This window comes from Ischnura elegans, chromosome 13 (genome assembly GCF_921293095.1).
Source record: "Ischnura elegans chromosome 13, ioIscEleg1.1, whole genome shotgun sequence".
Taxonomy (NCBI): domain Eukaryota; kingdom Metazoa; phylum Arthropoda; class Insecta; order Odonata; family Coenagrionidae; genus Ischnura; species Ischnura elegans.
In genome coordinates this window covers 3,912,235-4,056,413 of record NC_060258.1, presented here as the reverse complement: position 1 = coordinate 4,056,413, position 144,179 = coordinate 3,912,235, and the positions used below count along the sequence as shown (strand labels likewise).

The following is a 144,179-nucleotide window of genomic DNA, read 5'->3' as shown; positions in this document are numbered from 1 at the left end:
AATACCTAAGAATTTGGTGGATTTTGCCCTCCGGAATATAAGCCTCATTTTACAGATTTAAGTATATATTGCAATAAGTCGTAAGATATATCATAGAAAACTTAAGTATTTGGTGGAATATGCCATCAGAAATATTAACTTCATTTTACAGATCAATTAGCAGCTTGGATCAAACAGTAATTAATATTCAGTATGTGATTTAATGCCTAAATATTGAAAAATGACCTGGTTAGAGTCTGAATTGAATATTTTGCTTTGTTATGGAATTCCAATAGAAATCTCTTCTTAAAGTAATAAGAAACAATTCTTAAGCTCCTTCTAAAGGTCATGCTCTAAATAAAAAAAGTGTATCAAAATTTCAAAAGTATTAACTCATTCTCTCACCCATTGGATTTTTATGACCTCATAATTTTGATTGAAAGAAGAAATGACATTGGGCATAATTATTTATATGAAATTACAAATAATGGAAAGGATCGTAAAATTATTGTGGAGGTTGAACTAAATGTTCCTAACTTTGAAGTGGGAGTGAAAAGAATCTCATGATTACATGCATTTGGTCAGCTTGAGTGGTGTTGAGGTGAAAGAGAAAGTTTTATAGTTATCATTCAACACATTCAGTGCAGAGCACCTCAATTGAGGTGCTCTGCTAGTAGGGTCGGGAGCCCTTTCTTCGCCTCCCTAATATCCACTAACGAACTAATATCCACTTCCGAGTCTTCTGATGGTGTGTATGGCCTTCAACAAGCTTCCCTCTTTCGAACCATGTGCGCCGTTTGTAAAAGCAGTATTTGAACGGAAATTATGTTGCAGAAACCTTCATGATTTTGTTCTTTCTTATTATCTCGGCCAATTTTGATGACTTTAATGAAAATCAGGCCTACATTGAATGTGTTAAATAGGGTATTAGTACTATTATTTTGCCTTTATTTAGTAACACCTAGTATTCTATTCTAGTTTCATGTGAAAAAGGAGAACGAGGACCCTCTCAGTGAAGGGAATTATCCTGTGATGTACACTCCAAATCCACTGGAAATTTCAAGAGATGTAACAGATCCATTGGCAACTGATGAACAGGTGAGTGTACTCTTGCATGGGTCAGTGAAGTTGCACTATCATACAAATTCACTCCATGGTTGAATATTCCCAATGCCCCTCAGCAGGAAACCAACATTTTCCCTAAGTTGATGAAAGTTGAATCATAGAGTACAGAGGTATCATTAGTGACTGCATTCTTCAAAACGAACTGCGCATTTTAATGAAAAGAATAGGTTTGTACTGCCGCTCAACTTTGCTCATTGCTGGGGCGATCCAATGAATGCCACATTCACTCCAAGATACTTTGGACAGAAGTGTTGCGAAGCAGCACGCAGTGGCTATGTTCGCTACAAGAATTTCTTTTCAGATGGGTCAAGAGCAAAGTCAAAATGTAGGATGAATGAGGGGGGCTTAAACTATTAAGAGATGGTTTTGATTGCATATTGAGGCTATAATTATCACTGAATATTAATGATTATGGTCGAATATCTTTAAAATGAGATTTTTCCAATATTCTTGTTCCACAAAGTTAAGGCTGAATTTGTCACACCTACCCCACCTGCCATGAATGTTGATGAAACTCATAACCCTGAACAGTAAAAAGTATTTTATTGCCTTAAAAATGTTGAAGTTGGCACTTTTTTCTGGTTTTCAAACAATTGGAGTGTATATATTTCCCAACTAATTGAAGTTTCAACTTCTGTAATAATATTTCCTGAAAGTAACAACAAATTGATCTTTTACAAGAATCTTCCAAAATGATGGTGTAACTATTGCAAAAATTATAAACAAGTGAAAACTGTTTCCCTTGGGATCAAAAAATAGGCCATTTTTATAATTTTACTAAATGGCCATTGTGAAATAAGGACTTGGATGAAAATGAGTACTGAGTATTATTTTTATTTGCCAAAATTGATGGTAATAAAATGAAGTATAACCCGAAATGCACTAAATCTCTAACTAAATTCTCTGATATTGAATATATTTGTTTTCTGTAAATATTTTTTAATGCATGGGTACTGAAATCATATGCCAGGTACTCCCTTGAGCAGCTCTCAAAATAAAAGAATATGATCTCCATGCAATCAGAAAGTAATACATGCATCTAAATTTTTTTCCACTCTAAGCACCAAATTCAAATACACGTGACCGTTCTGAGCTGATTCCAAAGTACCGACACTATGTGATTTGTTCTTGATACCAGTTCCACAGGGCGAGAACCAGGTACCAGAACTGACCTATATCTAATTAATAACCTCCACCACATCATCATCAGTTGCTTTCCTGTCTTTCATTGGCAGGTGTCCCAAACTCCAAAGAGGTCTCCGCCTCATTCTGTTCAAGGCCTCCGTTTTGGTTCCCCTTTCGCTTCATCCTAATCTCACCTTGTCCATCATCTTCGGTCCTATTCTTCCTCTTCTCTTTTCTCCTTCCACTGTTCCCTAACTGCTGTATTTAAAATCCCCATCCCTCTTAAAACATGCCTCATCCAAATCTTATTCCACCATATAGTGCCACATAATTCTAAGATTGGTTTGACGAAGCTCTGCTATTAGTTGTTCTTGTATCACCTAGCCTTTTAACACTAACATAATTCTTCTACTTTACATCCTTGGACACCTTTCTGTACCCTGCTTTTCCAGAAAATAACATTTTTAGACATGGCACATCAGTGGGTGGGCTTAGTGCCACTTTCTTTGCGTACAAGTGCTCCTACACTCCATATGCGACCAGCCGTGGTATCCAGCCAGTTGTGAATTGAGAGTTGTGAAAAGGTTTTCGTCAGCAAAAATCACTAACCTATGGGGTGATTTCCTTTATCAAAGAAAGCAGAAGGCATTGGTTGCGATTTTTTACCCACCGTTAGTGCATTCATAGTGTACAAATTGTTTGATTTTAGAAATCCCAGCTTAGATCAATGCTAATGATCAATTTTAACCTCATATGAAAAAGGTCAGATCGGCTTCCATGCAATGCCACTCCACGTTACGTCACAGGGACCAAGAGGCTATGCGAGTGTCAGAAGTTTTACATTGTCTGAGATTAGCAATGCATGCATGAGGCACAGAGCTCAGGGAAACATCTCTTAATAATCACCTAATAAAATTGCCTATGGTCAGAAAGTATCCTCCTTTGATAGGGTATAGGATAGGGTAGGGTAACTCATTAAATCCCAAGCATGTTAACAATTTAAAAATTCCAAATATTTTGATGAATTAGCAATAAAACAGACTCAAATAGGGCAAATTATCCATTACTATATTTTTATTGTTTTTAGTTTGCCGTTAGTGAAGCGTTGCGCATATGCAACATTGGGATTTCCCGTGTCGAATGAGCCGTGTTGCACTTTTTTCAGAACTCTACTATTTTTGCAAATAATTCTTTTTTATAACCTAAATAAATAATTAACCTAAAGTATTTATTAAATTTTGTATTGTTCTTGAGATTTAGAAGAGCAATCAGTATGTTGATGAATATTGCACTTTTGGTAATCACTTATCCTCTGGCTGCTAGGAACCTGGCATCTTCGTGGTTCATTTTTTCGTCACTATCAATATTGTGGCCAACCTGTCTTTCCTTACTGTATTTCGCAAATTATTTAATCTATTATGTCCTATATTATGGCAATTTTAGTGACTATGAGGGTGGTTGCTCAAATCAAAACTTGAAGCTTGTACGTGGTGGAAGTCTCCATGTTATCAGTTAGAGACACTTTATGACTTCCACTAAGTATTTGTAAAAAATTAATCTATTTGACCAGTTTCGGCTATTACATCATTATAAAGTACAGAAAATATAAAGCAACCGATCAAATAATGTAAATTTTATATCGTGGAAGTAACTTAGTGTCTGCTATTGATAAAGTGTTATTGCTCCTTCACTTTTTTCTTTAGGTAACATAACACTATTTCTTAACAAAAATGTGTAACTGATGGTTAATCCAATCACAACTTCAAATTTACAAATGTATCCAGTGTACCAAAATGTGGTAATATGTTCAGTTACATATCATGACAACTCAAAGAATAATGCATTCTTTTTACCGATCATATGATCAAAAGATCCTTACTTTCACTCGGACAGTTCCTTTTGAGTGCAAAGAGGGCACCTTATGACTCTGTTTTCTCTCGCACTACAAGGGATTCTTTAGTCATAATTTTGAAATATCCCATTTGAGACAAAAGACTGCAATTAGGAGCCTTACCAGCTCATTATCGTCAGTGGCCAGTGGGCATGAATTTCTCAGAAAATACTGCGATAATGTGATCCCTCCTGACTCTGCCTTCTTTTTGATCACTCGCCAACCCCCACTGTGCACGGAGACGCACTGGTGCCGGGATGTCCCCGCCCAGCCTAGCTTTTTTCCCTCCCACTGCCTTCTCATTGAATCGTAATCAACAATACCCCGTAAATACGACTTTAGGATCTATTTCATAACCCTCATTACTCACTTGCTTTTAGCAATATTGTCAACTGTGGTAAAAAGATCGTTCTTACCTTAGGATGCCAGCATATCTTGGAATTGCAGACGCTCACAGAAATCATTATATTTTCTGGACAACTCTATAGCAAAGTTTTATGCTTCTTTTTATGTTTTAGTCACAGTAAATTCCCACTATAGCGTAAGTAAATGCTGATTTAATCTTGCTTAAAACGTGAAGTTAAAAATATCAAAGTCACAACTCTGTGAAAACCCACCACCTGCCAAGCATTCTATTAACGACCCTTCAAAACTTATGAAGATGTATATGTAGGACTAAAATATTGTACAATTGCCTGAAGCTATAGTGTCACCATAAAAATGTAACATTTTCTTGATAACTTTTTCATTTTTCAGTCCAAAAAGAAAAACCCTAAACGACTACTGCCGTGGCGCACCGTTTCCCTGGATTACCGGGGTCCTCCCAATTTTGCGTGAACGCAACACTTCCTTTATTCTTTAATAATTTGAACACCACTAAGTCAAATTCACTCAATTTGTTGTAATGGCCTAGAATACAAATTCATCATTATATTTGCAGAGAGATATAATCATCAAGAGCGTCAGAATTTACATGATATGTTAACTTAGAAGATAATGTAAAATAATGACTTACATATAAATGAAAAGGCCAATGTTAAAACAAAAGTTATACACTTTCTTCCGTACAAAAATTCATAACATTTTAGAAAGCATTGAACTACCTATGTTAAAAATGTTAACTACTTATCAACGACAAATACGGAGAAAAAAAATTGCAAAGTCTGCGTTGCGTTCACGCAACATTGGGAAGGAAAGGGTCAATAACCTTTATTCAACCCAAGTGCTACCTGCAGGCAGGGCACTCTGCTACCTGCTAGCATTCTGCATTGTAGAAGCATTCATAGCCTCGCACCAAGGTGGCCTCATACAGCTGAGACTAGAATGACGTGGCACGGGATTTTCTCAGCATTCATACTTAGCCGTCGCGATTTTGGGTGCTTGAAAATTTTCACTTTTCATTCAGTTGTGAAAATTAAATATCGTCATTAAAAAATCTAAAAGAGTGTAATACATACTCCAGGAGTAAATAATCTTTTGATTTAAGCAATTTCTAAAAATTGAAAACCACCCTTTTGTCAAAAAGCACCCCTAGCGATCTACACACCAAAATGGAATTTCTTTACAGGATATCCCTTGTATTTTATAAAAATTGCTATTTTCAATGTATATTTTTTATTTCAAAATTTCTGTTACTATCTGGACAATCCTTGTATGTATCTCATATGTGGCCCACATTTGCCATTCTTCCCTTCCACAAGCTCCTCAATGATAATTTTCACTTAACTTTACTGTACATTGTTTATCTAGCATGTTTGGAACATAATATAATCGCTTACCTCTTTATGCCCCCTTGAAGGAAGAGTATGTGGAGGAATTGGGTGCAGAGGAGGGGCCGTTTGAAGGGATGGTGGGTAAGGAAGAGTCGTATGACGAGCATTACGAAGGGGGTTATGAGGAAATGATGGAAGAGAACACTGCTGAGGAGGGACAGCTAGAGGAAGTAATAGATGTGAGAGCAGCTCCTGCAGATGGCAGTGCGGTTGCTGTTGCACTGGTGAGTTCCAAACATAAAGGGTGAAGATATCAGTGATAAAATTAATACAACTGAGTCTGATTTTGATTTAACATCTTTGCATTTAATGTTTTTCTGCATTTAATACTTATTTTCTGTGGTCTTGGTTCATTCCATTTGAGAACAATGTACAGTGGCGGAAAAAATTAACGCAAAGCTCGTTGGCATCTGAGAGCGGCCAGTTCAGGAACTACTTGTCTTCCAAAATTTTGCTCTCGTAATGCTCTCATACAACCGGGAGTTTTAAAAGCAATATAATCCTTATACCGGGGAAATAATCATACCCGTCGCATTATGACAAGGCGCAAAAGATCCAGCGACGAATTCTTCGCCATATTCTCCGAAGTATGCTTCGCCCTCGACTCACCTACAACGGAATCTACTCTCGTCGGGACATAGTGGACACAGCCGACATATTGGGCAAAGAAACTGCCTTAGAACCCAATCGTTCCGGTGGCGTAGTGGGTAAAGTATCATCCTTCGAATCAGAGGTTCCACGGATCAAGTCCCAGTGACGGATGACTTGATGCTGCACACACACACTGTAAATATTTTTTCTGATCTTAAAACTTCGCAATACCTATCATTAGGTCCATGGGATGTTGCATGGCTACTGAATTCTTACGCGCTCATTTCTTTGTTGAAATTCAACCATTATATTGCATAACCATTTGGGCAGTTGACTGTGGAGTGAATTTTGACTACCATTTCCGCGTCGTCCAACCCAGCCTCAAGGCCCCTAACATTAGCTGTATGTGCGATGTGTCACGGCCTACGCTCCTTCAGCCCTTCAAGGGAAAACTCCTATAGAGTTCCTCAAAGCAGAATGAAAGCACTTTTTGAGCCACCTCCGAGAAATCAGTTGTTTGTTTTCAGTTCAGTATTGCAATGCTTTGCTCAATATTCTACGCCAAATAATAGTTTTCCGAGGATTATATTGGAACAACTTGTAACATACTGCAAGTGAAAAGAAATGCGAAGCCGAATTTATTTAGGTAACGGAATATGTAATGGCCATTTTAAGGTTAAATGATTTCTTTCGTGTATTTATCCGAAGAAATTTATTAATTTGGTCAATAAACGATTTCTTTCATGGTGAATTGAGAGGTGTATAGAGAGTTTTTTGGACTTCATTATGTCTTAAAACTTGATTTTTAATCACAAAGATGATCCATAGGAACGCATATTTGATTAACTACATCAATTAAAAATTAGATCTTTATTAAAATAGATGTATCTGAACTAAGCGTTAAATATTATTTAATTTTATAAACTAACTTAAAATGAGAAACAGAAAAGAATTATACTTTTCACTTGTTAAAAAGTTATTTAGGAAACTGGAAAGAGAACGGAAATTTGGATGGGTGGAAAGGAACTTATGGAATTCGACTCTATTTTTGAGTTGTAGAAGGGAATGAATTTTATCTAGAATTTGTTTCCGTGGTAATCGAATTATTATTAATATTTCCATGCTTTAAGTTGATACATCTCATGGACTGATATATTTTTCCTCGTGAATTTCTCGTTCAGGCATAATAAATAAATTGATTCTCGAATTTATTTCTTCTAATTCTATTGAATATTTCTTTTGTTCAAATCCGATCTTTGATGCTAGCTTTCTTTATCAATTCCTGTATAATTCCCCTCTTCTCTGAAACACACATGATGTACCTTGCAGTCATTTACCTGCCTACTCCGTTTTTGTGTCCGAATCGTTTTCCGCAACATATTTAATGTCGACAATTAAGCTCATTTATTTTTATTTTGCTTCGTAGACTGCTTCAGAAGTCCATCTTTGATGCACATTTCAATTATGCAACAATCATGGGAGTAAATCCTTCGTAAGCAGGTGAAAAGAAAATTTCTGCTGTATATAAGGTAAATTTTTGTAAGCATTACGTTGCTTACTGGAAATATATTTTTTGCTAAGACAATGGGAAAATTCGACCACTCACTATAATTCACGGGATGGTAAAAAAAAAACCCTATCGCTCTTCTTCATTGAATAGAGAATACCGGAAATTCGGCCATAAAATGAAGATGTGGCAATTAATGGTAATTCATGTAATTACAAGAATAAAATTTCTTCATTGGTAGGTAAAAGTAATGAGAAATCATTTTTATTTTTTAAAAAGTTAGTTTGTAAATTAACATTAATATCTTACAAGCGCATTTCTTAGCCGAAATTACCTCGAGTAATTGATTGTGAGATCTATTCCTTGACCTATGATGAGTGCTAAAAGTAATCAAAAGCTCGAAGTAGGGATCAAATAAATTGCGGAAAACGCGAACAGCCCAATATTTCTATGAGTTAGCAAAACATTAGTTCCATAATAATGATGAAATATTTTTAAAATGTAAGCGTAATGCTCATTTTGTCGGAAAATTTAATGGTAAGTCTAACCTCTGCTAACTTAACCATTTGCTCAATGTTTCTGATGAAATACAAAAGCAGACGCCCAAAATTTCCCGATTGAGAATCATTGAGTTTGGGCGGCTTGACGTTCTACCTTGGCTCAGCTCTACAGAACTTCCGAAGAATTTTCCTTTGAAATGAGGGAGGAGTAGTAGGCCGTGAGAAATCGCACATACAGCTAATGTTAGGGGCCTTGAGGCTGGGTTGGACGACGCGGAAATGGTAGTCAAAATTCACTCCATAGTCAACTGCCCAAATGGTTATGCAATATAATGGTTGAATTTCAACAAAGAAATGAGCGCGTAAGAATTCAGTAGCCATGCAACATCCCATGGACCTAATGATAGGTATTGCGAAGTTTTAAGATCAGAAAAAATATTTACAGTGTGTGTGTGCAGCATCAAGTCATCCGTCACTGGGACTTGATCCGTGGAACCTCTGATTCGAAGGATGATACTTTACCCACTACGCCACCGGAACGATTGGGTTCTAAGGCAGTTTCTTTGCCCAATATGTCGGCTGTGTCCACTATGTCCCGACGAGAGTAGATTCCGTTGTAGGTGAGTCGAGGGCGAAGCATACTTCGGAGAATATGGCGAAGAATTCGTCGCTGGATCTTTTGCGCCTTGTCATAATGCGACGGGTATGATTATTTCCCCGGTATAAGGATTATATTGCTTTTAAAACTCCCGGTTGTATGAGAGCATTACGAGAGCAAAATTTTGGAAGACAAGTAGTTCCTGAACTGGCCGCTCTCAGATGCCAACGAGCTTTGCGTTAATTTTTTCCGCCACTGTACAAATTATCCTCATTTAGCATTTCCACATTGCACATTAATTACCGTAAAAATGTTTACCCCGTAAGCAACCCGCCATGTTGTTGTTTAAATGAATAAATTAAAATTAACAATGGTAGTGAGGGACGCAGAAGGAAAAATAAGGGAGTCGTGTATGGAGAGAAGGAAGAGATAGACGTGTTATAAAAAGATCGGAAGAAAAGCAAGCATAGTGTTGTATTGAGAGACCGGAGGAAGAGATACGGCAGGACTCAAGATCCCCACTGGTGCAGTTCATGGCAGTGGCTCAGTGAGTGATAGTGCAAAAGGAATTGTAATAGTCGTGGCAGGTGGATGTGTATCTTTTGCTCCAGTGTTTTAAATTATAAAAGTTGTTCATAAAGTGTAATTAAATTATTTGTTAAGTTAGAGAAAAAATATTAAACAAAACGTTACAAGCTCTAGTCTATTGAAAAAATGAATCATATGTCATGAAAAAGAATTATATTTACCCAAAAATTCAGAACAATGGAACGGATGAATGTGTCTGACTTTGTGACACAAATCCTATTTTCAAGTTACATACATATTATATACAATTGCATTCAATCATGTATGTTTTACCAGTTCAGAAAGTACCTCACTCAAAACATTTATAACAATATATTTAATTTCTAATACTATATCCCAGTGGGGAAAAGTTAGTTCAAAAGATATGCAATGAATATTCTCCAGCGAAGCAACTTTAGTGCAAAGAATGTTCTTCATGAACGTCCAAAGAATCAACAAATGGCGCACTATCCAAGTTCAAAGAACAATCTCCTGCTGTAGTTCAAAGGATGTTCTTTGGTTCTTGTGTAGGCTTTCGCGGTGTGGCGAAGATTCAGGGTGGAGGTTTTCGGGGTTAGCACCGCGTAGATTGGTCTCTGCAGACAACAGTTTCGCCGGCATTGCAGCAGGCTTCTTCAGGTCAATGAAGTGGAGCTTCGAGGAATCGCTCGTGTCTTATACACCCCGTCGGAGGCCAGTGTCTTCTCATTGGTTGGTTCATGGGGCTCATATGGCTTCTCATTGGTCCGCCCCTGTTGGTGTTGTCTTGTCTCTCTAGGTTTCTTTCTGAGGACTCTTTTCCATCTGTCTGAAAGCGACGGAACACGGGTGACAGAGGCCGACATCCTAGTGAGTTTTGACGTGGAGTCACTGTTTACCAACATCCCTGTGGGTGAAGCAGTAGATACCGTGAGGTCTCTCACTGATGAAGGCCTTCCTCATGATATCCCGAATATGGTAGAGTTCTGCCTGAGAAACTCCTACTTCCTCTGGAATAAGAGGTTCTACGATCAGACGCAGGGTGCCGTGATGGGATCTCCACTCTCACCGGTCATCGCAGAACTATTCATGGAGAAGTTTGAAGAAGCGGCCCTGCAATCCTACCACAAGAAGCCGAAGCTTTTCTTTAGGTACGTGGATGATACTTTCGTGATCTGGCAACATGGGAAGGATGAGCTGGATCACTTCCTGAAGCACCTCAACAGTCAAAACAACTCCATCAAATTCACGAAGGAAATAGAAGAAAATAGACGGCTTCCCTTCTTAGACGTCCTGGTCGAAAGGAAGAACAACGGACGCTGGGTCGCGCTGTGTTCCGAAAGAAGACACACACGGATCGCTACCTAAACGCATCGTCGCATCATCACAACCAACAGAAGATGTCAGTAATACGAACCCTGCTAAGAAGAGCCATGACGTTATCGGACGCCTCCTCCCTGGAGAATGAGAAGAAACACATACGCAAGGCGCTACAGGGAAATGGATACAACAAAAATGCCATCCTCAAAGAGGAAAAGAAGATTGACAAGGCCCTTAAAAGGGCCGCTGAATCTACAACAGGAGATGTGGAGAAACCCACGGCTTTCGCTTTCCTACCCTATCTGGGAGGGACGAGTGAAAAGATAGCACGTGTGCTATCGAAGCATGGGATAGTGACAAGATTCTCCTGTCCCACAAAACCCTCCAATTTCCTGAGAAAGGCCAAAGATAAAGTCCCCGCAATAAACCATTGTGGAGTGTACCGTGTCGATTGTAGCTGTGGCAGTTCATACATCGGACAAACTTGCAGACCCCTCAAGGTGCGGCTCCAAGAACATCAAAGAGCTACTAGGAACCAGCAACTACGCCTCTCGGCCATAGCTGAGCACACATGGAGTGGGCCGAATCACTACCCCGACAACGACAATGCAAAAGTCATTGCTAGGGAAAAAAGATACTTCCCGCGGATCATCAGGGAAGCTATTGAAATGATGAAGACACCGAGAAATCTCAACAGGGAGGACGGATACCAGCTTTCAAACACATGGAAAAGAGTCCTCAGAAAGAAACCCAGAGAGACAAGACAACACCAACAGGGGCGGACCAATGAGAAGCCATGTGAGCCCCATGAACCAACCAATGAGAAGACACTGGCCTCCGACGGGGTGTATAAGACACGAGCGATTCCTCGAAGCTCCACTTCATTGACCTGAAGAAGCCTGCTGCAATGCCGGCGAAACTGTTGTCTGCAGAGACCAATCTACGCGGTGCTAACCCCGAAAATCTCCACCCTGGATGTTCTTTGGTTATTCATCTTGCACTACCTATGGCCAGATCGTGCAATAAGAAGGTTCGAAGTTGCTTCTTAGGATATGCATCGTGAACTATCTCTTGCCAGAGGGTACAAAGTTGCTTCATAGGACATGCATTTTGCACAACCTCTGGCTAGATGCTTCATTGGGAAGGTTCAAAGTTGCGTCATAGGACATGCATTTTGCACTAACCCTGGCTAGATGCTACATTGAGGAGGTTCAAAGTTGCTTCATAGGATATGCATCGTGTACTACCCCTAGCTTGATGCTACATCCAGAAGGTTCAAAGCTACTGCATAGGACATGCATTTTGCACAACCCCTGGCTAGATGATTCATTGGTAAGGTTCAAAGTTGCTTGATAGGACATGCATTTTGCACTACCCCTGGCTAGCTGCTACATTGAGGAGGTTTAAAATTGCTTCATAGGATATGCATCGTGCTCTACCCCTGGCTAGAAACTACATTGATAAGGTTCAAAGGTGAACATTTAACCCGATAATTTTGTGGCAGGTAAATGGAGAAGCAGTCCACACCAATATGTGCAGAACAAACTTGTCATGTCAGCCATAATATGGTAGGAAAATGGCACTTATAGATTTAACTTCATATCGACATATCTTGATAGGGGGATGTAGTATTGCAAAATAAGTTATATGTATGAATAGTACGTTTTCTTCTAGCATACGGTTAAAAGCCCTATCCCAGCAACTACAGTAACAGGTCTGCAAAAGATATGTATAAAATGCACCATTTTATCGATCATAATTTCAACTGTAACAACTGCATTAGTTTTCTTTAACTTATATTCTGTTTTGTAACTTATTTTTATTTACAAGTTAGAGTTTTAGTCTCTCACCGAAATAAATAAAAAAGATATAAGGAAAAAATCGAATTCCAGCATTTTTGATTCGATTTTTTTTTTTCAGGAAAATGTGTCAAGCGGAATGTGCATCATTGCTAAATGTGACCTATCTGTCAAAGATGATGTCTTTATATTTTTATTAATATCGCAGACGAGGAAACTTGTATAAAACGATTTTAGTATATTCCCATTTACTTCACATTGGAAATATATTTCAGCATAAAGTTAAAACTATGGTTGCCATGGAGACCAAAAGATAACATAAATCTAATGTCACCAATCACGTACTATTCTGAAAATTTCAGGCAGGCACGGTCGGGCTTTGTGAACTCCCATGTTAAAACGAGGTAGCCTCCCCTCACCTCCCCCCGCTTTTTCCTTAGACGTCGTAGTAATGGTAACTTTCATAGACGGCAGAACTAGCAATTAGCGGAAAAACTGGTTATTCAATTATGTCATCCAGTGACCGCAGTAATAGTAATACTCGCATTTCCTGAAACACAAAACTTTTTGTTTCTTTTAAATAAAAACCTATATTAATTAAACTTTGAGTCATTTTTATTGATACAAACAGTAATGCATAAAAAACAAGGCAACATTAAAATTTGAAAAATATCACTGAAAAACGATAGATCACCACTTCAACGCCTAACGTTCGAAACAGGTTTATTAAAAATGAAAATATACTAAGGCAATTAAACACCGTCACATTCAGGGATAAGGAAAGAAACATCGCTAACTCTAACACATTGAGCAAAAGACAGTTGTGAATGCAATGCATTAATAGGTGCAGGAGCAATGAATAGCAATCTGACAGTTAGCTCAAACACTAGCATATGAAGTAAAAGTCAGTTCAACGCAGCATAATCATGCAAGACAATTAAATCGACAAGCAGTCGGAGGCACTTCGACACAATCAAGAAAGGGCATTTGAGAATGCAATGTATTAAAATAGGTGCGTGAGCAATGAATAGCAATCAAACAACTAGCTCAACACTGGCATATGAAGCAAATGGCAGTACACCACAGCATAAGCATGCAGGACAATTAAACCAACCGTCGGAGGCACTTCAACGCAATCAGCAAATGACAGTTGCGAATGCAATGCACTGAAAGGCGCGTGAGCACTGAATATAAATCAGACTACTGGCTTGAGCACTGACATACGAAGCAAAAGACAGTACACCACCTCCCATCCGAAATATGGGCACCACTACCCGAAACACTACGCTAGTGCTTCATTTTCACTTTATAAAAATAAAGACTTATCACACGGATCACGAGAGCTCCCCCCCACGATCGGCGGGACTTCTTCCGCCCGGGGGCCCGTCAAAACCGGGTCGGCCCTTAAAACATCTGTCTCTTTCTCATTCAATAACTAGGCCTTGCTCTTCCGAATACGATGTGGTGCGAAACCCCGACGTTCCTAAGGCCTGCGTGCTTCGTTGGGTTAAAGGATTTCTCGAGTCGCTTTGCCTAAATGGCAAAAATTCAATTTTGCCGACCAGGGCCGAGGCACGGAGACCCTCACGCGATCCGTTTCGCCACTTCCCCATCGATCTCCGCTAGCCGGTGAGAGTCGAGTGACTCCACATAGCAGTCAAAACGCCAATACAAGGGGAATTCCACTCACGACAACACCGACGTCGAATTCCCTTAAGAAGAATAGATTATTGGGGACGGATGGCTTATGTGAGTAGATGCCTATCATATTGTTTGATGATTTTAATAATGATATCTATTGTGATAGATGGTTGATAAAATCGGCAAACAATACACACGAAAACGGAAAAAGCGCCAATTTTCCTCTGAAAAGCTTGTATCTCGTGTGACATTCCATTAATAACGCTTGTTTGTATGAAAAGGCCCATTACAAGAACCAAATACTCCAGTGCTTCAATCACGACAACTTCCATATGTGATTACAGCATTCTACTTCATAGCCCTCAACGAAGGACCTCTTAAAGTCTCTATTGAACTCCAGAACGTCAGATGTGGTGAAAATTACTTCATCCATTATTCACAACTGAGATATACATCGGTATTCGCTTCACAAAATTGCTGAAAATACACCCGTTTCGCTCACCGCTAGGCTGTAGCATCAGCATCAGTAAAAAAGCCGGCCGATCATCTACGTCTCATTTCTGAAATTGGCCACCAGATGTGAGCTACTTTGATTCCTGTTGCGAATAAGCCTTCGCACAGGCTGGGTACGGTAAATAGCAAATGAGAAAATGAGACATATCGATATTATTTCATTTCGATGTAACTTTATATAGAAGCGTTGCTTATCAAAATAGTTCATATGCATGTAGAGAACATTGCTGTTTAAGCAATCTGTTAGAACTTTTATCCCCGTAACTATGTAAATAAGTCTGAAAAAGGCATCTATCGAATGCACACTTGGATCGATAATATCTTCCACTCTAATCATTCGATCCGCTAGATTTTACTTCTGTCAGATTAAACACGTTAGCAGTAATATTATATTAGAATTTCGTATTCATACTTTGAATAACAAAAAAGTTATTAGCGAATAAAGCGTATCCAAAGAGATTTGTATCGATATAACTCTCACATGAATCGATCAGGTGGAATGGCCAGCATTGTAAAAGTTGACTTTTTTCATAACAGTTTTACCCTGAGAATTATATTCGTCTAGCTTGAATGGTTGCCAAGTTATTCAAGATCGTGTACTTCACAAAATAATGGCGACAGTGATTTTTCATGTGCAGGATATTTTTTGGAATTTTATTATGATCAACCAAGAGGTTTACGGGAAAATCAGGGTAAATCGTGAGGGTACGAAGTACCCTCAACGGTTTTTCCAGAAGATTCCAAATTTTCATATGGCATATGTCTCAAATCCGAGTTTGAAAATTCGTCATCTCAACAATGGAAAATTGAAAATCGTTTATTCCTCGGAATTCTTTCTACCTATGAATATTCCAAGATAGACCCGAAAGAAAAGCATAGGAAATTTTCAAAAAAATCATAAAAAGTACTTTTTGACAAAATATCGCAATGACAACCATATGAAAAAATCAACCAAAAAATCTAGTTTTCGTCAGAGGAATTTCATTTTCCTCAGACATTCGTAAATACGCAATAAAAGGAAAAAAATCTTAGTCCCATAAGGCTCCCATCTTAATTCAAGTTGATATATCTCGAAAACTAATCGACTTTTTCGCGTTTTTGGAATTTTCCGCTGGATCATATCCGGTCCCCCTCCTGTGTATTTAATTTCAGATATTAACTACTCTTCTGAAAGTGAGTGAGTGAGTGGTTACACATGCGGTTGTATATATAAGGAGAAGATTCTGCTGTGTTGCTGTACATTTTAAAATTATTTATCTGAGCTTTTCTCCCTTTATATGCAGTATAACGTAGATTCTTTAATTGAAATGATAAGTGGTAGACGATTCGCGGCAGTGTTTTTTAAGGTGTAAGGCATGCAAGCCTTAGGAGCTGTTTAGTTAGAAAAAATGGCCATGTATAAGCTTGATAATGCACATGTAGGGTAAGATCAGTTTATGCTGGAGCTGATGGTGTTCCAAGGGTCAGGGGGGCCTGAAATGTCGATGAAACAAATGGGCCTTATTCTAAATAAATGTGAACAAATGGTGATAATAGCTTTATCTTTTTTGATTGATGGAATTCAAGACTTTGAAGTCCTCTCCTACATTCAAGTTGAGAACATGCGAATATACCAAGGCCTGGACGGGGGAAGGCCACCAATTTGGGAATCGAATCTGTAATATCTGAGTCGAAAGGTGAATATTTTACCCACTTTTACTGTGACTAGCACATTGAGAAGCATTCCACACCAAGGCGTGCAGAGTAAACTGGTCATGTCAGCCATTTCCTTTTAGATTGTCTCTAAAATCTTATGCAAACATGATTTCAGCCAGCTCGAGTGGTCTCAGGTGAAAGAGAAGGTTTTATTGTTATTTTTTATAATTATTTACATTTTTATTTTTCCCCATTGATTGGCACCCAGCATTATCTTCTAGGTATCTGTGAAAGAGGAGAACAAAGACCCTCTCAGAGATGATAATTATCCTGAGATATACACACCGTATCCAGCTGCAATTTCAAGTAATGCTTTGGACCCATTGGCAACTGACGACTTCCCTGTCGATTTCTGTAACAATAAAGTCTGTTCATTGTCTGTCAGTTGGCTGTTCGTTCCCTGTTCCCTGACCAAGAGAGAACAGGCAGGTGACTGTTCGTAGAATGTAAATTGGAACGCCTTGTCTGTTCCTTGTCTGTGAGAAAAGGGTTACTTGTCTGTTCCCTCCCTGTTAAGAAAGCGGCATTCTCTGTTCCTTACCTGTTGGACCACAGACAATGAACAGGCAGGGGACTGTGCGCTGTCAGTTCATTGCCTGTTTTCTTAGGTTGTTTGTTCCCTGTTCCTTGACCAAGAGAGAACAGTCAGACGACTGTTCGTAGAATGTAAATTGGAACGCCTTGTCTGTTCCCTGTCTGTGACAATGTGGGAAGATGGTTATTTGTCTGTTCTCTCCCTATGCGCATACTTTGTTCCTTAACTGTTCGCTGTTGCTAAGTTGGACATAATAGACAAGAGATAATTGATGTTAAAATAGAATTAAAAGTTGAAATTTATTTGAATGATTGTAAGAAAAACTTTTATTGTGCTTTTCCACATATTCCATTAGTTATAAAAATCTTGAATAGTTGCAGAAAAGCAAGCTTTGTCATGATTAACAGAACAACCACTACATCAACAAATATTTCACATGCCTTCATCAAAGAAATATGTACTTCCTTAAATTAATACAACTCGGATTCTGCACTATGTCAATATAATACGTGTGATTTTAAAAGAGAAACACGCCTTTGAAGAATATTTATGAACACGATGATTTCACTTCTCACAAACAAACCTACAAGAAAGACAGTCCTCTGACAATGTTTGTTGGTTCTTATTGGCGACGTAACGCACATACGCATAATACAAATACAATACAAATATCAGTAATTCAAAAACTTAAGAGACACAATAAATTATTAAATAAACACACTCAAGAACAAATATCACTTCACGACTTTCACTATCACTGAATGGATGCACGAATTACTTAATTCGTCACTTAGCGCATTTAGCACAGGTTAAATAATAATCAAATAAATAACTGTTTTCTCCGCAACCAACAACTTCACCACAACACAGTCGACCATGTGCTCGTAAACTGTCAGGATAACGGTATCGGTTATTGGCGTCATTGTTTGCGTTTGCTATCTTCTATAGGTAGGTAGCAGCACCACGCTATCTTTCCGTCCTTGTTCAGAACCTGTTCACTAGCTGTTCACTGTTTTCTGTTCGTACCCTGTACCGTGAAACGGACTATGAACCGGCCCTTGCCTGTTGACTGTCCGTTCACTGTTGTCTGTTCGTTCACTGTTGTCTGTTCGTTCCCAGTCCGCTGAAACCACAGAGTACATACTCTTTGGCTGAAACATACGGCCCCTGCCTGTAATTGGCGAAGTAAAGTATTTAACGTGCGTAAGCCGAGCAGATAGCTAATATAATTTGCGTGCTCACTTCAATAACCGTCATCCGTGGTTGATGGTAATCGTGCGATAATGAATTCAACCGTATATAATTACTGTTAAAGTAGATGATATTTTCTTTGGATTCAATCAAACTTCCTTGTACTCAATTAAATTTGGATTAATCCAAATTGTTGTCCAAATTCCGAAACTTAAAACAATTGTTCGTACGTTGTTCATAATCTGTTCTCAAAATCTCCAAAAGGTTCCAAACTGACAGCGAACAGGCATAATTTTTACGTAAATCGATAGGGTGTTTAGTGTTTGTTCACTGTTGTCTGTTCATTCCCTGTTCGGTGAAACATACTACCAACCGGCCCCTGCCTGTTAAAAGCTTGTTCACTATTGTTCCCGAAATGCTTGTTGCCTGCCTGTTAAGGAACAAGCTGCAAACAGAGTACAAACTGTTGGTAGGCTGTTCGTAAGTTGTTCCTACTTGTGAGTGACCCGAGATTGTTCGTTGGCTGTTTATACTCTGTTCACTAATCTCCAACAGGCTATCAACAGACTTCAAACGGACAGCGAACAGGCATTGTTGTTTCAGAAATCGACAGGGTTGGTAAGTTCACGTTTGCTTTGTTAAGCATAGTTTTGCTACTACACAAATTCAGTCCTCCATGGATTTATTCAATATCATTTACCATACTAAAAATACCTTTTTCATTCCTTCATCAAATGATATAGTAAATGTTAGATGTGTCGTAAGTCTTAATTAGAACTTTCAGTGTTACTCATCATGTTGGTTAAAGAAAAGCTCCTCCACTATGTTCACATGCTAATTTTTTGCTAACCCCTTTGTTTCCTGACCTATTTTGGTTGCTTTTTCAAGGAAGATTAAGGGAATCACAGTTCCTTAAGTTTTGGAAAATTGGACCAAATGTTTTTTTAAGTAACAAAGAGATGTGTCATTCTTGACGAAATCATTCAAAATGAATGGGTCATTGCGCTGAACAGAATGGGGGCATACAGCTGCTCTGATCACACACCTTTGCTCACTCAGCAAGTGATACCATCTTTGGAGAGGGTATTGGATGTTGGCAAACCAGGTTGGTTGTTGACAGGCATCAATTATTTTCTGTAAGCTGATTTTGATGGAGCATGCTATATGTTCAACTTTGATTGAAATAAAATGTAATGGTTTCCTTAAATGGATGAAATCAACATTTTTGTCTGGACATGTAGACAAAAATTCTTGGTTGCCAATGAATGATGTCATGAGACCATCATTTCTCAAAATATTGCTGATAAATTTGTTCTTCATTCTTGGGAAGATTTTCTTATGGCTAATTGGCAAGGCAGAGTAACTTGGTGGCCTACATTTTGTTGGTCATTACATTTATCATGCCTTCCTCTCTTGAGGTCAGAATACCATTTCAGGGAATTTTTCATTTGTGCATACATTTGATGTTTTGGTTGTGACATTTTTACTTCTTGTGCCAATTGGTGAAAACCCATAGCAATTTAGTGTTAATTCTCTTTTTATCAGAGTGGAATGGGAACATGTGGGTCCCCTTGTGTAAAAGTATATCAGATCAGTGATGATGGAGGAGGATATGTGCACAATGATAGCACAGATGGGGCCACAAATGGCCTTGTGGCCCAAGCCTCTGTTGAAGTAATCATAATAATAATATCAATAATATTTATATTGGTCCAGTGATTTGTTTGGACAAATGTAGGGCATGTCAGTGAGTATGTAAGACACAAAAACAGTACTAATGAGATAAGAAAAAAATGTTTTTATGAAGAAATTCATAATAATTATAAGTATAATTTTTTGCACAAACATAAGCAGAAGACATTAATGCACATGTATGAGGTAATATAGTCAATTTTTGAAGTAGAGTGAGTCATGCTGTTTAAGTAGGCATTTTACCTATAACCTATAATATCCTCGTATGAATTTGGAAGATTATTTTATAATTGGTTTTAGAGCCCCAGTTGAGGATACTAGACATCACATTCAGGTAGAATTCACTATAATAAATTGACAATAATACATCAATAACTCGTTTCTCTGATAAAATAAAAAAAAACAAGTAGATGTTATTTTCCTGTATAGCTTCTGAATTTACTGCTCCAAGGAGACTTCATTATTATGTTTTACACCCAGATAAGGAGAACTGTGATTATGTGGATTTCGTATCAGTTTTTACATAGATAAGTTAGTGTAGAGCTGGTTGCATACACAGTAGAGTCCCATGAATTGGTAAACCTTAAAATTAAGTAAAATTAGTAAGATTAATATTTGAAAAAGTTATATTCGTGTGCCCTAAGTTATACACCAGGGTTCCCACGCAACCGTGAAAACCTTAAAACCGTGAACAAGCGGTGAATTTGATGTGCCGTGAAAAAACCTGGCGAAAGCCGTGAGTTTTATAATGTAGTAAAGAGTGGGACCCCTGTACGCATTTAATACAGTTACTACCCACGATGCACCCCTAAAAAAGCACCAAAAATCTAAAAGCACCAAAAAAAATTTCGCCATGAAATCTTAGAAATCTCTCAAACCTGAATGTAGAACTACCATTGGCAGATTGGCATACGTAAGTATGATATAAATGGAATATAAAACCGTCAATAACTTCAAATATAAAAGTTGTCATGGGAATAAAACAATAATGGGTTGTTGATTTTCACGAGAGAGAGAGCATGGAAGTTTTCATAATTTTTTAACGTCAAAAGATTAAGAGGAAGAATAAAAAAAGTGAATAAAACTGTTAGTTGTGATAAGAAAATTAATTCTATCGCTGCGTTACGGTAATATTATAAGAAAAATCGATATTTCGATCATGTTTTAACACTTTCAATGCTGACCATGTAAAACTCAAAATCGACCCCCGGTGCCGCTGTCGTTTTTTAATGCAAAACGCATGCATGGGTGCCAAAAGAGCTGGGAAAAATAATGAAAAAATTTTCTTGGCCCTAATTTGTTAGCTATGAATTTTTTTATTTATGACGTGATATCACGTCACCCGCACAGCGGGATATTAACGTAATGCGGGTTGCATACTGTCGGATTTTTCCCCGCGCCACCGTTTTCCTTCAATTTTTTTCTGCGCTATGTATCCAAAAAAATATGAGGAAAATGAATTTGTAATGTTCTACTGGTATCGCCATTGGTATTTTGCCACTGTCACAGGGAAATTTTTGGCTTAGATGGATGTAATGCAAGTTATAAGTACAAGGGGTCGCCGTGAACAGCTGTTTGATTGTGATGGTAATTCTGGGCAAGATATTTCGGCGTATTCCTTGTACTAGTAATCCTAATTATCGGGGTAGGGTTCTATAATATTAAATAATTTTTGCATTTTCTTCTGAAGCCATTATTCTCGCCACAAATTCCTTTACTCGTTTCATGTTTTCAGCTCCAATTCCTTTCTTCCCATACGACCACCCGTAAGCATACGATATTTAGCAAAAATGGTTTTCACATACCATTATGCATTCCCTTCACTGCAGGTGCTTGAGATGGGTGGCACTCTGCTTTCGAGATTATTTTCCGACCGTGTATTAGGGTGTCTCTTGACGTGCACCACTCCTGCCGGCTGTTCATAGGTTGGAGGGGGTGCGGAGATGAAGCGAGGTGTGATAGTAAGATTTTGTCGGTCCAATTGTAAGAAATAGGAATAACTTTTTTGGAAGTGCCATTGGCACATCAAAAAGATGGGGAAGGTATGGGGAAAGATTTTGCTGATACGTGTCCTTTTTGGGTCATTGGGGTATAGACTCCGTTACCGAAATAAAAATGGATGTGGAAACAGAAATAATCAACCCATAACTTCCTCATTACTATCTTCTGAAATCAAGCCAATAACATATTTTTGCAATATGATGTTACCGAGTTAGAAATTAATGCATAAAAACTGGAACTAATAGTATTTGCAAGCAAACATCTTGCAAGTTATCTTCATTTAGGCCACGTATCGTGGTTCTTACTACGAATATTCTGCGAAAATCAGAAATTGATGTAAATTTTTACCGCAATAGTATTTTTTCATTTGGTGCATAATAATATCAATTCGAGTAAACCATTCAAAAATAGGTATTGCTAGGAATATATTTATTACTTACCCGATTACCGAAAGCAACGATGGCGTTTTCTTTCTAATTACACGAGGGAAAGACTAATTCCATTGTGCTTGGAAATCACTAGTTACTTCTTATTTATGTAAGAGCCCTAGTCTATTGAAAATAGGAATCACATGACATGAAAAAATATTATATTTACCCAAAACAAATTCAATACAATCGAAATTATGACCATTTTCAAATTATATATTATATGCAACTACGTACAGTCATGTATGTTTTACCAATGTAGGAAATACCTCTCTCACAAATTTTATAACAATATATTTAACCTATAATGCTATTTGCAATATATGATACAAAAATATATAATACTATTTATGCCTTCTTATGAAAGAAAGAAAAAACTCGGAACAGAGAATAGGAGAATCCTTGCAGCCAGTGTATATATCTGCGGTCTCTTTCCTACGACCGAGAGTTTCCTACACCGCAATAGTGCAATACTTGCACCATCGATACTTCTTTCTGCCACCTTCCTCTTGGATGAGTTCAGGGAAGTGGGATTGAGATAATAATGGTAAAAGTGGCTTGGGATAAGGAATGTAGGATGGAAGAATAAAGGATATAATGACAGAAAGACGGAATTTATAAAGGGAAATCTTTTCGGTGGGTTCACGATACATGAAAAAACGTGCATAGTTTCGAGAAGGAATTATTAGGGAATCAATGGAGGAGTGAAATGAATCTAAATTGACGGATATTTTTTTGAGCAAACACTCAGGCTCTCAATCATTTTGGCCGGTGTTCGGTGAAAAATGAAGTGCTTGAAGAATGTTAAAGAATCAATCGCGACTCATGAAAGCAAACCAGGTCAAACAAGATAGCAATGCTCCATTAGTAGGATATATTGGTTATGGGAATACCTACCTTGTGAAATATTAGGCCTATGAAGGTGAAACTCTTCATAGGTCATTGTTTCCGATTCCTAACCTATTCTTTCGGAGATTACAAGAAAGTTTGTCTGTATACGAAATAGGGTGTCTGGGAAAAGTAGATGCAAAAACACTTAGGTCGTTGTAAGGGGGTGGAATGGTGAGAGCTGGGTTTTCTATGAAAGTGATATTTTGAGGGGTCACTGTACTACTGGTCCACCGCAAAGGACGTTGGGATGGAGAAGGACTGACGGTATTGTTAGAGGGTTCAGGGAAAGAATAGGACAAAGGGGATGGGCCAGGGATTGACATAAAGAGATCGGGCGTAGAAGGAGGCAACGGAGTACCTGACTGTGGGGGTTCAACCTCCTCCCCACCCTCCTCCTCTCTAAATTTCTATCTCGGAGTCTTCAGAGAATTCCTGATGCCCATCTCTTCCAGGAGCTCCCGCTATTCCTTCTTGGTGTACATTCGCCTAGAGAAGGCAAAGAGCTAAAAAAGGAAGAATGGAAAAAATATCTATATTCTCGCTAAATATTATAAAAACATAATAAACAATTAATAAACACACATAATTAATTTCCAGATGGTAAATACATATTATATGTAAAATATAACTCAAATAAAATTTGTCGTACTCACGCATTAATAGAAAGAAATAAAAATAATAGCATAAAATACAGGGGGGAAAATGAATGGAAATTGGCTAACCTTAAGATAAAAGAAAAAATACGCTGCTAGATCCCTGCTGAGCAACTTAGAGTCGAAAAATGTCATAATAGAACTGAACCGAGCTCTTACAGAGGGCCGGAACCCTTGGGGTACGCCTGACGTGATATCACATCATCAGCACCAAGGGATAGCGCACCATGACGTGATATCACGTCATGCTGCACTCAAGGTGTTAAACTGAAAACTATTGACTTACGTACAGTGAAACAGATTGACCATGACATCATAATGTAGCTGCTAGCTAGATTCAACTACATTACTCGCATTCCTTATGAGAGATTGATGATCATAGGAATCAAAATGTTGCAGATTTGGATTTTGTGATGAAACTGAAGAGGAATTTATTGTGGGGACGAGGGATATCTTAGACCTTCTTTAACATTTTTGAATTGAGTGTTGGGCATCAGCAATGCTAGTCGATTGCCAAAAGGTATCAATTGTTAGTGATGTTAATTCTTTCAAAGCTGACCATGTAAAACTCAAAATCATCCCCCTGTGCGGCTTTCGTTTTTCCCTCTCCTGTCAACTGAACAGCGGGATTTATTTTCTGCGTATTTAGATTTTTTTCTTGCCTTGACCATCTTATATTGAAAAAAATTGAAATAGAAAAATGAGCATCAGGCACTTAGCTCATATTAGGCACAGTATTAGAATTAGCCCTCATTAAACCACAATTGGAAGGCATTTCTCGCTATGGCATCCACAAATTCAAGCATGGCTTGGATAACGGCATTCACTGAAAGCATGCAGTCAGCAAAGTATCTGTGTGTGATGTCAGAGCCATTCGAGCCTGACTTCCCGCCAAAACTGACCATTTCAAAAGCACACAAATTTCAACGGAGCACAAAAGAAAATGTAAAGCACCTATTGCAGAAATTTTTTCACAACTGTGAATTATTAGCCAAAACTCACCGTTACCATCTATTCAAATGAGTAATTTCGTTTGAGGTTAACACCCCTATTAAAATTATTGAAAAAGTTGATGCCGTATGATCACATTGAAGACAACAAAATATGTAGCCGTGACGAAGCCCTGGTCCCCTGTGTGGTAGCCTGAAACGCTACCACTACCCCACCTGACCCGTCTGCTAAGAGGTGAGATATTATGGATCTATAAGGCCCATAAAACGAAACCACTACTAGTTCAGAGATGTGTTTACCATTCGGAAGGCCATAAAAAATACGGCATTGAAAAAGGCAGAGCAAGGTTCGTGGTCTCACCTTGTTAGTTAGGCTGATGCACGAGTATTTACAGGCAGTCTTACCTATTCCATTCAAAGTTACTTATAACTGAAACAAGTACATATTCTTATCTCAAAATAAGTCATTTTTTCCTCTTTATTTTGTATTTAATTGTTGTAGTTTTCTTGCCTTATATTTTTCTATGTTAAATCTTGGTAGCAATAAAGCAAATATCAATATGATATTTATTTTACTATAAAATATCCTGTGATCAATGCATCATGCCTCATGAAGATGTTTATTTTACAACAGGAAATCCGAGGACTGATAATTCATAGCTCATTGAGAAAATCAGGAGGTCTCACATTTCAATCAAACTCTGTAGTGATGTAGTTCATAGGGACTTGTCCACAAATATCCTCCCATATTGGGTTTTATAACCAATGTTTTTAAAAGTGGAATGCAGTTTAACATTTATATACCTAATGTATTCCCCTAGAAATGGTCTCCTTTCAATCTTCCATTAACTCCTATGCCAAATGTGTTTCAAATTTTGATCCTTTTTTTCATGCCTCACCCAACTTGCACCATCACTATCGTAATTTTCCCCCTATTCCTCGCACCACCCGATGACTATTCTTTGTTATTTATTTGTAAATACTGTTGAATATTTTTTCTTTTTATTGGTTACGTTGATTAATGTTATGTAAATATTTCTCCTGTTACTGCAGTCCTCTGTAATTGGCCTCGTGCTGTTTTTGGACTAAATAAATAAATAAGTAAATAAAAGTAGCAGCAGTAGTGTGGTGGTTATGGTGTTTGGCTACTATCTGGAGGTACTAGGTTCAACATTCGCATGCAGTACTTTTTCCATGATTTGTTTCTACTTATAATTGTGCAAAATTTTACAAATGCCTGCCGTTTATCATCATTTCCATGATTATCACTGAAAAATTTAGTTTTCTGTGTGGAAATCTTTTTCTGCAATATAGCAGCGTCACATTGTATCCCATTTTTTCACACAGATGCCTAGTTTCCATTGCATTATTTGGTTCATTCATTGCGAAAGAAACCTTAATTATTATATGGTATCACATGAACTAAATTACATCCATTGCAGAGTTATGTAATGAAGATAATATTACAATGCAGGCGGAACATAAATCAAAGACGGTTTGCATGTTGAAAAAAATGGAATAATATTTAATTCCCTGAAGTGTTGAAAATATTTTTATTTTGTAAGGAAAAAATTTGTGAGGAATTCCAAATTTTGATATAATGTGGTTTATAAAAAAGTTTAAATCAATCCTTTCAATAAAAGTTCTGAATCTCTTTTCGTGCATGATTAATATCTTGATGATTACTTCCAGCCTACTGTAAGTGAGGATGAGGACCCATTTGAGAGTTCATCTACAGCCCATGAGTCTGCATTTGGTGAGTACTCCTACGGGTTGCAAATAACTCTATACTTGGAAGGATTGATGTTAATATGGAGGATGTATATGTTTATGCATTTATTTAGCCAACTTTTACTGTGACTAGAGCAATTATTTAGAATTTGACTGTAGCCCATGAGTGTGCAATGGAAGCAGGGGGTGAGTGCTTTCAAGGGCTACAAGTAGCTGTATACAGATAAGGCTTAGGCTACTTTCAGATGGCACAGTGCCATGCTTTCATAAAACCTAATGTATGTAGGGATGCCTTCAAACGTGTCAAATCACACCGTGTTTTCCGCTGCGCCCATTACTATCCGGCCAGGCACTGCACCATCAACAGCATCAACTGGTCGTGAAATTCAGACCGCTTTCAGATGAGAAAACTCTGGATTTCCTTGTGCCATGCGGAGAATGAAGGAATGTGAAAAGTCGTCTCTTCTGAAATCATATTATTTTGACTGATTCAGAAGGATGAAGAGCCTGAATTAGTCATCCATACATATTTTCTGATATCTTTATTTTAAAAGGTAATGGAATAGGGGAGAAGTGTTATATTTCCTTACTTTTTTTGTAATCATCTGTATCGTTTTTAATGGTCTTCCCTAACAAAATATTTTTGTTTCACTGAAACTGTTGGGTATGTAACTGACATTTAGAGTTTTTTAATTTTAAGAATTTTTATTTATGGCTAAGAATTTTATCTTAATTTTCTCTATTTGGCATTTTTGACAGTTAAAGAGTCATATTAAATGAATAAAAATAATGCTGCCTTGCTTCAACCAAGCTTTGAGACTAGTTTATTGAAAGAAAAAAAATTACTCGTAGTAGCCACGCACCTTTTTTCCAGAAATGCCGGTGAAAAAGGTGGATGTGCAAATCCTCAGAATTATATACCCAAAAAGCCAGAATGGAGCATTTTGTTTGAGAATTGAGAATGAGAAGTAAATTTCAGGGTTCATTTAAACATGGAACTTGGTCAAATGAGGGTAAAAATTGGCTTTGCTTTTGGACCATTTTGAATTCGTGGGAAAATTAGCAAAAATCTTTTAAATGAGTGCATTCCTGTTCACCCTTTTGTCCTTGGGATTAGCAATGGTGCTTTGTTAGGTTTTAGTGACAACTAGGCATGAAGCTTCCTTGGAGGAGAAAATATGGTTGACATAATATTAAATTTAGAGGTATGCTCCAGAAATGAAATCAATATGGCTAAGAAACAGCCGAATTCTTAAAATCAATCAAATAATTCTACGTTCAATCTGCATGATAACCTGAAAGGTGTGTGGTAGGGGGTGTTAGGCCTTCCGCTGTTCTTACATAAAAAGGATATGCTCTATGGGAATTAGGACCATCATTTATTAAAGTCCTTACGGCTCGGGGGAAAAACGAATTCCCATATCTACCCGTTCCGCAAAACAACTCGTTTAATTTATCGCTTCTATCGGACCTGGAAATATAGTGGGGCTCTAGTATTTTGTCCTCCGTGTCGCTTTTAAAGAAATCCAATCTCAACTGTTCAAGAAATCTTAGCCTAGCGTGCAGCCTTCGAGTCTCCAGTGGATCCCAGTCCAATTCACATGACATCTGGGTAATGCTTTCTGTACAAAGGTAGCTGTTTTTGACGAACCACAAAGCCTTCCTGGATTGTTTTCAGTTCGCCGATGAAGTCTTTCTTCGCCGGATCCCATACGCTCGTTGCATTATCGAGGTGCGGTCGGACGAGTGCAAAATAGCACCTATCTTTTACTTTCTCATCGGAAAACCTTCCTTTAATACGCTTGACAAATCCTCATTTCTTCAGGGCTATGCCGCAAGTATTTCTTATGTGTGTTCCCCACAATAGGGTCACGGTTATCATAACTCCCAGGTACTTCACTTCGTATGTTGCCACTATGTTAACACCATCCACTGCATGAACATGGTTATAGTTGTACGAATTCAGCAATAAATGTACCGTCATGCATTTGTTCAGATTAAGTTCGAGTCCCCTCTCTTGGCTCCAGAAATGAACGTTGTTTCAGTCCAATGATAGAATTTCATAGTCTGAGTGATCTCTAATTTCGCGATAGATGACAGGGTCGTCAGCAAATAAACGTATTTTACTGCTAATGTGGGAGCATAGTTCATCAATGTATATAATGAACAGCAGGGAAGAAAAATCTATTGTTCCCTTAACCAAAATAATTGCTGAAAGAAAAAGGCCTGCGTTAGTGCAAAAAAAGAAATAAGTGGTGAATTTGGAGAGAAATTTTCCCTTGCAAAAGCAAAGCAGGGGATTTATCTCTTAAGTTCACAGAAGAATTGTACGATAATGTCATACTGACCCAAAATAATAAATTAGTCCTTATTCTTTCTAAAATGCATCATGATTATGCCATTGATGCTGAAAGTGATAGCCAAAATAAATCTGATATGGTTACATCCTACAACAACGAAAATTGACGTCGATCTAGTGGACCAATTCTGTGCAAAAACTACACTGCAGGACGTAATACAAGATGGCAGCCCTCCGTCATTTTTTTTACTAATTATTGAAAATTTCTGTTTCCATTGTCCTTGGCATTTTTAAGGTTCATTAAATATCTTCTCAAGTTATTAGGAGTGGTTTTCTGCAGAAGATAGCTTGGGAAATGATTAAACTGCATATAATGAAAAAGAGTGGAAATGCTACTATCCCAACACATATAAGAGCTCAGACTTGCGTGCCATACTTGGAATATCTGCCCCCGGTGCCGCTCCAAACCATTGCTTATCTCATGACAGTGGGGTATATTTCACTCAAGGGAGTTTCTTTTGGCTGTTGGTTCATTGCTTCTATCTTTAAATTTTTAATTACCTCTATGAAACCTAATCCAGGAAAAAGACAAAATAATTTTTCTAGATATTCATCTGAAGTACCACAAAATTTATTGTGATTGCCATTGTTAGGAACCTTTTTAATTTAGAAAATATTCACCAATCATTAAATATTCGATTGAAAAGAAAATATTTTTTTCTTTTTAAAGGACCAATTCTGAAAGGGGTCTAATTTTATTCTTTTACTGCAATTGGAAGTCATATGTGTGATGCGTATGTGTGTGCTTGATTATTTGTATACGTAGCATTTTAACCCATGATTTCGTCTTTTTTGTTCTACTACACCCCTGTTGCCCTCGTCATTTTTATGCTGTGCTCTTTTCCCCTCCATTCATTTATATCGAGTCTCTAGGTTCAAGTCCAACTTGGGCAGCTATTGTTCCACCTGACTTGTGCATTTTTCCATCCATTAAATGGATTTTAAGTAGAAGATGTTGTAGTCTTAAATTTTATGTTTGACTGTGTTAGTTGCTATTTGAAATTTTCTTCTAGGGGTCCCGGCTGCCGAAGAAATGCCCGAGCAAACAACATCAACTTCATATCTGCTTGCAGAAGGAAATCTTAGGACTCATTCAATTGATGAATGCATTAGTACCACACCTTTGGCGACACAAGTTATTTCCAAGGCTGGATCATCCCATGAAGAGATAGAGAAATATCTGATAGATGAAGACTTGGAAAAAGGTGGTGCTTCTGACTCTGATAAGATATCAAGTTGCTCAATTCCTGATGACAGACATTGTAATACCAAAGACATTGAATCACTTAAAAGCAGCAGAGATGGAGCCGCAATGGCTGTTGTTGGGGAGAAAAGTGGTTGTGTTGCACCAAATACCTCGCATAGCCTTAGGTTTATCAGAATAAGTAGAAATGACAGAGGTGGCTGTGAGACCATCATGGGAGGCAACAACGAGGTACTTAATTGCTTGATCGAAAATCCAGGGAGCAGTTACAGTTCAAACGAAGATTCATATAATTGTTTTAACTGCAGAGATGTGTTCAACAACAAAAAGGAGCTTATCAAACACATGAAAATTCATTGTGTTGCTCGTAATTTTGATGCTGCAGCAGAATCATTAATCGTAGGTGTGTCTCTGGAAGCACTTCCATCAAGCGGACACAGCAGTTCTTGCGAGCCTACCACCTCAAAGGGTTTAGAAGAGCTGGATAGGAAAATGCTAGAGCCCATGCAAAAAGAAAATGTGCTCAACAAGGAAACCAGTGGAGGAAAAGGGGACGAGACAAATATAAGACGATTGACGAGAAGTTTCACAGTAGGAGAGAAATCAACTACACAAATTTTATCCTCAAATTCATCTAGCATTAGAAATGTACGCATTCACGTGGGTCCGAGAAAGGAAGAGAGACTATATTCATGCAGCGAGTGCACTGAGTCCTTCACTCAGAAAAGGGACCTCACCGTACACAAACTTACACACACAGGAGGGAAAAGGTATTCTTGTAGCACTTGCAGCAAGTCTTTCACTCGTAGAGGTAATCTCAATATTCACTCGCGAATACACACGGGAGAGAAGCCTTTTATATGTGAGGTCTGCGGCAAGTCCTTCTCTAGGAATGACGTTCTCTACGCTCACGCACGTACCCATACAGGAGAAAGGCCTTATTCATGCAACGTGTGTGAAAAGTCTTTCTCGGATAAGAGTAACTTAGTTAAACATGTAAATACGCACACGGAAGAGAAACCCCACTCATGCAGAATCTGCAATAAATCTTTCACTCGGAAGAGTTCTCTCAAGAGTCATACTCGAACACACACGGGACAGAAGCCTTTTTCTTGCAATGAGTGTAAAAAGTCATTCTCGGATAAGGGTAGCTTAGTTATACACATTCGTACGCATACGGGGGATAAACCGTATTCTTGTAGCATTTGCGGCAAGTGTTTCACTCAGAGATGTCATCTCAAGAGTCACTTTCGAACACATTCGGGAGACAAGCCGTATATCTGCAACGTGTGCAGCAAGTCCTTCATTCAGAAAAGTCACCTCACCTCACACATTCGAACACACTCGTGAGAGAAACCTTATTCTTGTAGCATTTGCTGCAAGAATTTGTAAACAAGCTGCCATGTTGTTTATTTAAATGAATTAAAATTAACAATAGTAGTGAGGAAGCAATAATGGGAGGCAATAATGGTAGTGAGGGACGCAAAAGAAAAAGGGAGTCGTGTATGGAGAGAAGGAAGAGATAGACGTGTTGTAGAAGATTGGGAGATAAATTAAAGTACTGGTGTATTGGGAGACCGGAGGAAGAAATACGGAAGAATTCGGGATCGGCAGAAAGAAGAAGAGGACGCAGACCAAACGCAGGCGCCTACGAGAGAGAAAGAGACCGAAGAAAAAGGGATACGGCAGAACTCAAGATCCCCACTGGTGCAGTCCTTGGCAGCGGTTCAGTGAGTGGCAGTACGGGTAGTACAAATGGGATTATAATAGTCATGGCGGCTTGTTGATGTTGTTTATGCTCACGAGTTTTAAAATGTAAAGTTTCTTTATAAAGTGTTATATGAAATCATTTGTTAAGTAAGAGAAGTGGAAATTAAACAAAACGTTACATTTTGGCGCCGCAACGTGTGGGGCCCGACTTCTCGAGAGGATCGAGACCACGGAACGCCTGAGGAACGAGTCGCGTCGTAGAGAGCGGGAATTCAAAATGGCGGGAACGAAAATAATTTACGAACTGAAAAAGGTGGATTTACAAGGTTTGTTGAGGGATCGGGGATTGACGATTCAAGGGGCGAAATTTGAGCTGCAGGAGCGTTTAAAACCGCTTTTGATAAAATAAGGGATAGATATAGAGACCCATGAGTTTGAGATGGAAACGGAGGAGCAAGGATACAGTGACCTACGGGTGCTATTAAGACAGCTGAAGGAAGAACAGGAAAGGCGAGATAGTCAGTTGAAGGAAGAACAGGAGAGGCAATATAGTCAGTTAAAGGCAGAACTGGAGAGGCGAGATAGCAAACAAGAAGAAAGAGACAAAAAGTTGGAGGAGACAATGAAGAGCATCAACGAAGGGTTAACGGCGTTTCAGCGAGAATATGGTGGGAGAATCGCCGAGCAAGAGAAGAGAATGGAGGAAATACGCGACCAGATGGATGAAATAATCGCTGAAGTAGGGACAAAATTGGGTGAGACTGGCGAAAAATTTGAAGAGATGGAAACAAGCCAAGCGGACATGAAGGCCGGGATTGAGGAAATTAAGGAGAAGATCGAGGAAACAGAGAAGAGGATGGTGACGAAATTTAATCAGCAGTCTATCAGCAAAGTGACCGATCTGGACGAGGGCGTAATGATTGAAATTACAAGACGTGTTAAGGAGGATTGCGCTCGGCTAACCCTAGCACCAACAGCCGTAGGTGCGGTGCAAATGAAGATCCCTTCATTCGATGGAAGACACAATGCGAGACCCATGAGATACTTCTAGGAGCTGATAGAGTATTGGGAGATGTACCGCTTGACAGAAGATGACGCACTACGTGTAGTGAGACAAGGGCTGATCGGGAAGGCTGGAGAATGGTTTGCCGCGACGCAGCATTTATACGGAGACCTCGCAACATTCCGGACGATGTTCCAGGAGCAATACTGGGGGGAAGAGCGACAGATAGAAGTAAGGAGAGCCCTCGAAACGGGAAAATACCCGGATGACGATAGGCAAACACGGGTCGAATACGCTACCTTTAAAATCAGCGCAGCAAAAGAGTGGAGGCCACCGATAGATGACAAAAGCTTAGTATACCTGCTTAGGCAACATTTCGGTGTGGAGGTGAGTGTAGGGATGGTATCCCACAACGTAAGCTCGCTACAAAAATTCTTAGCTTTGCTGGCGAGATACGACAGGATCCCGGGAGAAGATAGACATCCTGGACAGACGGGGCAAAGAAGATGGTTTGATCAAAACCAAAGAATGCAAGAGGAAAGAAACCACGGAAGCCAACGGCGACCGGAAGCAGGAACACCGAGATGGGTAAACCAGCAGCCTCAACAATATGGGAGACGTCCGTTTTCGAGGAGACAGGACGAGAGAAGACCATATCAATCGCAAGGATATTACCCAAGGTTCGAGAGGGAAAATGAGAGGGACGACCGACAACAAGGCCACGATGACGTTACGAGAGGATTCAGATCGGGACAAAGACACCCCATGAACTCACTAGTGGTGGAAAACAGTGAGGGACTATACCAAGGAGGCAAGACGGCGCCGGAAAACTGAGTGCGGCAGGGTATGAAGAATGTCCCATCATGCCAAATGCCGAAAAAGGAGATCGATTTTGGAACTTACCGAAGGAACAACGGGTCAGACAACGGAGAAATAGGACACAAAGAATAGTAACACAGGAGAAGAATGAAAACTGGGCGGGAGGAGGAGCGATCTGCAATGTCTTTGAGTCACCCCGAGACTACCTGATGGAGAGAGGAAAGGATGCCCCGGGAATCGTCAAGTGCCCGGAAATTGAGATCAAAATAGAAGGAGTCATCGTAAATGCGTTGATAGACACGGGATCAGAGCTGACATGCAATAGCGAAGAATTTTATCGTGAAAATGAGGACGTACTAAGGAACGGTTTAGAGTTACCAGTAAATGGAATCCAGATAACAGGAGCTATTGGGAAAAGGAGTGGACGTATAAGAAAACAGATCTATTCAAACGTCGAGATAGGAAAATTAAATATCAATATGGCCTGTAAGGTAGTACCGGAATTGATTAAACCCTGCATCATTGGAACGGACACGTTGGCTTAACTATCCGCGAAAATTGAATACGAGACCGGAAATATAACTTTAAGCGATGGAGAAGAGAAATTTACCTGCACCTTCAGAGAGCTACGAGACGATTCGCAGCAAAGCTCAAGGCACATAAATGAAGTCCAGGGGCTGATAGAAGTGGAGAGCGAGGAAGGAGAGCGAGAATGGAGCCTAGAAGAACGCATTAAGGAAGCGGTGAGGGAAATAGATGGAATACCCTGGAGTAATAAGGAGGAATTGGTGAGAATGATCATGCGATACAGAGATTTATTCAGCGATAAGCCCGGATTGATAAAAGGGTACGATTATAAAATTTCAATTAAGGAGGGAGAATTTTGTCAACGAGGGTATGGAATTCCATTGAACTTCCGGAGTCAAGCAAGGCAAGTAATACTAGAAATGCTAAAGGAAGGGATAATTGAAGGAAGCACATCCCGGTATATCTCACCATTAGTTTGTGTCATAAAGAAGGACGGATCTATCAGACTCTGCATGGACGCAAGATCAGTAAATAAATTAATAAAACCAGATTACGCAACCTCCAGAACAGCCGAGGAGTTATTTCAACAGTGTGCCAGCGCAAAATTCATGACATCCATCGACCTAACGCAGAGTTTTTATCAAATCCAGCTACATAGCGATTCAAGGCAGTACTGTGCATTTTCTTTCGAGGGTAGAATCTACCAGTTTAAACGTGTCCCGTTCGGGTGTAGCATCAGTAGCAGCGCTTTAGTAAGAGCACTCAGCCATGTACTAGGCGACGAAGTGGAAGACTATTGTTTGAACTTCGTAGATGATTTACTGATTGTCTCCAGATCCTTCGCGGAGCATTTACAACACTTGGAGACTGTGATGAAGAAATTACAAGATTCAGGCATTACGATTAATTTCATGAAATCGGAATTTTGCCGCCAAAAGTTACAGTTCTTGGGCCATGAAATATCAACGAAAGGCATTACCATAGCGGAAGAAACGTTCGAGCCTATTAAAGAATATGCAAGGCCTCGCAATAAGAAGCAAATGAAGGCATTCTTAGGTTTAATTAACTACTACTCAAAATTCCACCAAGCTCATGCAGAATTGACGGCGGTATTAAATGACCTGACGAGAAAGGACCGTGCCTGGGAATGGAAAGAGGAACATGAGGAGGCTTTCAAGCGTACGAAGGAAGAATTTTGCAAATCCGTTATGCTGCATCACCCAGACCCAATGAAGGAATACTACATACAAACGGACGCGAGTGGGTACGCAATATCAAGTCGTTTATATCAACTAACGGAAGACGGGGAAGAGCGGGTTGTGTACTTCGCCAGTCGAAGTTTGAGAGGTGCAGAGTTGACATATAGCACAACGTTAAAGGAGCTCATAGCAATTATTCATGCCCTCAAGGAATACCGAAGCTTCATTTTAGGATCTAAAATAATAGTCATCACCGATCACAAAGCATTGTCATTTATATTTAACTGCCGCCTACTGAATACGACAATATCACGTTGGATTCTATTAATTCAAGAATATAATTTTGAAGTTAGATTCTGCGAGGGAAAGAAGAACGTAGTGGCGGATATACGTAGCCGCTATCCTTATGATACCAAAGAAAAGGGCCAATTTCCACAGGAGGAAACAATAATAGCGATGATCCTAGCAGATCAACCATCAAGAGAGTTGAGAGAAGGGTTAAGAAATTTAGGAAGACGCCAACGCAGTGATCCAAGATGGAAGGAAATAATTGAACAATTGCAGGGAGGAGTAGTAAGCGTCCCGAAATACCAACTCACACCCAAGGGATTGGTAAGGATTGCGGGTGATCGACGTAAATTCTGCATCCCACAGTCTATAATAAGACGTCTGATAAAGGAAACCCATCGAATGTATGGTCACATCGGTGCGAGAAAACTGTTCCAAATGCTAGACGAGCAGTTCGCATATCCAAAGCTTCACCATGAAATCAGGAAGGTCACGGCGACGTGCGAACAATGTCAACTCATGAAAGCACCTAACAACAGCCTATTTGCGGAAATGCAGAACGTAGTACCTGAAGGAATTAACGACTTGGCGTGTATAGACATCGTGGGCCCGCTGGTCAAGGGACAATATGGACATCAATATATCCTAACGGTGATAGACGCATTTTCAAAATATATAAAATTATACCCTCTCCGAAGAGCAAATACGTTGAATATTCTTAAAATAGTATTCGAGCGCCACATCCCTACAGTAGGGAAATGCAAGAGGATCTTAAGTGACAGGGGTACACAGTTCACTAGTCCAGTATGGGCAAAAAGACTAGAGGAAGCAGGAGTGAAACCTGTATTCTGTAGCATAAGGCATCCGCAGGGCAATTTGGTAGAAAGGTACCATCGAACTTTGAAAACATTGCTGAGGATATTTTGCTACCAGAGGCATAACACTTGGGTGAAATGGTTGGCTGTCGCTGAAGCTTGCATGAATGACACCCACAACACAACAACGGGAGTGACGCCGATGGAGGCACATACCGGCCGAAAGCCAGAAAGAGCTTGGGATGAGTGGCTAGAGATAGAAGAAGGGGGAATGAGATCAGATATTCCGCGCTTGATTGAAGAAATTAAAAGGAAAATAATTAATCATGGAGAAAGAAATGCAAAGCGACATCGCCATAAGAAGCGGGGAAAGACTATACCATTGAAGGAAGGAGAATTGGTGTTAGTGCGTACCTGTCCCATCTCAGACAAGGAAAAGGGAATATATCACGGATTTCTGCCGTTGTTCGAAGGTCCATTCAGAATCCACGAGTTTCGAGGCGCAGCTACTTGCTTGCTTCTTCATCCAATCACAGGGAATGTTAGGGGTGTAATCCACATATCCAACTTAAAAAGGTTTACCCAGGAAGGAGACAACACACACACGCAAACACCACAACCGTCTTAACCCAATTTCAGAAGCAAACTATGGACGGTAGATGAAGAAAAGAGGGAAGTTCAAAACTGAAGGCGTTGGGGCCACACCCATAATACTCTATTTTGAAGGCTTTGAAAAAGAAAATTACATGTAATTCCATTTTCTTTTCCAATTGTAACGTTTTGTTTAATTTCCACTTCTCTTACTTAACAAATGATTTCATGTAACACTTTATAAAGAAACTTTACAATTTAAAACTCGTGAGCATAAACAACATCAACAAGCCGCCATGACTATTATAATCCCATTTGTACTACCCGTACTGCCACTCACTGAACCGCTGCCAAGGACTGCACCAGTGGGGATCTTGAGTTCTGCCGTATCCCTTTTTCTCCGGTCTCTTTCTCTCTCGTAGGCGCCTGCGTTTGGTCTGCGTCCTCTTCTTCTTTCTGCCGATCCCGAATTCTTCCGTATTTCTTCCTCCGGTCTCTCAATACACCAGTACTTTAATTTATCTCCCAATCTTCTACAACACGTCTATCTCTTCCTTCTCTCCATACACGACTCCCTTTTTCTTTTGCGTCCCTCACTACCATTATTGCCTCCCATTATTGCTTCCTCACTACTATTGTTAATTTTAATTCATTTAAATAAACAACATGGCAGCTTGTTTACACATTTCACAAAAAGATGTTCTCTCGACAGTCACATGCTTTTGCATACGACAGAGAGGCCTTAAATCATGACACGAGTGTGAAAAGTCTTTCTCGAAAAAGAACCACTTAGTGATACATTTTCGTATACACTCGAGAGAGAAGCCTTGGTCGTGCAGAATGTGCGAAAATTCTTTTTACAGAAGAGCCTCTTAGTACATTTGTGCAAAAAAGCGAGTTGCTTTATTTCTGCAACGTCTGCAGCAAGTCTGTCGCGCCATGATGCGACCTAGTAACCCATTCGTATACACACAGCAGATAAACGTTATCAATGAAACATTTGTTGAAAGTGTTTTGCGGTTACCTTGACAATTCATACATGCTCACACATGTGAGCATAGTCCGCATCAAGTCCATCACTACAAGGAGCGGCCCTGACCACCACATGTGTAAACGTACAATTGTATTGTATTATTATTGCGTATTTTGCACTTAGTCTTTCACTGTTATTTCTAATCTAAACTTCCACATGCGCTCTTAAGTGAGATACTCTATCCATGTTGTGTGCTTTCCCTCAGAAAAATCACCTTTGCGCGTGCAATATTTTCTAGCGGACAGGATAATTCATATAAATATTACAAATGTTTAACTTAAACCTCATGCAATGCTGCACTGAGGAGTCTAATGTTTAATTTTCGCCTGCACAACGAGAAGTGAATGATTGTATTGTGTCAATAGGGATGATGGGCCATCTACATGTTTCTATGAAATGCGTGACCAGTAATGTGTTTCTGGATTTTCGTAATGAATATTGAAAGAGAGTAGTTGCAGAAAAGGGCACACCCAGGCTATCAGATTAGGATGAAGCAGCCTACACTACACATTTTTGTTTTAACACGTCCACAGTATTCACTCCAATGTTTCTGGCTTTAAGTCCAGTCTTAATTGGCATCTTCTAATTGGTTCCGAATTTTCTTAGAATTAATCATGTGTTCTTTGAATATTCTTTGTATAAATATTTATCTGGTCCACATTTTGTAAATAATGTGATATTAGTGCACAATAAAAGGCTTATGGCCGAGTTTGTTAATTTAATGAATTCAGCATGTCATTTATTTTCATTGTTAAAAGATATGCAATTTTATTCCTATTTCTCTGTTTTCACTCGCGGCTGAGCGATTCGTCACGATTTGTCGGAATGCACCGTCAATAGGACAGCAAGGATAATCGTAGGCCATTAACCTTAGAATGGTGAAGTTGCGAGAAAAGGCAGAAATGGAGGTGGAAGATGTACAAACATTGGCAGAGTAAATGGGGATGTTATCGGAGGGTGGGAGAGTAAGCAGAGGACAGAAGGTGGATGCTAGGTGGCGCTGAGCGCACTTGCAGGGTTTGGTAATGAGAAAATGATTCAGAGGACACGTCGGACGCATTCAAAAGTAGTACTACGCAGTGAGCGATCAAGGGATTCACCAATGTACAAACTTTGGCCGCAATCCGTTCAGCCGTATGGAAACGCATAGCAGGTAGCAAACAGACATCCTCTTTTACGTGCAAAAAAGATGAAGAGCATCCTGGCATTATCACATCGCCGAGGAATGCCACACGTTCCTCCTTCTCAGAAGCTAGGTCCACATTATTATAATTAGAATTTATGCTACTTTGTACACAAATGTGGTTAAACAATTTATCTCAGGAAAATAAAGAAACGTCCAGTCCACTTTCAAATTTCAATACCTTTTCAGAATGTAGATATGCATTTTAGGTTAACTAGAGGTTTCCCCTTTCTCCACTCACAAAGATTACATTATGTTACATTAGAGGGTGACCTTGCATAATTTGTCACCTCCACAGATGCCATTGGGTGTTTATATTTATTTATTGCCAATGCCATCTTTTTATGGATAGTTACTTACATTATGCTTACATGCTACTGTAAAAAAAAATTAACGTAACTTTAAAATTAAATGTACTATACTTGCATAAAAGTTTGTGGCTAAAATATTAGATCAGTCATCTTTAGATAAGCAACGAGAACTGACCCCCGTGCATGGCGTCTGATATATCGGATAAGATAAAAGTTATTAACATATTGAGAAAAAATTCAATAAAAAATTATTTAATTACCCTGTGGGACGACTGAAAGTTCTTTGAATGCCATATCTTACATAAATCCTTCTTAATTCGATACATTCAAGTAGTCAGCTGAAATATTACCAGCGCAGTAAAGACAGACATCCATGTCAACTTAATATAGTATCACTATTTAGCGCATGTCAATTGGAGCCCAGAAAGAAATTATATATACGGAGGTTTGACGAATCGGACGCTATGCACTAATGGGTTATACCTTAGGCTGCGGAAACGTTTTTAAATGGTCTGCATTGTGATTGCGGGGAGAACGTGTGTCAACATTTGACCAATTTTCTCGCCACTGGCAGCCATATCTTAAGATTTCAACGCCGTGCTTCCCGCGGTCGCTTGAACTCGGCCAAACCTATACCCTTTTTTCTGAACTGACGGCGGCTGACCGTGAGCTTGCTCGAAACCCACCCACTCTTCTAGCCAATGACAGAAGAAAGTGTGGAGGAGCCCGCAGTCTCTCTCCGAGCTCCGTGCAGTGCTGATCCCTCTCCAGTTCGCAGTGTTGCCAAATCTAATCCGTTGGAACCGCACAGCGTTCGTCCTAGAACCTTCCGCCGCTCCCGAAAGTACCGTTATTCCCAAGGCTGGCAACGCCGGTCGGCCGGATGGAGGGGAAAAGGGAAGGGGATGGAGGAGAAGTGGAAGGGGCAGCGCTTCTGATGGTCTATTTTCCACCCAGCCGCCATCAGTTCGGAAAAAGGGTATAGTGGCAGAGAGCACAAAGGTGTCTTTCGGGGACTGGATACCCTCATCACGGGGAGCGCTGCCCGGATTTTCCCTTCTCCGAGACGGAAAGAGCTCCCTACTTTCCTCGGCGCATTCACGATGAAAACAATTCCAACGAATCCTAGCATTTCCTAGGAATTTATTTATGTTGCTGTTGTACATTAGCCAGGGAAACTTATTTGAATGCATTGGTCTCTCCTTCTTGTACTATCGGCGGTGGGTCTTTCGTCCCCGCGTAATTACCAAGGACATATTACATATACGGTCTGTCGTCAGGGGGTAGGGTGGGCTGTCCCGAATTAAGAGGGTTTATCACCTGCCAGACACACATTCGGGGTCCACGAATAAATATCTTTCCCGCTCAGGTCCCGCACACAGTGGCAGAAAAATGTTGACGCTCCCGCAGTTAAAGGTTTAAAGCTACCGGCTGCGTCCGACGAAGATGAAGATGTTGTGTCAACATTTAATCATTAAGTTAAGCTGCGACATAAGCAAGTTTATATGTCGAATAAGCAGTCATGGAGAAAAGGCAGCAGTAATTCGAGCAGATATGAGCCTATCCCTGGGAAAGATAGGCCAACTAAATAATACACAAAGCCTTTGGAAATGCCGCGATTTGGCGATGGGAGGCTTCTAAATATGCCTCGCATCATCTGGAGGAGAAGGCAGTGGGTCATCTTCAAATGAGGAAAGATAGAGGCCACGGCGGAAAGTACAGCGACACTCATTTCACTGCAGGCGTGAGAACGTTTACGTGAACGGCTGTAATACTGCGATGAGGAAGGCAAGGGGAAACAACCACATTAATATCCCGAGGAGTCGCCGTCTCTCCAACGTCAAATTATCACTCACGATAGAATTCCCTTGGGTAAAACATTCCGGAGGTAAAAGTAGTCCCCATTCCGATGTCCGGGAGGAGACTGCCCGAGAGATTTTAATGGCCACCTGCAATGAAGTTTTGAAGATAGGTATAGTGGCGGAAAAATTAACGCACAGCTCATCAACGTATGAAAGCGGCCAGTTCGGGAACCATTTGTCTTCCGAAATTTCCTAGCGTTTCCAAAGTCAATCTTGGGCGTGCTTCGCGATGGCGAATATACGAAATTGTCTATTTTGGTGGGCCTTTAGTTCGTTTCCATTGTGCATTTCAAGGATGTATGCATCCGAGACATCGGAAAAAGGTGCGAGGGTTCTGGCAAAACACGGCATAGTGACACTTTTGTGACTTTGTCGTGTTCTGCAAGGAGACAGACGACCCCATATGAAAGGCCAAGTTCCATTCAGATATAAAGACGAATATACTGAGTCGAGTGCTCTTGCGGAGACTCGTGCAAGTGCCAAACATCACGAGCCTTGAAATGCAGAATGAAAGAACACCAAAGAGCTACCAACAATGGATAATTTCGTTTATCCGCCATCGCCGAGCATGTATGGGGAAGGCCAATGCACATCGTGTACTTCGGAAACTCTAAACTCATCACCTGACAGGAGCAATAATTTCCCCGGCTCATTAAAGAGGCTATCGAAATAGCCAAAACACCAAGCTTCAATAGGGAGGACAGCTACTCGCTCTCCAACGCCTCGAAGAAACTCTTCCCCAAACCAGCCAATTGCGATAGATTGCCGCATCTTACCATAATCAAGCCTTATATAAGACTGCAAAACATCTGCATCCGTCATTTCAAACCCGAAGACGCCTGCAGCAACGCTGGCGAAACTATCGTTCAAAGAAGAATCGGCGCTGAGGGCAAGTCGGAAGCCAAGCTGCACCAAGAGGCTAATATTACTTGGACTGTTCTCTCCCTGTTACGGAAGCGGCTTTCTCCGCTCCTTACTTGTTGGACCACAGCCAGTAAACAGGTGGGGGACTGCGCTCTCGGTTCGCTGCCTGTTTATTACTTTTGTTTTGCCGCTGACATATAACGTGTATGATCTACGTATATGTATTACTAACATTCTACGGAAGAAAACTGTACATATCAATTTTCAATTGACCCCCTGGTTTGGAAGTTAGCAGAGGTTTGCGTTGTATACAACAACTCCGTTCATTTTAGTGGAATAAACAGCTTGATTTCGGCTAACTACTAGTGATAGATGTAGTTTCTTCATATCAAGATTGTAGTTATAGGAACGAAAATTACGGTAATGCCAAGCGCTCAAATTAGGGAACCTTGATTTTACGCGCATAAAACGGGCACTTTTGGGGGAAAACATTAAGAACAGGAAATACTATAAATCCGAAGATTTTTTAACTACATGTTACAACACAGAAATGAACTTTCGTATGCTCTTGGTTGCATTGAAGTTGATTGCTTCGTTTAGACGCTAGAGCTCCTGAAACTCGGGTATCTTGCTTTTTTTACAGACAGTACATGAGCTAAAAATGATGCAAGACCCCTTGAGAATAATGGTAATAGAATACACGAATCAGGACATTACATTCTCTCCAGATCGCCCCGTGATTAGGAAGAGGAAAATTCTCGAGCTCCTGAAGGAGAATGAACAATATAGCCCAAAAACGTGCAAATGGAGCATGCTATCCCCGGAAACGGTAACGAGGAGGCTGACGAAGATTCATAATTCGAATCGATTGATGCAAGAAGACCGCATTCTTTCAAACACAAATGAGTCTCCCACTTTTACAGAAAAGGGGGAAAATTTGAATGAAGTGCAAGAGCAAACATGAGCAAAAAATGTCTGTTCTCGAGCGATTGTAACTTCTCTAATCAAAGTTGAAAATAAGTCTGTTACTCTGCCCATCCCTACCTGTTTGTGATATTGACTCTATTGGAAACTTGGATTTATCATTTTGAGGCAGTGTATGTAGAAATTCCTGAGAATATTCAGAGTATTGGTATATTTTTAGTGAAAAACATAGTACCTGGGTGTAATTTGCAATCCATTCAGACATTGTCCAAGTGTTACGTTGCCATATAAAGAAGGTCAGTTTTTATTAATACCATATTTTAATATAGAAAAATTAATTAGTTCGATAAATAAATCTACAACAGAAAGATGCTGATGAAATGTTGTGTCCTAGAAAGTAAAGGTGATGGACCCTCAGAAAAGATTATTTCTTTCCACTGTTGACCACTAATCTTGTCTTGTCCAATAGCATTGATTATTCAAATGTTAATGTTTTCAAACCCTACCCTATGTGAGCATAAAAATTATGTGTGGAACCATTCGGATGATAGTGCAGTATTGGGAGCAGCAGGTGAGTTCTCTATAGGATTAGCTAATAATAGGGTGGTTTTCTATTATTTTTTTACTGTCTATATCGGAAGATTATTACTCCTGCAGGGCTATTCAGTAACTGTTTACGCGTTCGCGAAGACGAAAGATTTCGTGACGGGATCGCGAAAATCACATTGTTGCTATTCTGTCAGCCATTTCGAACATTCCGCCGCGTAAGTTTCGTTCTTCAGTTTACGCGACGAGAGTTGTCAACGAAAACTCAGTTTCCGCCGCGTAAACAGCAGACCGCGGTAGACGACGGGGCCACATACTGTTAATATATGTCATGTATTTGCTTTGCCATGTAAACAGCGGTGTTCATTGTAGTTGTGGACGTAATTTCATTTCGTGCAAGTAATATTTTTGCATATTTAACTGTTAATTTCATGTATTTTAAATTATTCTTGTCTTGTATATGCTTCTCATATTCTCTTTTCGGAATACATACCTATTAGAGTTGGAGGTGTTGTTATCTGTCATTGAGGAAATGTTTTATATTTTTCATATTTATCGTTATCGCCCGCTTAATTGCATATCTCAATATTACTCTATTTATTTTCAACCTTTTATCAAAGTGAATACTTAAGTTGAAAATGTGTCGTCGCATCTTGTTTTTAAGCCGTGTTTACAAGACATTTTCCCGTCGTCTGTTTCACTATGAGTGTAGATGATGTATGAGCGTAGATGTTTTAAATGCTTTGTTCTACTTTTCCCCGGGACGGTTACAAAGTTAGGAAGATATTTGCTGGTTAAGAGAAAACGTACGTGTTCCATTCATGAATTTGCTGCTGCGAGTCACCTTTGTGGTGTTAGTCAGTGCTTTCCCACTTCGAAATGCATTGTTACTCTATGAATACTAGTGTATATGCAAAAGGAGTATGTAGCGGGATTCAAGAACTTAGGATAAAGTACAAATGCTACTTTTAATATCCACTAACAATAAGAAGGTAAACAACTTGTAGTATGATCATAAGATTATTTTGTTTCTTCTGGTTTGAAAGGGCTCATGTTCAACATCAATGCTAAAATAACATGAATGAATGCTGCGCTCTACAGTCTGTATATACAGTTGTATAAGATATTTTTGGATGATGAAGTTGGAGGGACATAACTAGCAGAAAGACAGCTCCTCTGCTGATCAATATTTTTACTCAGGCTGGCGATGTATAAATATTTACAATTATTGCCATATAGTGGATGCATATTTTTTTCTCTACGTTGTGATGGCTATTGTTTTAACTAATCAAATACAAGATATTGACACTGAAAGGATATAACTGATAGGTGAATCGATTTTGTGTGTTTATATTAGGTCCTTTTCGCAAATGAAATGTGCAGCTGCTGTGGCTGGAGGTTACCATGTCTAAACTGTGGATAGGTAGATGCTTGTATGACAGATAGACGTTTGAAGGCATGTTATTTATGTACATAGCATAGTGGGTGCAACTTAAATCATTTTACCAAGTAGTCTTTATTGAGTATACTACTGTTTTCAGTGTCATCTGTCTTGCGACAAAAGATGACTGTAAGTATTTCTTGACATAAGAGATTTGTTTTGTTCAAAATGGTTAGTATATACTTTGGGGACATATGTCGTTTTTGTGATATCTATCATACAGGATGTTTCCTTTCGATTATGCCTATGAGTCCATGGCATGACTATGACTATTATGGAAGAGAGAGCGAGAGTATTTATTCAATGGCCATTATTGTGATGGTCCCTTTTAAAGAATGGAGGCAAGTCAATCATCTTATTTGTATTGATTGTGGATAGTGGTGAGAGGATATTGTCTGAGAGACAGATACCTGTTCGTGCCTGCTGCAGTATCATGATGGAATGCAGTATATAAAGGAATTCACTCCCACATTCTAGCCACTAAGAACCCTAGATAAGGGTTCTGGCTTTTAAGGCTTTTATGTGAAATGACACCTAGTAAACCTATGAAATAAGACAGCCAATTACTTCATAATGTGCTACAGATAGATATATTCTTCCATATAACATTTTGAGACCATTTATTGTTTCTGAGATAACAATTTTAATGTTCTCATAAGGTGAGGTGAGGCTAACCTATTTTCATTTGAATGTGTATCGTTAATTTATGTAACGATCGAATCTGATTGAAAATTATTGGTGTGAGAGCCCTAGAAATACTCAGGAGGAGGAGAGAGATGAAAGAGTCAGTCTTGTGTGAGGGAACTAATGAATGTATATGACCCTTTTGTATTAACATAAGAGGTATTTCAGGGAAAATATTGATATAAAGATTTAGCTTGGAGGCTAATAAATATTTTATGTCCCCCACATGATTCCAGCTCAAAGAGCTCTTGTAGTACCAATGCATTTGAAGGTATAGTACTAAACCACATCAACCACTATCCCTATAATAAGTTAGTGAAAATTGTACATGGAATACCTGCCTAAATCTAGATATTTTGTGCACTGCATTTTTATGGGCATGGCAGCTACTGGTAGTGACAATAATTTGGGACTTAGCCATCCCTCTGTCAGCAGAGAAGTTGAGGGGGTTACAGAAGCATAGGATGCTCCTCCCATATTGACCAAAGATATATAATTCCCATCCAAAAAAAAAGAACTGAGTAGAGTAATATAAAATTAAGCGTGAATTGCAGCTGATGTCGATGCCCATGAATTTTTGCAACAAGTTGTGATGAGCCCATTACTGTTTACATAGCATTTTCCAACAAATTTATACTGTTGGAGAATAATCAAACCAACATTATAATTTATTTTAATAATTTGTCATGGATTAGACCTTGATTCTGAAAATTATTCACTTGAGTGTTTTAAAATCATCATTGCCTTACATGCCAGTCCTTTTCAAATTAATTGGTGATAATTGAAGTATTCCTACAAATAGGCCTAACACAGATAATGGGTATTTATGCATTCACGATAAGGATCCAGTTCCTTTCATTATTTTTTTATTTTTTTTATTTTAATAAAGAGATACACATACAGCAATACTGCCAATTTAAAGTGCACTTATAACAACACATATTAAATAATTAAATAACAATGATTTGATTACAAATTTAAATAGAATAAAAAAGAAAAACAAACATTTATCCGGCTATCTAGTCATTTATGTGATAAATATGTTAATGCCCGATGAGTAAAATTTTTAAGTGTCAGACCAAACGGATCAATATCACTGGGCAGAGTATTTATTAAAAGGGAAAGCCTATGGAAAAGAGAGCGCTTAATTACAGATAGCCTGGGTGTAGGAATGTGGAGTAAAGAAGTAGATCGGGTGTGGCGGGAAGGTACTCTAATGTTGAGGAAGGAAACAATGTCAGGACTGTCGAAGTGGGAGTTAAGGGTATTATAAATGAATTTGATGTCTGATTGAAGTCGGAGAAGGGATAAACTAGGGATGGATAAAGAGGATAAAACTGCACTAGTAGGTGACTCGCGGAGATTTGGGTTTCTAAATTTTACAATTTTTGCAAAAAAAGTTGTAACACTGTTAAGGGTGGCAAGATTAGTGGGGGCAGACATTGACCAAATTGGGGAGCAATAGTTGATCACCGGAAGAACTATGGTTGAGAAGTAGGATTGGAGGGCCTTAGTACTGGAGATATCCGTGAACCGGTAGAGTAGTCCTAAGAGTGACATGGCTTTAGATTTGATCGCATGAATGTGTTCAGAGAACAGAAGTTTTTGGTCCACAATAATTCCAAGATCTTTCATGGATGACACACGATTAAGAGGCAAGGAGTTAATTGCATAATCAAAAAGGATAGGAGTTTTCTTCGCAGATATTGTCATTGTGGTGCACTTTTTAAAGTTCAATTGCAGCCTCCAGAGAATGCACCACTCTGTGGTCTTTTTTACAATTAAATTTCCTGCATTATAATATGGCATGATGTAAGTAACCGATTAATGGAGATGTTGCTCCAGATGTTCATGAACTTTACCTAGATTGTTTCCATTAGTATGGGATCAGAAACGTAGCATTCCAAAAAATTTGGTGATAATGCCACTCTTCTATTCACATTACAAACTTTTACCAATTTACAGCTCCCCACCCCCTGTAATTAAATGATTCATATTCGCTATATCATGAAACCCATTCTACATCCACAGCTCAAGTCTCTTGTAACTACTCTCATCCCATATGCTATGTAAACCCACTCAGAAGCATATTAATAACATTCTTGTGAGCACAAGCTCTTATCAATTTGAAATGTGTTGGTAACTGATACCACCTCCAGAACTATGGTTGCATTTCGTTATTCTTTATAGTTACTAAATAATTACAGGTAAGCTCAAAGGAAATAAAGTAAGAGAGTATCATTTCTAAGTCATTCCTATTTTATTTAATAGTAATTTGCAAGCATAATTTTTTCCAGATTATCAGTTATGTTGATACATATATGGAATCAATCAGCCATGCATAGGGAAATGAAATGTACTTGGGAGAGTGAATATCAGTGTTCGTTGTTAGGTATAAATTTGGAAAAATAATCATCTGGTACATAATTTAACATACATTATATGATATTAATAATACATATATTGGAAGTAATGACCTTGATTTTTTTAAAGTAAACTCCTTGCATCAAAAAGAAAGAATAATATTTATATCATATATGTATGCTTATGCACTGAATATATTAAAAACAGTGCAATGAATGATAGGAGGCTTAGGTAACCCACACCACCACTGACCCCTGACTGGAATACTATGTGGCAGGCCAAGTACCCCTGAACCTTATTAAACTGAAGCCCATGTGCGGGTTATGAAGTCTATTGAGAGGTGCATGGCGGTTCTTAACTCTAGGTTCAGATGATTGCTGAGACATTGAGTGCTGGAGTGTACACCAATAAAATCAGGATTGATAGTTAATTCTTGTGTTGTACTTCATAATATGTGTGTAGGGGCTAGTTTTCCCTTCCCAGATGAGGCTGATTATTATGGAGATCCCAGCTCTTGCAGAGTCCCTAATTAATGGAAGAGGCATATTAAACAAGGCCAGAACTATTAGACAAGCGATTATTAACAGGTTACCTAATGCATTGGTAAATTACAAATAGATACACTACCATTGCTTTTGTTGGTGGTCAAACTACGGTTTTCCGCCTTAAAATTAATCATGGGATCCTTCATAGAAGGCATACCCGGTATTTGCCACCAACCTCATCAGAATGGTCTAAAATGAGAAAAGAAATATTACGAATAGGTCATGTTTCATCCATTATTTTTTTATGCCTTTTTCTGTTACTTGCATAAAACATATAATTTCTTCCACTAGGTATAAATTTCCATTACTGTTTGGGTCTCTTAACCTTCTTGATTGCGAGGTACTTCAGCGTAAAAGTAGAAGACTCATCACTATAGTCATTGTGAACATTGAAGTCAGGGCTGCGACGTAATGATAGGCAGTCCGTTGTAAATAGATTCTTATTTTTATCTATTTTGAGGGGTTTAGTTCTTCACCTTATTTTCCGTCTTCTTAGCACCCTGTTACCAGCTCTTATCCCGTAAAGTTATCCTTTCTTATCTACAGTCTTCCAATAATTAAGCAAACTATTCTTAGGACATCGCTGGCTGTTGATAATAATTTTCAAAACATTTTACCACATTCATGAGGACCGTTTACATTACTATTTTCATTGCCAATAACTAATTATCTGGCCAATTCTGCGAGAAACGATATGACGAAACTGACTACATCAATTCAAACACTTGTATTATCATTAAAATAGGTCCATCAAAGCAAAGGCATAAGCAAATCTGGCATGAGCAAAGGCATAATAACGCCAAATTCCTCTCATTTACAAGTTTTTATCCCAATTACTCACTGTAATCTTTGGTTTCAATCGCATACACATTTCCAACGCACTGACCTTCAACATTAATATACACGTTGAGCTCTCACCTATATTTAAAAGTGTACAACATACTTTTCATTAATCAACGTTATAATTCACAATAACATTGCACTTACCAGCCGAATCTCGCTCTATTTTTGTCTGTCGAGGACAATTGCATGCCGATTTTCTCTGATTGGCTCGCAGTGACGTATGCAGGAAAACTTCGGGTATCTTCGTCTTCCCCCACTACCGCGGAGGGGAAGGCACGAAAATGTTTTCGTGAAGCATACTGAATAGCAAATTACGCGTCTTCGAATGTTTACGTGGCGTAACCACGTAAACGGAATCTTTCGTCTTCGCGACCGCGTAAAGAGTTACTGAATAGCCCTGCAGGAGTACGTATTTCACGCTTTTAGATTTTTAAATGACGATATCTATTTTTCGCGATCAAATGAAAAGTGAAAATTTTCAAGCGCGCGAAAACGCGACGGGTAAGGAAATCTCTCCGTGTGACGCATTTCTGGTTCCCCCTCCCGCCTTGTGAGGTGACCTTAATCAAGGCTCTGAGCGCTGATGCTATCGCAGGATGCTATCGGGTGGCAGAGTACCTTGCTGGCTGGTGGCGCTTGGCTTAAAAAAGGTTTATTAATGCCTTATCAAACGAAGAAAACTTTCCGACCTTAGCCAGTTTTAATAGGTGATTAAGACATGTTTCCCTGAGCTCTGCGCCTCATGCATGCATTTATAATCTCAGACGATGTATAACTCCTATCTTCTCCTATAGAAACTAGGTCCCTGTGACGTCACGTGGAGTGGCATCACATGGGCGCCAATCTGGCCGTTTTCAAATGAGGATAAAAATGGACCATTGCCATTCGTCTAAACCGGTATTTCTAAAACGAAATAATTTGTATATTATGAATACAGTAATAGTGGGTAACAAATCGCAATCAATGCCTTTCGGTTTCTTTGATGAAGGAAACTACCCTATTCTTACGGTGGAGGGTTTGTTGTAACTGCACATGCCTCCCCCGAGATCTGCCTATGATGAGAAGTTTCGAATCCACACGATGTTTTTTTCGGCTAATGTTTCAAGCCAATATTTTTATTAACCTTGCCACACCTCGCATACAGAAATCATCTTTGGATTTAATATGCCATTGTTTCCAAACCCTACCCTGAAACTTGGATAAATCGAGCATCAAGGGACCAGTTAAAAACTTTGAATTATCCCAAAATTCGATTACAAGAGGTCCTTCATAAAAAAATCCAATAAGTAAAATTCTTCTTTCCAATCAAAACTCACTCACTTATTGCCCTATGCTTCCTTGAAAAATCAATGGGCACACACTTTTGGACTCACAAAATCTTCTGGTTGACAAGGGCTATGCTTCTGGATGGAAGCCGCACTCTATGAACAGCACTTGTCTATGACACCATCATCTTCCTCATTACTCCTTAACACATGAGGTGCATATATTCCAATGGAAACTCTGTCACCACCCTAATTCCAGGTATCCTAAGGAGGATTATAATTATGAATTATAATTCCTCAAGATTTTCTAAAATAATGTTGTTATTGTAAAAATAACTGCAGAAATGGAGTGAGTACGCCAAAAAATATTAGTGGTGCAATTTTCAAAACAATCCTACAAAAATCTAATTTTTTGTTCTACTTTGTCGCAATCCGGACCACTGTGCGCCTTTTCTATTACGAGGTTGGGATAGGGAAGGGTAAGTTTCCAGAAAAAAAGGATCAGGTGTTGAGGAGGAACGTGTAAGTGTGTAGCTGCACAAAGGGAAGATCTATATTTCATTGAGAAAGAATGTGGAAAACAGAGGAAAATGGTCGCGTTGAATTCTTTTTAAAAGAGTATATTCTCGCTGTCCTAAAATTTCCGAAATAGTTCTCAGAAATAAAGACTCACGTTTTAAAACTCACTTTCACAGGTAATTAGATTTACATTATAAACCCTTCGAAGAGTTTCATTGTCCGAGATAACCCATAAAAGTACTGAATCAATCGCAAAATATTTTTATGCGAAATTGATGATAAAATTACAGATAATGTACTTCGAAAGAACATAATATTGCTTGATGTTAGAAGTCATCCAATCCGGGGAGAGGGTTTGAATTTTCACGCATAAAATAACTTATCTGTTGCGCATCATTTTCTTTTACATTTGTAGCAGCAAATGCTGTTTCATAAGCTTTTATTGGTTGTTTTAAGGAAGGACCAGAGATTCAGTATTGTGTTGTAGTTTGAATGCGTGTACCGCAATCACAATGCAATCATTTGTACAAATGACAATAAAATGCGTCTTCTTGAAAACAATATATTGCCAGCCATGGTTTCTCAGGGAAACATTTCTGCTTTCCAACTGCTTTGGAACCCTTTTAAAACACCAAAATCTCTCATGGAAATGCTGTAGAACTCAATTTCGACTTATTTATACCAAAATTTGACAATATGAAGACTTTTTAACTCATTTGTAATCACCTTTTTAACTCCTATTTGCGGAGAGTATTCGTAAGGCACTGTTTTTACACGTTTGGAGCTCCTTTTGAACGATTCGGCAGGATTTTCAGACGTCATCATTCGTATTGTAACTGCTGTGTACTGAGAATATTCATGTGTTAGTGCTTTCCATACGTTTGCAACTCTTGTTTAATGACTCCATGTGATTTATAGACGTCTTTATTTTTTTTTCAACTGCCTTCTTCGCGCCAACACAACATGGGCAGGTTCAGTCTGATTCGTTTGGACAAGAAAGCGAAAATTCTTTAATATACGCAATATAAATGTATAAGCGGTTAAAGAAATAGTAAGTCAGTTAATAGAAGCAGAACTCTTATATATTCACTCAAATGAGGTTAAATAATAATTATTCTATTTTCCTTGTAGCTTCAATCGTATTTTTGGGGCAGTTTTGAAATGCGACAAGGTTATCTTCACTGCAAACCGAGAATCTTGGTTGCATAAATTAAGGTATTCAATTCAAGGAATTTATTAATTTATTGTTGTAAAAACATCAATGCTTTCGAAGTACATTTCGCACTCAAATGTTGAATTTTACGGTACTTTTTGCAAATTTTTGTCAATTCTTCTTTATATTTTGAAAAAAGTAGTATTTTGCATCGATTTATATACATAAAACAAACCGGTCGAGAATATTGTATTCCCCATCCTCGGGCAATGGTTAATGCCCATCTTTTGTTACGTATTTCAGGACTTAATTTACGCAAAAAATGAATTCCTCCTTCGAAAATCTGTTTCAATTTCGCGATATTGAGACAATTTCAGGTACCCCGAAAGAAATTTTTCCGCATGTTGCATCGGATTTTCGGGTTTTTTCAAATGACGGTTTTCAAGAAAACATTATCCAAAAATGGAGGCATTTCACTCAGAAATGAACACTGAATGATCCACGCCAACCAACTTAGAGCGGAGTTAGGCTCTCGATGTGGGCTTTCTTGACCACCAAATTAACTTTCCCCTACTTCCGTGTGAGTACGTATTCTGCATGGTAGTACTAAAATAAATAAGCAATTGCGCATGCCGACGGTCGCGTGCGGTCAACAGGATTTCATTTCCAACGTGCATCTTGGGAAGACTACTGGATCTTGTGGTGAACAATTTTTCACTATAGGAAATTGCACCCAACGAACTGCGATGTCTTTTTGCTCGGTTTCTGGCTGCAGCAATAGCTATCGCAAATGCAAAGGAAGTGTGATGTTTTTTTGTTTTCCCAAAGATTTGGAGAATTTGGATCGACGCTTGCCGGAGACAGGACGTAGTGAGTGCAGAAAGAGGTACGATATTAATGCAGATGGTTAAACACTATTTGAAAAAACTTTCGTTTTCATGATAAAAAATAGTTTATCTTTTACCAATATTCCGTTTTCAAGTTTACTGATTGTAAAATTCGGAAAAAGGAGCATAGTATTGTGTTCAGTCATAACGTGCACTGGGTGAGGCATGTGCCAAAGAGATAAATTTGCATCTCCCGTAGTATTGTAACTATTGCAGCATTTATTGTGACCATTAAGAGCATTCATGAAAAATAGGAAGAATGCATTTTTGTGCAGCTAACGCTTGAGGTAGGATTCCAAAAAAGATAATAACTTTAAGTTGATTTCCGGCAGTTTCATTACATTTAGCTAAATGCGCAAGTGATTCATTTGTTTGAATACAGAAGATTTCATAAAATAAAATATTTGCCTTTTGTAAGCACTAAGCTTATAGGAAGGGCTAGGTTCGTAGAAGTCAGAATGAGATGACAAGTCTGGTTCCACACGTTTAAATGTCAGAGCACAGGTACACACGCCCCCTCCAGGATACAGCGTAAGACTCCTCGTGTCTATTCCCTCCAAGGGGCTTCCTCCCGTGTTGCGTCCCTCCCATCAACCCCCGGCGTCTTCCTATTGGCCGGAAAAGGCCGCAAGATAATGAATTTCATACGCTTTCCCACGCCAAGATACTGCAATGTGTTACGGCATTAAGTGTTGGAGAAATACGCGGAGACCAATTCCCAGGCGAGAGCAAGTTATTAATCGGAGTACGGTGTCAAAGACATGCACGAGGATGGATCCTATGCGAGAGGTTGCAACGTGTTATGAGTTTCAGATACTGGACCCATCACTCGAACGTGACTCTGCGATTCTTCCATTACCCCGAGAGCGAAACCGAGCTGATACGAGACGGCAATCGACACCCTTACACCGTTGAATTTTAGAATACTGGCAAATTCCAACCGATTGCTTTCCCTACTACACCTCACTCCCAGAATGCAATCCTAGACCAAACGCTCAACTTTATATCACCTCTCCTCCCATCTGAATTCTCTCCATCCTTACATCGATCCTTTTTACCTGCCATATAAAAAAAATCACCTCACAAGTTCCGTCTCATCCGTCCGCCAATTGAATGTTTCCTTTTCTACGGGTTAATGCTTTGTAAGCTTTTATATTGTTATTGTGTTGTGTCTTATTCATGTAATTGTAAAAAAATTAGCTGTAAATTGGCATCGTGTCTGTATGTGAAAAGTTCCATAAATAAATGAATAAAAAGGACGAGATCACAACTGGAGGTTTTCGGGGTTGCTACCGCATAGTTTCAACTTTGCGGACGACAGTTTTGCTGGCAAATTAGCAGGCTTCTTCAGGTCAACGAAGTGGAGAGCAAAGCCAAAGGTAAAGTCCCCGCAGGAAACGATTGTGGGGTGTAGCGAGTCAATTGCACCTGTGGCAGAGCATATATCGGACAAACTTGCAGACCCCCTCAAGATGCGGCTCCAAGAACACCAAAGAGCCACAAGTAATCAACAACTGCGCCTCTCGGCCATAGCTGAGCACACGTGGATGGACCGAATCACAATCCCGACTATGAGAATGCGAACGTCATTGCCAATGAAAAGAGATACTTCCCTCAGATCATTAGAGAAGCTATGGAGATAATGAAGACACCGAACAACCTCAATGGGGAGAATGGATACCAGCTCCCTAACACATGGAGAAGAGTCCGCAAGAGTAAACCCGAAGAGACAGGACAGAGCCGGGAGGTGGGGACCAATGAGAAGCCACCTGGGCCTCATGAACCAGCCAATGAGAAGACACCGGCCTCCGACGGGGTGCATAAGAGACAGCAATACCACGAATCTCCACTTCATTGACCTGAAGAAGCCTGCTACAATGCCGGAAAAACTGTCGTCCGCAAAGATGAAACTACGCGGTAGTAACCCCGAAATCCTCCACGTTGTGATCTTGTTCTTTTTATTTATTACTTAGGTGTTTTTTGACATACAGCCATGACGCCAATTTACGGTACTTGTGAGGTGAATTTCTTGCACGACAGGTAAAAAGGATCGATGTAAGGATGGAGACAATTCAGATGGGAGGAGAGGTGATATGAAGGCGAGCGCTTGGTCCAGGATTGCATTCTGGGAATAAGAAGGTGGAGTAGGGAGAGCAAGTGGGTAGAGCGAGTCCATATTCTGAAATTCAACAGAAAGAGGAGTTCAGGACAGTCAGAAGTCGAGTTTTGGCGGCCTTGGTGGCTCTCACACAGGGCCGCAATAGTTCGCTACGCAAAATTTCACCTTCAGTGAGTAAACTTCTCTCGGGTTTCCCAACGGGTTAAAGGCTTCAAAAGTGCCGACGTTTCGAGCTCCGACTCGGCGCTCATCATCAGGGCTACTGGATGCTGTGATGCGGGAATGGGCCTGCTTATATGCTGCCTTCTCCGGTCAGGTTCCTCGGGAATTGGCTGGTAGTTTCCCGCCTGGTGGGGTTGATTCCGGATTGGTCTGTCCGTCGTATCGTCCATTCCCTGTATTCCGTCAGTTTTTTCAGAACGGGTTTCCAAGTGCTGCTAAGGGAATACCCTGAATCGCGATTAAAGTTCTTCCTCTCCAGTTTAATTTGGATGGCCTCTTTGGTGAGACGGTCCCAAAAACTTTTGTCATGACAAAATATCTTTTTTTTCAAATTGAATTTTATGGGCGTGTTCGACACTATGCTCAGCAATAGCAGATTTTTCTAGCTGACCAAGCCTCAGATGCCGCTTTTGTTCTTTAAGCCTTGTTTCGATGGTGCGGCCAGTTTCTCCAATGTATTGCCTCACCGTACTCGATACGATACGACGAACAGACCAATCCGGAGTCAACCCCACCAGGCGGGAAACTACCAGCCAACCCCGAGGAACCTGACCGGAGAAGGGCAGCATCTAAGCAGGCCCATTCCCGCACCACAGCATCCAGTAGCGCTGATGATGAGTGTCGAGCCGGAGCTCGAAACGTCGGCCATTATGAAGACTTTAACCCCGTGGGAAACCCGAGAGAAGTTTACTCACACCATTCGCCGGGAAAGCATCAAATCCTTCTTTCACCTTCAGTCTCTTAAGTCATTTCTTTGTTTGGATGGGAGCACAAAATTGATGGTAAGTCGATCTCTGCCTCCTCTCAAAATGGCAACTCTTTCCCCGCATATTATGCTGGTAAAGTCTTATCGGGTTTCCCACCAAGAGAGTTCATTGTAGGCCGATGTTTGAATGGCTGCCTCTGCCATCGAAACGTCGGCATACAATCATCTCACCAGATGGAAAACCCATGAAAACCTCACCGGCAATTCTACTATCAGTTAATATGTTGCAGTCTCCTTTTTCTTCTCTTATTCTGTCTACCTAATTTGTAGTTTCTCAAAACTGTCTTATGTTACCGTTATTTTACGTGTGATATTACGGTAATTTTCATAAATATCGTGTGATACATTGACCCATGGTCCTTGTATGCAGGGACTGTACGTTAAACCGTGTGCAGGCAAGCCTGATATTTTTACAAGGCCGGGCACTTGGCGTACTTTGACCGCGATATATATATTTTATATGATAACACTAGATTTTTGTTAAAATTTATTTTTATTTGTGGAAATTACTTCAAGCTTGTACATTCATTGTTGAGGCAGATATATCGGTACCGATTTGATACATGGCCGGTTACGCGGCGTAATTTATATGCCATGGGTGTTGAGTTTCTATTGTCGATCGTAAAAAAATCTGCTACAATACTTCGAGCTTTGAAAAATCTCATTGTAGACTGTTAAAGTAAAATATAGGAATAAACGAGGCCAATTTAGACCAGAATGTAAGTACAATGTTGAAATCCTTGGTTTTCGAAGACTGGCGAACTTTATTCGCCAACAAGCTACATAGCTCGAGTGTCAATAGTATGTACTTGCATCCTGTCGTACATGCAACACACAAATTCACTGCTGTATCGCCGCGCAGTCTGGCGCACAGGAAAAGAAAAAGTTAAAGCAGCGACCCCTTTTGTTTGATGCCGGTCGGCCAAATCGCATTGAAGGAAAATAAATAATGCTCGTTGATCCGAGCGAAAATTCCGCACTTTCGAAGTATGTATTACGGAATCAGTAAGTTAAGGAAACGGTATAGTTGGGTTTCAAAGAGAGAAGAAATTGGAACATAAAGTACTTTCTCTGTACCTGTTCTCTTGCAAAAAATACACAAAATATATGAATACATCACAGGCATGAGAGGTTGGTACTACTAGAATTATTAATGGCGTGTGTTACTAGATAATGGTACGCAATTCACAAAACTTCTTTAAGGACAATACTGGAAGTAACATTGTTATTTAATATTTTTCATACTTCTTAGGTTTTATTTTTAATATCTTTGCGTGCTTGTTTTACATTTCTTTGATTTATTGGATGATTTAATGGGTTTTAAAACTTTTTTTGAGCTAAGAATGGAAAAATGTGGGGATTCAATATACCTTGAGCGAGAAATCGATATTGAAAAATCGAAACTTTTAAGTGAAATTAAAAGATAAATAGTGCAATAGAAGATTAGGATTGTGTTTTCACCTGAAGACAGTGATTCAACGTATAAAATGATACCTCATATATCACTGTATGTGCAGTATTAACGGAGCACATGACAGAAGGATTTATTTTGTAACTTAACTTAGAAAGAGACGTGAAACAACATAAATGATACTGACGGTCACCAAGGGGACAGTAAGTAAGAAACGCTTAAGTTTCGATATTTATACGTTCCTTTTTCAAAATTCACCGATATTCACATGGAAATCGAACCTCGAATGCAAGAATAAGAACGTGTATTTTTTCCGTCCTATGGTATCTGTCTTAACTATATGTTACCATTATATCTAATATAAATATGCAAAAGAAGAAATATCTGCACGTATTAATAATGAACATCTTCTACACGCATTTATTATCGAAACTATTAAGTCAAATCAATAGGTAAATAGTGAAATTTGAGGTTGGGGTTGTATTTTACGTCAGAAGCTGGTGAGACAAAGTTTAAAATGTACCTGGTATTTCATTATAGGTGCAGTATTAATGGAGCACATGCGGAATTTTTGAAAAAGACCTTTCTTAAGAAATACATATGATTCAATGACTTTCGTTATCAACTAATGATTAATCTCTTAATGCAGCTCACCACATTTGACCCATAACTGACTCCCTCACATTCCACTCCTACTTAAGACCTCAAACTCCTACATTAGCTACATTAAGTCGCAAAGAGAAATATTCCCTTTCAGGTATAAAAAAGTAGGCAAAAAAAGAAGTAAGTAAAATACACATCAGAAACTATTCTTGGAACAATTTCTGATGTTTGCAACTACTAATACTGCCAACCTGTGCAGATTCCATACCACGGATTCCCCAATTGTTTGTCCACCAATTACACGCTTTATTCTCATTGAGGTTGATTTTTATCCTTCTTGAGGACTTGGTCCACTTCAGGGATATCACCAGTTGTCAGGAGCAGATCCAGGATTTTTTTTGGGGGTCGCAGGGGGCTGACAGATCTTCTCATCTATGAGATTAGAAACGAAATACAACAATTACTGTAGAAAATATTCCCTTTTTTGATATGAAATTTATCAATATTAAATTAAAATTATTGAAGCTCCGTAATACACAAAAGAAAACAAACGTAATAACTGTATTAAAAATCTTTTCTATTTCTGAAGCATCTGGGAGGGAACCCCTCCTGACTCCACCTATGCCTGTCATATTAGGAATATCTGTCTGATGACAATGAAAATAGATTGCCGATATTGTAAAAATGGAAAAATATTGGGGACGTCATTCTTGGTCGATTATTTCTTCTCCAACATTGTCGGCTAATTCAACATTAACCGGAACATTTGCTGTTTTCAATAATTTAATCTCCACATGCACCTTTTTAGCCGTGGAAATCCTTGGTTTTACTTGATATCCACAATAACAGCGAGATTAAACTTAACCATGCATTATAAAATCCAATTTTGTGACTTAACCAATGCTATCCTTTACAAATATCTAGTTTAATCAGACGTTATAAAACAGCTCTTTATCTGACAACGCTTACGTCCGATGGTAATGCCGTAATCATGCTGATGATACATTGAAACACAATCGTTCTGTTTGATACCTGTCTCTGTCAGATGAGGCCTACATTCATAATGCACCATACTTCTCAGTCATCCATGCAAGAGACAAAATTCATCTTTCGAATCCAAGGAACCACATACAAAAATGTGGAAATGATTGGAAGCCTTCCATCATGTACAATAGCAATTGACTTTCCAGGCAAAAAAAAAACAAGACGTTAAGCCAGTATATAATTCTGTTTCATCGGATCAGTCAACAGTTTGAAACTTTGAATGAGCATCTGAAAACTATTCCATACAAAATAAAAATTGTCAAGTTGAAGGATCAGACAGGTAATGAATGAAATGCAATGCCAATCAACAGCAAATAATATGCAAAATATTGAAGAAAAAGAGCTTGCGCATAATCTGCCCGTTGCGTTGGCACGCACAGCAGGTCGGTCTGCGTATCGTCGTGTCAGAGTATATGCTGTCTGAGTGGTAGTTGTTTTTTGGTAGCTTGTCAAAGTGTGCACGGCATGAGAATGTCCAGTCGAATGTGAAGTGCGTGCAATTATTCGATTGTTCACAGCCAAGCAATAAATTGCAGCACCAATTCATACAGAACTTTGCGCTGTGTATGGCCTAAAGATTATGAGCGATAGAGTTGTTTTGGAATGGTTTTATGCCTATGAAGAAATGGTTTGATTACCAGCTCTTTGATGATAATGAAGAGATCAAAGATGAGGTCACCTGATGGCCCAAAGCACAGGCAGGAGATATATTTGTAGATTGAATTTCAAGTTTATTTCATAGGTATAATAAGAGCATAAATGCTCAAGGAAATTATGTTGAAAAGTTAAGAAAATTCGTAGTATTAAAATGTACACATGAAATACGAGGGCCTTTTTTTCAACCTCCGAAGGGTCACGATCAGAAGAGGAAATTATTGATCAATATTATTTCATTGTTGGGCAAACTTTTAGTTTCCTTTGGACATAATCGCCTCAATGATTGAGGAATTGGTCGTGCCTATGTACAGTGGCGGAAAAATTAACGCAAAGCTCTTTGGCGACTGAGAGCGGCCAGTTCAGGAACTACTTCTCTTCCAAAATTTTGCCCTCGTAATGCTCTCATACAACCGGGAGTTTTAAAAGCAATATATCCCTTATACCGGGGAAATAATCATACCCGTCGCATTATGACAAGGCGCAAAAGATCCAGCGACGAATTCTTCGCCATATTCTCCGAAGTATGCTTCGCCCTCGACTCACCTACAACGGAATCTACTCTCGTCGGGACATCGTGGACACAGCCGACATATTGGGCATTGAGACTGCCTTAGAACCCAATCGTTCCGGTGGCGTAGTGGGTAAAGTATCATGCTTCGAATCAGAGGTTCCACGGATCAAGTCCCAGTGACGGATGACTTGACGCTGTACACACACACACTGTAAACTTTTTTTTTTTTTTAAACTTCGCAATATCTATCATCAGGTCCTTGGGATGTTGCATGGCTACTGAATTCTTACGCGCTCATTTCTTTGCTGAAATTCAACCATTATATTGCGTAATCATTTGGGCAGTTGACTGTGGAGTGAATTTTGACAACCATTTCCGCGTCGTCCAACCCAGCTTCAAGGCCCCTAACATCAGCTGTATGTGCGATGTGTCACTGCCTACTACTCATGCCTGATTTCAAGGGAAAATTCCTCGGAGGTTCGGTAGAGCTGAGCGAAGGCAGAACGTCAAGCCACCCAAACTCAGTGATTTTCAATCGGGAAATTTTGGGTGTCTGCTTATGTATTTCATCAGAAACATGGAGCAAATGGTTAAGTTAGTATAGGTTAGCCTTACCCTTAAATTTTCCGACAAAATGAACATTACGCTTACATTTTTAAAATATTTCATCATCATTATGGAACTAATGTTTTTCTATCATAGAAATATTGGGTTGTTCGCGTTTTCCGCAATTTATTTAATCCCTACTTCGAGCTTTTGATTACTTTCAGCACTCATCATAGGTCAAGGAATAGAATAGATCTCACAATCAATTACTCGAGGTAATTTTGGTTAAGAAATGCGCTAGTAAGATATTTATGTTAATTTACAAACTAACTGTTTAAAAAATAAAAATGATATCTCATTACTTTTACCTATCAATAAAGAAATTTTATTCTTGTAATTACGTGAATTACCATTAAATGCCATATCTTCATTTATGGCCGAATTTCCAGTATTCTCTATTCAATGAAGAAGAGCGATAGAGTTTTTTTGACCATCCCGTGAATTATAGTGTGTTGTCGAATTTTCCCATTGTCTTAGCAAAAAATATATTTACAATAAGCCACGTAATGCTTACAAAAAATTTACCTCATATACAGCAGACATTTTCTTTTCACATCCTTATGAAGGATTTACTCCCATGATTGTTGCATATTCGAAATGTGCATCAAAGATGGACTTCTGAAGCCGTCTGCGTAGCAAAATAGAAATAAATGAGTTTAATTGTCGGCATTAAATATGTTGCGGAAAACGATTTGGACACAAAAACGGAGTAGACAGGTAAATGACTGCAAGGTACAGCATGTGTGTTTCACAGAAGAGAAGAATTATGCAGGAATTGATAAAGAAATCTAGCATCAAAGATCGGATTTGAACAAAAGAAGTATTCACTAGAATTAGAAGAAATAAATTCGAGAATCAATTTATTGATTATGCCTGAACGAGAGATTCACGAGGAAAAATATATCAGTCCATGAGATGTATCAACTTGTAGCAAGGAAATATTAATAATAATTCGATTACCACGGAAACAAATTCTAGATAAAATTCATTCCCTTTTATTAACTCAAAAATAGAGTCGAATTCCATTAGGTTCCTTTCCACCCATTCAAATTTCCGTAATCTTTCCAGTTTCCTAAATAACTTTTTAACAAGTGAAAAGTATAACTCTTTTCTGATTCTCATTTTATGTTAGTTTATAAGATTAAATAATATTTAACGCTTAGTTCAGATACATTTATTTTAATAAAGATCTAATTTTTAATTGATGTAGTTAATCAAATATGCGTTCCCAGGATCATCTTTGTGATTAAAAATCAAGTTTTAAGGACATTATGAAGTTCTAAAAACTCTATTTACACCTCTCAATTCACTATGAAAGAAATCGTTTATTGACCAAATTAATAAATTTCTTCGGATAAATACATGAAAGAAATCATTGAACCTTAAAATGGCCATTACATATTCCGTTACCAAAATCAATTCGGCTTCGCATTTCTTTTCAATTGCAGTATGTTACAAGTTGTTCCAAAATAATCCTCGGGAAATTATAATTGGGCGTAGAATATTGAGCAAAGCATTGCAATACTGAACTGAAAACAAACAACTGATTTCTGGAGGTGGCTCAAAAAAGTGCTTTCATTCTGCTTTGAGGAATTCTGAAGAACGTTTCCCTTGAAGGGGAAAAGGAGCGTTGGCCGTGACACATCGCACATACAGCTGATGTTAGGGGCCTTGAAGCTGGGTTGGACGACGTGGAAATGGTTGTCAAAATTCACTCCACAGTCAACTGCCCAAATGATTACGCAATATAATGGTTGAATTTCAGCAAAGAAATGAGCGCGTAAGAATTCAGTAGCCATGCAACATCCCAAGGACCTGATGATAGATACTGCGAAGTTAAAAAAAAAAAAAAGTTTACAGTGTGTGTGTGTGCAGCGTCAAGTCATCCGTCACTGGGACTTGATCCGTGGAACCTCTGATTCGAAGCATGATACTTTACCCACTACGCCACCGGAACGATTGGGTTCTAAGGCAGTCTCAATGCCCAATATGTCGGCTGTGTCCACGATGTCCCGACGAGAGTAGATTCCGTTGTAGGTGAGTCGTGGGCGAAGCATACTTCGGAGAATATGGCGAAGAATTCGTCGCTGGATCTTTTGCGCCTTGTCATAATGCGACGGGTATGATTATTTCCCCGGTATAAGGGACCCTACAAACACAGAAAGGATTAAATCTGTATTAAACACGTATTTTGAAATCCACGAAATCTCAATTATATCTAGATTTAATCTGTTGCAAAGGTGTTGCTATGTCCTCTTTTTCTCATATTATATCTAGATTTAATACATGAAATATCTTGCCCCACAATACAGATTTTTCAGGGATTAAATCCAGATTTCAGTATCTAGATTTTCCAGGGATACATTATAGTACTGCTTTTCATTTGAACTTTTATCAAGGAACCTTTGCGTTACAATTAATGAAATATATCGAGGAAGCTTCCCTGAAGGGAAAACCCTCTGACCACCACAATAAGATCTCTACCTATTCACCCCTTAGCTCCAACAATAATTATATCATCAAGCACCCAATAAGCAAAATCTTTAAAAATTAAGTAACCACTATGCAATAATAAACTGACTTGAAGGAAAAAGATTGTTTATTTGGATTGAGAAAACATGACTCATAATAATTGATATTTTATTAAAAAGGTACAAATATCTATTTATATCACATACAAATTCCAAGCATTTCAAATTAAAGTGAAATTAATAATTTATTAATTCAACTAGCTTTTAATGTGCCCTTATCAATGTCATAGATTTTTAGGTGGAAAAATACATTAAGTAACCACTTCGCAATAATACACTGACTTGAGGAAAAAGGTTAATAATATGGATTAAAAAACATGAGATAGAGTAATTGATGCTTTATTAAAAAATCACAAGTATTTTTTATTATCATTATATATGAATTCCAAATTACTATGAATCTAATTGATGTTGAGCATCATTTGCCTCCTCCTGCCCCTTGCACTGGCCTGCCACAGCCAGAAAGGGAGGAAAGATAAACACAATATACTACATATAGAAAAGTGGCAGGTGGATAAAGTGAAAGGCTTTGCAGTCAATATAAAATAAATTTTTAAAGTACTAGTTCAGGGAGAAAGCAGATCAATAAAAACAAAGGCATGGAAATCAACAAACATGACGACACTCACGGCAGAGTTAAATGCTTATAATACAAGGTTAAGATAGAAAGCAGATTCATAAAAACAAAGCCATTTAAGTCAATATAAGTGAGCCCATTGAAGTCACAGTTTAACCATGGGCCCAATAACGGTCACTCTAGTGAATTTTTAGGGAGAGAAATGATAAAAATTTTATATTGCAAGGTTCAGTTAGAAAACAAGTTCATAATAACAAAGCCATTGAAGTTAACATACCTGAGTACACTAAGAGCACAGTTCAACCATGGGCTTAGTAAGAAAAATGTTAATGGAGAAACCAGGTTCAAAAGAAGGAATCTGAAGGGAATTATGGAAACGGAGTTCAGACTTCAGGGTTCAATAAACCCACCGAATAACATTGAGAAACGAAAAATTTCTCCTCGTCGTCGTTTTTGCTGCCAAGACCATCCCTCATTACTATTTTCAGAGGCACTTTACAAATTGAAACATTACGATACAGTCATAAAATGAAGCTCATAATGAACCAACGTAATAGATAAATGTGCACCAACGTAATGGAATATAGTTTAAAAAAAAACTATGCATGTATATTGAATGATAAAGTTCACTACATACGGAAGATCCAGGTTACTGTGAGGTGCAAATACGATACTTATGCAATCGATGGATATTAAGGAAAAATATAACAGATAATGGAGCAAATAAACCATATGCAGCTCGTGTCGGTCAAAACCAGTCGTTTAGTAACAATAACAAAACACAATTTCACAGTTCATCACTAATGTTTCGGCCATTTTGCAAAATTACGTCACCGACGCTAGCGCCGCTAGTGGCGCAGAAACTTCGGAAACAGATTTAATCCGTATTTAAAAAGGATTTGGAAATATAGATTTGATGTATTTTGAAATCTCCCTAAAATACAGATTTGATCCTTTTTGTGTTTGTAGGGGATATATTGCTTTTAAAACTCCCGGTTGTATGAGAGCATTACGAGGGCAAAATTTTGGAAGAGAAGTAGTTCCTGAACTGGCCGCTCTCAGTCGCCAACGAGCTTTGCGTTAATTTTTTCCGCCACTGCACAAGCCTAACTACACCTACTTCATAGGATGTTGTCCCCTATGTGTTCCATGGAATTTTGCCTTTGTCCTAAATATCCTAAAGCACATCGCCTGTTTGAGAACGATTCCCTCCTAGCCACACCTTCATTTCAGCGTAAATGTGGAAGTTAACCCTCTTAGTGATATCCTTCTTCCTGGGGTATCGGCGAGAAATGCAGAGGGTATTTTCATAAAATGTAGCAACTAGGAAAAAACATTAAAAAGCTATTTTATAACATGTACATAAGCATTTTTTTTATTATTTAGGTTAAACTGGTTTATATTGACATAATATTTTTACGTTCAATGAAACAAAATATATCAATGTAATAAGTTATAGCAAATTAAATAACGTATTACTCAAAAGCCGATCTATCGGCCAACCGCACTAAGAGGGTAATTAGCACAAGTCTGCATTTCACTGCGGGTAATCAAAAATGTCCCATTGAAACTGCTCAAGGAGCAGTTGGGCTGCATCAGCTCTGAGATTACTGGTGTTGCCACGGATCAGAACAATTCCAGAAGTCAGTATGTCTCCTCTTTTGTTTGGGATAGGAATGGACATAGTTGTTCACACTGATTCACACTCTGGCCACAATGCATAACAGAAAAATCCTCTTTTTATCGGCATGGAGGTCAAGACATGTCAATTGCGTAGCTATTTGGCGAGTTTTCTGGCCGTCGCTCCGCAGCGCTCACCTGTTGGGAATATCGATTGAGGCAGTGTGGTTCATGAGATTGCAACTAACCTTGAACTACCACCTTACGGTCATAAATGACGTGAACGTGAGGTGCAGAGGACACGCAATTGCCCTAACCACGCAGTACCCGCCTGTTGCTTGTATGGTGCTTTTGTTGAGCTTTTGGGGGTTGAAAAAAATAACCTCCCTCGTAAATTTTGTGAATCTGCCTTAGCATTTAATTTATTTAAAAAATGGAGATTATTTTTCGAACAGTCCAACTATATTGATCAGTAGCTACATTTGGTGCCAGCATCAACCAACGTCCGAGCGAATCACGAGCGTTAGGTGTAAGGTAAGTTTAGAATGGAAAAGGCAAGGGAATCAATAGACCTCCCCATCTCTATACATCATTAATAAACCAGAGATAGGAAAATGGATGAACTGTAAATTTTACATTCGTAAATATATGCACCTAGTTTCTGCTTATAGGATAATGCAAAGAACAATAACTAGGGGAATTGAGTAGCTTTCAAAACAATAACACAGAGAAACACGCACAAAGCTGCTTAAAAACTAGTTACAAAATGCAGAAGGAATGGAAATTAAGGATAACCTTTCAAATGTGATACAATGGAATATAATGACAAATAAAAAACAGTAAAATACAGTCATATATAAAGTGAAAAGATCACAAAAAATAGTTGGGAATAAAAAAGAGAAGCATGCCATGCTAGCAGAACTAAAAGTCCTATCGTGGGCGTTTAACTACTGGTTACATCAGTATATCAGGCATTACTTACCTATAGAGAACATTCATAAGATTTTTAATGACTGAACCTATTAGAAGAGCTTACGCAATCAAAAAGAAGAATCGATGAAATTATTATGCTAAGGGCTATAACAGGGTCTGATGGAATCAGCAAAAATAAAATCCGTAAGCTTAATGTCCAAAACAATAAACAAGTCCATACAGGAATACCATTTACATTACTTAAAGAAGCTAGATAAGATCATGGTAGACAGCTGACTGTTGCAATTAAGAGTAAATCAATAAGATAAAAGCGCCAGAGGAGAGGGTTTGACAACACTAATGGATTTCATAAAAACACCATTAAATAGGACCATAAAACAAGTTATGTACTTGAACCGCCAAATAAATATTATAACAATCACATATCTTGTTCATGGCCATAACAGATGCAGAAAATATACATTACTTATTAAAAAATTGCATTATAAACTGAACTAAACTAGCATCTTGCAGAATGGGCATGGTTAAGAATCTGACATACATATTACGCAAGATACGAAACAACTCAAAAACCCAAATTGATTTTTCTCTGGAACTATAGGCATGCAGTAATTCCAAGAGGAGGACAATTAAATGAAAACCAAAAATAGAAATAGCTTCAAATAATTTAATGCGTAGCAATAAAATACAAAATGAAAAGATTCATAAAACTTCGGGAGAACAATGTTGGTGCAAGAGAGGTACGTTCATTGACATTTATTGTTGATAATAAATACAAGCGCACTTGAAGTATTTCTACTCAACTAACCAAAGAGAAAAATAACAATATTGAAACTATGCACTTCTGAATGAACGCAGTGCTCCACTCAAACACTACCCAAATTAAAAAAGAAACACTTCAGAAAAAACAGACAGCATTATGGTCAAAAACGAATCATTATTACATGCATATAATAGTAAATACAAAGATGGGAATTGCCTTAAATGACTGAACAGATTCTTCTTAACAAATGAATGAAAAAATGTAAAATTAAACATTAAGTCAACAAATTATAAAATAGATGAGTACTTCGGATAATAATACTTTTCACAAATTTATTTAACAGCAAAAATTTGTGTTAACACCACAAAAATTAACTAAGGAATACAAATTTTCTTTTCTGCGGAAGCCTTGCTGAGGGGATAATAACCAACATAAACATTACGCAAACCATCAAAACCCAGCATGAGTCAACAATAGAGAATGTTAAAAATGGATTTAAAAATAAAATGCCATATTGTGATTTGGTGAGTTAAATTAAATTGCAGAGACTAAATATGCACAATGTTTCCAGTAGATTTAACTTCATGCATCAAAAAAACTGATGTAAAGATGGAAACTGTTATCAAAAATACTAATACTTTAGCCACTAACAAGGGGAGACCACGTACCTTGCTCCGCCTTTTTCAATGCCGTATTTTTTATGGCCTTCGGAATGGTGAACACATCCCTGAACTAGTAGTGGTTCCGTTGAATGGGCCTTAGTTTGGCTGTAATTAATTAATTTTCATGCGGTACTTTTCACAACCCGCATATAGTTTCACGATATCGCTCCCGTCCTCAGAAGGGTCAGGTGGGGTAGTGGTTAGCGTTTATGGATACCACCCGGGGGGCCAGGGTTCAAGTCTCCGTGATGGCTTTATATTTTCTTGTCTTCATTGTGATCACACGGCGTCAACTTTTTCATTAATTTTAATTGCGACAAGCATAGACATAAGACTATTTTTTTATCACCATTATGACGTTTAGGTATTTAAGCAGTGTCATTTTCAACGCGGAGAAGTGATGGCTCCACTTTCTACCTAAAAACATAACGAAAGATTAACGGGGGGCTAAAGCAGTGGCTTTTTTTGGAAGAAATGACATTTGTTGGTGCATACCTTGTTATTATATTGGAAGGGCTACGGAAGATTTTGAGAAGCGGCGAGCACAAGACACATTTGGTGTAATTGTTGCTTTTAACCCTCTAGCGGGCGCGACTGTTATTTCTTCACAACCGGGCGAATGGCGTACTTTTCCCATGTTATGTGCATATATGATAATACTCGATTTTTGTTAAAATTAATCTTTATTTGTAGAAATTAGTATAATCTTGTACATTTATAGGTGATACAGATATATAGGTACAGAGGTGGTATACGGCCGGTCGCCCGGCGTAATTTATACGCCACGTGTGACGGGTTCCTCTTGCTGATCTAAAAAAATTTAGCTACAATACCTCGAACTTTGAAAACTCGCAATATCGACAGTCAAAGTACATTGTAGGAATACACGAGACCATTCTAACCCAGAATGTACGTACGATGTTGAAATCCTTGGCTTTCGAAGATTGACGTATTTTATACGCCACCACGTCCGGTCCAGGGTCATAAACTTTTATTTCATCCTATTTATTAATGGAAATTATATTTCGGAATGGTTCTTTTAGCACATAGGTACTGTGTAAGTAAACTCCCTTTGGAGTAAAGCGAATTAATAGTGTTCGAGAAATGTGGCATTTTATATTCGTTTTGTGTTCTTATTAATTATGTCTGTACGCATGTTGTTGGTCGCCGCGAGCCTATAATGCCATGTGCTCTTGCAAGAGTGGTTTCCATTTTTAATGTGGAAGTTTATCAGTATAAGCAATGAAGAAATTAACAATTTGGCGCACACCAACCCTTGCTAGTGTAGTCGTCGTATCTCTGTGTTTGAAATGACACTGCTTAAATACCTAAACGTCATTATGGTGATAAAAAAGTAGTCTCATGTCTATGCTTGTCGCAATTAAAATTAATGAAAAAGTTGACGCCGTTTGATCACAATGGAGACAAGAAAATAAAAAGCTATCACGGAGCCTTGAACCCTAGTTCCCCGGGTGGTAGCCGTGAATGCTAACCACTACCCCACCTGGCGAAGGGTGCGATATCATGAAAGTATAAGCGGCTTGTGAAAAGTACCGCATGAAAATTAATTAATTACAGCCAAACTAAGGCCCATTCAACGGAACCACTACTAGTTCAGGGATGTGTTCACCATTCCGAAGGCCATAAAAAATACGGCATTGAAAAAGGCGGAGCAACTTTCGTGGTCTCCCCTTGTTAGACTAGAAAAATGCCTATTGCTTATCATGGAAGTCATCCGAATTCAACCTTTGACTTTCCCGAACCAATATTAACAAATATGTGACCTTGGGTCTCTTTATCCTCTGTTAGGGAAAAATGGATGATATGATCTTGTTAAACACAGGTGGAACCACATCGGAGGATTGGACATTGAGTCTCCTCGAGATTACGGATATTTATCAATGGCCTCCCAAGCCATGAAGCATGTTGAAAAGTAGTAAGTAAAGGAATAACTGTTTCAAATTGGGACATTAAATGTTCAAGTGCTGATGTAAGTTTCTTACATCGATTTTTCGTAATTTCAGGGAGGGATAGATCATAGGGAGTTCATAATATTTCCTCATAAAAATTATTTAAGTAAATGCTGTATTTAATTTTAAATGTATCAAAGTATTTTTAAAAATATTTATTGAATTTATTCTACATATTATTTAAATATTTGTATGGTATAAATTTTTTCATACAAAATCAGACTATTAAATTCATTCAATTGGCAACTGCGTTTTCAAAATTTCAACTCTGACCCCAGGTCAGGGGTTCCCAAACTGGGAGGCGCCTGTTTGGTAACCCCTGCCCTGGTAGACCAAAAAATCGGATACATCCCAAAGTAGATTACAGAGGCCTATTTGGTTGATAAAGATGAGTTATGAGTTGCATAAAAATTAAGAAATGTGTGAAAATAATTTTCTGATTTTTTTGTTATGTCTTAGATTTTGGCTCTCTATATTATACAAAGGAAGGCTATTTTCAAATACAGGCATCCCCCGAGTTACGTACGTATCGACTTCCGTTAACCCGTACTTACGTAAGTGATCACTGTGTTTCAAGTGGTTAAGTTAATTTTCGAATGTGACCCATGGCCATTTTACCCTAGATAGTGTTTAGCCTTGCCAACTGTCTGCCTCCAACTCTTTCTAACTTCTGTATCCGCCCCACTGACTCACATTCTCCCCATATCAATCAGCAAGTGTCCTTCCATCTTTTTCTCAGTCTTCCTGTGGGTCGTCTTCCATCAGGGTTTTCTGCCCAGACTTGTTTCAATATTGCCTCTTGCTCTCTTCATATTATGTACTCTGCCCATTGCAATCTGCGGCTCTTAGCTTCAGCTACTATGTCTGGCGAGTCGAAAAGGTCCCTGTTTTTCCTGTTGTGTTTTTTCTCCTGGTTCAAGTCTCTCTTGTTGGTCCAAAATCTTTATTCTCATAGGAAATTACTTCCTTTTCTCTTCTGTTGTCGATAACCCATGATTCAGTCCCATATAGAAGGATTGGTTTTATTTCTAGTTCAATAAGTTCAAAGTTTGGTTCTGATGGATAAAATTTTTGATGTTAGCAGTTTGTTCTAGGCATTCATACTGGGCATTTTATTTGCTGAATTCATTCTCTTTTGAGTCTCATATGATTTATGATTGTTTGAGCTGATTATGGCACCATGGTATTTAAATTCATTTATTCTTTCAAAATTGTGATCCTCAATTGTAACTTTCCTGAAGTTATCAGGGTTTTGACCCAAGGACATAAACTCGGTCTTATCATCATTGATTTTCAGTCCAACTTCTTTGTTTTTTTTTATCAGAATTTCTGTCATTCTTCTCAAGTCTTCCTTATTTTCCACTAGCAAAATTAAGTCACCTGCAAAGGCAAGCGCCAATATGTTTTTCCTCATTCTTATTCTCAAGTCTGTTTTCCTGATTTCTTTCAGTGCCTTTCCCAATGCCAAATTAAAAAGTATAGCCGAAAGGCCATCTCCTTGTACCATGCCAGTCTTTACCTCAAAGTTCATGGAGTGTTCATTGTCAACTTTCACCTTTCATTTGGAATTTTTAAACGGAGCTTTGCGAACTCAATTAATTTTCTAGGAATTCGAAAGTTTTCCAAGGAAGTGTTTATTAAAATCCCAGTATTTTGAAGCAGCAATAAGTATCTGATCATTAGTAGCCTTTCATGAATCCTGTTTGGTGTTCTTCCAGTCTCACTTGTACACACTTCCAATCTGTTTAGCACTATTTTAGAAAAACTTTAGGGTCTTCTTTGTCACCATTTTGTGCAGTAGTATATATGCCGCACTAATACACTCTTATTTTTTCATATTATAGATTAAGAGGGTGCTGTCACAAAAATATGAAGCTGTCCACAGCATTGTTCGCCAGGCAGTACAATATGTAAAGAGGGTTTCTTTCACTATGGATGCAGCAACTGTTATGAACTTCATCGTATTGACTGGACTTAGCATTGGTAAGCCATAATCTACCAACAATTTTGCGGTGAATTGTTGTGATAAATAAATGTTGAGTCGTTGAGATGAATTTTTACAAATTGAGGCTATTATAATAGTAACTAGAACTTTAGTCATTGGATCCATATTAACAAGATGTAATCATCTCTTACTCTTCTAATAAAAATGTCTGTACTATGAAATTATACATTTCTATTGAAACTGTGGCACAATTTCCTTTTCATCACAGATGAACAGAGCTTCACTATTGTATCTATGATTTTCGGGATAAAGCAATTTACTCCACACCACACCGCATTCAATATGTGCTGTGATCTGAAGGATATGATGTGCGGATGGAGCATTGACGAAAGAAAGAATTGTTAGTTTAACCACTGACACTGCTTATAATTTTGTTGTGGCTACAAGGCTACTAATTCCCTATCGGGAGGTACGTGTCCTGCATGGCACACAACATAAACCTGGTCGTGACTAAAGCTTTGGGAGCTAAGGAAGAAGCGGTGGAAGTGATTGAGAAAATTAAAAGAATTGTGGCTTACTTTAATCAGAGTAATGTGGCCCAAGACTACTTAAGAGAGGAGCAGAAGAAGGTGGGAAGGAGCGTTTACTTAAATTTAAAGCAGGAGGTTCCCACCAAATGGAACCATACATTTTACTGTATCGAAAGATTCACATTGCTGTTACCAATGGTGCGTAAAATACTCCTCTCCTCATCCCACGGGGATGCTCCTATGCCAACGGCAGAAGAGTTGGAGATTATGGGAGATGTTGTAAAGATTTTAGCACCTTTTTAGGCCTCCACTTAACACATATCAGGATATAAGTATATCAGTGGTACCTTGGTGATTCTGATGTGGAATTCTATATGCATTGCACTCTCAAAAATTAATGTAAATGATTCTGTGGTAGGTGAGCTCCATCAGAAATTGAGGGAAGGAGTTAGGTTGAGATTGGACCCCCTTGAGGAAAACTCTCTTTTAGCTGCAGCCACAATCCTACACCCCCATTAAAAAAAATACATTCCAAATCACCAATTAATGCTGTAAAAGCAGTGAATAATTCAAGGATATTAAGGCCGCACTGAGGAGTCAGTGGTCCCTTAGTCCCCCCATAGTTACCAACCAGCAAATTACAGGTAACCTATGGTCAGTACATGATACCATGGCAGCAGAAAGTTTACATGCGATTCCTGGTCCCCAAGATGGGAGTTTACCCACAGAATTTAAATTATACCTGAAACACCCTTACTGAGTAGATCATCGAATCCAATACAATTCTGGAAGGATATGAGAAATGCCTTCCCTGGAATTTATGAGGTCCCAATGAAGTACTTGGCTATAGTAGGTGATTCAGTTGCGTCTGAGAGGGTGGTTTCTCTCCTGAACTTTTTAAGTAGTGACCACAGAAGCCCACCTGATCACCTAAATCGGATAATTTTTCTGGGGTCCATAGATGATGATGATTTTTGGGATATGTAATATCAGATGCCCAAAAGTTGACTTATTCCCATCAGATGCCATTGCTTGTAAGTGTATAATGCATTTGTATCAATTTGTACGTTAATAATTTTTTACTGTGATACTTAGGTTCTATTCAATGTTTCAAGGTTGACCTATATGATATATTTTTTTCAAAGCTTTTAATGAATATTATGTTTTTTATTTACCGAACACATTTTTTATGTTAAATATTTAAATGTTTTTCATAATCAGTATTGTAGAACTTATACTTATGTATATATGGCAGCTTAGAAATGTTAGGTACTCTAACTGCAATCCTATTTGCTAAATATGCATTTTTTGCATGAAAAATTATTTGACCCTGGTGATTTCTGTATTTACTATCTATTTCTGTATTAATTACACACAGCACTGTATTTATTTTTGAAACTGCTAGGCAAGTTTCTTGATTGAAGCTTTCGCGGCTCATGATGATTAAAATAAGTCACATACGGGTGTATGCCGCGTGTCGTAATGGAGATAGCCCCGACGTTTCGCGACCAACTGCTGGTCACTTTTTCAAGGGAATAATGTTAGGATTGGGTTTTTGCTGCCTTTTTATATTTCAGGTGGGAGGGGTGGGCGGAGGGTGTGGGGAGTTAGGACTGGAGGGGGAAGATAACGAAATGTTGCGGATGACTGGGTTCCAAGTATTGCTGATTCTTAATCCCGTATCAGTCCCTATTGTAGTTGTTCTTGTTTTTCTTTATTTCTATGGCCTCACGGATGAGTCGGGCTTTAAAATGTTTTATTTTTTATTTTTATTGATTTCTTTGAGTAAATAATATTACTACATTAATGTACATCTGCATCCAATCATTTTTTTCATTTGAAGAGAAAAGCAATTCCTTTTTTTATATCAATATTAAATTGAAACTTGGATTAATAAATATATTCATAGTTCGGGCATAGTGCACTGGAGCACTGTAGTCCCACTGGAGCACTGTAGCACTGTAGCACTGGAGCACTGTAGTCCCACTAGAAAATCTGGGGGGGAGCCCCCTTAGCTCTGATGAAGTTCCTTCAATAGGGTGGTTTCCTATTATTTTTTTATTGCCTAAATCGAAAGCTTATTACTCCTGGAGTACGTATTTCATGCTTTTAGATTTTTAAATGGCGATATCTATTTTTTGCGATTACATGAAAAGTGAAAAATTTTAATCACGCGAAAACGCGAGGCGTAAGTAGGAATGATGGGAAAAGTTCGTATGACGCATTTCTGGTTCCCCCTCCCGCCTTGTGAGGTGACCTTGGTCAAGGCTCTCAGCACTGATAGGACGCAGGATGCTAGCGGGTAGCTGAGTACCTTGCTGGCTGGTAGCGCTTGGCTTAAAAAAGGTTTATTAATACCTTATCAAACGAAGAAAACTTTCCGACCTTAGCCAGTTTTAATGGGTGATTATTAAGACATGTTTCCCTGAGCTCTGTGCCTCATGCATGCATTAGTAACCTCGGGCGATGTATAACTCCTATCCTCTCCTGTAGAAACTAGGTCCCTGTGACGTCACGTGGAGTGGAATCGCATGGGAGCCAATCTGGCCTATTTCAAATGAGGATAAAATTTGACCCTTGCCATTCGTCTAAACCGGTATTTCAAAAACCAAATAATTAGTGTATTATGAATACACTAGTGGTGGGTAACGGATTGCAATCAATGCCTTCTGTTTTCTTTGATGAAGGAAACTACCCTATTTATGTCTGCTACATCAGAGTGGCTACTGGGTCTCTGTGTACCATGCCCGCATCAAAATCCGAGGAGACTGTATGTTTTTCCCGCCCCAAGATATTCTAGAGGTACTACGAAACCTTTGGAGGGGCCAGGACCCCTCCAGATACCACGCTTGAAGATCACAAAATCTAAACAAACGGGGACCAGCATCACCAACATCCCCCAGCCCCAATTTTTTTCTGGGTGGCCAGGTACCTAAATAATAATGATAATAATGTCGTCTTTGTTATAACAAGCAAATTTAGGACTATAAAAGCCCTCTCTTATAATAAACTTTAAATGAACGAATTCAAATGTATTACATGTACAATGGTTGGTAGCTGTATGAATGTTTTCCTTTGATTGTATACAAAGTGTCATCAAGAGGGATAGTGTTGACTGAAGGAGAAAGATTAGTGTTTTAAACAGGCTAGTGATGTCTGCTTAGAATTAAATATTATAATAATTATGAATCAACTACTTGTGCATTAGAGAAGAAATGAAATTGTCCGTCCAAAACGTATAACTCGTAACAAATATTGGCTGAGTTGGTCAAACCTCTGGTACGGTTTTAGTAACTGCAGATTTAAAGCTTGGTGGTGCAAGTTAGGTGAAGCAATAATGTGTAATGAGGAATAATAACTTCATATAGACATTACTATAATGTAATATTTTTCTACTAGCAATTCAAAGTATGAAATTGATGCCAGCGTATTACAAATGCTATGGATGGTAACACTATAAATATTTCCTTTCCGAACGTAAACAATCCGTTTTCAAGATTTTATGCCTTATTATGAACATTATTGTTTTGATCAATCAAGTCATGTTTCCTTATGAAAATATTGTTACTCGTACGGTATTTCTATTTGTGTTCAAATTTGAGAATCGGAATCTGCTGGTCGATTTTTTGAGTCCAAAATGTTAGACTTGTAAGAAATATTGGCCGTGTTAGTCCAGTCTCTTGTATCCATTTATTTTTATCACTCTCCCTCATGGCTAAAACTTATTTATTGGCATACTTTATGGACTATATGTAGCCGCCGACAGGGCTTGTTCAGCATTGCATTTGTTTCTATATTCTCATAAGAAGGAAGGGACTTTAAACTTTTTAGGCATTAACCTAGTCCATGAGTATCACTGTGACACCTTTTCTTTCCTCCCATGAGTTTAAAGTAAATTTTGAAAAGTTCACATTTGGATATTTCCTGTGTTTAACTTCAATTTGTACGAACATACCTTTCCTTTCCAGTAAGCTTAATTAATTATGAATTGTAATTTTCGGGGAGGCATGTGTAGTTTTTTGCTTCTCCTTTGCAAACGTTCGTGCCTGTTTAAATAAATATTCTTCCATTTGTAGAGATGCGGACATGAATATCGATCGTAAAAGAAGGATGGTATCTAAGACCACCAAGGGCAGAGGCTCACCGAAGCTCTGCCCTATTTGTGGAAAATGTACCAAACACAGATGGTCCGCCACATCCAACATGTTCACCCTTTCGTGTTTGAAAAACCATTGAGAAGTGCTCCCGGGCAATAACTTAGCTGGTTGCGAATGGTTTATTCCGATACCTGGAGCACTTCATATTAAACCTTTTCGGGGCACAGTGTAGGAACTCCCCTGAAGAAATACAAGAGAGCCTTGCATGCCTCGGGTTAGAGGTAATCCCTTCTGGGTTATCCCTCGAGGAGGCATGCGGGGTGGATGACGACAGAAATTAAGAGGTAAGTGACGAGTCTACGGGTTATTTACTAGGTGGATGGATTTACGGGTGGATGGGGAGAGAGATGATGTCGGGGTAAGTGACGGGTCGTCCTCCGTCGAGACATATTATTTTTCATGTTCTCATAAATATACTTCGTCGTTTTTGGTAGTGGAAAATTGTTTACGCTATCCCCGTTGACACTTATTTCTTCCTTTTTAGAACGCTGAGACATCGGAAGAGGTAGGAGAGTCGTATGGATCGCTTCCTCGGCATCCATCATGTACCACCTCAGCTCTCCTCGAGGTGGAGACTGAAAATCTCCCGCATGTGAGTCAATGAATTATTTACACTTTTTATTTGTAAATAGGACAGTTCTCATATCCCATTAAGTTTTTTTACTTTACGCCCTGTAATTTTCCGTTTTCCTTTTCAGAGCTCTGAAGGTGCCAGTACAAAGAAGTTGGCGCGGCATGTATTGATAATAGAACTTCGATAAAAAATAGATATAGATGAGAGGGTATTTGAATATCGCCCAGTTTGCACTCCACCATTTTCAAATAATACAAACAGCCGTTGCAAACGTCTTACTTCATTCTTCATTCATACCTTAGGACAGAGTCGAGGTTCACCAGCAGGAGGCAGATGTCGGAGAATCTGTGAGTTAATGCTATATTTATATTTGATACTTAGACTTGAAAAGTACCTATTGCACGCCATGGAAATCATCCGAAATCAACCTATAACTTTCCCGAATCAATATAAGCAAATATCTGACTTTGGGTTTCTTTATACTCTGTTAGGGAAACATGGATGACATAATCCTCTTACTTACGACCAGGGATTGGAGTCTCAACTACCTCAGACGCCGCGGGGTAGGTAAAGGAAGAACTGTTTCAAATTGTGACATTGAAAGTTAAAGTGCTAATTTTAGCTAATTTTCGCCGGGATATTGCCATTCGCCATCGCCATTGCCTCGGGTGAGTTAATGTACAGCAGAAAGAGAAGAGGAGAGCTGTGAACAAGTGCTTGGATTTTATTGAACTTCTTCATTTTTCATTTGAACAAACATAAGTTAACAATGTCTTTTTTCTTTGTTTCTTTCAGGGGTAAGGATACAGATTCAGTTGGAATGGAGGAAACACCAGTTGCTTTGAATGGGGAGGTGGATGCCCTATTTATGTGAGTCAACCATTTGTTCTCACTTGATAATAAGACTAGAGGGATGCTTACTTTAGTCCATGCTAATCACCCAAATTCTACCTTTTCCTTATGTGGAAACATGGTTCATTCCCGTTAATTAAGTTTTCCCAATTTTAGGATGCTGATGCATCTGTGGAGGACGGGTCTCCACAGTCAAAACTGTCACAGGTGAATACAGAACCTAGGTGAATAGCAGATTTATATAACAAAATTTTCATTTTGTTACTTATCCCACTTCTTCATTTGTAAAAACATTAGTGTAAAATGTCTCCTTTTTGTTTCTTTCATGTGTAAGGAAACGGATTCAGTGCATTTGGAGGAAACACCAGTTGTTTTGAACGGGGAGATGGAGGCGCAATGCCCTATTTATGTGAGTCAACCAATTATTCCTACTTGATAATAAGACTAGAGGGATACTTATTTTAGTCCATGCTATTCAACCAAATTCTACCTTTACCTTACTCGGAAACAATTTATCCCCGGCAATTTATTATTTACAATTTTAGGATGCTGAGACATCTGCGCTAGACAGGGCCAAAAAATCACAACTGCCACGGGTGAATTCATAACTTCGGTGAATAGCAGATTAGGAAAGAAATTTTTTATTATGTTCCCAGGTTTTACCCCACTTCTTTGTTTTATCTTCGTGCATACATATGTTGATAATGTCTCTCATTATGCTTGTTTCATATTTTAGCACACGGATATAGTGAAATTTGGGGAGACACCAGGGTTGATTGTCCTGGATTTGGAGGCTCAGTTGAAGACCTCTGCGAGTCCATCAAACTTGTTGCCAATGGTGACACTTTTTTAACTTTCTTGTACGGTTATTTACCATTCATTTTATCATTCACCACTATTTATCATTCAATTAGCACGAATTTAAGCGAAAAATAAAACCACTTTCACGGACCTCTTAAGTATTGGTATATGATCCAATTTATCATACTTTTCTCAGCTTAGGTGGTAAGTAAATGCTCGAAAAAAAAATCCAATAAAAATGGATACTGGATGTTTACAACTTAACAATTTTACATGTGTAAATATTTGTAATGTAATTCTTGAGAACTGAGAACTTTTGTAGGTGGGTAAAAGGCGTGGACTTGTGACTCGATTTTTTTTTTTAATGCGTTCAATTTGAGTAGCTTATTAGTAGAGGGTGTTGACAATACGTTTGAATGTTGTGCCATAAAATTTGATGAGTGTTTACGACTATATATTGAAGAAATATAGAAAAGGAAACACTTGCAGAACAGTTTTGAAGTGAAAACTTCTTATTTTGAACTGGCGCACTTTTTTTCAGATTGGTAAAATAAACTGAACTTGTGTGACCGTCACCTCAAAATCGTCACCGCCTCGCTGTTAACGAAGGAGAGGGGATTAAAGAGTTTTGAATTTACTCATTCGTCATGCATGAAAATATATTCTGAAGCAGAAAGAATTGCTACGTTTAGTGTTGACAATACTTGGTCAATTTTGTTCATAGCAGTAGTTATAAAAAATATTTTCTTGAATTTCTGTAAGTAATTTGGCTTTTCCGAGTTTATACTTGTAATCCAGTTTGTTGCATAGGCTTCTTGTACATATATTAACATCAATAAATGTCCAAAAGTTTTCAAATAAAAAGTTTTCACATCCAACGGCAGTCCCACGACTGCCATGTTTTTTCTAGAATTGCAGCTACTTGACTGTTGCAACTGGAATTTACATTTCTGTTGGTCGTTCACTTTTGTTTTTAAAGAAATGCAAAGTTAGTTTGTTGGCATAATTTGTATAACATGTTGAGTTTCCTTCCATGGCTTGGTTCAGACTTGTGCACACAGTTCAAGGAAGTAGGGCCTTCTACTCTTATAAGTTCAGTTGGTTCTAATATTGTTCATTTCTTATCTAGTGCTCCGAGCTATGTGGTCACAAGGAAAAACAGAGGTGTTGTGTCATATAGATGTTAAAATAGTCAGCTTTGAAGGATCCTGGTCAGCCTGATAGGATGGAGACCGTCAAAGGTGTAGCTTCCTGTGTCTGCAACCAGACCTGAAATATGGGTAAGTTTGTCTGCCATTTCACATGGAGCAATAAAATATAATGTTTAGCCACTACCAGCTATGGGATGAACTTGGGAGTTTTTAATCCTTACATTAAAAGGTTATTAATTGCTCTGTAAAAATTACACAGGTCAACAGTGGTTTTGGTGGCGGAGCTTTTAAAGCTGATTTCAAGTGTAATTGGGGTGCTGAATCCAAATATGATGTTAGTTTTTTCCTATCAGCTCTAGTTTTCAAGATACAGATATGTTTTCAACGGTGTTCGGCGAGATGTTGTGGAACATAATGATACAATGGTAAATAAAGAGCAAACTTAGTGCATGTCCACAGTAATTTTTTTTGGTACGACGCGTTTCAGCGACCTTACTTCGCTATCATCAGGTACAAAATGCCATATTTTCGTCAAGAAGTCATATATATATACAATCATGCAAATGGGAGGGGTATATTTATGAGTCGGCGGAAGTGGGAGAGGGTTTGGGGGGGGGTAAAGGATGGGGGAAGGGGGTGGGGAGGTGGTTGGGATACGTAAGGATTTGGAGTTCGGTTGAAGGTTTTGAGAGGGGGGAGGGCTAACAACGGGGAATGACTCAGGAACTCAATGTCATTCAAAAGATTTTCCTTGCGTTTTCTCCTCCTGGTAATTTCCCATTGCTCGAGTGCGTCGAGCCGACGTCCTTTTCCTTCGAAGGCCAGTATTTTAGGCTGGAAACTGCATGAATGGTTCTCGTTGATAAGGTGAGTGGCTAGCTGGGATTTGGTGTCTTTCTTATCAAAACATCTTTTGTGCTCTGCTGTCCTTACTTTGAAATTCCGACCAGTTTGTCCTACATATGTTGAATCACATGAGTCGCAGCTGATTGCATAAATGCCGGATCTTAAAAGAGGGTCCAATTTATCTAATGATTTGTCAAATAATTTTTTAAGCGTCACTAGGGAATAAAAACAGAATTTAAAACGGTCTCTCGGGAAGCACTTGGAAACTTTGTATGACTCTTTACCTACGTATGGTAGCTTCACCCACTTCTTTGTGTTTGAGGTCTGCTTAAGGTCTGTGATTTCTTTAATGGCTTTTTTCTTTCGTGAATTCTGCAATATCCTTTCAATTAGATACCCCTCGTAGCCGTTAACAGTAGCAATGTGATGAATGTGGTTTAGTTCTTTGGCAAAGGACTCCCGTGAAAGTGGAATATTCATGATTCTATTAATCATAGAGTGGAATGCTGCCATTTTGTGACTGAAGGCATGGCACGAATCAGATGGAATGACCATATCTGTAGATGTCGGCTTTCTAAAGATGTCAAATGTATGTTTATCCCCGAATATAGATATTTGCAAATCTAAAAAACTTAAACTTCCATCTGTATCTTTCTCCATCGTGAAATTAATGTTTTTATGGCATGAGTTTAAAAGGTTTAAGAAATTATTGGCTTGCCGTAAGCTTCCGGTCCAACAACATAAAACCATCATCCCAACGACCATCAACCTTTCTTCGCACAAGTTCTCACCACAGGAACAAGGAGTACTAGACAAAGGTCTGAAGTTTTCCCCCACCCCAAAAACTTTTGATTCTTTTAAACAGCTCTCGATAGATTGTGAAGTGGCCCTTTGTAGAGAGCCATTGGGCACCAAACAATTATGTGCTTATAATCTCATTGACTCCTCCAACAACAAATCTCGATGTAAATCAGATAAACGAAATAACAATAATGTAATTAAGTCTATTTGCCGGACAATTAACAGTGAAAACCTAGTAGTGATCAAATCAGATAAAGGCAATAGTACTGTGATCCTCAATAGGAAAGATTACGTGGACAAGTGCCTCTCCTTCATCCGTGAGAATTCATACTCAGTTCTTCGCAGTGACCCCACCAAAGTGCTACAAAAGGAAGTGAAAGAAGCAATCAACGCGTGCCCTGGTGTACTCACACAGTGTTACAAACATCACTTGTTACAAATGAATCCCCTTCCTCCTAGGCTATATGGACTCCCAAAAATCCATAAATCAAATATTCCCATACGACCAGTGGTTTCCGGTGTTGGATCTCCAGCACATAAACTTTCGCATAGAATTAATCACCTATTCCGTCAGCTCACTAAGTTTACCCCGAAATTCAGTATAAAAAACTCTACAGTACTTGCCGAAAAACTTAAACCCATCAAGTTACCCCGGAACGCCAAACTAATTTCCTTTGACGTTAAGAACCTTTTCACTTCCATACCCGTGAAAGAAGCCTTAGAAATGGCCAAAAATATCCTCAACAATTCACAAGCAAACCCAGTTGCCATACAAGAATTGACCATTCTTTTGGAGGTATGTGTTAAACAAAATTACTTTCTTTTTAATAGTATATTTTATCAACAAGACGAAGGCTTATCAATGGGGTCCCCCCTTTCCCCATTACTAGCCGAAATTTTTATGGACAATTTTGAAAGAAAGATTTTTAACTCCAATGACTCACTTGTAAAGAACGTATTTTATTGGTTTCGATATGTCGATGATATTTTATGTTGTTGGACCGGAAGCTTACGGCAAGCCAATAATTTCTTAAACCTTTTAAACTCATGCCATAAAAACATTAATTTCACGATGGAGAAAGATACAGATGGAAGTTTAAGTTTTTTAGATTTGCAAATATCTATATTCGGGGATAAACATACATTTGACATCTTTAGAAAGCCGACATCTACAGATATGGTCATTCCATCTGATTCGTGCCATGCCTTCAGTCACAAAATGGCAGCATTCCACTCTATGATTAATAGACTCATGAATATTCCACTTTCACGGGAGTCCTTTGCCAAAGAACTAAACCACATTCATCACATTGCTACTGTTAACGGCTACGAGGGGTATCTAATTGAAAGGATATTGCAGAATTCACGAAAGAAAAAAGCCATTAAAGAAATCACAGACACACGTTCGCTGCCGGGCCCGAATTCTGCTGTCATTCCGCGTGTGCCAGGCGAATATTTTCGAACCTATTACCAAACGGCAATAACGATATTGAGCCTATCTCCGGTTTTACTAATATTTCTCGGTATATTTACACTCATTACGTGATGCGCTATCGCTTGTAACTTTATTCACGTGCGACGCCATAGGGCGTCTCCCCACTTTTTACAATGCCTAAAATTTGATGAGACGCCATTTGGCGGCTCAGGCAATTGGATCTGCGTTCTAACTTTTTAGTGTACACTCAAAAACTATGATTGAAAATAATGTTAAAAGAAATTTAAATTGTTGATTATGCTTTTAATAATATTTGCTATCGTATCCGGAGATGATTAGTGCAATGATTTAAATTTGGGAGGCTTAGGTATGGCTGATCTGGACTGATCATAAATTTTGTAGAAAGGCGTTTGCCTTTACTGAGGGCAACTTTGCGTCTCATCGTCTGCTAAAATTCTTTGAAACATCCGCGACAGCCAACACGGGCTTTTCTAAAATGAAGAAACAGCGCCAAAAATTGTGCGAAAAATACTAATTCTCGATTTTATGTAATGATAATTTTATCCTCTAAATTACCAGACTTCGAAGACTTCCTTCAGTGTTATTTGCATTTACCAGGTAGTGCGTCGATTTTTTTAGACCCTATTAACGGAATCCTGAAGAATATGCAGTCATTCTTCTATAATTTAACGTCTTAACTGCTGGAGAGATATCATGTGGGCACCTAGATTCCGTGTTTCATTCCACAGTATAAAAGCATTAACAGTGCAAGTCCCAAAAAGAGCATCATCGGCCACCTTGTGGTACCACCTCACTGTTTTTCGATGAGTGCAGTGATACAACGAAAGGGCAATGTCAATTCCTCCCTTCATTTCATTGTACTCAATCACCATCTTTGGCTTAGTAACCACTTCCCCTCTTAGATTTCTTTCCCCGTTGGGATTATCTCCTATCTGATGGTGGTGGAGATCATGAATACGTCTCGCTGATATTTCCATTTCTTTACCGTTGCTCCACAAGTTTTTCATAGCACTGAAATGCCTTTCTTTAATTTAGCAGTCGTTATTTCTCTTAACAGCCCTTTCCTATTTTTCCTAATGATTCCCACAAAATGAGACTTATCTCCCAAGATTTCTTTCCATAAGCGTGGGATGAATCACCTCACTAGAAGCATCTAAACATTACAGCAGGAGCAGGGGTGCCGACTTACAAAAAATATTGGGGGGCCCAAACCGGGGACCTTGTCTCTGTAAATTTTATAAGTAAGTAGTGAATTTTAAGTTTTATAAGCATTTTAGAAGAGTCATATGATCGACATTAGCACCCTGATCACTCGAATCTCGATATCTGGACACTCCGGGGAAAATTGACAAGCATGACACATTTTTTCCTCACATCTGTAACGAATTTTTGGGTGGGCTCGGGCCCCCTCAGGCCCCGTGGAGTCGGCGACACTGAGCAGGAGTTATTAGAAGGTGAATAGAAAAATGGAATAAGGAATCATACCTGTATTAGAAGAAGAAAGATTACCTGACTCTGAGGATTCATACGACTTCTCAGACACCCTGAATTAGCGGTGTCTCCTTCAGAAAATCCTTCAAGGTCTTTGGTGGAAGCCGCATTGTCAGAATGAAATATATGCTCGACTTCTTCTTCGTTAAAACGTTTCTTTCCCCTATTAATGCGTGACGGAGTACACATGATATATTCACTAAACTGGTTATCACTTCCGTATCGAAGGCACGGACACAGAGAATAATTTTGGTATACTGATGCGCCCCTCACTCGGTTAGGTATGAGCGACAACTGAAGGAAAAAAACAAAAAAAAGCCCTGCAAATGTAATTTGAAACATTGTGTGGAGATATAATACCTCAAACTTCCACTTGAAACATAGAATGATATAGCCATTGAAATATGCCACTCCCGAAAAAAAACACGAGAAACCGAAGGCGAAAAAAAAATGCAATTCGAGCTGAAATGTGTTACCAATACCCTCCCTTCACAGAAGATAACATTGCCTCGTCAGTGCATTAGGAAATGTAGATTAAATTTCAAGTTCTATACATCGCTTGATGATTCAACGAAAACGCTACTTTGACGCCCATTGGCGTCTCACTAGTTGCGTCCAGCAGCAATGCGAGACGCCATATGGCGTCTCACTAACTCGGATTTGAAGTTATGTGAGACGCCCTATGGCGGCGCGTGGCAGGGAACGTGTTAAGCAGACCTCAAACACAAAGAAGTGGGTGAAGCTACCATACGTAGGTAAAGAGTCATACAAAGTTTCCAAGTGCTTCCCGAGAGACCGTTTTAAATTCTGTTTTTATTCCCTAGTGACGCTTAAAAAATTATTTGACAAATCATTAGATAAATTGGACCCTCTTTTAAGATCCGGCATTTATGCAATCAGCTGCGACTCATGTGATTCAACATATGTAGGACAAACTGGTCGGAATTTCAAAGTAAGGACAGCAGAGCACAAAAGATGTTTTGATAAGAAAGACACCAAATCCCAGCTAGCCACTCACCTTATCAACGAGAACCATTCATGCAGTTTCCAGCCTAAAATACTGGCCTTCGAAGGAAAAGGACGTCGGCTCGACGCACTCGAGCAATGGGAAATTACCAGGAGGAGAAAACGCAAGGAAAATCTTTTGAATGACATTGAGTTCCTGAGTCATTCCCCGTTGTTAGCCCTCCCCCCTCTCAAAACCTTCAACCGAACTCCAAATCCTTACGTATCCCAACCACCTCCCCACCCCCTTCCCCCATCCTTTACCCCCCCCAAACCCTCTCCCACTTCCGCCGACTCATAAATATACCCCTCCCATTTGCATGATTGTATATATATATGACTTCTTGACGAAAATATGGCATTTTGTACCTGATGATAGCGAAGTAAGGTCGCTGAAACGCGTCGTACCAAAAAAAATTACTGTGGACATGCACTAAGTTTGCTCTTTATTTACCATTGTACAGATATGTTGTTACTTATGCAAAAAGATGTTCAATATGACGATTTGGGATAATTACATAAATGATAAAACCCACTAAATATAAAGACTTGATTTATATATAGGAATGTTAAATCACCTACAATTACAATAGTTTTAAAATACAATTGAATATAAATAGTAACATTTTTAATGAAATTACACAATTTAAAAGAAAAGACGTAAAAATGTCACTCAACACTTCAGATGCTTCTTTTACGTGATTTTCTTGCGTGCACTTTGTTGAAACACTCGTTTTAAGCACCAGGAGTAATCTGTCATCATATGGTTACCCCATCTTCCTTGGTAGCGATCTTCCATTGTTTTGATTTCCTAGTGAAATCTTTCACCATGTTTTTCTCTTGGTCGCCTAAATTTTCAGGAAAACAGTCAAAGCGCCTGTATAGGTAGTGAACTTTTATGCTCATATTACATCCTAGTGATTTATAGTTAGTGAGCATATTGTTTACCAGCTCGAGATAATTCTACCGTTTCAGTTTGTGATTCAGTTTGTGTTTTTTTTACCAGAAAACCTGAAAAATTTTTATTACCTCAACAAATGAAAGCCAACTGTTTTTTTCAATCTCATTCTTTGACTTGACAAAAGCAGGATCCTTTGTTAGTTGTTTGACTTGTGACCCGTCAAAAATTCCAGCTTTAAGTTTTTCTATACCTATCTGTGGCATTTTTATTCTAATGTAGCCGAAGCATGGTCCATCCTTGTCAAGAGCCTTTATAAATTGCTTCATTAGGCCTAGTTTAACATGAAGGGGCGGTAAGGTGATTTTCTTCTGTTCTCCCGAGACTCAGCAATAATGTTTTTACCCAGCAATTAAATTTTCTCTCTTTGACCACTCCTCCTTAATCCAGTGGTTTGTCTGTCCCTGCTAACACAGAGGCAAAATAAATAAGGATTTTTGTGTTGCTAAATTGCTGCCCAAGAAGAAAGTTCACCATTTTTAAATCTACACAAATTACCTAGCGATATCCCTGGTATTTTATCTTCTATAAGAAAAAAGCTATTGTATCATATTCTTCTTCCATTTCAGTTGAATGAGCGATTGGTATTAAGCCAAACTTGTTGACATTGTGAAGAACACATTTTAAGGTGCGCTTGGAGCTATCAATGAACAAATGCAAATCACTAGCTTCATGATGCGGTAGTTCAATTCCTTTCAGAAGACCTCTAACGTCTAAAGTAAGATTGTCTTCTTGAGTAAAGAAGAGTAGCAAATCCTTTTCCCTTGTGCGATAAAAATTAATTTTTGCACCTTGTTCCATCAAATTCTTTTCATGAATCCTTGAAGCTGGTAGTTCAGATGCTTCCTTCGATAAGTTCAATTCTCTAACAAGGTTGCTTAGTTCATCCTGATTAAATAGTTGAGGATTTGTTGATACTGCCTCGCAGTTACTACCACTATTGTTAATAGCATCAAGAATGTGTTCACATAGCTCATATTCATCCTCACATGAATCTGGTAATGCCTGAAATATTAGGATCGGGATTTCTTCTGAATAGGGTACTGGGCGTTTAGCTGAAGGTAAATATGGATATTTCCAATTATGGCGATTGCTTTGACTAATTCCCGAAACATTTACCATGCAAAAATAAGTTGTCAATGTGGTTTGTAGGTTCTCTCCAAACCATTGTCACACCAAACTTTAAACTTTTCCTTTTTCCTGTATTCCACTACCGCTGATGTTCTGTACATGTTTTACACAAAACGTACGGTGCTCACTTTTTAGCTTGGTCACCAAGCTGAACAGCGAAATATCCCAGGCATGCGCGTTTCACGAAGTCTGTAATGTTTTTCCTATTTTCTTTTAAAGTATATTCCCCACAAATGTAACAAAACACATCACAGTGATTTACACAGCTTCTTCGATTTGAGCTCATTTTTAGAGGTGGCTTAAAAACCTTTGAGAATTTGACCATTTGCTTTCGGGAATCCCCTTACCTACTTACTCCCGCCTCTCCATTTTCAAGGACACGCTATCTTTTTACCACATCCCCCTTATTTACTCTGCTCCACTTTTCTGTGATTCTTCCCACGTGTCGTTATTCCACAGTTATGACTTGGGTCCTTTTCCACCGCGGATTTCCATATCCCTTAGTTGGATCTTTTCCCACTGTCTCCACTTGTACCTACGCCAGTCTCCCCTTCTTCTAACACGCCAAATCCTCCCCAACCCCTTTCTCAAAGGTAAAAAGGTGATTTTCAAAGTAAATACTGCATAGTGGTTGTGAATTAGTTTTTTTTATAAATTGATTTGAATTTGAAAAAATTTCTGAAAAATATCAAATATTTAAAAGACTCTAATCATAAAATTTACGGTATCTAAAAAAGTAAAGCTGTTACATAAAAACAGATAACATATTTGGATTCAACACCACGCATATTGTAAATACCAGCTCAAAAACTCCCGGCTGCAAAAAAAAAAATTTTTTTTGTTGGCCTGTGTTATCAGACCACCATGTGATGTCTTCCTTCATAATAAGGTGTTGAAAAAGTGGTATTTTTCCAGAATAAAACCAGCAGATCTGTGGTTTTCAGTGATTATATCATAAAACCATGCCCAAAAATTTCTTACTCTACACCTTCATGTTATGGTCTACGGTACTTAAAATTTTTTTAATATTTCATCCTAAAAGTGTTGTTGATTTATGCATATGAAAGTTTCACTTTTTAAAGAAATGTGTATGAAGTCAGTGGGACTGGAAAATTGGCACTTCTTTAAATCGAGTTTTGTAATTTAAAACCTTTTTCGCAAAGAATTGCGGCAGACTTTCAGGACAAGAATGGGTCTTTTAATAAACATTCCAAAAGCGGGTAGTGGTACCACAAATGGTGGAAATACGAGCGAGATGTTTCTTCTCAAATCCAAAGCTGTTGCCGGAAATTAGTGGTGCGTAAAAAAATCAATTACTTGTGTGTTTGTTTCATTCTCTTTTACCCTTTCACTGCTATGAACGTATCCAGTCTGTTGGCACGGCAGACTGCTGTGACCGTACTTTTTCTTCCTTCCTACCACGCACATTCACCCAAGCAATCCGAAAGGTTGCTAATCCGGAACCCTTTCCTCAACGAGCTCACCCTTGCTGGGCCTTATCTTCAACCCGCCAAGCCGGGGGCCTCCTTCCCCAAAATTGACCGCTCTGACAGCAATTTGAAAATCAATCAATCCATCCCATCATCAAGATGATTGTTTTCATTGCACTCCTGCTTTAACCCTTTCGAGACAGCAGAGTTTTCGTCTTAGAATGACTGCTATTTTGAGCCCCAAGAGACTCTTCTTTCTCGTGGTACGGAGCATGTTTGGAGGGCATTCCTTCAGAAGGGTCTCGCTGAATCTTTTTCGACCCCTCCCCGCTGGGACTCCGCATTATACCAGACTCCGAGAGTACTTGTGCTCCCTCCTTTCCGGGTTTACGACCATACCTGCGGCATTGGTTTGCAGTCAACTGATGTATTGTTCATATGTATAATTCATGTATGCATGTATGGCTCATGGATAATTGTTGCTTGCACATACATTGCAGACTTTGAATTGAATTCCTCATTTTTATCTGAGCATTGTCAACTTTTAAACGAAGTTCTAAGGCCATTATTAACGCATTTAACGCAGCAACAATTTCCATGTCGATGTAAATACATAACTCAAGATATAAGTTAATATTTGTCATAGAATTTCGTTTAAAAATTGTAAACGCTACTCAAAAGACAAATAATTAAATTCTTTGTGTATATTTCTTGAGAAATGCACAAATATTTATTTCGAAAATATTTGTTTCGACTGTATAAGCAATTGAATGACCGCTGTCCCTTACCGCTGAGAGGGGTTCTAAAAAAAGAAAGGGTCGGGGTACCTGCACCATGTTTCCGAGGGGTAATCCTAAACCCCAAAACGTTGGGTCCCGAGACAAAGACGTCGTAAACCCAGGACCGCCCTAAAAGGGGAGAGCTAGAAAACGTATATACTCGGCTTTCGATCTCCTGGCTAGGAAAATCTCACACGTATATATACGCCCATCATCTCCCGGGTCAGGACACGTCCACACGTATATACACGTGTACAGTAGTGAAAAGGTTAAAAGTAATCTTGTTCGTCTTTGAACCATGTTTCTGCGATAAAGATAAGGATTTTGTTAACTTTGCTAAAGTGGCCATTTTCTGGGTTATGCCTCGAAGTAGTTCCTAAGTCATTGATTGTACTTGTATGAATATAATAAGCAGCTAACCTGCAGCACTTTTAATATTAAAATTAGGGAATTTTTTATGTCTCCACCATTTTGTTTTAGAAAAGCCCCTGATTGTTCTAAATGACTCGCAATGACCGCTATACTATAGTTTTTTTCTTAAAATTGTTTGAATAATAGCTCAAATTTTTTTGAAATAAAAGGATGCATAAAAATAATGCCAAAACGGGTTTCAAGTGATTCAAATCAGCTACCAAATTTCATTTTTGAAATTACGACATTATAATTTTTTTTCAGCTTCCTTCGATTTGGGACCACTGTGCGTCATTGACATCTCAATGACCTTCTCTAACCAGTGGCATTTCCTCCTTTACTCCAATACCAAATGCCGGCTATGGTAGGGCCCCTCTTCACTTCGTTTATTTAACTGTAGCCACTCACTTCCCGTGTTGGAACCCCAACCCAATAGGATTTCCCCTCTCATTATTTGCTTACGCCCCTGACATTCACATTATCTCCTTACCACTGCACAATTTTTTCCATTTCTTTAAATAAAAGATGAAAATTGTTCACTACAATTGGCAACTACAATGGAAGTATTGGATGGATACACAAGTAACCATCACTCACAATGACATCTATATTGTAGATTTTCTTAAAATTGTTGAAATAGTAGCTGGTGGAAAAATTCTAAAATGATGGGATAGCATCAAAATATCCCCATTTCCAACAGTGTGTGGCAGTATAACTCGTTAGCATGTGTGACGTTTTTTCAATCATGTGGTGAGGTAGTGGGAATCCAACTGCATGCTGCATATTCATGATTGTTCACACCTCGCCAAACAGCCTAGATGTGGCTCGTAGGGTGATTTCATTATTTTATCTAACAGCGTACGGTGGTATAATTTGTCAGCACGAGTGACGTTTTTGCAAAAATGTCAATTCCAATACTGTTTTCCCATGTTTTGTGCCGATGTTTCCCACCGATTGTAACTGTACCACTGCAGCAGCTAACCCATTCCTTCCCATTGCTGTGAGAACGCAACGCAAACTTTGCAATTTCTCTTCTCCGTATGTGTCCCTTTTTTTGCTTCTCCATGAGATACGTAAAATGCTTTTTGGATTACCTTTCATCTTTTTTATTTTTTATTTTTAGGAGTGGGGGAAGTGGTGGAGGATAATGGGGGGGCTAGGTTGCATGCAAACGTCACTCGCGTCTCGGCAACACAAACAATGCAGTGGAAAGCATTTAGTGAACTTTCGCAAACCCTGCTGCTCTCCAAGGCATAATGACATTGTATGGTTAATATATGTTTAAATGTCTTATAAATGTAAAAATGAACCTGGGCTGCCATAAAACTGGTAGTGACGTTCACCATCATAACACTACACTAAAAAATAATCTCATTCAGCCTCAATGTAGGCTGTCAACAACAGGCAAGTCTTTTGACCATGTATAACTGTGCCTTTTCAACCACCTACCTCGAGAGGCCAGAGACTGTTCATTACCCAAGTTTAAGCGTTGTCTCCACCTGTGGATATTTAGCCAAGCTTTCTACTCTATGAATGAATTTCTTGAATGCAGTACTCAGAATGGTATTATTTAGCTCTAGTATTTTATTAACGTCGAATAAATCATTATTATTATTATAATTTCAGTAGCTGACCAAGGAAGGGCCCGTTATGTTCGGTCATCAGCTTTTGGGAACTCACACGTGGTGCGCTTGGGAGCGCATTTGGGGTGGCGGTTGGAGGGAGGTAAGTACATACTTGTACTATGATGACATACCTTCTCCATTAACATCTCCTCACATTCATCCCCTGTGATTTCTTACGACAGTTAGCCCTGCCCGCATCGGCATCGGAAGGCGGGGTTTAGGTGGTGGGAGCTACGTCACACATCCGTCCGGCGTACAGTGGGAAGGTTTGAAGGTTTAGGAGTGGGGGAAGCGGCGGAGAAGGGGTGCTACGTAGCATGCGAAAGTCATTTGCATCTCAGCAAGGAAGTTGGAAGCATTTCGTTAGCTCCTGTAGAAACTCTGTCGCTGTCCATTATCAGTAGCCGACGATGGAAGAGCCAGTGATGTTCGGACATCAGCTCTTGGGCGACTCTCATATGGTGCGCTTGGGTGCGCATTTGGGGTGACGTTTGGAGGTAGGTAAGTACATACTCCTGCTATGATGAAGTACCTTCTCCAATAACTTCTTTTCATGTTCATCCCCTGTGATTTCTTACAATAGTTCGCCCTGCCCGCATCGGCTTGTCTGTATCGGGGCAGAAAGTCATCCAATTGAGGAGACTTGTGGATGATCGTGGATACTTTTCGAGGCCTGTGATCATCCTTATCGGTTGGAATGACCTCCGGAATGTAAGTGTTCCTATTTCAACTTTTCAGTGAAAGAGAGCATCAGCGGACTCCAACTCCTCTCTCGCGGAGAATAACGTATTATTTTTCCCCCTTCATCCAGGATTGCGTGTATCGCACATTGAGGGCCGACATACATCGAGTGATAATGAAGCTGCGGGTGTTGGCCCCTGGAGTAACCTTCCTCACTATACGTCCAGCGCCAGCTATGTGGAGTAATGTAATATGCCGGAGGCACGTACTGGCGCTGGGATGGTGGCTACACCGGTACCACAGATGTAAGATATTACACAGTATTCGCACTCACGCATGCTGCCTGACGTTAACCGTTTCTCTCATTACTGACTTCCTTTACAGGGGGAATCCGGGTCGTAGATATTACGACACCTTTTCTTCTCGAGCACGGTGGGGTGGACGTCAGATTTTTTGAGAGGTTAGTATTTCATTCTCATATGCTTTTCCAATGCCCAATGAAGGTTGTTTTCATTTCCTTTCCTTCTTCCGTACAGGTATATGGGTAAAGGTAATCGTCGCCGTCCCGACGGTGTCCACCTTAATCAGAGGGGGATGGAGGTGGTGATGGAATGCTTGGAGAGGAGTGTATGGTAGGGAGTGCTTGCACGTGTGAATGTGATGCGTGAATGGCTGTGTGTGTCTTTGTGTTTGTCGGTTACAAGTAGGCCTATGTGCCAGTTGAAAAATATTGTCTTTACCTTCGCTGTTCTCTTTCTTATTATACCTCCAGCGCCAGCTATGTGGAGTAATGTAATATACAGGAGGCATGTACTGGCACTGGGACGGTGGCTACACCGGTACTACAGATGTAAGATATTACAGAGTATTCGCACTCACGCATGCTGCCAGACGTTAACTGTTTCTCTCATTACTGACTTCCCTTCCAGGGGGGGACTTTTCCCACACCTTTCCTTCTCCAGCACGGTGGGGTGGATGGCAGCTTTATCGAGAGGTGAGTGTTCTATCCCATATATGCCGAAGGTTTGAAAAATTTTTACCTCATTTTTACATAATTATATGAGACGTAACTTGCTGAAAGTGATTCATAATTAAATTAAGAAAGAAGAACTTGTGCTTTCACATAAATATTTATTCACGTACCATGGTTTCATCGTTAGACGTATGTTCCAATGACAACATTGTAAACGAATTTTTGTATGACTACCACTCCCCTCTCTAAGCCTCCCACTCCTAAATTCCTGGGCTAATGACATGACAAACTCTTCGGCCTCTCTCTCCACCTGCCATGCCCTCCGTAAGGGAGCCTCCTCCCCCTAACTTCTTTCATACCATATGACCAAGTTCTTTCCCCCTCCCTCTTCTCTGTTGACCAATCCGTTCAACTTAATTACCTTCCTCCCTACCCCTCCTAGCCTGCTATAAAGGGATGTGATGGACCTCTGTGGAGTTCACCCGATGATGACCTCTAACGTTGAAACCATGGTCGTGAATAAATATTAATGTATAAAAACAATATCCGAAAGAAAAAAAAACAATGTATCTCTTGCCAATTATTAATTACGAGGTGTTCCAAAAATGGAACATTAGGCAAATCCAATACTATAAGGAACTCAAGGGTAACTGGCAAAACATTAGTTTCAGACAGTTATTAACTAAGTCGCTACCTTGGTTTGACAAGGTTTTAACTATCATTTTTGCAAAATTTGGTGTTTTCACTCAAGATAACTAAGTTTATGTTTCTCTATGTGTTGCACTGGTTTTTTTCCTCTATGTAAAATAATAACAGATATAGAACAGTGACAAAGTTCCAACTGCAAGGAGGAAAAAATAATATTTTGTGTGACAAGGTTCTAACTGCATTTTACTTATTTTATTACTCATGTAAACATGTATAAAAATAAAATAAATAACATATTTTCTTAAAGCAATAATTACTAGTGTATCTAGTGGATCACTAGTGTATGTGCCAAAAATCAAAAATAAATACCTAGTAATACCAGAAATAGAGCTGTTTAAAATTTTGTCAAGGTTTTTCTCAAAACCAGCTGATGGTCAGTTAGAACCTTGTCAAACCAAGGTAGGGTACTATTAAGAGAGATATCCAGGTGAACACTTGACATGCAGTTATAAATTGCATATTTTTACATTAAAAAGTGTTATTTTTGTGACATGGGACACAGCGAATTTGCTTTCCTTGCTTTCCAATCCTATGATTCAAGCCGTCATGATTTGAGTCAAGTTTACGATTCATAGATGGACTCCCTTTCCCACCAGGGTCAGCAGTATTACCATATGTCTCTCTCTATATAGTGACAGACCACATGGCGACGGCATTCAAGAAGATCCATTGGCTTCACATCTTTTATTTTATGCAATTGCCAATCATTTTGTAAAGCCAGCAGTAAAATAATGGGAGGCTAACCGAAGGAAGAGTATCATTTCTTTCCAGGGATTGATGCTTGTTACTTGTCAATATTTTCATCAGCTCAATTCACTCCGCCCATATACTGATTATAGACCTTGATTTTATTTTGCTGATTTACCCAGGCCAGGATTTTGGCTGATTTCCAAAGTTCCAAAGATATTAACTTTGGCTGATTTCCAAAGTTTCCAAAGATATTAACCCCTTAACTGGGGAGAGCGACTATAGTCGCAAATGGACTCTGCTCCACATGTGGGGAGCGTGACAATAGTCGCGTGTGCCGTCGCGTCGCAATGTTATGCGGAGAAGGCGTTAATATTCATTCTTTATGCATCATTGCATGTTTTTTTCCTTTGTCAGAGGTTCTATACCAATATATTTAAGTATATTGCCATTTTTGTGCAATAGCTTTACTATAAATTTTTTTTCGAAAACGGCATCTCCGAAAATCGGTGGATTTGCTCCCCACCACGTGAAAGATAAGGAAATTTTTGCCCCCAACCAAGTGGTTAAAGCCAGGAGAGATGAAGTCATTGTAATTCTCGAAGCTTGAAGACGAAATTAAAGCTTAGCAGTATGGTTATAACCAGTAATTACGAATAATCTAAATGTAATGGGAATTGTTTATCAAAACTCCTACGAAGGATTTTAGTTCTACCGTATCATTTTTAGACTTCGAGCTCGTTCTGCTTCTTCATTTATATGCCGTAATATCATGTCAAGAAATTAAGGGTGAAAATTTTTTCAAATGACTTGCGCATATCCTTTTCCTTACCAGCAGTTAATAAACATTGCTTTTTCCGCAATATATTTTGAATGGTTTACCAAGTCGCGCGAGGAGGATCACTCAGGTTTTTCCTTGCTATTTTTGCAACGTATTCGATATCTTCCTAGCTGCCTTTTTTCCTACAAAAGTCACTTCCTTCACCTGCCTTACTTCATTATTTGAACTTATTTCACTAACATGGACTGCAGTTTCACTGAATTCTTCATTACTGATTTATTCTGTGTCACTTGTGATTTTCAATTCTCATTACATGTCACTCTCAGTCAAGTAAATAAGCAGATAGGAAAACTTTTCAAAGATATAAACCCTTTCACTCAAAAGCCACCGAATAGTAGCTCTAGATGTCAACATGAGGGCCAAAATTTTATAGGAGCTTTGCCGACAGCATGCCATGCATCGTAAATGCTCACCGTATGATAGGTAATTTTGGGATTGTATCCTGATTGTATAAATTGCATTATATTGTATACAGATTGCATCTTGAATGGTGAGAGTTCAAATCACGCAACAGCTGAAGGTGAGGGTGAAGGTATTGAGTAAATTAGCCGGTGTGTCATAAATTTAAAAACACTAATATCATGGTAAGAAAGTGGGCTAGTTCTTGTTGCACTCATATATTCGCATCAATGGCATTCCAGTTTGACATGAAGGTAAAATACTTCGAATTCTTGCGAGTCTGATTAGATAGGTAACCAAAGTGTTTCCGGGGTATTCAAAAATTCATTTTATTTTAATAAATGCTTCAAGAATGGCTGGATAGAGCTCTTTGCACCCTTTCCTGTTTGTGAATGAATAAAATAAATACAGTGAAAAGGTTTTTGTGAAAGTATTATAGATAGAATGACTTCAATATTCAACATTACAGAAGGGTATTCAGAAGCTTATTTTCGATATAATGTATCAGTTTATAATTCAGTCAAGCAGAGCCTATATGAGTAAGCAAAGTGAATAGAAACAGAGTACATATTTATTTTAAACATGCAGTTCAAAATTTTTAAAGAAAATTAATCAATATGTAAGATAAATACATTGAAAACTATTTTTACGAATTCTGATTTCTTAGAATAGAATAATAATTGAAACTATGTAAAGTAGAAATTTGTGAAATTAAATCAAAGTAATTACATCCTATAGTTTAAATACATAAATGCAATATGAAGCCTATTGTTGAATTAAAATAAACGTTAATACTTAATTTAAACTAATTAAGTTATAAATTATAATGCCAAACAAAACTATTTGTCCCATTACACGATTCCATTCGGTCGAAAAATATGTCACAGGTTGGACCAAGGGAGGGTTACTTTGTGTCCACCGCGTATTTACGCTCTCACAACGTTGTATGAACAAAATTTTCCATATACATCAAGATGTATTTATCTTTTTAAACCTATATTTGACAATATAACGAAGTTATAAATCTTTATTGGGTGAATGAGTGCTTAAAATATTGAAAAAATAAAAAGGTGGACATTTTTTAGCCCTCCCTTGGTCCTCTAAGGGTTAACCCCTTGGTTGGGGGCAGAAATTTCCTTATCTTTCACCTGGTGGGGAGCAGATCCACCGATTTTCGGAGATGCCCTTTTCGAAAAAAAATTAATAGTAAACCCATTGCACATAAATGGCAATATACTTAAAATATATTGTTATAGAACCTCTAACAAAGCAAAAAACATGCAATGATGCATAAAGAATGAATATTCATGCCTTCTCCGCGTAACATTGCGACGTGACGGCATGTGTGACTATGGTCGCGCTCCTCACATGGGGGGTGGAGTCCGCTTGCAACTATAGTTGCTCTCCCCAGTTCAGGAGTTAATCAATAATATTACAAACTGATCAACAATCGTTGCTCTCAACAATCAATTCAAATTTCCTCCTGGAATACAATGATGCAAATGGCGCAAAGCAGTTTTTGGTGTTTTTCACAGTGTTCCACCAATTTTAAAAATTTGAAAAAAAAAGGAATATACTTTGGCGTAGGGGTAACAACATATATTTATTTCAGTGTGTCTACTGTTTCCTAAATTTTTTAATTAATTTTGAATATTTCTAACTTTGTAAAAGTTTAGTTTTCAGTCTGATAATTTTGAAAAAAAATCGCTGTGGTAGACAGGTAGCCTGTAACTTTGGGGAAACATAATTTTTGATGCACTTCAAGTGTATACTTTTTTTCAAAACATTGGGGGGCACTTTTCGCCATCTTAACCGGCTAGACCCTTTGCTATGCGACCAATCTCTAGTTTTTTCATTATAATTCTCGAAAGTTATCCCAAAACCAGGAGTAAATTGTGATAGGTGGGAGAGAGAAGGATGTGCTCGGCTGACACCAAAAATGATCGCATTGGCTCGACCAGTCACTGCGTCACTTTGTGGCGTGAGGGTATTGAGGATTGAGAGTTTCAAGTAAAGTTCTAATATTAATATCAAAGGAAGTCCATTTAGTCCCAAATCAGTCGATGTGGAATTGATAAATACACTAAATCCATTAGCATGAACATTTGGACTAAGTTTGAAATTTCTTCTTGCTCATAAAAATGTAGGGAATTAATTTTATATTTTCCAAAATCAATGGGAGCAACAAATACATGCTAATAAATGAAATGCGACCACTTCATTCACTTGACTGTGGATTCGGACAGAAGGGGATCTTTGTCCTCTTGAGTTGGGTCCCAGCCTTAGGATGGGTGCGAACCTCTGCCTTTTGTCGGTGCGAGAAGGGTTCTTAAAAGGAAGTGTCACAGTCAATGCATCACTTTGTGGCATGAGGGTATTGAGGATTTGGAGTTTCAAGTGAAGTTCTAGTATTAACATCAAAGGAAGTCCGTTTTGTCCGAAATCTGTCGATGTGGAATAGAAAAATATTATAAATTACAAAAAAAGATTGCTGCCGTGGTAAGTCTTCTCCTTAACCACTAGTCTATCTCACTCGTTGAATTCGTAGTGGATTCATTACGAGCTTTGTCAGGCAAGGGAAAGAAGCAGTCTTCTAGTGTCACTAAATCAAACTGATTTTAAACATTTAGTGGCATTATTTGCTGTGATATTGCGGGGGATATTTTATATGTATGTTATGCTTGCTATCGCTGATCGAAAAGCTTCAGCGTTAATTTTAAGACAAAATAATTCGACTCGGAATGTCTTTCCCCTGGAAATCTCGGAAATCTTTGTCCCCTGAGTTGGGTCCCAGCCTTAGGATGGGTGCGAACCTCTGCCTTCTGTCGGTGCGAGAAAGCTTCTGAAAAGGGAGTGCATAAAATTTTCAAGACATTCTTCAAGTGGTAGATTTTCCCTACATTAGGTTCCAGCACGAAATGGTTGAAGTAGCCTATACTTCCTTAAACATATGCTTTCCAGCTCCGCATACGAGACTAGGGGTGTTGCATATCGTCAGGGTGATAAGAATGAGCTGGATATTAGGTTTGTGGAAAAGTGGTTTTATTTAAAGTGGCTCATTACCTGCATGTACTGATATCAGAATTTCACGTGCATTATTTTTAAATTGGAAATGATATCTTCTGTTGCTTTAGCTGTGAAGATTATATTTCTGCAAAATATCAGGCTGAATTCAGAAACAAACAGTTATGAAGAATAATTTCTTGCAATTGGAGGATAGTGAATAATTGTTTGTATGCACTATGTGAGCGGAAGGGTCATATTAGTGTGATCATGCCCATACGAGCACAGTAAGTTGCCTTCAATTAAGATATTATTAAGATAATAGGTATGTCCCGTAACATATTTTAAAGTTTTTTACATTTCTTTGCATTTTCAAATCGGTGATTGTATAAAAAGCAGTTGGTATTGGATCTATGTCACCTACCTTGACAATTTCAGGCATGACTGGTGCAGAATTGGCCGAAAAAAACATTTACATCAGAACATTTTATCACCAAAGCAGAATATGAAGAGGTTATGTGTTGCGGGTGTCCTAAGCTAAGCACAAATGGCCCTGGCATCACTGCAGGATGTCAACTTATAGGAACAAAATTTTTTCTGTTCATTTGGTTCCTCGGGCTACATTTTTCCATATGTCAAACTTTAAATTACGAAAAAAATGGTTTGATGACTGGCCCCTACTGCACAAATAGTGCCATCTCTAGGCAGTGGCTAGAAGTGGTCAGTGGTTGTGTAGTCAAATCTGTGTCAGCTGTGAAATTACATCTGGGATCATAACTTGTTCGAACTGTGGTATACCTACATTAGAAAAATATTAAATATCCTAATATGCTTAATGTGTATCATCATTTTTTTGCCATCCTCTTTTGGCCATGCCACATTTAAGGAAATCATTTTTAGTTTATGCAGCTCGTTTGTCTAATTATTGTCTTGCATAATTTACTTTGTTGTTTCAGCTAGATTTCCTGGGATTCGTGAAAGGCAGAGCAGAGGCGAACTAGGGTAACAGGAAATCTCTTCCCTCTGTCTATCCAAACTGTTTGAATACACTGCAGAGAGGTGTGCCTGTAAAATTTCCTGAGGCTAAACTCGAGGCTGTGAAGTGACATATGGATGTTAACACAGAAGTGCAGCGGCAGAAGGTCTTCATCTCAATCCATGGGCAGCAGAGGCTAGCTGTAATGATAATGAAGCATTCCTGCCCTGCCTGCATACAACTGAGCATCAAGAGAGAAATCCCATGGTGTACATCTCTCGACTTCACTGCTGTCCTACCTCATTGTTTGGTAGAAAAGGAGAGGAATGAACCAAAAGGCTGTGGAAGAAAATAAAGTGATTTTAATTTGAACTCTTTTAAACATACCACTCACAAGATGAAACAACCATTGGCTTATTTTGCTGATAAAGTGTTTATTGATTGTAATAAATAAAGAAATCTCGCCTTCATATCTGCTTCACAAAATAAACCTTATTAATACTGCGCTACAATACTTTTATCTGTGTGAGCAACTTTCTTTTACAGGACGACTTCTACCAAGGGAGTGGTGATACGACTGAAGACAAGTAAAGGTGAAGATATAAGTAACTATTTAATGCGTCATGCCATGTTTCCTTGTAACATGGTAATTCCTTCATGGTTATATCTTACATTGGAAGAGAATTCATGCAAGTCATGTGATCGATATTGCTATCAGTTGTAACTACCATGCGTATTGTGAATTAGTCATTTGAAAGTATTTCTTTGCTATGACGTTTCACAATTGAATACCGTAGTTGCTTTTAATTGTCCTCGAGATGAAAAATTGTATCAATTTTCATTGGGTGAGCATTTATGTAGTAGTAATTGTCTAAGAGAAAATTCCCTGCGGATGGGGTATTTTAGAATACTTCCGCAGTATCCCTGCTTGTCGTAAGAGGCGACTACAAGGGTTTGCAAGTACGTAAACTAAAGTTCCTAAATGCAGACCTTTGCGATGCGAAACTTTCACAAAAACTATTACGTTGACTGTTTCTTCGTTATTAAAATTTGAAATTGGTAATAGCCACAAAAATTTCAGGAAGTAAAAAGTTCCTAAATGCAGACCTTTGCGATGCAGAGCTTTCACAAAAACTATTTCTTACGTTGACTGTTTCTTCGTCATTAAAATTTGAAATTGGTAAGAGTCACAAAAACTTCAGGAAGTACAAAGTTACTCAATGCCGACCTTTGCGGATGCAAAGCTTCACTTTTAATCGGCCGAGTCTATCTGCTTTTTAAAGCTGTTGCAAGCCTTATTTAGCAATATTTGCACTGATAGATTTTTTTAATTTGTCAGAGTAAGGTAGTTTAAGTACTTGGGCCAGTTCATCATACGCATAAGTTGCTGAATGGTTGGGTTCATTAATGGGTAGCAATAATTTACGATAGTGGTGTTGGTGAATTTTGACCTTTACAATACCTTTTATTTGTATTTTCGCAGTTGAAGACCTGGGTACAATTGTTGTTAATAAAAATCAAGGTAATCACTTTTCATTGTTTTTGGTAGCATGCAAGGTTTGAGCTGTTTAGGGAAGCATTCCCTGCGGATGGGGGATATTTGAATACTTCCGCAGTATCCCTGCTTGTCGTAAGAGGCGACTAAAAGGGTTTCCAACAACAAAAACTATTTCTTACGTTTACTGTTTCTTCGTCATTAAAATTTGAAATTGGTAACAGTCACAAAAACTTCAGGAAGTACAAAGTTACTCAATGCCGACCTTTGCGGATGCAGAAATTTCACTTGTAATCGCCCAAGTCTGTCTGAATTTCAAAGCTGTTGCAAGTCTTATTTAGAAATATATTGGAACTGATAGATTTTTTTAACTTGTCAGAGTAAGGTAGTTTAAGTACTTGGGCCAGTTCATCATACGCATAAGTTGCTGAATGGTTGGGTTCATTAATGGGTAGCAATAATTTACGATAGTGGTGTTGGTGAATTTTGACCTTTACAATACCTTTTATTTGTATTTTCGCAGTTGAAGACCTGGGTACAATTGTTGTTAATAAAAATCAAGGCAATCACTTTTCATTGTTGGTAGCATGCAAGGTTTTTAGCCGTTTAGGGAAGCATTCCCTGCGGGTGGGGGATACGAGAATACCTCCGCAGTATCCCTGCTTGTCGTAAGAGGCGACTAAAAGGGTTGGTGTCGCAATAATTCTGAAATATTCTGGTTCCTGGCAGTAATTACTTGGAACAAATGAATTTGGAACACGAAAGCAAATACAAAATACATTACCAATCTCGGTGAGGGCTCATGCCATGTTTAATTCTTCACAATCGTTTGAGCTTTTTCAAAGCTGTTACAACGTTTGCTTGGCTATATTGTGTGATTGAATTAAGGATTTTCTAAGTGATAGGGTTAACATGTAATCGCTTGTAGTAGCTTGTTCTATACGTGGGATACAGAGTGGTTCAGTTCACGTTGTACAGTGGTCAGATGCTATGGGGGTTGTTGGTGAATGTTCTTGGCGGGTGTGGAGTGCTGATGAAACTTCTCCGGATAGAAATCTGAAGGGAACGAGTTTTACCACAGTACAAGATAACATAAGAGACATATAAGGTAAAGTGAGTGGGTGCAGTGCTTTAAAGATGGACACTTCAGCTATGGCTTTACTGCTGCTGAGTGGCGCAACAATGCTCCGTGCTGTGGTTTGAGACACTGTTTATATATGGGAAGCCTTATTCACTTGACTAGGTACTGGGGTACATAGTTGAGGCAAGCACATAGTACAGAGTAGTACAAGCACATAGTTGAGAGTTACAGCATTGGCAGATGTCTTGTTGTCAGTGACTCATTGCAATATCTTTATCTGAATCGATCCAAGCATTTAGATGTTTTCAGAAGTAATCCTTTTCCTATGATCCTTCCAAATTTCAACACAATACCACGGAAGGCTAACTAAAAATGTACATATAGAGACTCCGCTCAAAATGACATATGTTAGACATCTAGTTGATTTTATAATATCCACGGCATTGATGATACTCTCTAGGCATCTAAGTGGTGTTCAAATGTTTCAAGACATTGCAGTTATTTTCCAGATATCTAGAAGATATTTTGTGCTACCTGGGTAGTTGAACAGTGCTGGATAGTAACTGCTTAGGGAAGCATTCCCTGTGGTTAGGGAATATGAGAATGCTCCCATAGTATCCCTGCTTGCCGTACAATACGACTAAAAGGGTAACAGCACAATAGTGAGGGTGGCCATTGAAGCGGTTCAATTAAAAGTTGGTCCCACGTAAGACACTGCCTCCAAAAGGTGGCACTGCCTTAAAGGTGCCTTTTTTAAGGCAAGGCACTGCCTTCATAAGGCACACACAAGGCGCATATAAGGTGCCTATCATCTTCAAGCTTACATGCGTCTGCTTGTGCTTGTGATGGCATCTCAAAAAGGCTACTTGACAATTTTTCCAATTTATATAAATACAGGGTTCTCAAGCATAATATTAACATTAGTGGATAGGAAAGGAAAGTCACCCTGCGGATAGGAAATATAAGAATGCTTCAATAGTATCCATGCTTGCCGTACAAAGCGGCTTAGGTTTCCTTCATAGCTCGGCGTTGCGTACTTGGGGCGGAGCTAACTCGTATCGGTAACTTGGAGCCCTTCACAAATGAAAGGCAAAAAGCGTTTGCTCCTTAAAAACTCGGCCTGGGAGCGTATCGTATCATGCTTTCGAGCCAAACGCAGAATACATATGCTGTTTTGTGTATTTTTACGCAATTTGATTTCTCAAAATATTCTACTTAACTATAAATAGCATTTGAAGTTAATAAAGCGACCATAATGTCGACAATAATGCATGAAATGATGGCCCTTGCCTATGCATTATTATGATCTTTAAATTTTATTTCCTAACTCGGAATATTCGAAAAATTACTAATTACATACACTCGGTGAACATGATTAACGTGGAATGTTATGAGGAATATTTATCAATGATAACAGTTCAAACAGATTGTCCTAGTCGTGTTATCTAAATTGCTCCGAGTAGATCACGAGGCAAAATTATTATATATTAATTGGAATTTAAACGACCGAAGTCACCAACTAGGGGCTTTCACACTGTATTTAGCTTGTGATACCATTGTTGGATGTGGCGGACCATTTGGGTTTGGAACCTCTTGCCGCAAATTGGGCAGAAATATAAAATTCATATTTTGTGGGAAATAACCGTGGAGTAATTAGTTATAAAGAATGAAAATTACTTAATTTTTCTTAATAAATTTTTTTAATCAATAAGAGAAAAGTTATGTAATCGGACGGAATCGTATCGTGATATTTACATATATTATTAATTCAAGTATGAGCTCAAAGATTGTAAAAGAAATCATCTGCCACCGAGTAGCAAAAGAGGTGTTACGATGATAGAATTATTATGCATAACAGGCGAAAAGGTGATTCATCCGGCCGCTATGGCCGCATGGAAACGGCTAAACTATTGCGTAAGGACTAGAAGGGTTGATATTTATGGCACTACGCTGCGTTTGCTCGCAATCTCTAACTTGAGTTAAGTATCCTTAGGATAAGATATGTATATCGGAATCAAGAACATCATACATTCCCTGTATAATTTTCTTCCTATTGTTATGCATTAAAGCTTTTCATTTTACATTTTTCGAGTGCGCAAGATAATCTAGAAAACTTAAATAAATGCAGCACCTCCGTTAAAATTTGATCAGTGAATTCAAAATGAACGCGTTATTTCTCATTAAAACTGCGAATCGATTAATCGTTGCATTCTTCGGTAAACCTCCTTCTCATTTTAACACATAAAAAGTCGACGTTTGTCGTCCTTCGGGCTATTTTGCATAATGACTTTTTAATTTCTTGGATATTATTTCTGCTTTTTTAATGATTGTTGTTTTTTTAATTTTTACGGCTTATAATGCACTTCGACGTTAGTTAAAACTGGCGCACATCCAAAATCGCCTTTAATGGTTTTCTCTTTCCTTTACATATGCAGAGCTTTCAACAATGATACTCGATTCCTTTCATGGAAACAAAATAATGCATTTCTAAACTAAAAAAATCATTTTTCCGGCTATTAATCATTATTCCTAACATTTGTAGAACGTAACAAGCATTACGACAAAATTTTATGTATTTTTCATTTATTCTGAACTTTCCGAGTGACTTATACAGTGGAACGTGGTTATAACGTCATCAAAGGGACCAGAAGATTTTTAACGTTATATCCGAATGACGGTATAAAAAATCAGTTTAAATCTGAGTGAAAGGACGAAGTAAAAACGCAAATGTATGATGAAATTATCGACCGTAACCAACGAAACAAACAATACAATACAGTGTGCCTGTGTCAGTGGCCTTGTAGAATGTAGGGGTGGGGAGGGATAAGACTCAGGTATGCGGGACAGCCCCCGCTCCCTCCCGACACCAATGAAACAAAAGAGTTGCATCCCGTCACCAGCTCAACGTCCAGCTTGTCACCTGTTTTTGCTTTTGATGTTTTTACACATGGTTTCTATGAACTTTGGGACATAATACAATCACACTACCACTTTTGCAACCTAAGAATCGCAAAATATATGACGCGATACCTGAGCGTCGCAATATTTGTTGACGATATAAACGGGTTTCCGTACAACATAAAATATTCTATTTTGGCTGGTCTGTATAAAACCTGACGTTAAACCCGAGTTGACGTTACAGCGGATGCCGTTATAACCAAGTTCCACTGTATATGAATGTAAGGTGAAGTCCGTACGTCCAACTCGTTGGACGATTTCACGCAGAAAATGATGCGGGTTGCATCGGTAATGATCACATCTTTCTAATGGTGCATTCAATTAGTCCAAACGGTGTGCCTCGAAGTATTGACATTATTGATGGTTTCCTCCATTTAAACAGAATTCGTTTCCTTAGACATGAAAGAAACAAAAAGGAGACATTTTACACAAAGGTTTTTACAAATGAAGAAGTGAGATAAGTAACAAAATGAAAATTTTCTTATCTAAATCTGCTATTCACCAAAGTTCTGTACTCACCTGCGACAGTTTTGAATGTGGAGACCCGTCCCCCACAGATGTCTCAGCATCCTAAAATTGTGAAAATAAAATTGCCGGGGATGAACTATGTTTCCGCCTAATGAAAAGGTAGAATTCGGGTGATAAGCATGAACTAAAATAAGTATCCCTCTAGCCTTATTATCAAGTGAGATTAAATGGTTGACTCACATAAATAGGGCATTGCGCGTCCACCTCCCCGTTCAAAGCAACTGGTGTGTCCGTCATTCCAACCGATTCCGTTTCCTTTAACTTCATAAAAAACTAGGCAATTTTTAACTTGTGTTTGTTCAAATAAAAAATGAAGAAGTTCAATAAAATCCAAGCACTTGTTCACAACTCTCCTCTTCCCTTTCTGCTATACACCTCTCTTTAACTCACCCTCACATGAAATGGCGATGGTGTGGGGATCCCTTCTCCTTTGATATCTCGACGCCCTAAAATTACCTAAAATTAGTACTTTAACTTTCAATGTCACAATTTGAAACAGTTTTTCCTTTACCTACATCGCGGCGTAGGAGGTGGCTGAAAAATATCTGGCGTCGCGGGAAGACTGAAATTGTCAGACGCAAGGAGAATTGTCAAGTCATTGATGTATGCCTAACAGAGGATAAAGACACCCAAAGTCACATTTTTGCTTATGCTGGTTCGGGAAAGTGAAAAGTTGAATTTGGATGATTTCCATGATATGCAATAGGTATTTTTCTTGTCTAAGTATCAAATATAAATATAGCATTAACTCACTGATTCTCCGACATCTGCCTCCTGCTGGTGAACCTCGACTTTGTCCTAATATACGAATGAAGAATGAAGTAAGACATTAGTAACGGATGTTTGCATGATTTGAAAATGGTGGAGTGGAGTGCAAACTGTATACATATAAAAAAACCTCTCATCTATTTCTATTTTTCATCCAAGTACTCAACTCACCGCAGGCCACGCTGTCTCCTCCGTAGCAGCACCGGCAGAGTTCTGAAAAGGAAAACGGAAAATTACAGGGTGTAAAGTAAAAAACATCATGGGATACGAGACGTGTACTATATACTAATAAAAAGTGTAAATAATTCATTGACTCACATCCGGGAGATTTTCAGTCTCCACCTCGAGGAGAGCTGAGGTATTACGTGATGGATTGCAGTTGCCAATTGAATGAATTTCATAATACGATTTTTAATAAAATAATATGTGCGATATGAATATTATAAAATACATAGCATTGATATAATAAAGCAGCGAAACAAGCACATTACTCGGGTTAAGTTCCATCCCAACGGACTTGAGGAATTCCATCACCGTGCTTAAAAGAATCTGGCATTCAGCATGGGTCTCTCCGAAGAGAATGAGATCGTCGGCGAAAGCTAGCACCGAGAGCCGACGCGATGGAATGGCAACCCCTAGGCCGGACGAGTCCAGCCGTTGGAGAAAAGGGTCAAGCACGACGTTTGAAAAGCAGAGGCGACAGGGGATCCCTTTGCTTCACCCCCCGGAGAAGGTTCAGCCGGATCTTCCTACCGAATCCGCCAATCTCTGTCCATGCGCCCCTGTGCATCCCTGCGACAACGCGCGTCATGTGTGGGCCGACTCCCTTGTACTTGAGGCACTTCAGTATTACCTGGTGGGGCACCGAATCGAACGCAATGGAGACGTCCAACAGGGCCGCCGTCGCACCGCCATTTCTCTTCGCGCACCTTACTGCCGAAGCCCTTTTGTCTGCGGGACAAGGGTACCGTCTCGCCCAATCGTTGGGCAATCAGGCCCGAGTAAACCCGCGACAAAAGAGAGCTAGTCGTTATCGGCCGGCAGTTCTCTGGCTTTCTCGTGTCCTTGCACTCCTACGGAAGGAGTGTCGTTCGGTTTCGATTCCATTCGTCTGGGTAGTGGCCAGTGGACAGCAGTAGGTTATAGAGCTTGCACTAAGCAATGTGAATGCCCGGAGTTTCTCGCAAAGGGACCGAACTGCTGAAGCGGTCGGTTACTCAATACCATCTCCACCTGCCCGTAACGAGCTTAACTTATCATTCCCGATCAAACTGGCGAGTTTTCCGGGGAAATTCAGTTACATGTGCGAAGTTCTTGCGTACTCATAGCGCTTTCGAGCCACTCCAAGAGCTTTCTTTTTCTCAGCCTCCCCATTCCGGCAGGTCATTTTTCAGTCAGGTAAGACATTTGAAGTAAGACAGAGAATGAACTGGAATGCAAACTGTGTCCATATACAATAACCTCTCATTTATTTTTATTTTTCATCCAAGTACTCACCTCACCGCAGGCAACGCTCTCCCCTCCGCAGCTTCAGTGTTCTGAAAAGGAAAACGTAACGTTACAGGGCGTACAGTAAAAAGCTTCATGGGACATGAGAAGTGCCCTGTATACTATAAAAAGTGTAAATAACTCATTGACTCACATCCGGAATATTTTCAGCTTCCGTCTCGAGGAGAGCTGACGGAGGCGAAATTTCCACTTCCTCCGTTCTTTCGATGTCAGCGTTCTAAAAAAGAAAACATAATGTCAATGGGGATATCGTAAACAATTTTCCACTACCGAAAACGAAGAAGAATATTTATGAAAAAATGGAAAATATCATGTCTCCATGGAGGACGACCCGTCACTTACCTCGTCAAAAACCTTCTCCTCCACCCCGCATGCCTTCGGGAGGGATATCCCCGAAGGGGTTACTTCAACCCCGAGGCATGCGAGGCTCTCCCGCATTTCCTCTGGGGAGTCCCTCCATGCTTGACCGAATGCACTAAGTATATAGCGCTCCGGGAACCTATGAATTCCGCTCGCCACCAGGCTTGTGACTCCCCGGGAGCACTTGTCCACGACATCCCTCCCATATCTCTTGAATATGGCAGGGTGCACCTTTGATATGTGGCGGACTAATTGATTGACAAACCTTTTCCCACATATAGGGCAGGGCTTAGGTGTTCCCCTGCCTTTTCTATTTGACACCATCTTCCACTTGATGTTTTCATTAATTTCCATATTTCTAAAAATAGAAGAATATTTATTTAAATAGACACGAACGTTTGCAAAGGAGAAGCAATAACTACAGCCTGCCTACCCGAAAATAACATTACATAATTAATTATGTCTCTTTGAAAGAAAACGTGTGTTCGTAGAAATGGTATTAATACATAGTAAATAACCAAAAATAATTTTTTCGAATTTAACTTTGAACTAATGGGAGGCAAAAAAGGTATCACACAGTCTTCTCATGAGAATATGAAACGCAAAAATAAAGCTGAACAAACCCCGTCGGTGGCTAATAAAGAGTCAATATTTTATGCTAAAAATTAAGTTCTTGCCGCGAGAAGAGTGATAGAAACGAATGGAAAACAGAGATTGGACAAACACGGCCAGTTTTTCAAGTCTAACATTTCGGACTCAAAAAAGGACGGACCAATGAAACTAATTAAAATATATCATATAAAGTTAATTTTTCACTGTAAATAATTGTTGACAACAAACCTTAGGACATCTGATTAGTAAATATACTAAGAAAATAAACTTTCAAGTTAATATAAAGCATGTATAGCAGAGTATTTCGTCTAGGTTTCAAAGAAATGATGCAGCTATAAAAATACTTACAAAAAAAGGCAATGAAAGTACTTCGAATAGAAAACATGAGCTGCTTCTCAGTACCCTGAGGACATGTAATTCGTGGCCATGAAATTTGTGCAAGTATTTGGACTCGCAAGTTAAATATTTCTCTCAAGTAAAACTTATCGGACTGATATAAGTGGAACTACATTTCTAATTCACAAATGTGAGAGAAGCTTGATATAAGATACTAGTGTATCTATTGTAATATCTGTATGTATCTAATTTCTCCTCATTGATTGAGGCACAAACAGTTGAAAAAGCCATTTTTTATGTTCTGAAAAATTATTGTAGTGTTACCAACCGTACAGAATGTATTACACCTTGATCAATTTTATAAACTGGATTGTTAACTGAAAAATAGTACGTTGTACGTATTAGCATGAGGTATTCTTCCTTATCAACACATTATGCCTTCACTAACTCACATCACGAAACTCTAAAACCGTGGACTCTTAAACAACACCAGGGGTTGGACCAAAGTGACAAATATTTTTTACAAGTACAACGCTTTGTACGGAATGTATCCCTTTCTTACGCCTATGCACAAATAGTTATACAATAATATAACAATAATATATAATAATAATAATAATAATATATTAGTTAAACAATTTTCCACTACCGAAAACGAGGAAGTATATTTATGAAAATATGGAAAATATCATGTCTCCATGGAGGACGACCCGTCAATTACCCCGTCAACATCCGTCTCCTCCTCCACCCCGCATGCCACCGGGAGGGATATCCCCGAAGGGATTACCTCTATTCCGAGGCATGCCAGGCTCTCCCGAACTTCCTCTGGGGACTTACTCCATGCTGCACCAAATGCACTCAAGATGAAATGCTCCGGATACCAGCTTATACCTTTCGAAACCAGGCTGATTACTCCCCGGGAGCATTTTTCTACATCTTCCCTTCCATATTTTTTGTACACTAAAGGGTGAACTTTCGCGATGTGGCGGACCAATTGCGTGCAAAACCTTTTGCCACATATAGGGCAGGGCTGAGGTGTTCCCCTGCCCTTTTTTATGAACACCATCTTCCAATTTATATTTTATTCATTTCCATATATCTAAAAATAGAAGAATATTTATTTAAATAGACACTAAAGTTTTCAAAGGAGAAGCAAAAACTACAGCCTGCCTCCCCGGAATTCACAATTTATAACAAAATAAGCTTATTGGAAAGAAAATATATGTTCGTAGAGAAAGATCTCAAACATAGTAAATAACCCGGAGATTCGTCACTGACCTCCTCTTCATTTCTGTCCTCATTCACCCCGCATGCCTCCTCGAGGGATAATCGCGAAGGGATTACCTCTATCCCGAGATATGCACTGCTTCTTGACATCTCCACTGGGGATTTATTCCACAGATCCCCAAATACTTTGAGAATAAAATGCTCCTGGTACCCTTACACCCCCTTCCCACTCAAAGAGGTGATGGCCCTGCTGCATCTCTTCACGGTTTTCTTTCCGTGTTTCTCAAACACGGAACGGTGAACTCTGAATTTCAAAGGTATAAAGATAATAGATAAAAACATCAATGCATCATTTACTTATCTATGTGGAGGATATAACCTAAATTACGCATAAAATGTGGGCATATGTTTGCAATGAAGGCAAGAACATCAAAAAGCATGTTTAAACATCCACCATTTGCTTAAAAATAATTAAATGTGTCAGTGTAATTTCTCTTGAGGTTTGCAGGTAATACCCCCAGTATCTCGTTAATAGGCCTTGAGGGTGGAAAAGGCAAGGTACCTGGTATATCAACTTTGTGCTGGCAACGGTAGATCCAATTCTTAGTACTGGGAGGAGGTCAATGAAAGATTTCTTACAAAGAAAAAGAATCCCATAATCTTAAATTGTAAATAACGGTTTAAGAAAGTTAAAAAAGTATCACAACAGGCAACGAGTTTGATTGACTCACAGAGGTATTCAACTGAGACTCCAAATTATCACTTCTGGCGTCTTCCTCAGTTTCACTTTATCCGTGTCTTTAAATATGAATGAAGCATAATGAGATAAAATTCCAATATATGTATGTACGAAGATAAAACGAAGAAGTGGGGTAAACCTGGGAAGAAAATTTAGAAAATGCCACTTCAAAATCTGCTATTCACCGAAGTTCTGAACTCACCTGTGGCAGTTGTGATCGTGAATCCCTGTCCTCCGCAGATGTCTTAGCGTCCTAAAATTGGGAAAACTTAATAAACGGGAATGAACTATGTTTCCGAATAACGAAAAGGTAGAATTTGGATGATAAGCATGGAGTAAAATAAAGTGTCCCACTAGTCTTATTATCAAGTGAGAATAAATAGTTGACTCACATAAATAGGGCATTGCGCGTCCACCTCCCCGTTCAAAGCAACTGGTGTGTCCGTCATTCCAACCGATTCCGTTTCCTTTAACTTCATAAAAAACAAAAAAACTAGGCAATTTTTAACTTGTGTTTGTTCAAATGAAAAATGAAGAAGTTCAATAAAATGCAAGCACTTGTTCACAACTCTCCTCTTCTCTTTCTGCTGTACACCTCTCTTTAACTCATCCTCACAGGTAATGGCGATGGTGGGGGGATCCCTTGTTCCTCGATATCTTGGTGTCCTAAAAAAGTAAAGCATAACATTTCCTGAGGTAACCAAATATTCTCAGATCAAAATTACTATACAAATTCATGATAAGATATTCTTAAGTCGCCCTATGACTTGCCACTTGCCTTTTCGAATGTGCCACAGGCTACCTCCAGAGTTGTGCCTGCTGGGGTGACTCTGACCCCTAACACCCCCAAAACTTATTACATCCTTTTTTGTGTCCAAATATCCCGAACATTTTCATAATAAATGTTCTAGATATCTAGATATACCTCTACTAAATATTAATGACACGGCCCTTGCGCATGCTTCGACCCTTTTCTTTCCTAGGGGTTTTGGCTCTTGCTTGTGGACATTTTTAAAATGCCTCATTGGCGGTCATTTTTGTCCTTTCCCGTATACGAGGTGCGTTCAAGTTCTATGGCTGCCAATATTTTTTCTCCAGACTGGAAACAAATAGAAACATGTCTATTGCTTTTGTAAGGAGTGCGCACTTTTTGTCAATACCTAAAAGAGATGGCTTAACTGTAAGACTCTTTCGGCAGCATCTAGAATGAAAACTGTTTTCGATACTGGAAATGACTTTTTTCTCACACGAACTGCGTGCAATCTTTCTTTTCTGCACTCGGGTGGAGCGACATCAATTGAAGTTCATAGATAACTGAAGGAGATATGTGGTGATACGGTAATGGATATGTCAAAATAGCGTCAATGGGTGCTATAATTTAATGAAGGTAGAACATCGAGTGACAACAAATCAGAACAATGAAGGCAATTTTCCAGTGGTCAAAACAGACTTCTAAAGAAAACTTCGCCTCGGCCATGGAACCTCGGTGTCGACATTGTAAAAAACGTGTACATCCGTGAGATTAAATACAATAAATATTTAAAAAATACAATGATAAATTTAATTATTATTGAATAAATCCTTTTCGGGTTTTCCACCGGTTGAGGCTTTCCATGGCCGACGTTTCGAGGCTCGACTCGAGCATCGTCATCAGGGTAGTTGAATGTCGGACGCTCTGTTACTGACGGCAAGATTAATTTCTCGCCGCCTTTGATGACTGCTCAGCTCACGCGGGCTCTTCAGTCGCTGATGTCTCGGAACAGCTCGAGGAGTTCGCCGGGCTCTTTACGCGCTCTGGAAAAGACAATCGCCTGCGTCTTGTTTTCATTCACTGCCATGCGCCAACGCTCGTACCACTCAACCAAATCGTCGGTCGTCCGCTGTAAATATTCCACTGCCTTGTAATGTTTCGACGATTTGGCGAGTAGTGCCGCGTCATCCGCGTACAGCGCCGCCATCACGTTCGGGCCAAAGTCACTCGGAAAGTCAGCCGTGAAGATGTTGAAGAGCAGCGGCGAAAGAATAGTGCCTTGAGGAACTCCTGCTCTAATTCGCCGCTGCGCCGATGTCGCCGGACCCCACACCACGGACAATCTTCTTTCCCGGAGCCACGCCGCGATGATTTTAAGGCACCATCGCGGAAATCCGAAGCAACTCAGCTTCCAAAGCAAGTCCTCATTCCACACTTTGTCGAACGCTTTACTTATGTCAAAGAAAGCTCCCGCCATGTGACGCTCACAGTTGAAGCCATCAATGACAAAGTTCAGCAGGCGTGTGACTTGATGAGTCGTTGAGTGCTCGCTTCGGAAGCCGAATTGGTAATCCGGGAGGATGTCCAACTCTTCCGTGATGCGGCGAATGTGCTGCAGCAAGACGATCTCAAATAATTTCCCCAGCGTGTTGAGAAGAGAAATCGGCCGATAATTCTCCAAGCGGGAAGGCGATTTTCCAGGTTTTGCAATGCAAATGACGCGTGCGCATTTCCATTGAGACGGGAAATGTCCAATGGAGATGTCCAATTTTTCGTTCTGATTTGGCATCTGATGTGGTAAGGAAGCGCCCGATGGTTCCAAGGACGGACGGTTTTTGTCGGCACCGATTTCTCGATCGTCTCCGTAATAATCTCCGTCAGCGTGGCCACGTTCCGGTCGATGTCCTCCGGCGTTGACAGTGGGGTGATTGGCAGGCGGTGCTCGATACCCTTCGTCACCTCGCTGCGATAATTCTCCCAATTGGCGTTTCGGAAATCTCTGATAATTCTCTCCGGCAAGGCGACTGGACTCCGATTAAGATGGAAAATAACCGGAATATGATCACTGTCCAGCGCCTGAATAGATTTGTCCGATAACGCCGATGGAAGATTATGCAGCGCGATATCGAGCACGTCTCCTTCTCCCTGATGCCCGTAGCGCGTTGGTGTCCGCGGCCCGCTGACGGCGATCCCTCTGTCTTTAATCCACTGCAGGAGGCGGTGACCTTTGATGTTCTCAGTCCAGGAATGCCAAGCGGAATGCTTGGCATTGTAATCGCCCGCTGCGATCGTCGGCGCGTCCGATGAAAATAATGCGTCTAAATCGTCCGCGCGCAAATTGCTTTGCGGCGGACAATAGACGCTCACGAGGCGCAGCGGGCCGCACTCCGTCTCCAGTGTGATGGCTGTGGACTCGAACGAGGATGGCTGAGTATTTAAAAAATATCTTTGGGTGCTCACGTGGTTCGCCACGATGATCGCAGTGCCGCCCGCCCCGGCGCCGTTTTTGCGATCATCGCGGAAAACCTTGAACTGGGGAATGGTCCAGCGGATGCTGGGCCACAGATGCGTCTCTTGGATGAGGGCAACGTCGCATTTCTGGCGAGCCAAAAATGCCAGCAGCTCCGGCGTCTTCTGCTTCACGGCGCCGCCCGCATTCCAAGAGACGATGGTAATATTTCTGCGATTACGGCTGGCCATTGTGGATTGCAGAGATTAATGCTGGTAATTGCTCCATGGTACGGCATAGGAGCTGGATATTCACTTGAAGCGATGCAGTGATATTGGCCAACGTTGACAGCGTTCGATCATTTGCGGCGGGTGCGGCTGATGCGTTTTCTGCTTCCTTAGAAGCGGCAGCGTCTCGCAGACGTTGCTGTTTTTGCAGCTTTCGCAGCGGAATTTGAATGCTTTCCGCCGTGTCGGCTAGGGGTGCGGCAGTGGGGGGCTGCAGGGCCGGGAAGGTTACTTCCAGGCGTCGTCTCGGCGTCATTCTCTGCGGCGGCGGTGGGCGGGAAGCGTCGCCTGTCTTCCACGCGTTTTGCACTCCGAGAGTCGGCGTGGATTTTCGCGTGTCTTTTTGCGGCGCTTGTGGAGGCTGTTGGCGGCGCGTGGGTGTGGCATCTGTGTCCGATTCCACTTCTGAGGAAGAGGACGTGTCATACGCGGAAGGCGTTGGGTTTTTCACAGCATTCTTCTTCTCCTTTAGCGCCTCTTTGTGCCGGATCTTTTTCTCTTGGCGGCCGTGGATCGCGGCTTCCTTTTTCTCTTTTTCCGCCTGGTAAATCGGGCAGTCTTTTGAGAAGGCTGCGTGGCCGTCTCTGCAGTTGGGGCAGCAGAGTGTGTTGCTCGGGGAGCAGTCGCTAAGCGGGTGCGGCGCGGAGCAGTGCACGCATTTCGGGGCAGCCGTGCAAAAGTACGAGCTGTGCCGGAAGCGCGCGCAGCGGAAACAGCTGTGGATTGGTGTGGCGATGAATGGTGACCTTCACGTCATTACCGCACACTTTCTTGAGTCGCAGGATGGATGCTGTGGTCCATTCGGTGGACGGAGTGATCATTACAATGAAGACACCGATCGGGCGGCCGTTGTTTTTTAGTTGTCGCACCTTTTTCGCTGGAATGTTCATTTCCCATAAATCTTCCAGGAAATCTTCCTCGCTCTGACGACTTGATAGTCCGCGGAAAGTGTATGACACTGTGCGCTCGTCGCCGTGCCACCAGGTGCTGATCTGCGCCCCATTTTCCGTCAACACCTTCTTGAGAGCGTAAAAATCAGCCGCGCTTCCGATATGGACTCTCGCCTCTATTATAATATACAATGCGAAAATCGTCCTTTACGGTGGCTTTGATGATGTTGCGGAAGGCGGATGGATGCTGAACGTCGTAGACGACGATGCTTGGGGGAGTTTTTCGTCCCAGGTTGGCAGTCTTGGCAGGGCGCATGGCATGGGCTGTCGAAGTGGAAGGAGTAGGGGCGGTTTCCAGGGGAACTTCCCCTTCCCCTGCTGGTGGAGACTTGGGCCGGTCGGCGGCCGGACCATCGCTACGGGCGGACGAGTGATCGGCCGAATCTTCTAAATTTGCGAGAGGCGCAAATGGATTTTTTGATACGAAAGGCGTAGAACTTTCACGAACGCGTTTGATAAGGTCTTCCTTGGTAGTCGTGAATGGTAGTTTGGCTATTTAACCATTCTCAGAAAATATCGGTGCTATTACTCTTGCACGCTTTCTATCTCGCGGTTGTCTAAATTCTCACTCAGAGTTATGGTAAGGAGAAGGATTCATGGAAGCCTCAGAGGAGGCAGCAGGTGGGTTCATAGTTATTTCCGTCCCCGGGGGAACGGGGGTGAGGGTGAGAGGGACACTCGCTTCCGAAGAGGCGGCGGGTGGGTTCGTAGCATGGTTAGTCTCCGAAGAGGCTAGGTTGAGAGCATCGGGCGTTAACCCGACGGGGCATGACATTGTTTGCTTTCCTTTGACGGCACCCTTTCAGGATGCCGTTCAAAGAAAAGGCGAGAGAGAGGAGTCCAGGCAGGCGGGTGGTCGGTTTTCCGGGAGAGTGGGCGTCAGGTTCAGGCAGTGGTCGGAGTATGGGTAAACTGAGAGAGAAACTAAAACACGTCTGCACGCGGCGAGAGCACAAATGCGACTCCGTATGTATGACTTATGTTGAATGTCGGACTGAGGATTTGATTCTCTTATATACCCTGCTTGGAGGTCAGGTGTCACGTGATTGGTTGAGGACTGGTCTCTTGGCAACCAATCCGTTGATCCTTTGGCTTTTTAGAGCTGCCAGAACGGATTTCCAGGTGTTGCTGATGCCATAGCCTTGAAGTTTTTATGATCCAATCGAATTTCTTTGGCCTCCTTTACGACTCTATCCCAATATTTGGTGGAACGCGTCAGGATCTCGGCATCATCAAACTGGATGACGTGGGCGTGTTTTATGCTGTGCTCACCTATAGCCGATTTCTCCGGTTGTCCCAACATTATGTCCCGCTTATGCTCCTTCAGCCTAGTTTCGATGGTGCGTCCAGTTTCCCCAATATAGGCTTCGCTTCGACTTAAGCAAGAATGTTTGTCCTCTCGTTCCCGTCATTCCCCGTGGTCCATAAAGCACAAGAGCATATTCAGGCTTGCCTTTAGGGTTTCAACGGACAGCGTGCGTAGAATCCTAGGCTGAGCCCAGCAAGGGTCTCTCTCGTTTGCTTGGGAAGAGCACCACGGGCACCTACCACTATTGGCAGCAGTTTTGCCCTGTTCGTGGCGAACAAGCAATTTACCTGCAGAGCAAGAACTTCGTACTTGAGGACCTTTTGGGCGTGAGCTTCGGCTAGAGATCCGTACACCTCCAACCTGAGAGTAACGTCGACGATGTAAGCTACTCCTCTTTGCTTTGAAAGCATTAACTTTTAGATTTAAATTTAAATCTAAAAGTTAAATCTAAATTTAAATCTAAAATTTAGATTAAAATTTAGATTTAAATCTGTCAGTTAGCATTAACTGACAGATTCTACGACATCTGCCTCCTGCTGGTGAACCTCGACTCTGTCCTATGATATGAATGAAGAATGAAGTAAGACATTTGAAGTAAGACAGAAAATGAAGTGGAGTGCACTGCATCCATATACAAAAACCTGTCATTTATTTCTATTTTTTATCCAAGTACTCACCTCACCGCAGGCCACGCTGTCTCCTCCGTAGCAGTACCTTCAGAGTTCTGAAAAGGATAACGTAAAATTACAGGGCGTTAGGAATAAAAACTTCATGGGATACGAGAAGTGTCCTATATACTAATAAAAAGTGTAAATAATTCATTGACTCACATCCGGAAGATTTTCAGCCTCCACCTCGAGGAGAGCTGAGGTATTACATGATGGAGGCGATGCACTCGACACTCCTACCTCTTCCTATGTCTCAGCGTTCTAAAAGGGAAAACATGGTGTCAATAGGGATAGCGTAAACAATTTTCCTCTGCCGAAAACGACGAAGCCTATATATGAAAATATGAAGAAATATCATGTCTCCACGTAGGACGACCCGTCACTTACCCCGTCATCATCTCTCTCCCCATCCACCCCGCATGCCTCCTCGAGGGATAACTCCGAAGGGATTACCTCTATCCCGAGGCATGCGAGGCTCTCCCGTGTTTGTTGAGGGGAGTCCACTGTGCCCCGAAAATGTTCAAAATGAAGTGCTCCGGGTATCGGAATACACCTTTAGCAACCAGCGAAGTTATTGCCCGGGAGCACTTCCCAATGGTTTCCCTTCCATGTTTGGAAAACACGGAAGGGTGCATCCGTTCTATATGGCGTACCAACTGAGTATTGTATCTTCTTCCACAAATTGGGCAGGGCTTTAGTGTGCCCCTGCCCTTGTTTTTTGATACCATTTTCCATTTAATATCAGAATTCATGGCCGTATCTTTAAAATTAGAAGAATATTTATTGAAATAGGCACGAACGTTTGCAAAGGAGGAGCAAAAACTACGCCTGCCTCCCCGAAAATAACAATATAAAATTAAATAAGCTTATTGGAAAGAAAATATGTGTTCGTAGAAAAAAGAAATCAAACAGTAAATAACCCTTCTTCCCGTCACTTGCCTCTTCATCACTTCCGTCCTCATCCACCCCGCATGCCTCCTCGAGGGATGACTCCGAAGGGATAACTTCTATCCTGCGGCATGCGAGAGACTGTTACTTTTCTCCGGGGGAGTTCTTCCATTGCGTCCCAAATAAATCATGCAGGTAATGCTCCCAGTACCGATGCACCCCCTTTCCACACAAGGAGGTCACGGCCTTGCAACACTTCTCTTCACGGCATCCCTTCCGTGTTCAGCAAACACATCAGGGTGAACGCGCTGCATGATAGGCCATTTGGGTCTCGTACCTCTTCCCACAGATAGGGCAGGGCTTCGGGCCCTTGTTATGTTATTGATTTAGAGAGCATCCTCAACTTTTGATTGCTACTCATATCCGAACTTCTCCTACTCATATCCGAACTTCTCTACAAACGCAAGAACATTTATTTAAATAGGCGCTTACGTTTGATAAGGAGAAGCAAAAAAGTTCGCCTGCCTCTCCGAAAATAACACTTCATAATTAGCCAAGTTTACTGGTAGGGAAATATTATGTTCGCACAAATTAAAGTGTAACAAAGTAAATGAGTAATTGCAAATTTTTCAAAACTTACTTTTAACTCATGGGAGGCAAGAAAAGGTGTCCTAACGATACTCATGGTCTAAAAAGGTTAAATTCACTGCCTTCCTATAGCAAAAATCTTCCACATTTATGTTCCAAAGTATCTTTTTAAATTTGATATGAGCATTTTTGCGCACGTAGTGCATGACTTCATAGCCCCAACACGTTGAAGGCTCTTCCTGTTCGTCGTCCTGACGATTTTGTTTCTTTCCCTATCCATTACGGATCTCCTAAAAAAACAAAAAAAAATTGTTTTAATGGTGTCCAAAATTTCCAACAAAAATTTAAACGTATCTTTTGATTATGCACACGATAGTGGGAACTTAATTAATTGTGTGGAAGTAACTGTTTTGAAAGTTTTGGAAGTTACTGTATTGAAAAAATACAAATTGAAGAATTAATTTAAATTGCATTCCAGGGAATAGAAACGGGTGCGTCGGAGTTACTTCTTATCCAGACTTACTCTTAAAAAGGTATAATGCATTCTCTTCTTAAAGAATATTCCCTTAAAATTGCAATGATGACTAGCCACATTACGCCGCGACGATATTGCAATGACGACTATTAGTACGCTATGATCGGCAGGTGTGACACAGAATCGAAAGATTGCGAGAAATCCAGGATGGTAAGATTGATTTGGCGGTTACGTATTCTTGCATCTGCCAATACACTGCGTCACGCAGCCACATCCTCTAGCGTCCCATCGCCGGAACTATATCCCCGTTGTCGTGGGTCTCCTGAGATCTTATCGGAGAGGCGCGTGGTCAGTTCAAGTCAAAAAAGAATTTTTTGCATTGTCCACTCTCCTTATTCATAACAAACGTATTTGTCTTTGCCTTGAGAATTCGCAGTAGTGGGAAAAAGGAAATCTGTTAACACGTGACAACTTACTTGTACTCCTGAATTGAATAAGGGGTAGAAAATAACGTTTTTTTAGTTTTTATTAAAAGTATCATGGAGCATAACCAAATGCAGTTCAAAATTTAGCACCACGCGTTTCACCATCTCGACTTGGCTACATCCAATGTTTAGTGTAAACGGCATCTAGTGGGGACGAAAATATTCATTATACGTTGGAAATTCTCTTCAATTATTTAAACAGATCAAGCCCTTTAAATGTTATGCATGCGACATAACTTCATTTCGAATTAATGAAAATGCCTGTGTACCATTTTGCACGCCCGAGCGAAGGACGACCAATGTTTTACCCAGGCCAAAATAGAAAAAAAGAAAGGAATGTTATTCATTTACCCTCAAGACGCAGGTCAGGTGAATATGTCGCACAGGTCCGACTCCACTATTACCTGGGCACATTGGTGGTTTAGTGTTTTGCCGCGTAAATCACTCACGATTGGGTATTAGTGGTTTAAACGGCATTCTGATCTTCCTTAATGGTCATTTTTGCGGCATATCCATTTCTTTCTGTTGTTCTGCCTGAGGGTTTTATAGTCCTCCCAGGAAAGGAGGGCCTGCTTTCTTCTCTTCTTCAAGTTCTGTTCCAACTTTTCTTTCGTTGTCAAGGTCCTTGAGAAATTCAAACTTTGCACAACGTTTTGAACGTAGTTTTTTTTGCGAACGGTGATGATCTTCCCGCATTTGCGTACAGCCGCTAACAATGCACTTGCCCTACGTGAGCGAGCAACGCCTCCTAGCGTTGCGCCCCGCATAGCCATTTCAACTTCTTGAGAAATGTAGGAGGTGGTTTGAATTTCTGGTGTAGTTTCGGTTTTTTCCCGTTTTCAATTTCCAATGACCATGTGACTGTTGAATGAGTGGACGATAGTCCGTGTACCCTCCTCTGTCGTTCAGACCTCTTGCTTTTAGGGTGAGTTACACGGTTTTTATATCTCGCACCACGGCGGCTATCGATGACTTCGTGATGGTCTGACATGTAAACATTTCTGGGAACTTTATTTGTGTCTTGGTGGAAGTGCGTCATGTACATCAGCTGTTCGTTTCACAATTGAAATCGAAAAGGAGGGGTTTGAAATGGAATTGGGGGAAACCCTCGCCTTCTTCGCCTCCTCGATACCCGGCTGGTTTGTCACCCCCTCCGGCGACGGTTCGATATCCTCCCCATCGACATCCACGCCTGCATCGAGAGACGAGGCGGATGCAGCGGGTGGTAGGCCATCGTCTTGCGCCACCTCACCATGGTCTGACTCCGAAAAGAGAAGTCACATATAGTTATTGAGGCGTTTTTACGAAATAAATGAGGGACGAAAGTTTATTTCACGTAATCTATAACACACCTTTTCACCTTCACAGTCTTGCGAAAAGTAACTCATCGTTCCTACCAACTTTTTTAACGGCGTTCCACGATCTTGAAAGAGAACGCGTCGTTATTAAAAATCGCAATTCATTTATTGCCTAGAGAATAACGTAACAATGGTAAAATATCGACTAACATTTTTTGTGACAGGCGAAAAGCTGTCATCTCTCTCATCTCGGTGCTGCAGGCCATTGGCAAGTTGGTTCCTGACGAGATAATTTGGATTCCGAGCTTGGCAAGTCCTCTGATTAATAGTTTTCTATTATTCTGCCATAAGGGACTAAATAAGTAGCTCACATAGTCCTCTGGGTATCTCAATACTCCTTTGCCGTGCAAGAAAGTTAAAAATCTCGCACATGCTTCCACTTTATCCCCCCCAGGGAGTTGTAAATGTGTTTGTGAGCAGCCATTATGTGCTGTGCGATGTGTGTCTTCATTCTTCTCCCGCACACGGGGCACGGTTTCAAGGCCCCCACTGTGTCCAGAGCCACTCTATTCGTTATGCATCTGCTCCTGCCAGGCAGATTTGAAGAAGTGCTCGGTACCACCGGACCCTGGTGTCCGTCCGCCTCTCTGTCTGAGTTTTATCGCCAGTTGGGATTACGAAATCCGAAGCGGAGTCATCCTCCGGCTCAACAGCGGGGCTTGCCTCTTCAACGTCCCTCTCAGTCGTATCCTCCTCACTCTTCGTCGGGTGAGGGAACAAAATCGGAATCAGAGTCATCCCTTGGCTCAACACTGGGGCTTGCCTTTTCGACGTTCTTCTCAGTGGGGCCAAATTTCTTTCGGTTAATAAGTTTAGGATCAATAACCACCTCCGTTCCACATGCATCAACTCCTGCAACCGTCAACTTTGAACCAGGAAGCATAATGAAGAGACAGTTTTGTATGTTCCACATGAGTTTTTAATACCGACCCAGGTTTCGACTGTACACTACGTCATTATCAAGGTGAATGTACAAAACTTTTGCGAGCTTATATATACCTTAGGGAGAGGGGGTTAAGACTGGGAGGAGGTGGTGATGGTGGGAGGGGGAAGAGCTAACGAGGAATAGTTTCCTCAAGGTCAGTGGGTTTACTTGCCAAGTCCAGCAGAACTGACAATTAAGGGGAGGATTGGGAGGGGTACAAAAGGTCGTTCACCACCCGTGCATTTTTGTTGCGATATGCTCTTAAAATGTCCAACTGCTCAAGAAAATCCAACACTTTACCTTTACAAGGATTGTGGAGAACTTTAAGCTGAACATTTGAATCAGTCTGAAAACCATGGTTCTGGACGTGTTCTGTTATTCTCTCACCATTCCGTTTCCTTCTTCGCCTTCTTTTTTGCCTTCCTCTCATTGTTTGGCTCCTCCTCCTTGGCTCCATTATTCCCTTTGTTGTCCTCGGCTTCCAAGGCACGATTACGTCAATCCTCCGCTTTCCGAAAATACTATGCATGTAGTCAGTCTTAACACCGAACCAGATGAATAAATATCAAGTGTTCTTTAAGGCCTTCTTTTTGTAAGTTGCATGAAAACTAAATAACACCGTTGGAATTAATATTATGAATTTCTGAAATGTAGAATCTTTCGACATTATTTATGAAATGCTGACGGACTTTTTAATAACAATGAAATAATTTCGAGACATACCAGCTCAAAATATGGCCACGGATCTGATATCAATGCTTTTAGTCCAACATGTTTTGACTTGACATCTGTCCTCGTTAAAATCCTGGTTCCCATTAATGATAACAGGGCACTTGATGCAGATTTTGATGCATATTAAGGTCAATCTTCTGCTATTTGTCATAAATATGAATGAAATGAATCTACACTTACCAGGTGAATAAATACTAAAGGGTCATTCCAAAGTAATACGTCCTAGGCTTGGACTTGGGCGAAGCGTAAGCAAAAGTTGTTCAACGTGTTCGACTTCTTACATTCTGACGCAGGAAATCTTTCTTAATTGAATTGAAGTGTTTTGAATGCCATATCTTCCATTAAGTCATTTACAGCGTAAATCTGTACAATGGCTTTTTGAAGTTGAAGTGGAACATCTATGAGAAAATTAAGCTACATAAGAATACTATCCAAGTAGTATAGGTTGGTCACTTTCTTATGCCAAACGCGTTGGCTGTGATAGTCCCAATTGTTGGAATTCAAACACTGGAACGACTTTTAATCTATACCAATCAATACGTACAGTATACCCGTATTTTTTTGTTACAGAGGTGGGGAAATGCAGTAACGCACCCCCGAGCTTTGGTTCTCGGGGAGTACCTCGCCTTAAGGCCAAACCCACTAAACCCCACCCCCTCTGCTGCATATATGCCGCAATGACTGGAAGGAAAACGTTAATATGAAATGTGAACAGATGTTGTTGTGGATAATCCAAATTTGACTGTGATATCAGTTGCTCATGGGTTTTGGCCTTCATAGCCAGGCACTCATAAACATGATTGTTAAAAAAATCTGGAAAGTGAAATGCAATATAAGCCATAAAGCACGATATTTAACATGAAATTGGAGATCGTATTTGTGAACCATGAAGCTCCACTCACCCACAGAATTTTAAACTTTGGGAATTGCCACCACGGGCGCTATTCTATTTCACTTAATCTTCTCCCATGATAACGAAACCGCTTTTAAAAACGGGCTTTGCCGATATTGGTTTCTGGCCAGTTAAGACGGAGGCTTTCCTTCTCCACAGCGTGACTAGCGAAGTTTTTTTTGTCGCACATGTAGGCCATCACGGCGAGAATTTCAACTCGCTGTCTGCCAACCGAATCTTAATATTTTTCTCTTAGTTTCTCTCCCATTTCTTTACTCATTTGAAATTTTTCCCATGGTTTGAGGAGATAACATCATCCAGGTTGTCGGGTAAGTTCTTATAGGGGCCTGCGCCCAATATTGTTGGCACCATTGGCAGAATGTTGCGGAAAGTCTCGTTCTCATCCTCTACTCGCCTTTCAGTTGAGGGGCCCGCGGGGACGAGCGCGGTAAGGGTTTCGTACTCCGCCACCCTCGCCGGCAGAGGCACGCGGTAAATCCGATGTGCAGTTTCCTCCGAATGGCGCAGATATTCTGCCACCCTGCGGCTGGTCCCCTCATCTTTTTTGGTGGATAATGTTGATACAAACATCCTTCAGGAGGTTGAGCTTATTTTCCACATATATTCCTTTTCAAAATCCTTATTCAAATCGACGAAAAAATTTTTGAATGGTTTTCCCTCGGTGTTTATTAGAAACGCGTCCGTATTTGCGTTCAGAACTCGTAGCTGTGGGAAGAAATACAGTAAACAGGTGAAGACTTATTTGCACACCTGAAGTGTCAATCGGGTTATACTAGTTCAATTGCTAAATTTTTAATTACTTCGTTTGGAATCAATTAAAATGTCTGTGCATTTATTTACATTCTCGAGCCTGGTACGATTAATGCCATAACCAGGCCAAAATTGAAGAGAAAAATAAAAGATTTTTGTTACTCACCCTTAGATGGAGGTACATATCAAATGTGTCCCACAGGTCGTCCTCCACTATTACTTGGGCACATCCGGTAATGGCAGTTCTATGCCTTGCCACGTAAATCACATAGGCATTGCGCCCAGGGACCAAGAGGGCGGTCTCGACTTCCGCCATCGTCACGTTCGTGGCCACTCCACTTCTTTGCGCGGTCCTTGTGAGGGTTATGCAGCCCAAAAGCCGCACCACCCTCAGCCAAGCGTTGGCAATTTCCCGTGACTCGGGAGTGAATCTGCTCAGTTGTTTGCCATAGGCCGTTTTCTGGTGCTCCCGAGAAATATTCACCCTTCCGCCACGAGAAAACTCGAGGTCCTTCCTCACAGCCAGGCAGTTTTTTTATCGCAAGTTCTTTAATTATTGCCATCTCCTCCGTTAAATTGATTTTGTCCATTGCTTGGGCCCGTAGTAAAGTTTTGTTCTGAAGCCCCTCGGATATTCTCCTCGAATTCATGTTACGGTAATCGTCCCAGGTCCGTACATAGAAGAAATTTCTTGCCTACTAAATAATTTGCTAATTTCTCACAAGCCCAGGTAAGCGCTAATACTTCCTTCTCTAATTGGGCCTATCGTCGTTCGGTATCTGTCAAAGTCCGCGACGCAAAACATACCGCTCTCCAATCACCATCTGACTGTTGCTGCTCTAGTGTAGCTCCCAATCCGTATGACGACGAGTCGGCTAATACTCTTGTCGGTTGATTTGTCTCGTACATGGCTAATGATGGGGCACTATGTAAGATTTCACTTTTTTCCGGCGTATGATGGCGGTGAATTCTTCTCGGGTTTCCATCCGGGTGAGCTCCATCTCCATCGCTGCCGCCGTTTCGATAGAATCCTTTTCTATCGTCATCAGGGTCGATGATGCCAGTAGGAAAGTGCCAGGTGTATATATCCTCGGATGATTTCCATGGTTTGCAATAGGTATTTTTCTAGTCTAAGTATCGAGTAAAAAATGTTTATTAACTCAAAGATTCTTCTGCAGGTGCCCCATTCGCTGGATCCTCGACTCTGTCCTAAGATGTGAATGAAGCAAGAAGAAACGCATTTGCACTGTTTGTTTGTATTATTCGAAAATTGTGAAGTGGAGTGCAAACTGGGCAAATATTAAAAAAACATCTATTTTTTATCGCAGTTCTATTTTCATCACAGGGCGCGCCAACTCCTTTGCACCGGTACCTTCAGAGTTCTAAAAAGGAAAACGTAAAATTACAGGGCGGTAAGTAAAAAACTTCATGGGATACGAGAAGTGTCCTATATACTGATAAAAAGTGTAAATAATTCATTGACTCACATCCGGGTAATTTTCAGTCTCCATCTTGAGGAGAACTGAGGTATTACATGATAGGTTCCAGTTGCCAATTGAATGAATTTCATAATACGATTTTGAATAAAAAAATATGTGCGATATGAATATTAAAAAATACATAGTATTAATATATTAAATATTTAGTAAGTGATACCCAGGATGTTGTAAAGGCATCCAACTGTGTTCTTTGATATGAAAGAAGAAAAGAATGAGACAATTGCAACCATTGTTTGTGCAAATGAAAAGCGGTTTATTGGAGTAAAATCTAGGCTCTCAATGGCAGAACCCGTCTTCTGTTGCTACTATTTTTCCGCTGCCCTGAATCCACCTGAGCAAGCGATGACGACGATCCTCCTACCTCTTCCGCTGTCTCAGCGTTCTAAAAAGGAAAACATAATGTCAATGGGGATAGCGTAAACAATTTCCCACTACCGAAAACGACGAAGTATATTTATGAGAATAAGAAAAATATCATGTGTCCACGGAGGACGACCCATCACTTACCCCGTCATCATCTCTCTCCTCAACCACCCCGCATGCCTCCTCGAGGGATAGCCCCGAAGGGATTACCTCTATCCCGAGGCATGCGAGGCTCTGCCTTGTTTCTTGAGGGGAGTCCCTCCATTGTGCCCCGAAAATATTCAACATAAAGTGCTCCGGGTACCGGCAAATTCCTTTACCGACGAGAGAGGTTATTCCCCTGGAACATTTTTCGATCATTTCCCTCCCTTGTTATTTAAACTTGGAAGGGTGCATCCGCTCTATATGGCGGACCAACTGTGTATTGTATCTTTTTCCGCAAATTGGGCATGGTTTTGGTGAGCCCCTGCCCTTGTTTTCTGATACCATCTTCCATTTAATATCAGTATTCCTGTCCGTATCTCTACAAATAGAAGAATATTTATTGAAATAGGCACGAACGTTTGCAAAGGAGAAGCAAAAAACTATGCCTGTCTCCCCGAAACTAACTATTTATAATAAAATAAGCTTATTGGAAAGAAAATATGTGTTCGTAGAAAAAGAAATCAAACATAGTAAATAACCCGTAGACTCGTGACTTACCTCCTCTTCATTTCTGTCCTCATTCACCCCGCATGCCTCCTCGAGGGATAACCCCGTAAGGATTACCTCTATCCCGAGGCATGAAAGGCTCCTTGACATCTCCACTGGGGAGTTCTTCCACTGATCCCCAAATAAATTGAGAAAAAAATGCTCCGGGTACATATGCACCCCTTTCCCACTCAAGGAGGTGATGGCCCTGCTGCATCTCTCCACGGTTTCCCTTCCGTGTTTCTCAAACACGGAACGGTGAACTCTGAATTTCAAAGGTATAAAGATAATAGATAAAAACATCAATCCTTTATTTACTAATGAATGTGGAGGATATAACATAAATTACGCATTAAATGTAAGCATATGTTTGCAATGAAAACAAGAACATCAGAAAGCATGTTTTCACATCCACCATTTTGCTTAAAAACAATCAAATATGTCAGTGTAATTTTTCTCAAGTTTGCAGGTAATACCCCTAGTATCTCATTCATATCCCTTGAGGGTGGAAAAGGCAAGGTAACTAGTATATCGAACTTCGTGCTGGCAACGGTAGATCCAATTCTCAGTACTGGCAGGAGGACAATGAAGGATTCCTAACAAAGAAAAAGAATCCCATGGTCATAAATTGTAAATAACGGCTCAAGAAAGTTAAAAAAGTATCACAATGGGCGACAAGATTGATTGACTCACAGAGGTATTCAACCGAGCCTCCAAATAATCACCTCTGGTGTCTTCCTCCAGTTCACTATGTCCGTGTCCTTAAATATGAAAGAAGCATAATTAGAGAAATTTTCAACATATACGAAGATAAAACAAAGAATTGGGGTAAAACCTGGGGACAAAATTTAGAAAATATCACTTCTAAATCTGCTATTTACCGAAGTTCTAAACTCACCCGTGGCAGTTGTGATTTTTGGCAACGTCTTGCGAAGATGTCTCAGAGTCCAAAAATTGTAAACAATTAATTGCCGGGGATAAATTATGTTTGCGAGTAAGGTAAAGGTAGAATTTGGGTGAATAGCATGGACTAAAGTAAGTTCAATCTTGTCTTATTATCAAGTGAGAGTAAATGGTTGACTCACATAAATAGGATATTGCCCGTCCACCTCCGGTTCAAAGCAAGTGGTGTTTACTCTATTTGAACTGAATCTGTTTCCGTAGACATGAAAGAAACAAAAGGGAGACATTTTACACTAATGTTTTTACAAATGAAGAAGTGGGATAAGTAACAAAATGAAAATTTTCTCATCTAAATCTGCTATTCACCAAAGCTCTGTACTCACCTGTGACAGTTTTGATTGTGGAGACCCATCCTCCACAGATGCATCATTATCCTGAAATTGGGAAAACTAAATTAACGGGGATGAACAATGTTTCCACATAAGGAAAAGGTAAAATTTGGGTGATAGGCATGGACTAAAGTAATATCCCTCTAGTATTATTATCAAGTGAGAACAAATGGTTGACTCACATGAATAGGACATTGCGCGTTCAAAGCAACTGATGTGTCCTCCATTCCAACCGAATTCGTTTCCTCACACTTGATAGTAACAAGGAAACTAGACGGTTTTTACTTGTGTGTATTCAAATGAAAAATGAAGAAGTTCAATGAAATTCAAGCAATTATTCACAACTCTCCTCTTCGATTTATGCTGTACACCTGTTTTTAACTCACCCTCAAAGGTAATGGCGATGGTGTGGGGATCCCTTCTTCCTCGATATCTTGGCGACCTAAAAAAGTATTGCATAACATTTCCTGAGATAACAAAGTAATCTCAGCTGAAAATTGCTATAAAAATTCATGATAAGGTATTCTTAAGACGCCGTATGACTTACCACTTACCATTTCGAATGTGCCACAGGCTACATCCAGAGTTGTGCCCGCTGGAATGACATCCTTTTTTGTGTCCAAGTATCCCGAACATTTTCAGGATAAAATGTTCTTGATATCAAGATATACCCTTGCCACATAGTAATGACACGGCCCTTGCGCATGCTTCGACCCTTTTCTCCCCTAGGGGTTTTGGCTCTTGCTTGTGGACATTTTTAAATTGCCTCATTGGTGGTGATTTTAGTCTACTCTCGTATACGAGGTGCATTCAAGTTCTAAGGTCGCCAATATTTTTTCTCCAGACTGGAAACAAATAGAAACCTCTCTCTTGTTTTCCTAAGGAGTGAGTACTTTTTGTCAATACATGAAAGAGATGGCTGAACTGTAAGACTTATAGACGTCTTTCGGCAGCATCTAGGATGAAAACTGTTTTAGATACTGGAAATGACGACGTTTTTCTCACACGAACTGCGTGCAATTATTCTTTTTTGCACTCGGGTGGAGCGACATCAATTGAAGTTCATAGATAACTGAAGGAGATATGTGATGATACGGTAATGGATATGTCAAAATAGCGTCAATGGGTGCTATAATTTAATGAAGGTAGAACATCGAGTGACAACAAACCAGAACAATGAAGGCAATTTTCCAGTGGTCAAAACAGACTCTTAAAGAAGTCTTCGCCTCGGCCATAGAACCTCGGTGTCGACATTGTAAAAACGTGTACATCTGCGAGATTAAATACAATAAATATTTAAAAAAAAATACGATGATAAATTTAATTATTATAGAAGAAATTCTTCTCGGGTTTTCCACCGGTTGAGGCTTTCCATTGCCGACGTTTCGAGGCTCGACTCGAGCAACGTCATCAGTTTAGTGAATGTCGGACTGAGGGTTTTATTCTTTTATGTACCCTGCATGGAGGTCAGGTGTCACGTGATTGGTTGAGGACTGGTCTCTTGGCAGACAATCCGCTGATCCTTTGGCTTTCTAGAGCTGCCAGAACGGGTTTCCAGGTGTTGCTGATGGCATAGCTTGCGTCGCGGTTGAAGTTTTTATGGCCCAGTCGAATTTCTTTGGCCTCCTTTACGACTCTATCCCAATACTTGGTGGAACGCGTCAGGATCTCGGCATCATGAAACTGGATGACTTGGGAGTGTTGTATGATGTGTTCAGCTATGGCCGATTTCTCCGGTTGTCCCAACCTTAGGTCCCGCTTATGCTACTTCAGCCTAGTTTCGATGGTGCGTCCAGTTTCCCCAATATAGGCTTCGCTTCGACTGTAGCAAGAATGTGTGTCCTCTCGTTCCCGTCATTCCCCGTAGTCTATAAAGCACGAGAGCATACTCAGGCTTGCCTTTAGGGTTTCCACGGACAGCGTGCGTAGAATCCCTCTCGTTCCTAGGCCGAGCCTAGCAAGATTCTCCTTCGTTTGCTTTGGGAGAGCACCTCGGGCACCTACCACTATTGGCAGCACTTTTGCCCTGTTCGTGGCGAACATGCAATTTATCTGCTGAGCAATAACTTCGAACTTGAGGACCTTTTGAGCGTGAGCTTCGGCTAGAGATCCGTCCACCTCCAACCTGACAGTAACGTCGACGATGTAAGCTACTCCTCCGAACGCCACCACAAGGTCGGGATTTAGTTTCTCGTCCCCAGGCTCAATCCGAAAAGTTTGCACCTTCGCCCACCGTACTTCCGGGGTCTCTCTCAAGAGGTCACATAGGTAATTGACGATAAAGTCGTGGCGTCTCATACGAAGGCCTTTCACCGCGAAGCACTGACCCAAGACATGGCCCAGAGTTTCAATCTGAGCATTGCATCTTCGGCAAATGGGGTCTCGTCCATTGTTCGGTCTTCCACGGCTAATAGCCTCGCGAGTGGCAATGGTGTTTGTCCAAATTTTGATCGCCTCTATCTCTCCCGGCCAGGAGGGAGGGTCTCGCCCCCCAGTAGCCAGCAATTGGAAAAGGTGTCGTCTACAAAGTATGCAAGGCCCATACCCTGACACTTTCTCTGCTTCCACTCGAGGATCTCCCTTCGGTGAAGGAGTTCCTTGTACTTCTTTACCTCTGCAAAGCTTGCAGGCACATCTATTCCTAGGCTGCGGGCCAAGCCCCGAATTCGACCGTCAATGCTCGGCGTACTCAAGGACCGGATCGCGGGATCATCTGACCCTTTCAGGCGAAGCATCGATCTCATGCTCCTTAGCAGCACTTCGTTCCGTAACCGGGGGAGCCCCAGCCCTCCATCATGCCTTCTCGCGTAGAACACGTTCGAAACGACGAAATTCGGATGGTGAAGAATCTCACGATAGACGGTCCGCAGCCGAAGGTCTAGTCTGTTAAGAGATGTGACCGACGGTACTGCTGCGCCTAGTCTGTACATGAATGATGAACGTGCGTATTAGATGGAGTTTTTCCGCTGGCTTGAGTTGCAATCGAGCCCTGCGTTCAACGCTTCTTAGCAAGCATTCAGAAGCGTCCTTCAGCCCAATACCTAACCATGGGCTTACAGGCATTCCGAGGTAAGTAACCGAATTTTCTGCATCCACAGTTTTGACTGGCTCCCCCGCTATCGTCAGTGTCGGTTCCTCCAAAACAAAAGTCTTTCCCAAACTCCTGGCAGCGAAACAAGCACATTCACTCGGGTTTAGTTTCATCCCAACGGACTTGAGGAATTCCACCACCGTGGTTAATAGAATCTGGCATTCAGCAAGGGTCTCTCCGAGGAGGACGAGATCGTCGGCGAAAGCTAGTACAGACAGCCGACCCGATGGAATATCAACCCCAAGGACGGACGAGTCCAGCCGTTGGAGAGGAGGATCAAGCACGACGTTGAACAGCAGAGGGGACAGGGGATCCCCTGCTTCGCCTCCCGGAGAAGGTTCAGTCGGATCTTCCTACTGAATCCGCCAATCTCTGTCCATGCGCCCAATACATCCCAGGGACAACGCAACAGGGACAATACCTGGTGAGGCACCGAATCGAACGCATTGGAGACGTCCAATAGGGCCGCCGTCGCACCGCCATTTCTCTTAGCGTGCCTTACCGCCTCATTCAGCAAGAAAAGGTTGTTAAAGCAGCCATTCTCCGATACGAAGCCCTTTTGTCTGCGGGACAAGGGTACCGTCTCACCCAATCGTTGGGCAATCAGGCCCGAGTAAACCCGCGACAAAAGAGAGTTAATCGTTATCGGCCGCCAGTTATCAGTTTTTCTCGTATCCTTGCACTCCTACGGAAGAAGTGTCGTTCGGTTTCGCTTCTATTCGTCTGGGAAGTGGCCAGTGGCCAGCAGTGGGTTATACAGCTTGCACAAAGCAATGTGAATGCCCGGAGTTTCTCGTGGAGGGACCGAACTGCCGAAGCGGTCGGTTTGTCAATACCATCTCCACCTGCCCGTAACGAGCTCAACTTATCATTCACGATCAAACTGGCGAGTTTTCCGGGGCAATTCAGATACATATCCGAAGTTCTTGCGTACTCATAGCGCTTTCGAGCTGCTCCATGAGCTTTCTTTTTCTCGGCCTCCCCTTTTCGGCAGGTCCTACTGCGTCGACATTTCGTCCGATCCTGGGGCTTTGCCTCCCCCTCGTCCTCCGTGCCTCTTAGGATCGGATGCAGGTATTCGGTTACAAATTTGTCAATTCCAAGATGTGTGACCGCTTCGGGTACTCCGAAGATCGCCTTGGCGATCACAACATCGATTTTTTCGCACAGTTTGCGTACCGTTTCCCCTTTTGGTATTCGCAAATGCAGCGCCTTTTTAAGAATAGAACTCTGCCATCGGCGCAATTCCCCTTCGGGGCTGTACGCCGTCTGACGAATAGCTTCTTCAGTCAATTCCGGGTATACCTCGTTGTCTCGTGCCACCTCGCACGCAACGATTCCTCTTCCAACCCTTTCGTCCTCTCCCGGGTTCTGATCGGAGCAAGTCGATTCCTGGCCTTCGACTGCCGTCACGTCACGCAGGGTCTGGTTACTGGGATCTTCCGAGGAGATCGCGGAGGTATTCGTCAAATCCAATTTTCTCTCTTTCTGCTTCCCACCAAGCTCGCCGTCGAGCTCGCACCTGCTGAGTTGTTTTCGAGCCCAACTCAGCGGCGATCTTAGCGTAAATGCGATCGTCTCCAGCGTATTTCACAAGCAGTCTCTCTAATTCCTTTGTCTCTAACTCCTTCCAGATGTACTCCTTCCGGCCCCTCGGTTTGAAGACCTTGGGGACTAGGTTCGCTAAGAGGCGCTTTTCATTTCGCACCTCACCGTGAGTGTGCCGCTCGTGAGTCGACAGACCTCTTCGCGAGGGGAAAAACCTGGGACACACCTCGCAAGTGAAATCGCCTTCGCCGGTCACTCTGGCGTCAATGGCGGTGCTGAACATTTGAATCAGTCTGAAAACCATGGTTTTGGTCGTGTTCTGTTATTCTCTCATCATTCCGTTTCCTTCTTCGCCTTCTTTTTTGCCTTCCTCTCATCGTTTGGCTCCTCCTCCTTCGCTCTATTATTCCCTTTGTTGTCCTCGGCTTCCAAGGCACGATTACGTCAATCCTCCGCTTTTCGAAAATACTAAACTTGTAGTAGGTCTAAACTCCGAACCAGATGAATAAATATTAAGTGTTCTTTATGGCCTTCTTGTCGTAAGTTTCATGAAAACAAAATAACACCGTTGGAATTAGTATTATGAATTTCTGAAATTTAAAAGCTTTCGACATTATTTATGAAATGCTGACGGACTTTTTAACAACAATGAAATAATTTCGAGACATACCAGCTCAAGATATGGCCACGGATCTGATATCACTGCCTTTAGTCCAACATGTTTCGACTTGACATTTGTCCTCGTTAAAATCCTGGTTTCCATGAATGATAAATGGACACTTGATACATATTTTAATTTATACTTAGATCAATCTTCTGCTATTCGTCATAAATATGAATGGAATGAATCTACACTTACCAGATGAATAAATACTTGAGGGTCATTCAAATCCGATAGGTCCCACGGGTTGGACTTGGCCGAAGCGTGGGCCAAAGTTGTTCAACGTGTTCGACTTCTTACATTCTGACGCAGGAAATTTTTCTTAACATAATTGAAGTGTTTTGAATGCCATATCTTCCATTAAGTAATTTACAACGTAAATCTGTACGATGGCTTTTTGAAGTTGAGTTGGAACATCTATTAGAAAATTAAGCTACGTAAGAATATTATCCACGTGGCACAGAGTGGTCACTTTCTTACGCCCAAGGCGTGGGCTGTGATTGTCAAAATTGTTGGAATTCAAGGACTGGAACGAATTTTAATCTATATCATTCATCACGTACAGTACTACCTGTCTTTTTTGTTTTAGAGGTGGGGAAATGCAGTTATGCACCCCCGAGCTTGGGTGCTCGGGGTGTGTGGGACTCTCCTTAAGGCCATACCCACTAAAACCCCACCCCCTCTGCTGCATATGTGCCACAATTACTGGAAGGGAAACGATATGATGAAATGTGTACAGATGTTGCTGTTGATGATCCAAATTTGAGTGTGGTATCAGTTGCTCATGGGGTTTGGATTTCCTTGCCAGGCACTCATAAACAGGACAGGTAAAAAAATCTGGAAAGTGAAATGCAATATAAGCCATCATGCTATGCACGCTATTTAGCATAAAATTGGAGATCGTATTTGTGAACCGTGAAGTTCCACTCAAACACAGAATTTTAAACTTTGGGAATTGCCACCACGGGCGCTATTCCCTTTCGCTTAATCTTCTCCCATGATAACGAAACCGCGTTCAAAAACGGGCTTCTGCCGATATTGGTTTCTGGCCAATTGAGACGAAGCCTTTCCTTTTCCACAGCGTGACTAGCAAAGATTTTTTTGTCGCACATGTGGGCCTTCACGGTGAGAATTTTAACTCGCTGTCTGCCAACCAAATCTTCATATTTTTCTCTTCGTTTCTCTCTCATTTCTTCAGTCGTTTGAAATTTTTTCCCGAGGTTTGAGGAGATGACCTCATCCAGGTTCAATATTGACAGTGCGGGTACTGACAGGCTACTGATTGATAGGTTCAAAACTCAGTCACACATTTCGCACAGCGAGGAATAGTTTCCTCAAGGTCAGTGGGTTTACTTGCCGAGTCCAGCAGAACTGATAATAAAGGGGAGGAGTGGGAGGGGTACAAAAGGTCGTTCACCACCCGTACATTTTTGTTGCGACATGCTCATAAAATTTCCAACTGCTCGAGAAAATCCAACTTGTTACCTTTACAAGGATTGTGGAGAACCTTAAGCTGAACATTTGAATCAGTCTGAAAACCATGGTTTTGATTCAAATATATTTTTTATTTGTTTCTTTTTCTCACTTTGTTTACAAAGGTATTTACAAGAAAGTATGATTTTCATTCATGGTCTGAAAATATTTTTCATTTAGGTTGGTTTTACATTTGAAATAACCAATACATAAGAGATAGATGTTATGTCATAAACCTCGATAAAAGTGAAAGTACATTTTTCTAACAATGAGAGTTGTTATTTGTACGAGGCAAAGACAAGTCAAATAAACAAAAAAAGGGCCAATACAGTTTATCCAGTGAAAATCAATAAGAGTGTAAAGGGAGAAAAAGAGAAAAATAACCAGAATAAATATCTCTGCTGCGGGAATCGAACACTTGAACTTCCCTTCTGAAGCCGCATTCGGTAACCACTGGGCTGTTACCCGCTTGCGGAACTACCTCGGAGGTTGACAAACATATTCATTCTTGAGATATACATACATTTTAAAAAATTTACGACAGCGTAAAACAATGTCTTCAAAGGCAAGTTTACATGTTCAAATACAATAAAAACAGTCGTAAATTTTTAAAAAATTTGTTGAAATTTAAAATCCCTCCAAGAAAGAGATGCAGTGTTTAAAAAGGAAATAGTCCAGAGTATTGGTGAAAACTCTTGTATCAATTCTTGTTTTATTTCCTTGTTTTGTATGTTGTCGATATATTCTGTTAGGTGGGCTACGTAGTTATTCTTTTTGATCTTCTCTTCTAGACTTACTTTTACAAATGTGGCAATTAATCTGACAAGGACATCTCTCTTCGAGGACGGGAAGATGTGGAAGTTTAACTCCAACAGGTCTTTGTTTGCGATGTTTCCTCCACCGAAGGTGTCCCATTTCTTGTGTATGGTCTTTATTTTGTGCCAGGAGATATTTTTTCTTGCGCAGCCTAGAATTTTATGCTCTATGTCCTCCGCGGATTTGCATTTTTCACAATTTGGTGTTTTCATAATCCCGCATTTGTACTTCATTTCATTTGTCACTATGGTCTTGCTCATGATGCAGTAAAGATGGCTTCACTCTTCTGTTGTTAGTTTTGTTTTACCGAAGTTTCCCTAAGCCCTGGCTCCCGGCGGCGGGGTCCCCAGTACCTTGCTTCTTTCTTCTATCGCTTTCACGTATTCTTCTTTAACCGTCCTGTAGGCGTATCTTGTTTTTTTACGGTGTTTCTTAATCTCTGCCTCGACGTTTTTCAGGTGGGGGTTCTTGCTGCCATGTTCTATTGCACTCTCCAACAGGTTAATTCTTGGTCTATTTCCGGAGGTGTATATTTTGTTTATGTTGTTTAGGTATATGATTTTGGCTTTTGTGTTGGCGTCCTCTAATCTTAGGCCTCCTTTTTCATGCGGCATGTAAAGTCTTGGTCTTGCTGTTTTTATTACGAAGCCTTTCCAGATGAAGTTGTTGGTGGTTTTTATTATTATTGCATGATGCTTGTTCGGGAGCGGCCAGGTGCTAGCATAAAACCACAGAATGGGATATATCTGCTGGTTTATAATTTTTACTCTCGCTGCAATCGGGAGTTGTTCCAAGTGTAAGATTCCACACTGCCACTTTACTATGTTTGTTGCTATATTCCAGTTTTTGTTGATTGTTGTGCTTATGTCTTTTTCCCAAATCATGCCTAAAATTTTTAACGAATGTGCAGTGGTCCAGTTGTGTGTTTTCTATTTTTCGTAAGGGGAGTAGCTTTGATTTCGTTCTGTTAATTTCGATTCCTATTGCTTGGTATTTTTTTAAGATTTCGTTTGTTTTTTCCAATTCTTCCTCGGATTTCGTGAGGATAGTAATATCATCTGCATAAACAATTGTGAAGAAAAGTTCTCCTCTTCTATATGTTCCTATTTTCTTGTGGTTTATCTCTCTGGTGATAGGGTCTAGTGCTATTGCATATAGTAGCATTGACAGTGGGCATCCTTGTCGCACGGAGATTTTGACTGCGAATTTTTTGGAATATGTATCACGATAGCGGATCTGCGCGGAAATGTTTGAGTATATGTTTTTAATTGATTTGATTAGTATGGTGGGCAGGTTCATTTGTTCCATGTTGTAGAGGATCCATTCGATGCGTATATTATCGAAGGCTTTTTCTAGGTCCACTGCTAGAATGCCTGGTTTGGTATCCGTGACCCCTGGGCCTGAGATGAGTATATCTCTGATGGTGTTGATTGCTTCTGTTGCTTTCCGGTTTTTAATTCCTGCATACTGATTATGGTGAAGGAGCTGGGTGGTTAGAGGTTCTATTTTATTCTTTAATATGTGGGCGTATATTTTATAGTCTGCGTTTAGAAGTGACATTGGCCTATAATCTTCTATTTTCTTCGGGTTTCTTGTCTTTGGTATTAAAGTTATTATTGCAGTCTTCATGTTTTCCGTTAAGCCGTTCTCCTGTACGTAGTTTAGTACCTTGATGAGGGCTGGTTTGAGCTCTCTCCAGAATGTTAGGTAGAACTCATATGGGATGCCGTCTGGACTGGGGATCTTCCTTTCTTCAGTTTATCTCTTATGTCTTCTATGTCTTGTTCTGTTATGGAGTGGTTGTATCGCTTTTTGATTTCTGAGGTTAATTGTTCGTGTATTGTATCGGACGGTGTGTGGCTATTGTTCCATGGATTGTATTTATTGTATTGGTGCCTAAAATATTTTTCTGCTGCTTCTACTAAGTCTTCTTAGCTCGTGTCTTTTCCGTCCTCGAGGATGGGTTGGGTGACGTTTTTTAGGTCGATGCTTTTCTTCAATGTGGCAAGGGTTATAGGCCCCCAGTCGTCCTTTGCAATCTCCTTCTGCCATCCTCTAGCTGCATATTTTTTTACCTCCAATTCCTATATTTGATGTTTTAGTTTTTTAACTGTGCCATATTCCGTGTTTTTGTTATTATTGATTTTGTTTGTCAGTATTTCCCGGTAGAAGTTAAGTGTGTTTGTTTCTGTCTCGTACATTTCTTTTGTGATCTTCTGTAGTATTTTGGTGATTTCTGCAGTATCTCCGTCTACTGATGGATGGTTGAGGAGCTTCATGATGTGACTGCTTATTTCTTTCCGGGCTTCTGGTGAGTTTAAGATCCTGTCGTCCATTCTCCATGTTCTTGATCTCTTCTTCATTGTGGTTGTGGTTTGGTTGTTTAGTGTGAGTATTAGAGCGGTGTGGTCAGATGTGGACATTGGATATGTTTCGAGGTTTAAAATGTTTTGTTTTAGCTGTTTTGAGGTGAAGATGTAGTCTATCCTGTTTTTAGATGTGGGTCCTGTTCTTGTGTAGCCGGGGTTGTCTCCGTTTATGTGTATTGCTGTGTCTATTGCTTGTATACTGTTGACTAGGGTTCTAAGCGGTTGAGAGATTTGAGAGATATGTGTTCCGTATTCACGCTGCTGTCATTTTTCCTATAAATGGCATTTAAGTCTCCTCCCAGTATTGGTTTTTTGTGGAAGCATTGCATGTATGGGGTTATGGTTTTCATGAAGAAAATCTCTTTCCTTACGTTTTTCGCACCCTGATGGTGCGTATGCGTTTACTATAGTAAGGTCATTATACATGATGCTTAGAATCCTTCCGGATTCGTGGTATCTGATGTTTGTTGCTGGTAAGGATTGTTTGATTAGAATACATATCCCCAACGAACCCTACGCCTCGCCTCGCCGGAATTTCTGTTTATTTATGAGTCACTAGCCCCAGCCTTTTGGCTGTCTCCAGTGGGTTTCTTCAGGGTTCACGTCTACTGTTTATATTTTCATTGATATTTCAGTGTTTCTACTTATTTTTGTTCATGGGGAGGGGATGTGGTCAGGGATTAGGGCAGAGAGAGGCGTGCGATGTCTAAAGTGAAGATCTGGGGTATATTCCCAGAGATCAATTATTTTTTCGTTTCCTGTGCGTATGAGAGACCTTTTGAATATGGGAAGGTTTGCTTTCAATTCAGTTAATAGCGGAGTTATTTTGAGGTCTTTCCTCAGATCTTTGTTTCGTATGTACCATGGGGCACCCACGATCTTCCGTAGTAGTACATTTTCTGTTTTTTGTAGTCTTGATAGGTGGGTTTTTGAAGCCATTAGCCAGACTGGGGAAGCATAAGATAGGAGTGGTTTTAGCATGGTTTTGTACAGAAGGCATTTAGTTTTTAGCGATAATTTCGACCTTTTTTGGAGCAGTGGCCCAAGCGCTGCTGCAGCGGCTTTGGTTTTTCCGATGGTGTTGTTGATATGGTGGTTCCAGATCAGCTTTCTGTCGAGGGTTACACCTAGGAATTTAGATGTTTCTTGCCTTCTGATTTCTTTGGTCCCGTAATATATGGGATTTCCGGTGCCCGCTTTTGGGCGCCTGCTAAAGGTCATGTGAATACATTTGGTAGGATTTGCCGTCAGCTTCCACGAGTCTGCCCAGTCTTCGTATGCGTCTATTTGTCGTTGAAGCAAGTCAGATGTTGTTCGCGGGTTTGAACCTTGAGCTATGAAGGTGGTGTCGTCTGCGTAAAGAAAAGCCTCGTTGCCGGGAATTAAGGGAAGGTCATTTACATACATGTTGAATAGGGTGGGGGATAGGATGGCGCCTTGCGGGACGCCGGAGGTAATAGGAAGGGTAATAGAAGAGGCTGTATTGAATTTAACGTAGAAGGTTCTGTCTGTGGTGAAGGATTTGATTATTTTTTGCAGGTACATTGGGATGGGGAAGGATGAGATTTTTAAGATGAGGCCCAAGGTCCAAACCCGGTCGAACGCAGCTTCTAGATCAAGAAAGACTGCCTGAGTGATGAGTCGGGCGTTGAAACCATTTGCAATTTTCTCAGTTAGTCGCAGGATCTGGTGTGTTGTGGATGTTTTGGTAGAATGTGGAAAATTTTTGACGTCTTCAAAAATGGTCCTTTTAAGGACCTACTGCCGATGGCAGTATGGGAATAGCGCTTTCTTCTTGCCGCAATCGGCGTTCTCTTGCTGCGGAGCGATGGCAGGAGATGATGGCGTGTCAAGGCTCGATGAAAGGCGTGTGACCAGTACTACCAGCGTAAATCAGTTTGGACCCAACGAACCCTATCCAAAATTTTCGTATGTCTTATAACAATGATCAGACCAGACAGCGTCTTTGTGTATTTCCTGTAATAAGATTACGTCTGCTTGTAGTTGTTTGAACGTATTCAAGACTATATTTATTTTTGCGGGGTTAATTATTCCCGTTGTATCAAAAGTTATAATTTTCATAATGGTTTGCAGTTGATAGAAAGCACCCCAATATATCGTGTAAGGTTGAATACCAAAAAGAAGAACGAAAAATAACACGTAAAAAAAAACACATCTTTAAAAGTCTATGCTTGGGTTCGAACACCCGATTTTCCTCAAGCTCTGTTTCCTGTTTCCTTTTTCTGGCACATGACATATTCTCCGAATATTTGATCTTAAGTCTCTCTCTTAAGGTATGATGTTCTTTTGTTTTCAAATTGAACACGTAATGAAGACATATTATAGTAGTATTTACAAAGAACATAGATAAAACCCTGATTGCACTTTCTATTTTTAACATATGTGTATATTTGCTAGTTATAAAATCATTTTTTTGTTTCTTGCCTTGATTTCGGTGGAGGGATGTGTCAGACCGGTTCGTCTCGGTTGCTGCGTACTTGTTTCGGGAGTTTCTCAGCCGGCTGGCGGCAGGCAGACGGTGTTCCTCGCCCGTATGTAGGTCAGCTAACGGTATTTTTCCAACGCTGGGGCTAAAAATAGCCCTAAGTGTCGGTCTGCTCTGGCCTCTGCAGCTCAGCTTGCCAACCTTGCAATGTTGAAACGCTGTTTTCGCCGCTTTGCTGGTCTCCATGCTCCCGTCACCATTCCCCTGGCAATGCTCCATCTTTCCTGTAAAATAAATGAGAAACCTCGTCTTGGTTATGGGTTCTCTGCTCCTTCCCACCCCTTCGTTCCCCTGTTTTTTAGTAGCCAAGCTGTGCCTTTATCACTTATCTTCCTTTTCTTGGGAGCATTTTCCTCTGCATCGGACGAGGAATCATAAGACGTAGCCACGGACACGTGCAACTCCCGCGATATCCTGGATGTCGAAGGCAGCGATATAGATGTCAATTCACCGGCAACCTCCGTTCCCAGATCATCGTCCTCGGAATCGAAGCACAGGTCTCCATCCTCACTACCACTGCGGGTCAAAATCTCTAATATCTGTTCATCCGTTTTCAATCTCTTCGCCATGATTCCAGCCGCAGCAAACAGAGATTAAAAAACACTGGCGGTACACTGCCAATTTCTCACGACAAATACAGTAAAGTTATCACTCGCAGAATGAGAACCACAAACGTCTGAACCCAAGAACGACTGAGACAGAAGTGAAGGGAAACTTTATAATAAAAAAGAATTGTGGGTATGTGAACGAGAATGAACTTTACCCATTCTGAGAAATACGTTTTTATACTGATGGGTGGAATTCCAGAGAAGGTCTTCATGAGTTATTTCAGCCCGTGGTGGAGCGTATTTTCCAAACAAAATGAGGGATTTAAAAAATTCCGAGAAAAAACATTATACTGATGGATGCAATTCCAGAGAAGCTCCACAGGTGTTCTGAATGCCCGAGTGGAGCGTACTTTCCAAGGGATACCAAGGTTGCCCTGTGACAGACAAAGAGCTTTTCTTGCAAGGATTTTTTTACCTCGAGTAATGCATTTCGGAGAAATAGCTAATGAGATTTTTGGAAGGGTTTGAATTCGATAAGAAAAATTAAAGGAGCATATATTTGGCATTGAAAGGATTGATGCATTAAATCCGTTATAATTGACCGTAGAACTTCGATTAAAATTTGACAATGCTAAAAAAAAATGAGGAATTCAATTCAAAGTCTGCAATTTACGTGCAAGCAACAATTATCCATTTGAAAAATCCATATAAGCAATCCATAAGTTGACCGCGAACCAATGCCGCAGGTATGGTCGTAAACCCGGAAAGGAGGGAGCACATCAACCCTCGCTGCCCGAGATAATGCGGAGTCCCCGCTGCGAGGAGGCGAAAAAGGTTGGAACTTGGAGGGTGTAATAATCCGCTAGACCCTTCTTAACGAATGCCCTTAAAAATGCTCCGTACCACGAGAAAGAAGAGTTTCTCGGGGCTCGGTACAGCAGTCATGCTAAGACGAAAACTCGGCGGTCTCGAAAGGGTTAAATTAAAGATATCGGCAACAGGAGGAAATACATTCACTATTGTAGGAGCAGAAGGAAACCCTGTGTGTGTAACGGAGATAGGGAAAAGACCAGATAGATCAAGATCCAAAAACAGAAAGAACAGACTTTTTTCCAATGAATACGAAAGCTCAGTATCCCCGCCAAGGGGGGGTGAGACAAAAACTGCTCAACGAAAGAAAAGGAAAAAAGCAGATGTCCAAGACTCACAAAATATCTAGGGCAAAGACAAAAATAAACGTCTTCTCCTTTTCCTCGAAAAAGGAGCAGAAAAAGGGAGGGAGGTGGGGTTAAAGCGGAAAAGTAAAGAGCTAAGACCCTTCTCTTTATTTCAAATAGGTAAAACAACAAGGAACGAGAATGC

The 144,179-nt window shown here is 40.0% G+C and overlaps 1 protein-coding gene and 3 long non-coding RNA genes across 7 annotated transcripts; 3 read left to right on the top strand and 1 right to left on the bottom strand.

Moving 5' to 3' along the window:
• The first annotated feature begins 29,682 nt into the window (after positions 1–29,682).
• LOC124170231 (zinc finger protein 782-like) lies at positions 29,683–31,618 on the top strand. Its single transcript, XM_046548939.1, has one exon. It carries the CDS (start codon positions 30,067–30,069, stop codon positions 31,585–31,587), a length of 1,521 nt encoding a protein of 506 aa, XP_046404895.1. The 5' UTR covers positions 29,683–30,066; the 3' UTR covers positions 31,588–31,618.
• A 16,910-nt stretch (positions 31,619–48,528) lies between these two features.
• On the bottom strand, positions 48,529–49,982 carry LOC124170253. 4 transcript variants are annotated; one of them, XR_006867385.1, is made up of 3 exons: positions 49,789–49,850; positions 49,030–49,136; positions 48,529–48,927 (listed from the first exon to the last, which is right to left on the bottom strand). It is a non-coding gene; the product is annotated as an uncharacterized LOC124170253 (long non-coding RNA). The 4 variants fall into 4 exon arrangements; XR_006867383.1 differs by lacking the exon at positions 49,789–49,850 and adding an exon at positions 49,935–49,982 and having other exon boundaries at positions 48,530–48,927; XR_006867384.1 differs by having other exon boundaries at positions 48,530–48,927; positions 49,834–49,865.
• A 22,540-nt stretch (positions 49,983–72,522) lies between these two features.
• LOC124170259 lies at positions 72,523–79,097 on the top strand. The gene is made up of 7 exons (XR_006867394.1): positions 72,523–72,592; positions 77,726–77,833; positions 77,940–78,162; positions 78,307–78,483; positions 78,611–78,685; positions 78,824–78,891; positions 79,002–79,097. It is a non-coding gene; the product is annotated as an uncharacterized LOC124170259 (long non-coding RNA).
• A 1,230-nt stretch (positions 79,098–80,327) lies between these two features.
• Positions 80,328–101,143, top strand: LOC124170262. The gene is made up of 9 exons (XR_006867398.1): positions 80,328–80,748; positions 92,554–92,652; positions 92,735–93,053; positions 93,136–93,263; positions 93,364–93,538; positions 93,618–93,693; positions 93,770–94,083; positions 94,163–94,227; positions 100,801–101,143. It is a non-coding gene; the product is annotated as an uncharacterized LOC124170262 (long non-coding RNA).
• The last annotated feature ends 43,036 nt before the right edge of the window (positions 101,144–144,179 follow it).

Bases quoted from the DNA above. Each gene is read 5' to 3' on its own strand.
- LOC124170231 (XM_046548939.1), top strand. From the start codon at position 30,067: ATGCCCGAGCAAACAACATCAACTTCATATCTGCTTGCAGAAGGAAAT.